The 141,082-nt window shown below is 55.6% G+C and overlaps 2 protein-coding genes across 2 annotated transcripts in view; both read left to right on the forward strand.

Annotated features, from left to right (window-relative positions):
- The first annotated feature begins 51,205 nt into the window (after positions 1–51,205).
- Positions 51,206–120,440, forward strand: SFSWAP (splicing factor SWAP). The gene is given in 19 exon segments (XM_026514668.4): positions 51,206–51,558; positions 54,112–54,281; positions 54,861–54,992; positions 59,236–59,321; positions 64,543–64,768; positions 65,730–65,836; positions 66,276–66,408; positions 82,279–82,340; positions 82,342–82,517; positions 83,907–84,038; positions 85,070–85,163; positions 86,067–86,235; positions 92,668–92,898; positions 93,979–94,169; positions 103,045–103,310; positions 109,028–109,153; positions 118,632–118,796; positions 119,824–119,896; positions 120,104–120,440. Coding segments are annotated over 19 exon segments (2,823 nt in total). The 5' UTR covers positions 51,206–51,340; the 3' UTR covers positions 120,170–120,440.
- A 19,291-nt stretch (positions 120,441–139,731) lies between these two features.
- Positions 139,732–141,082, forward strand: part of MMP17 (matrix metallopeptidase 17) — an 11,529-nt gene continuing 10,178 nt past the window's right edge. The window contains exons 1-2 of the mRNA XM_044389925.3: positions 139,732–139,874; positions 140,653–140,782. Of these exons, the coding sequence (XP_044245860.3) occupies positions 139,835–139,874; positions 140,653–140,782 (170 nt within the window). The 5' untranslated portion in view covers positions 139,732–139,834. The remainder of the gene's footprint in view (positions 139,875–140,652; positions 140,783–141,082) is intronic.

A 141,082-nucleotide genomic window follows, 5' to 3' on the forward strand; every position in this document is an offset into this window, starting at 1 on the left:
CGGTGCGCATCCAGGACAGAGGCAGGAGACCTCCTGTGGGCCTGAAGCCGACAGACTGCGAGGTCTGGAGGTGCTGCAGCCGCTCTGCAGCCCTGAGGGGAGTCTGTCTGACAAATGGAGCTGACCCCAAAGAGGAAACGAGACAGTGACACGGAGAGAGAGGTCAGGCCCGAGAGCGCTACTGGGTCTGAATCCAGCCTCGGAGAGGCCATTCTAGTCCTAGACTGTGGAGTAGCTTGAATCTTGAAATCCTCTCTTTTGTGTAAAGCCAACCAGAGTTGGGTTTCCTGTCACTTGCAATCAAATGAGTTCTGGCCGCACCCAACACTCAGAGCTCTGCCTGGCCTGTCTCAGGACACAGGACAGGCAGGTGAAGGATCCTCTGATTCAGGGTGACCTCCTCACAGGCAAGGACCGAGGACCAGCATGAGGGTTAGGGGCTCAGCCCTGGATCCAGCTGGCCTGGGGTGAAACCTGGCTTCCACACTTGCTCACGTCCCAACCTCCACCTCATGTTCTCGGTCTAAATCAGAACTATAATAGAACAGACCTCACAGGGCTGCTACAGGACTAAGGAGATCAGACTGGTAAATGGCTGGTGCCTGTGTGTTCTCAGGAAAGGTCAGCTTGGCTTGTCTCTGCGTCCCTAATACCCAGGGCAGGGTCCAGAGTGAGTGGTTTTTAAGGAAATGGTATGACAAGGGAGTGCACAGATCACCTATGAGCTGTGACCCAGGTTGAGGAGGGGGACCTCAGACAACTTGTGGGCAGGTCTCCTAGAAGAGGCAGATCGGGAGATGATGACCAAGAAATAGCAGGATTCAAATGGGAAGAGGGAGGCGGGGCAGGGTCTTGTCCCTCTAAGCAGTGATGAGGACAGGTAGAAAGGCTGGCTGGGGTCAGGTGTGAGAGCTCCGTGTCACAAAGCACAGATGGAAAGGTCATAGCATGAACTGGCATGGCATCATTCAGTGGAAGAAGCTGGTTATGAAACACCATGTATTGTATTATCCTACGTTTGACAAAAAAAAATGTTTTACATACCTTTGCAGAAAAAACAAGGGAGAGGGGCGCCTGGGTAGCGCAGTCGTTAAGCGTCTGCCTTCGGCTCAGGGTGTGATCCCGGCGTTCCGGGATCGAGTCCCACATCAGGCTCCTCCGCTGGGAGCCTGCTTCTTCCTCTCCCACTCTCCCTGCTTGTGTTCCCTCTCTCGCTGGCTGTCTCTGTCAAATAAATAAATAAAATCTTCTAAAAAACACACACACACAAGGGAGAACCATCTAAATACTACTAAACATGAATTACACATTGTCTGATTCCACCAGCTTCAACTTCACAATATCTGAATAGTTACTTTCTAAGGGTCTAAACAATGCACACATAAAAAGTTGTCTTATAAACGAGCCAAACCACAAGGAAAAATAAGGATTCCACCATCTCAAAGAAACCAATGACATATAAGAAAGACACTGTTTAAGTGAAAAGGGAAGGAGGGGTGACCATGACGACGATGATGATGGCTATGCTGCAATAATGGCGAGGATGGCCCTAGTCCCATCGCTCACTAGTGTGACCCTGCACAAGTGAATGAGCTGTGCCTCAGTTTCCTCATCTGCAAACTGAGAATAAACAATCCCCACCTCTTCGAATGAGGGTCGAGGGAGCCAGTCTTGTAGTTAAAGCATCCACAAGCATGGCCAGCCCAGAGTTAGCATTGTTAATGCCAGTTCTTCCTATCTACACCTTGGCCAGGGACGCTCAGGGATCCTTTTCGAGGGACTGGGGTCTCAAAAGGAGTATGGCAGAAGTCACTTCTTCCCAGGCTGCCTAGGAGGCTCCTTCCCAAGGAGGCTGGCTTTGCTCCTATAGCTGTCAGTGGGAAACCCAGCCTAGGCCTATTACACACACGGTTCTCATTCCTTATCCTGATCTTGCTACAGCAGGAAAACTGTAGGTTTGGAGAGAGGATGGATTCTCTAGAAGGTAAAGGTGTCTTTAGCAAGGAGATCAGATGGAAAGCTCCCTCTGTTCCCTGTTAAGAGATGTCAGCACAGCCACCTTGTGGGGGAAGACAGGCTCTCTCTGCTTTGATCCCATTCATTCAAAGTCAGTATCTCTCAGTTGCCCAGACATCACATACCCCTATCCAGACCTGGGGGCTCCATACTAGGAGCGGCAGATGCGTGTCAAACCAGAATGACGCCACAGCCATGTGGTTTCTGTGGGCTATGACGTGGACACTGAGAGACCAGGCATTTCAGGTGATAAACACCTCCTGACCCTTAAAGCCCACCATCAGGGCCACTGAAGGACCAAAAACAGGCTGTTCCCAGATGTCCTAGAGAAATACTCACGGCACTCGGCTGGGAAAGTCTACCCAGCTGGAGGACTGCCTCCGGGATTGTCAGGTCTGTGCCTCAGGTGGCTGGTGTTAGGAGGGGACCACAGAAGTGCTGTGAGCTGCTGGGGAGAGATGCTATGAGGAGGTGAGCCAGAAGGGAGCCTGAAGGATGGGTGGGTTGAAAAAGGCCTGGGGGTGGGAGGTGGCATTCTGGGGATAGCCAGGTGAGGACAGAACCCTAGTGATGAGGACCAGGGCTATCCATGGACAGCAGGGCTGTGCTGTGCATTACAGAGAAGGGCAGAGCATGAGGACTTAGGGCCAAGCTCCTGGGCATGAGTCCAGGTTCTGTAGCTCACTACCTGCACATCATGAGGGGTGTCTCTGAACCTCTCTGTGCCTCAGCTTCTTCATTCGAATGGGGATGCCAATGACACTACCTCATGGACCAGTGATGATGACAAAGGAAAAATACACTGAAAGCACTTAGAGCGGTGCCTGGGCCACAGCAAACACCAATTCAGTGACGGCTGTGACGGTGCTGGTGATGATGCCGACACAGATGATGCAGACGGTGGTAAGAGTAATGACGGGGACTGTGATGCTGACGATGATAAGAGTAACGGTGGGGACTGTGATGCTGACGATGAGAGCAATATGACAACAACAATGATGAAAACAAACGGTCCACGACAGACGTCATGTCCTTCCAGAATCGCCCTCCGGAACAAGAGCCAAGACTCCCAGAGAAGCCTAGAAGGCCGTGACGGCACTGCTCACTTCCAACATGAGAAAACAAAACCACTCTCAACAAGTAAGAGAGAACGCCTTTATAAAAACAATATTCCCCCTAAGAGCAGCAGGAAATGTAGTTCAATAACCAAAATTCAATTTCTTTTAGTCTAGAAATAAATAATGAGATTTCATAGAATTACAATTTGAAGTGCAATATACTATACAACGACTATCTCTCAAATCTGATTTCCTTCCCTTGTAATTGATTCATGGGATAAACTTGCCTGGGTATAAATAGTATTTACAGCTGATTATGGACAAAAGCTAATGCCCCCACTAGCTCTATGTCAGAACCCCCTGCTGGTGCACAAATAACACAGCCATATCACAAACCTAGGGTCACAGCACATGGCAGCCCACTCTGCCCTGAGGACAAATGTGCCCACTGCTAGTACACAGTGCCCAGGGGTCAACGCTGGTCACCACCAGCCCCAGCCATAAACCCACTAGCACTTGATCCTTACTGCTGTGCAGCACCAGTCGCTGAGCCCAGTGACCCTCCCAGACAGAGAGTCGGGCATTCCATCTGGCCCGGGCTGTGACCGCTCATTACTGCATCCTTCTCCCAAACCCGGCCCCCACGGGCTTGAGTGTGTTCAGTTCAGTTAACAGGTTCGTGCAGCAGGCTTGGTTCATTTGTGCAGTGCGAGGGAAGTTTGGGGGCCAAGTCACCCAGGTCTGTGTCTTTGTAATTGTGTGTGTGAGTGTGTGTGCGTGTGTGTATGAATGAATGTTTCTGGATTTGCACATGTGAGTCCTGTGTGTGCACGGGGGTCCAGCGTGCAGGGGTGTGCGTGCTGGCGTACCTCCCGTCGGGTTTTCCCTGGATCGCTCCTGCCCGCCTGGCCTCCCCGCCGCCCCTCTGCGTCCAGCGGCAGGAGGGACCCTCACAGGACACAACGGACCCCCGCCCCCCCCCCAAAGTCCTTCCCGCGGCCTCTCCGTCAACCGGGTCCTAACTGCACTGAGGGGGCCCCGGGGGGCTGGACGGGTGGACACAGCACAGGGCAGGTGCCCCCTCAGGTGAACGCGCACCCACCGCACCTGCGCCAGGTTGACACGCGGACTCCGACGCAGCAGGTCTGGGCGGGTCCCAGGCCGCGCATTTCCAAGACGCTCCGGGAGAGGCCGACGACCCAGGGCCGCGGGTGTGGACGTCGGGACGCTCTGGAGCCGTCGTGGGCAGAGACTCGGGCTCAGTGCCTTGGAAGAACACTCAACCAGACCCCGAGCTGCCGGTCCATGCCCGCTCCTTGAAGACAGCGCGGCCTCCAGGGCCCTGCACTCAAAGGTACTGGCGCCATCTTCCTCCCGGTTCCCTTCCTGCGCAGAGGCTCACGGGAGGCTTCTGATTGGTGGGCCGGGGTCGCGTGGGGTGGGGGGGGCTCCTGGCTGCAAGGGAGGCTGGGAAAGCAGCGCGTGGTTTCCACCCTTCATGGTGACTCAGCATCCGAGACGTGTCCACGTGGGAAGGGTCCGCTGGGACACAGGCGGGCTGGGCCTCGTCCTCGCGGGCTTCTCCCACAGCCCGAGCTTGGGGACAGGACCTGCGGGCCACCCTCGGCCCCCACCACTCCCAGTGCCCTCCCCACCGCGGCACACCAGGCCCGGCCCCACCCGGTTTCTGGAACATTCTCTCGCACAGCTCCATCCAGGCCTAGCTCCCACGTCACCCCCTCAGAGAGGCTCTGACACGTCCTGAGCCGGCACGTCCACCCTGCCATTCCAGGACACCACGCCAGGCCCTGAGCGCTGACCACACTGCAGAAGTGGGTGCCCACTGTCCTCCGTCTTCCAACACAACATCAGAGACAGGACAAGTCGTCACTCACCCAGACCTCAGGACCCCAGCAGATCCCCGCCCCCGATGCTCCCGGCACCTTCCAAACAGGCGACGGCTCCTCCCAGAAGGACCCTGGGGATAAACCCGTCTGGTCTGTTAACAGATTGGCGGCGTGTGACCACTGAGCCCGCGGCTCCTTCAGCGGGTCTTTCCCTCACAGCGGCTCACACCTCTCCTTGACCCAGCACGGAAGGGTGCAATGCTGAACTTCACGTAAATGGCATCTTTAAAGGGCCTGACCTCCGGCCAACATGGACGCTGGAGGATGGCCCAGGATCAGACTCTGTCTGTCTCAGGTTAGACTGTGAGAATGCCGGCTGTGTCCTGATGAATCAGGGGAGAAGCCTGCGGGGGGGAGGAAAAAGCTGTCCTGCGTGTCCCCAGCAGGTCCTGTCCCCCACTCCTGACTCCAGAGCATGGCTTCTCAGCTGCAGCCTCCAGGGAGGGGAGGAGCCAGTGGTGATGGCAGCTGGGCAGATCGGAGGCCAGCCCCGTGGCCTCTGAGGGCAATAGAGCGTCCTCTGGAGGCAGCTGGGGGAGCTAGTGATGCTTGTGCTGGTTTGTCCCCAGGAAGGCCTGGGGTGGGGTGGCCTGGGGGGCTCTGGCAGGTCGTGTCCAGTGGGCATGGCTGGCACCTGCTCCCCTGTATGGGAGGAGGGGAAGGCAAGGAGAGAGGATGGAGAGGTTCCTGCATCCCGCGGTGCTGTCCACACCTGGGGCAGATTGAAGCTCTTCTCCCAGTTCCAGTCCTCGCCCTTGGAAGTTCCAGCATGTTCTGATGATCCCCCAGTTCCCTCCTGAGCGTGGCGCCAACGTGGCATCATCCAATTTCCCATCCCCGTCCCCCACCCCCAGCAGCTGAGCTCCAGTCACTCCAGCAGCTGCAGTAAATGGGCTGGGCGGAGGGTGGTGATGGGGACGGGCAAGGAGCCGTAGGAAGCGCAAAGGTGGTGAGCACATTGCTATAAACACCAGTGCTTTCCACAGACCTTGGTTAGACGGACAGAATTACAGGGGTTTTCTGAGGTCTTCACCAAGAAAGTAATAATCTGAATTTACATAATAAGCCGGAGGTGGTTATCTGCATGCCCCCTGCGAGCGTGTGGGTTAACAGAATATCTCCTCTCTGTGGGGCGCCTGGGTGGATTAGTCAGTTCTGCATCCAGCTCTTGGTTTCGACTCAGGTCATGAACTCATGGGTTGTGAGATCAAGCCCCACCTCAGGCTCCGCACTCGGCAGGAAGTCAGCTTGAAGATTCTCTCCCTCTGCCCCTCTCCCCACTTGTTCACACGCACTCTCTAAAAAAAATAAATGTATCTTTTTTAAAAAGTATCTCCTCCAAGCATGTCTATTTAAGTTGCGGGGTTTGGGTTTGGAAACCATGGTGCCATTGTATACACACAGGAGTCAGTCATCAAACTGCTGGGGTGCTGAGTCCAGACCTCAAAACTGCTTTACTTGGACTCAACAGGGTCTGAACTTTTTTTTAATTCACATGCTTTCAGGTGGGTCACGTGTTGCCCCCCCCCCCCCCCGCCTATTTTACACCTAGCCACTTCACAGGTGTACGTGTCCTGTCTGGTCTCGGAGGACATGTGGGTTTGCAACAACAATTAAAAGTCCTTGAGTAAAGCAACCATTCAGGTAGGGGACGTAGAGAGCCCTCGTTTTCATAACTAGGCCGCATCCTCTTATCATACAACGGCTAAAAAACTGTTGCAGTCCCTTCCTTGTCAGGAGCACATCTATTGCAAAAGGGAAGATTCACATTTTTTTGACTTTGCAAATAATTGAGCAGCTTTTCCCCTTGCCCTGTTTTTTTATTCAAGTATAATTAACATGCAGTGTTGTGAGTTTCAGGTGTACAATGATTCAACTGCTCTATACATTACTCAGCGTGCATCGCAATAAGTGTACTTCTATTTATTTTATTTTTTGTAGAGCATGCAGGGGAGAGGGGCAGAGGGAGAGAGAATCTCTAGCAGACTCCCACTGAGCACAGAGCCCATCCTGGGGCTCAATCTCACCACCCTGAGATCATGACCTGAGCTGAAATCAAGAGTCAGACTTTTAACCAACCAAGCCACCCTGGCACCACCGGATAAGTACACTCTTAATCCCCGTCACCTCATTCCCCATTTCAATAAAAGCTATAAAAAGTTCAGTTCGTACTGCAGGGCGGGGCAGATGGTCTGTCTACCAGCATCCCTCTCCCCTCCTTCTTGCCATGAGGTGCCCCTCCCTGTGGTGGCCCCTCCTTCAGGACCCCCACTCTCTAGCTGCTCCTTGAAGTCCAATGTCTCCCTCTGCCACCCTCCAGGGGACTAATGAAGCCATGCACACCAAGAAAACCAGAAGTGGGGGTGTATATTTTACCTCCACTTCCTCTTCAAAGAAATTTGCCAGCTCTAAACACAAAACACATTATCTTCATGTACAATGAGAACCGTGAAAATTAAATCTATTTAGAGAAAACCAGGAACAAGTAGCAAGCTTCTAGTGTCTGGTAGATGCCTCCTGGCAAATCCAAGAACTCCAGGTGTCCATTATGCAGCCTAAACCTCCGTCAGGAAATAGGGCCTCATTTACTCACCAGGACTCCTCAGTGTGGACAAGAGCAAAATTAAACAAACCAAGAGGTCTTTGCCATTGTTGTCCAAGGGGACTCTCCTTCCCTTCCTACCCTCCCCCAGAGTGCCAAGAGGATGAGGATAAAGACATAGCCACCTACCCCCTTCTACCCCATCCCATCCCTCCTACCCTCACCTGCCCCATCCCCTCCCCACATGCCCCATCCCACCTGCCCGATCTCATCCCTCACTTGTCCCATCCTCTCCCCACTTGCCCCATCCCCTCCCCACCTGCCCCATCCCCTCCCCACCTGCCCCATCCCATCCCCATGTACCCCATCCTATCCCCCCTACCCCCATCTGCCCCATCCCTACCCTCACCTACCCCATCCCACCCCCACCTGCCCCATCCCCTCCCCACCTGCCCATCCCCTCCCCACCTACCCCATCCTGTCCCATAGTAGTAGCGGTGCTTGCTGTCCTCTGAGCCAAAGACCTTGATCACCATGCTGTAGAGATGCAACCCTTCCACCAGCATCCAAGCAAAGGCTCTCAGGAAGAAGTAGTGCAGGAGCATGGCCATCACCTGGCAGGGGACCTGGGATCAGAGACATAGAAGGGACATCTCTCTGGGTGCGAGCAGTGGGCGGTTCCCGCGGGCCCAGCATCTCTGGTCACGTGCCCTCATTTCCCAGGGGAGGGGAGGGAGAGGGGAAGGGCCCTGGCTCCCTTTCTATTCCCCGCGGTTTGGGTGGGGCGTGTGACTCCGGCACAGTGATTGGCTCAGGAGAGTACGGGAATCAGGCCCAGCCAATCAGTGTAAAGGGTCGGGTCCTCTGCAGCAGGATTGGCTCGGGCTGGGCACGTGAGCAGGCTGGCCCAATGGGGTGGGCTATGGGGAATGGGCGGAGCCGCCAGGGAGCCCGCCTGTGAGCCTGGGGCTTCACAGACACGTGGGCCCCGCAGCTGTGAGTAGGTTCCTAAGCCGGACTCGCGACCAGTCTGGCTGCCCCGTCTGGCAGTCCCGTGCCCCTGTCCACATGGGGCTGGGAAGGGGGCGGAATGATGGGACGGAGGAAAAATAATAATACGTTTAAATACCACCTTCAAAAATTAAACTAAGAAAAAGGAGGAAAAATAAAAGAATTAAGGACAGAAGCCCAGGGATGGCGTGATTTCTGTCGGGCACCCCAAGCTCTGCTGTCACCGACCCCCCCCCCAAGATATCAGCTCATTCTCAGGACAGCATCGAGTCCCCGGCACCTGGTTTCCCAGGTGCGGCTGGAGCTCCCTAATCAGCCCCACGTGCGCGTTGGAGGCAGGTGTCATGTGCACAGCGCTCATCCCTGCGGCCCTGCGGCCCTGCGGCCCCTTCCCGGGGGAGCCACCCGCCCACCAGCCGCTACAAGACTGGCCTCCAGGGTCACTCTCCGTCTGCCGTGGGGATCCTCCCACGGGCGCATCCCTCCAGCAGGACAGTTCGACGCCCTGTCCCAGAGCTTCAGACACGTGAGACCCCAGGGTCCCCGCCAGGGTGATGGGAGCTGCTGCAGACCTGCTTCCCCTCCCGCGGCCTTCACGTGAAGGGGCCTCGTCTCTGGCGGGGTCGTGGGGAGCTCGTACAGGCATCATACGCATCACCCAAGTGCCTGATCGAAATTTGGAATTCCAGGCCCCACACAGAGCCACAAACCCAAACCTGTGTTCTAAGAAAACCCGGAGGGCTGACGCATCCGGAGAAGGAGGCTGGCCCATGCCTGGTCCCTCCACAGCACATGCGGGGCTTTTTAGATGCCCCTCCGCGCCCCTAAACCTGCGAGGGAGGACCCTGCAGCCCAGAAGGGTGGCTCTCTCCCTCGGCAGCAGCCCCAGGACAGGCGGGTGGTGGCCGAGGACCCCGCTGGGTCCATGTCACAGGTGTGCACCCACAGGGATGGTGCCACGGGCAGGCAGAGGAGACACAGAACTGGGGCTTCCTGGGCCAGCTCCCCAGGAGGCCCGTCCCTGCGGGAGATGCTCCCAGACCCCTGCCTCCAGGAAATCATGACACCTCAGCACCACTCCCATTAGACAGGAGTGCAGGGCAGCCTGATTTTACCAGAATCCAGGCCCTTCCGACCCCGTCTTGTTGGGCATAGCTTGTCTTCCCTGCTAATTGTGTCCTGAGAAATTCTCAAGAAGGAATGAGGCCATCCCACGGAGTTTCCCATATATGTAATCCCACTGGTGAGGACAGGAGGGTGAGAGTGTGGCTGCAGAAATGATCCTTCATTTGACCTCCAAGTTAACTCCTGAGCCCCTTATTGAAGGTGACTTCAGGCACCATCACATTGCTCTGTCTTTTCCGGCTCAATGACTCTACACCAACCAGCAGTTCAGCCTTTCTAGAATCTTCCCTGACTTTCCCATTTAAGGATTTTTCATAACTGGCTCCTACACTGCCTCTCTGTTTTTCTTTTTCTTCCCCCTCCTCCTGGATTTCCTGTGGGAGAAATGACCGTTCTCCCTGGACACAGCCCGAGGTACTTTTTTTTCTTCATGTCCCCACCGCAAGCCAAGAGGTGGGCATGTGGCTCAGGCTGTCACTCAGTCACATTACTGTTCATGAAATGTTCGTTTTTAGCTTGGGTAACTTCAAACCATTTCCAAATCAACCTTTCCTGGCAACGAATAGATATGATTTGCTCCCACAAAGACACCCACAGACTGTCTAAATCTGGTGTCTTCGACACCGAGTGGTGACAGATTTGGGGGAAAAGATATATTTAATCATAAATACCTCCGTGACTTCGTTTTTTTAAAACGATGGACTGAGCTGCCTCCCTTCTTCCCTCTCCCATACACCCACAAACTGAACTGCCTGCTGAACCTTGACCCCTCTGCACATGCCTGCTGCCCAGCAGACCATCCTACGCCACAGGAGGAAGCTCTGCTTGCAGGCCATCCAGGGTCATGGTCACTGTCACACAAGGACATCATGCTACTTGTGTGTTCGGGAGGTAAATGACAGCAGACACGAGGGACCCAGAACATTCTGCAGTCCCAGCACTCCAGATGGGCAGCAAGAATGTTCCAGAGTAACAGCAATGGAGCCTAAGCTGAGACTCGGTCTGCAGACACAGTGTTGGTGCTGAGCCCTCACCTGCACTCAGACCCTGGGCTGGCACATCCTACATGCTTCCCTCTCACAAGGGACAGGACAGAGGAGCCTCATGCCTTTTTCTAGAGTGAGGCCCCGGGGGCTGGGCTCGGTCCGGTCACTACCAGAGCAGCCCCCTGTGTGGACCTGCCTGAGCCCTCCCAGGCCTGGTTCCACCCATCCCCCAACAGCCTGGGAGGTCGCACCAGTCACAGCGACTCAAAAACACTTTTTTTTATAATAATATTTTTTATTATATTATGTTAGTCACCATACAGTACATCCCTGGTTGTTGATGTAAAGTTCCATGATTCATTAGTTGCGTATAACACCCAGTGCACCATGCAATACGTGCCCTCCTTACTACTCATCACCAGCCTATCCCATTCCCCCACCCCCTCCCCTCTGAGGCCCTCAGTTTGTTTCTCAGAGTCCACAGTCTCTCATGCTTCATTCCCCCTTCTGATTACCCCCCCTTTCTTTATCCCTTTCTTCCCCTACCGATCTTCCTAGTTCTTATGTCCCATAGATGAGTGAAACCATATGATAATTCTCTTTCTCTGCTTGATTTATTTCACTTAGCATTATCTCCTCCAGTCCTGTCCATGTTGAAGCAAATGTTGAGAACTTGTTCTTTTTGATGGCTGAGTAATATTCCATTGTATATATGGACCACATCTTCTTAATCCAGTCATCTGTTGAAGGGCATCTCGGCTCCTTCCACAATTTAGCTATTGTGGACAATGCTGCTATGAACATTGGGGTGCATATGGTCCTTCTCTTCACTACGTCTGTATCTTTGGGGTAAATACCCAGTAGTGCAATGGCTGGATCATAGGGTAGTTCAATTTTTAACTTTTTAAGGGACCTCCATGCTGTTTTCCAGAGTGGTTGTACCAACTTGCATTCCCACCAACAGTGTAAGAGGGATCCCCTTTCTCCACATCCTCTCCAACAATTGTTGTTTCTTGCCTTGTCTATTTTTGCCATTCTAATTGGCGTAAGGTGGTATCTCAGTGTGGTTTTGATTTGAATTTCCCTGATGGCTAATGATGTTGAACATGTTTTCATGTGTCTGTTAGCCATTTGTATGTCTTCATTGGAAAAGTGTCTGTTCATATCTTCTGCCCATATTATGATTTGTTTATTTGTTCCTGATGGGAGGTTTTGCTTGGAGCCTGGGCGGCCGCTCCCCTCGAACCTAGAAAAGACATCATTCAGAGGGACTCCTCACGGGGACACGGGGTCAGAACATGCGTATGGGGGGGGAGAGCTGAGCCCTGGAAAAGCAGAGGACAAGACCCCCACCCCACCAGGGGCCCATTCCATCCTGTGTCCTGACCTGACCAGCTGGTGAGGACACAGCCATGGACCACAGGAGGAGCCGTGGACGCCCCAGGATGCTCAGCGCAACTGGGAAGCGAACACTGTTCCGTGTAACCCCATGCGTGCCTTTCTCCACACAGCGCACAAGGGCCCTGGGAAAGCAGAGCTCCCCTGCAGTGCCGGGCAGGGTGGTACCCTGGGTCGTGCTTGAAGTGTCTTTGCTCATGAACTCCTCCAGCGGCACTCTGGGGTCTCCCCGTGGCCACCTCCATGCTCAGACAGGGAGCCGGCTGAAAACAACCCAGCCTCTGAAACTGTGGGTGGGTGTGTGTGTGTGTGTGTGTGTGTGTGTGTGTGTGAGTGTGTGTGAGTCGGAGACCGTTATCCGGCCTCTTTCCTCTCCACGAAGCCTCCCAGGCTGGGTGGGCAGCAGGGACATTAGGAGGGAGACCAGGAGGCGGTCTTCCAGCACAACCGGGGAGGAATGAAGCCACGGCACCACTCGCTGCCCCCTCCTTCCTTCCCTGCTGGAGTGCCCATGGAGGACAGCCTCTAGGACGAGTCCCTATTTCCAATATAAATGGGCCCTTGAAGGGAGCACAGCCTGGACGCTCGTCTCAGCCCTCGAGTCCTGCATACGCTGGGCAGACCATCCCCACTCAGGGGCTCGGATCCCAAGTGGTGGGACAAGAAAACCCCACATCTGACCCACTAAATGGAGCATCACAGCTCTAAAACACGAAACCCAGAAAATCCCCAAGATTGAACACAGCCACGTGTGTGCCGTATGTGAGTGGTCGAGAGGTGGGCAACGCGGGGAAACTGAGGACACACCCACGTGCTGTGCTCACAGTTCACCCCAACGCCTGCGTTGGGACCACAGGTGCCCTCGTTCAATGTTAATCAGGCCATCCGAGGACACCCCCAAGGCCCTGACCCAGGCCCTCCACCCGCCGCCCCTGCCAAATGCTGCTGGAACCCCCTCCTGCCTGGGCCCTTCCCGGCCCACGAGGCCCCTTTGAGCTGGACGGAGCTGGACTCTGGTCTGTCCTGTCGAGGGACATCCTGACCACACGATGTAGACCCCCACGTGATGCCGACATGAGCTCGATTTTATCTTCAGGTGACAGCCCACCCCCCACCTGCCTCTTCCCTGCACCTGCAGGTGAGCACAGCTGGACGTCAGCCCGGGCCACGGCCACTCGGGACCAGGGTCAGAGATGCCCACTGAGCCCTGGGGACCAGGGGCCGCGGGAACGTGGGGCTCGTGCAACTCTGAAAACGAGTTTCCCCGTCCTTCCCCGTCCTTCCACCTCCCAGGTGACCCCGAGTCCTGAAGTTCTGAGTGGAAAAGGCACCAAGAAGGCCGGACGGGACCCCGCGTGCAGCGCAGAGCAAACCCGGAGCTGAAAGGAGGCGGGGACGTGGAGGTGAGGGCGGCTGTGGGCTCACTTTTGTCTTGGGGCATGACCACCTGGGGGACATCCGCATCCCTGGAAGTGCTGTAAATCTTTCATGGTGACCTCTGCCTGCTGCTCCCCTTCCCCAAAATAAACCCCTGGACCATCCTGAAGGTACAGGACCTGTCATTTCACGCACAGGTGGCCGGCCACTCCACATGCCGCTCCCGGTGGTGCTAGGGCCACTGTGATGGGGCCAGGGAACACCGTGAGAGGACCTGCCAGCAGGAGAGAAGCCCTTGGTGTTCTCCACGGGGACAGAGAGGGAGGCCTCACCCACCCTTGCCCGGCCCCGCCCCCTCCTGGGTGGCCCCGCCCCCTCATTTGGCCCCGCCTCCTTTCACGGTGACCCCTGCCCCACCTCAAGTCACAGGACTCATTCACTGCAGTTTCTGCTCCTCCCAATGGTGCTGCCCAGCAACCTGCATGTCTCTGCCCTGTCCACAGCCCCTGCTCAGGCTCAGGCCCACTGTGACCCCAGAGCTCTTCTCTATCTGCGCTGGTACCAGAACCTGACTCCCCAGGAAGTCCCCATCCCAACGTCCCAACTCACCCATGTGGATTTCCATATGAATGTCAGAATCAGCTTATCTATTTCTGCAGGAAGGCAGCTGGAAGCTTGATAGGCATTGCATTGAATTTGTAGATGGCTTTGGGGATTGTTGCCATCTTAACAATAGTAGGTTCCAGAACCAGACAGCCTTCTCTTGCTGGATGCTGATAGCAGAAGGAATGTTCCAGTAGCAGTGATATGGCCCTTACTTAAAATAAAGAATAGGCCTTGGGGGAGGCCCGGAGATTCATTTCCAGGAGAGAGTGCTTTATGCAGATGGCCCTGAAGAATCTGTCAATTAAGGGAGACTTTGGGATTTAAAATGAACACAGACCTCACCCACCCTCCACAGATTCCCCAATCCTTCCTGCACTTTTCTCCGAACAGTCAGGTAGACAGCGTACTTAAGGGTGCAGAATCCTTGACCAGAAACTAATAACCAGGAGGGAATGGAGTGCAGAGAGGTGACGGGGGCGGGTTTCCCTGCTAATGACGTGGCTGGTATGGGGCAGTGTTCAAGGGGGCGCGGGCCTGTCAGAATGGAGCAAGGCCAATCAGGTCATCTCTCAAGAACTGAGTAGAGACAGAACGGTGTGTCCAGCGGAGCTTCTGTCCTTGTGCTACAATCCTGTGGATCCGTCCACCCCGGGAAGGTGGGTCAGGAGACGGAGGTACCTGGAGGGGTCCACACCGACCCCACTTCCGCCTGCACGACTGGACACCCACTCTGAGCCAGGTGTGTGGTGGAACAGGAGCCCAGCGATGCGCTGTGTCCGTGCCAGCAGCCTCAAGGCTTCGAGGTGGGCGTCTGGCCTCCTCTGAGGTTTACGCCAGGACTAGCTGGTACTTACAGCCACAGAAAGTGACGCAGCTGCCTCTGAAAGACCCGACCCTATACGGGGGAGGGGGGTAAGGGGTAATTTTTAATAGTCAATTGAAGCTTGTTGTAAAAGGGGATTAGTCCTCACTGTTCACTATGTGTCTCATCCTTGAGATTGGGGAAGAACATCATTTTAGTTACATATGGTATGAGTTTCCTGAAGACCTTACGGCTCTGTTTTTAAGGTTAGCGACTGGGAATCAATTCACAGCATTGCTTGCTGGCCTCTGGATGCACTGGGCTCCTTGTCTGGCTCTGGGTAAAGAACAGAATGGGGAGGGCCCTGGGGAGCGTCCCTCGTGCCCTAAGCTGCTCCCAAGCTGATGTGGGGCTCAGGCCCTGACGCATGCCCCGGGACAGTGTGGCAAGGGGTCAGAGCCCAGCCAGACAGGTGGGGTCCCAAGACTGGCGGTGACACAAGAGCGGTGTGGTCCTGGAGGTGTCCTCACTGCCAGAGCCGTGGGCTCCTTTTCTGTAAAGCAGGTGAACTGCCCATTCTGGAGGGGGTATATTCAGCCACTCCTCCAGTTCCTGTAATAGACCCAAGGATACCCCTTTATTAGGTCTCAGACCACGTGGTTGGGAAGCTCCCCATCGGAGGGCAGATCACATGACCAGGCTCCAGCCAATCAGCGCCCTGTCCCTCCCCCTCAGGTGATTGGCTCAGACACAGGAGTGTGATTCCCTCAGGGCCAATCAGGTGCGAAGACACTTTGCAGCAGGGTCCCTGATCCCTCTGTGATTCTTGATTCCTTTGCTCCCTCTGCCTCCCCAGCTTCATCCCTGCTTCCCATCTTTTCCTCCTGCTCCCTCGACCCTCATCTCTGGGAGGCCACCACCATCGCCACAGCATCAGAGCCAGACTGTCCCTGCCCTCCCTTCCTGGCCACCAGCCCCTCCCCACACCCGCTTCAGCAATCCCATATCCACTTTCGGTCAGTGACCGTCCAATTCAGGGAGCATATCTCCCAACCCCGATGACCCGCGCACGGCCATGCGCCAGGGAGAGTCCGGGGTCCTTCCTCCTACCGAGCTCTATTGTGCGGAAGAGAAGAAATGCGCTACCCAGGCCTTGCCACAAGCTGTGAGATCGCAGATGGCTGCTGTTGGCAGTGCAGAGTGTGTGGAACTTGTTGTGTGGCCCTAGAGACTGAGCAGCCTCTGGGGAGAGAGGAGGGGACCGTGGGAACAGTCCCTCCATAGCTCACAGCCCATTGGCCAGAGCGGGTCACGTGGCACAGCCACCTGCTGGAGCCCGAAGCACGTGGTCCTAGCGTGAGGACTGGCGCCTCGGGCCCAGCGGTTTGCTGTGGTCAGTATCCAGCCACCCCCTGCCTCCCGGACCCTCTCTGTATAGGGGCAAGGATGGAACAGGACGCCAGCCCGCTTCCCCCAGATGATCACGACCGGGTCCTTCCTGCCCGACTGTCCCCCTCCCGCTCGCCCCCCGCCCCCCCCCCCCCGCAGCCTGGTTCCTGGTCCTGCGTTCCCTTTGAATTTCCACCCCAGCAGTTAGAACCCAGGGCCATGACGTTCTGCTTTCTCCTAAGTGGCAGATGAAATCTCGCCATGACCCCACAAGTGTACATCGGAATCTATCCGCACGCACAGAGGGAATTCCAGACCGTGCTCACCCCCGCCTCCATCAGCTGTCCCAGCTCCAGCCAGGGTCTGAACACCTGGGAGAGCACCGCAGGGCAGGGAGGAGTAGGCTGACAGGAAAGGAGCGGGGAGAGCCCTGGGAGACCTCGCAGATTCTCTGGGATGGATGGGGGGAGCCCCTGGGAGGCCACCAGGGTGGGGGAGTGATTCCGCCCCAGCATCCACAGCACCCTCATTCTGGTAAGGAATCGGAGGCGCAAAGGTTAAATATCCCTCCTGCGGGCACCCAGCAAATGGGCAGAGTCAGGATTTGAGCACAGGGCAGCCGTCTCAGGGGTTCCCACCCTCCCACCCACCATGTGCGGAGCTCACAGACTAAGTGGGGGGGGGCACTCAGAATGGAGGGGCCAGGGTGCAACCCAGAGGAGCGGGGCTAGGGAGATGCTCCGTGGGAGGGGAAGGTGGGAAGGAGGAGCGACAGAGCCGCCGCCTTGCAGTCTGTCCTGCCATCTGGGTGACTGCGCAACTCCCTTCCTCGTGTGAAAGGAAGCCTCGATCTTCAGACGTTCCCTGCAAGGATGCGGGAGCGGCCCCGTGGAGACGCTGAGGCCCAGAGGGGCAGTGATGTGTGTGGTGCACAGGACGCGCGCACAGACGCCCAGAGCCGAGACGTGCGCTCTGCAGCACCCGCGACGTGAAATTCCGTACCCGGATGCTCCTCCGCGGCACACGCGCCTGCGGCTGCATTTTGGACAGAACATTCTGCGGAGTAGGTGGACGCTGTGGTTTGAGCGGGGAGGGCTCGGGGTGACAAACGCTGGGAAGGGTCCCCAGGCTGCTGCATGGGGGCGGGGGGGCTGCGGGCGTCCGGGTAGAAGCAGGAGCCCGTGGACCTCATGCGGGATCCAAGATAGGGCATGAGAGAACTCCAAGGTAAGATGATTATTATTTTAACTGGATGAGTGATCAAATTTAATTTCTCATTGTAATGATGTATTAACTTATGAATCATCTAGGACAGTAAATAGACCTCGCTGATAGAGACTTCCCTAATGACCGAAAACCACCGGTGCCCGAGGAGCCAGCAGGAGGGATGGGAGGGACGTCATGACAGGCATCATTGACTCACATCCCCTTGTAAATAATTCAGGGACTGGGGCCATGTCTCAGGCCTGGGGCAGAGTTTCCTTTGCCCGATGGGGTGCCTGTTGGCTGTCCCTGCGGGAGACAGAGATGAAACAGGACAGCAGGGGCAGGAGCAGATGAGCAGGAACCAAAAGGTCCTGCTGTCCGAGCTCTGTCTGCACAGCCCGGCCCCCCTCTGACCGTCCTCGGAGGACCGCGTGATCTTTTTAAGTAGCTGGGCCTGCATAGAGCTAGGAATGCTTTCACGCCACCTCCCCCTCGCTGAGCTGGGTGGATGCATTCAAGGCATTTCACTGTTTTTGCTATTATACAAATCTTGTCAGACTAATTAGCTACGGGGGATTCTCAGTGGTTTTGTTTTCAAAGGTAGTCAAACAAAATAAGTATATATTATGCTTGGCCCACGGCTCACTTTCTAATTAAAACAGGCTGCAGTTGTGGCGTCACACAAAAGCAAATAAACAGATCAATAAATATGCCCGTGCACGTGTGTTCAGAGGGAAACGCGGGAGCCGAGCCGAGACCCCGCAGAGTGACTGCCAGCCGGAAATGAGCGCGGCCCGAGGGTGCCGGCCCCGCAGCCGGGAGGGTGCAGGAAGCCGAGCCAGGCTAACGTTCCCTCCACGGCCCCCAGAAGGGCAGTGAACAGGGAAAGCCGTCTAGAGTCTTGCAGGAGGCAGGTGTGTGTGTGTCTCAGGAATTCTCGGTCTTCTCTGTCCTTTGCAGGTCACAGCGGCTCCGCGCACATTTAGGTCTGTGTGCTGGGCCCTGAAGAGCCTGCCTAGGAGATGGCTGGCAGGGGAGGGGGCAGCGATCCCGGAGAAATCTGCCCACATGACCTCAGCCGAGGTGCGCCCTGGGTAATCGGGGATGAGGCACCCAGAGTGTACGGTACGTGGGGTTCCCCGGGGGGCGGCCTTCAGCCGCTCCCCCCCCCCAAGCCTCTCTGTCCTCCCAGCTCTCGCCAAAGTTCCTGTCACCTGCAGACTTCATTCCTGTTTCGCCTTCACGTCCCCAGATGGAATCTTCCTCAGCCTATCCTTCCGGGGCCCTGCTGGGCGTTTGGTCTTGTGCAGGGTGCTGAAAGCCGCTGGGGCACCAGGGTGGACACGGTGCTCCCCACCCACGGGGAACACATGGGGACACGGTGCAGAACCAGATGTCGTTTTAGTGATTCCTTCATGCCCTAAATCCAACCGGAAAGAGCTTGAAAGCGCGCGATGGAGGGGCGCCTGCGTGGTTCAGTCGGTGAAGCGTCTGTCACTCAGGTCATGATCCCGGGGTCCTGGGATCGAGTCCCGCCTCGGGCTCCCTGCTCAGCGGGGAGCCTGCTTCTCCCTCTGCCTGTCGCTCCCCCTGCTTGTGCGTGTGCGCTCTAACAAATACATAAATAAAATCTTTTTTAAAAGATCCTTTTAAGAAAAGAAAGAAAGTACACAAGGGAGAGATTTTCCGACTAAAGATGCTTCTGCGCTGAAGGCTGGGGAGACGATGCCTTTATCCTGAATGTCCTCAGGGACAGTACACATCCTGAGACACGGCGCATCTCCAGATTCACTCACCACCTGCAAACCGTGAGGTCCACGGCGGGGGAAGCTACGTTAGCGCGATGACCAGCCCGCTCAGCGCATGTTTATCAGCCCCCCCCAGACCGCCGTGCGGGGCCGCGGGGCTGGTGAAGACGCGTAAGGCGAGGTGCTTGAATCTGCAGGGTTGTAGATAACGTGAGTCAGCATTCAGTATGGACTATGAAAGATGAGGTCACATGTATGCACGCTGTCACCATCCAGCTGGTAAATTTAGGTCACTGGTCGCCAGGAACTGGCTTTCTGAGAGCTCCCTGCCGTCCCTTGTCTCGGCAGAATTTGGGGTTGACGAGTGTTAGCAGGACACCTTCAGTTAGGCGTAGTTTCCTGTCACGAGCCACATCTCCACGAACTTTCATCTAAGACTTCATTTCGTTACTGGAGCTTTGGAAGAGGGTCATCGGCGAGACGTAGAAACCAAGGACAGGAGGAAATCGTGTCAGTACTCAGAAGCAGCCATGTTTCTCTGCGTGTGTGTCCCTGTTTGTCTCTCTGTCTCTGTCACTTGCATGCAATCTTCTCTTTCTGTGTGCAAATTCTGATACCCTGTACCTCACACTGGCTCTTCCCCATGGACCCCAGCCCCCACTTCTGTACAGACTCCCTCTTCCAACCTAGCGCATAGATGTCTAATAGGTAACATCCTTCCCTCTGGACTCGAGTTCAGAGTCCTCCCCATGGCCCAGTGGGTGTCAGCAGCCCCGCTCCAGGCAATCACCATGGTGAGGAAAAAGAGTCCCTGGAGAAGGTTGGAATGGCAGGGGTAGAAGCATCTTCCAGAATGAAATGGCATGGAGTCCTGCTGCTCCAGGGAACCTGGATGATAACAGGAGCTGCGCGGGTGAGACGTGACTGAGCGCCTACGCGTGGCTCCGTCCCCGCAGTTCTGGGAGAGATGCTGCTTTGCTCCTAAAACATGACTGCAAAGTGCCTCAGTTTTACAAGTGATTCATATTCGGAGAGAAAAAGTTAATTTTCCACGCTGGCTCACCTGCTGGGTGGTGGGACGAAGATTCGCATCCAGCTCTTATTTTCATTGCCATCTGCCCGCTATGCCACCAGTGACAACAAGCGTGGTTATTAAACTTCTGCCTTTAACGGTCGTCCTAGGACACTTGCAGGTTGTTCTTCTCCATAATGGCATTTCCTAATTGCACTCAAAGGTCTCCCTTAACATTTGTCATCTGCTTTCGCGTGTGCATTGGTGGCTTTTCCGTGTTTTCATGGGTCGCAGAGGAGTAAACAGTGTCAGCCAGCTCTAATGAACAGTGTGCATTTCTGTCACGAGGAGAGACAAAGTGCGTGACTCCTGACCTTTGGGAGGAAAGATGAGCAAAAACACACACCTAAACACACACATACGCACACCAATGCACGCCCACATGTGCACACATGCACACCTGTGTGCTCACACATGTGCACTCACCCACAAACACATGCACACACACTCAGAGATGCACACCCATGCACATACACACATGCACACCCACACACACGTGCACACATGCACACTCACACACATACACCATCAACTTTGAGGAATCACCTTAGTATCTGGTTCCCCTTCTTTCTGAACATCTTCCCTCCCCGTGTCTCATGCAGCCTGGGCTCCGGCACTACGTCACATTTCTTCCTGGGGGAAAGGGGCCAGTACACTCCCGCACACAGAGCCGGACATGCTGCGTGCTTCACTAAGGAGCCCGAACAAGCTAATGCTTAGCCCAAAGCAATGGCGCTCTGATAGCCGAAGGCTACTAGATACACAAAAACGAGATAATATTGGTCAGGAACCAGGTCTTCCTCTGCCCAGCACCACCCACACTGGTGATGCCTGCATGCCCTCTCTAGGGCTGGTCCTGCGTACCTGAAGACACCTTAAAAGCAGCGTGACATCTACATGCACAATGTGAGTGAGGAGGAAATCCAAGTCCTGCTAGCCCCCAGCTTTCCAGGACCCGGGGAGTGGCCCCTGCTGGGTTGAAGGCTATGGCACCATCACACCATCCATCCTTCCATCCATCCTTCCATCCACATTAATCAAGCTCCCACTATGTGCAAGGAAACGCTCTATCCAGCGCGCAAATGAGGGAAAGAGCTGGAGGCGTGATGGTCAGAAGAGGCCAGACTGCTGCAGGAACAACAGATATTTGATTATTTCATTGCTGCTGTGACATCAGGGTCGTGCACGGGGAGCAGCCCCCGTGTCCAGTGCTGTTGTGCCAGGAGGAAAGAGAGTCCCGGGAGTCCAGCACTGGCAATTAAATGCTTTGATTAGATATGACATGTGTCATTTCCATTCAAAACTCAGTGGCCAGAACCAGTCGGTGTCCCCACGCAACCCCAGGAGACCTGCAAGTGCAGGCACGGCTGGCAAATAGCACGGCTGCGCCACCGGGGAAGGGGCTTCTTCATCATGGTGTCTCCCCTGTGCTTTCCAAGGCTTGCACCTCACTGACACCTGGAGCTTGGGATAGCTTTCTTTGCCAGTAGTTCGGTCCTAGGGCCCTCTCCATGGAGAATGGGACCTGCATTGCTACTTCCTGTACGCACAGTCCTGTAAGGACCCGACGTGAGTCCTTATCGATGATCTATACCTATGGGCCACTCACTGTGACGAAGGCTCTGTCAACGCCCGGCCCCACAGTCCTGCGCTGTACATCTTCCCGAGAAGCCCATGAGTGACGTTCTTCCTGGGGGACACAGGTGGTAGCAGGTGGCTAGACGGACGTACGGAAAGGACTTCCAATGACTGCGGACTCGCCTGAGGCAGGCAGCTCGTCTGCAGTGAGAGACTTGAATGTGTAAACCTGGAGATTTTACAGGAATTACTTTTAATTCAAGTCCTAATACTTGGTTTCTTGTTTCTCTGGAACGCTAGGTTGAAATGTGTCGCTCACTGTTTCACGAGAGAGGAGTCAGGCTTGTGATTGAGCATCATGGGACCACCCTCGTGTCCTAATTCTCTCCACTATTTTGGTGAAGACTTTGGTCCTCAGGTCCGTGTGGGGTCTCCTCCTGGGGGGACAGCAAAGGAGCTGCTAAGCCCTTTACCTCTAGAAGACGTACTTTCCCTCTTGGCTGCACGGTGGCCTCGGTCAGTCTTGAGCAGGACTGGGTATGTGAAAAGCACAGGCCACCTGAGTGAACTCTGTTTAGGGTTAATTAGCTTAGTTTATTCATGATGCCTGGTTACTTGCCATAAATGCCACCTGTAGTTCACACTCCTCACTTCCTTCCACACTGTGGTCCAGGCAGGTGTGCGCCCGTCTCCAAATCTCACTGGCCACGAGCCTTGGCCAAACCATCTCACACCCCTTGAGACTCAGGGACCTCCTCTGCTCAGTGACATCATAACACTTGGCTCTAGGGGCTGAGATGAGGGTTAGAGAGGGTGTCCGCTGATCAGGGTGGGGCAGATGTCCGTTTGCCTTCCCCGTGGTCTGAGAGTTATGGGGGCTGAGGAGGCTCAAAGATAACCCAGGGCTTCTCTTTAGCTTATTTCCCCCAGAGATGAGCCGTTCTTCACCTTCTTTACTTGCCCAGAGTTAAGAACGTAGGTGGGGCGCTTGGGCAGCAGCTCTGGTTGACTTTATTCCAACATCGTTTCAATCTGTTCAGGAACTGGATGCGCCATTTCTAAAACCTTTTGAGACACTGACCAAGAATGCCAACCAGGTTCTTAGGGACTTGCAACATTTGGACAACTTGTAGAAACTCATTTTTTGTCATATTCATGCGAAGGATCAAAAGTGTCCCACTGGGGGCACCTGGGTGGCTCAGTCGGTTAAGCGTCCAACTCTTGGTTTCAGCTCAGGTCATGATCTCAGGGTCATAAGATGGAGCCCTGCGTCGGGCTCCACACTCGGCACAGAGTCGGCTTGAGATGCTCTCCCTTTCCTCCCTTCCTCCCCCTCTGCCCCTCCCCCAGTCTCTCTCTCTGTCTCTCTCTCTGTCTCTCTGTCTCTCTCTCTCTCTCTCTGAAATAAATAAATAAATAGATAATAGATAGATAGATAGATACATAGATAGGTAGATAGATAGACAAAATACTTTTTTAAAAAAAGAAGCTGTCCCCCTGAAGTCAGGAATCTAGGAAAGAGGCCTGATATCACTGTCATGAACGATATTGGACGGACATTGTGGATGACACATGGGACAAGAAACAATGTGTAAATTATTGAAAAAAAGAGACGAGACATCCATATTTACAGAACGTATGATTACGTAGAAAACCCAATTAATCAACATCATAAATCATTAGGACTTAACGGAAAATTCAAAATACAAACATAAAAGCTGTCTTCATGACAGCAATAACCAATTAAAAGATTCAATAGAAAAGGGGCACCTGGGTAGCACAGCGGTTAAGCATCTGCCTTCGGCTCAGGGCGTGATCCCGGCGTTATGGGATCGAGCCCCACATCAGGCTCTTCCGCTGGGAGCCTGCTTCTCCCTCTCCCACTCCCCCTGCTTGTGTTCCCTCTCTTGCTGGCTGTCTCTCTCTCTGTCAAATAAATAAATAAAATCTTTTTTAAAAAAAGATTCGATAGAAAAAATAAGTATCCCTTTACAAGAGCAGCAAGAACTTTAACGTACGTGAGTGCAGTGAACATGTGAGATCTTTACGAAGGTGCCCATAAAACAGCCCCGACAAACAGAAGCTGACATTTGCTGCGTTTCTGAACAGAAAGCCTTGAAATATTATTGCTGGCCATCCTTCCCATTTTAACGTGCGTCTCCAGCGCAACACCAATCAAAACCCCTACGCAAAGTTTCAGGGACGTTGACAAATGGATTCTAAAATTCATCTTGAAGAGAAAGTGCAAGAACAGTAAAGACAAGAAAGGAAGACAAAAAGGAGAAAGTGGTGATTCTCTCCTAGCGTTATATACATAACAAATGCATTGTGCGTAAACCAGGAGTGGACCAAGAGAATATAAAGAAAAGTTCAGAAACAGAGACGTTAGCATATGTGAAATTAATAGGCAAGAAAGGAGGTACTTCGAATCCATAGGGGATTGATGGCAATAAGTGGTGTGCAGGTAGTTGTCTATTATTGTAGGAAAATAAAATTAAATTAATCTTCAACCTCACATCATTTCCAAAAGTAATTTAACATAGATTTAAGACCTAAATATAAAATGAAACTATAAAAAAACATCGGACAAAAATATAAGAAAATGTAACCTGGAGAAATAAAAGACCTTGAACAAGAAAAAAAAATGCAGAGGGAGACTCTTAACTCTAGGGAACAAACTGAGGGTTGCTGGAGCGGAGGTGGGGGGGGCTGGGGTAACTGGGTGATGGGCGTTAAGGACGGTGTGTGATAGAGCGAGCACTGGGTGTTGTATGCAACTGATGAATCACTAAACTCTACCTCTAAAACTAATAATACTCTATATGTTAAATAACTTGAAATTAAATTTTTAAAAAATTTTAAATGCAGAAAGGTAAAAAAAGAACACATAAGCTTGACTACACCAAAATTTCACATTTCTGTATGACTGAAGATACCGCTAGGAGATTATCCACAAACTAGGAGAAAACGTTCACACAACATGTAAGGGGGGGTCACATGTACAATGTGTAACCGCCTTCATATAATAATCTGAGAAAGATAAGCAGTCCGGCAGAAATTTAGGAAAACATACAACCACACAATTCTCGGGAAAGAAATTACAGACGGCCAACAAACATTTAAAATGGTCGACTCAGTGCAAATGTGGAAACAGGATTCCTGTATTCTGTTGCTGAGAACTTTGAGGTTCAGGGGCGCCTGGGTGGCGCAGTCGTTAAGCGTCTGCCTTTGGCTCAGGGCGTGATCCTGGCGTTCTGGGTTCGAGCCCCACATCAGGCTCCTCCGCTAGGAGCCTGCTTCTTCCTCTCCCACTCCCCCTGCTTGTGTTCCCTCTCCCGCTGGCTGCCTCTATCTCTGTCAAATAAATAAATAAAATCTTTAAAAAAAAAAAGAACTTTGAGGTTCAGTAGCCTTTTTTGGAGAGCAATCTGGGCGTGTCTATGAGAACAGAAACCACAGGCACCTTGTGGTTCACCAATTCCGCTTCTCAGAATCGACCCTGCAGAAATGTTCACACGTGGACGGGCAGGGGAGGCGAGAATTAGGGTATCCACAACAATGCTGACAGAACTAATGACAGCCTAGAGGGAGAAAATAGAATTAAATGTCTTCCAGGGGTTAACTGCGAGATTTGGTTAATGATGACCAATGTGGGTAGTTCTGGTTCACCCTATGGGATGGGATGGTCCTGACCGCGATGTGTTGACCCTGTTGTGTGTGGAATAGTGTGATCATAGGAGGAAGGACAGGGAGGAGGCTGCCCCACCTCGCTGTGATGCCCGGAGGCTGGATCCGCGTCAGCGAGTCCTTCCAAGCTGTTACTGCCATGTGTGGACGGTCGAATCCCAGGAAGAGTATCGCACGTCCTCCCTTGGCTCGGCCAGAGCACTGCAGCGGGCAGCAACCGGACACCGTTGTGTTTGCAGAGCAGAGTCCGTGGAATTAGAATTTAGGATGCTCCGTCACACTTCACTGGGGGTTGGCCAACATTTGTGGGGATGAGTGGAGACAGGCGGGCGTCCTGTTCAGTGTGGTCCCGTCCTTCCCCGTACCATCTACATACTGAGGGCACAGCACACTGTTCTCTGCCCGGATGCCACGGGGTCCTCTGCCCTCATACTGGGGCTCAGCATTTTCACGTGCCCATGCTGGGGCTCAGATTCATGCCCCTCTGAAGTTTGAGGCAGAGATTGGGGAGGATTACAGGTTCCCCTCTCTGAGCCCATTTGAAATTGTAATGAGCAGGCTTGGTGATGCATTGAATGTGTTTGATATCAACAGGAGAAATTACCCCTTTTCTAAGCCAGCTCTTCACTTTCATAACACACATCAGATCAATCTCTGGAAAACAAAGACTCACCAGGAGACTCGGCAACCATCTGAGGGGCGGGGGTGGGGGGCACCACGGGAAACACTACACTAATTAGCTGAGGGAAATATGCAGGTCTGTCTTCAGGGTCAACCAGAAGGCTCTGCAGAGTGGCCCCTGGTTGCTGATGAGTCATAGGACCAAACGGGAACCTCCCATGGGCCTCAGCAGGTGCCTCCACAGGGAAAAACACAGGGATGTCTGAGCCCCTAAAGCTTTGCTACTAAGACTGGGGTCTGTGGACCAGCAGCAGCAGCTCACCAGGAACTTAGAAATGCAGGCTCCAGCCTCTTCCCTCCACAACTGCCCCTTCTGGGGATTAGAACTCCACTGGGATCAGGACACATGGTTGACCAGAACAAAGACTCCATTTCCCAGCCTTCATTGCTGGTGACCATGTGACCAGTCCTGGCCAATGCACTGTGAGCAGAGGTCATGGGAAGAACTTCCAGGTCATGCCCTGAAAGGATGGAAGTGAGCCCTACCTCCCATTCCTCCCCTCCACTGGCCACATGGGGCTGGGTCAGCTTGGGGTCACCACTGCTCATGTCAGCCCTGGAAAACCAAAGGGAAAAGGGGATTTTGTGAGCTTTGGAGCAATTTAATTGCTTTACCATGTGGTGATCACTGAGCTCTCTGTGGCTGGGCTTCTTTAACTGTGAAATAGGGATGATGGTGATGATGATGATGGTGATGATGGTGATGGTGATGGTAGTGATGATGGTGATGATGGTGGTGGTGATGGTGATGGTGGTGATGGTGATGATGGTGATGGTGATGGTGGTGATGGTGATGATGGTGATGGTGGTGATGGCGATGATGGTGATGATGGTAATGGTGGTGATGATGGTGATGGTGATGAGATGATGATGGTGGTGATGGTGGTGATGGTGATGGTGGTGATGATGGTGATGGTGATGATGGTGATGATGGTGGTGATGGTGGTGATGGTGATGGTGGTGATGATAGTGATGGTGATGGTGGTGATGATGGTGATGGTGATGAGATGATGATGGTGATGATGGTGGTGATGATGATGATGGTGATGGTAGTGATGATGGTGATGGTGGTGCTGACGGTGATGATGGCGGTGGTGATGATGGTGGTGGTGATGGAGGTGATGATGGTGATGGTGGTGCTGACGGTGACGATGGTGGTGGTGGTGATGGAGGTGATGATTGTGATGGTAGTGATGATGGTGATGATGGTGGTGGTGATGGTGATGAAGATCAGGACGCAGATGATGGGACCTCTTGACAGGGAGAGGAAATGTGATGGAGTCATGGGAGGACATGGAGTATAAGGTGTGCCTACTATTACTAGCACCATTATTATCTCAAATTCTTGGTCACGAGGAGCTTTCTCACACCCAGCAGCTGTCCCTCTTGCCCTGGGCACCTCTATATAAGACAGGAGCTGAGCTCCTCCTCTTTTTCCAGCTTCTCCTCAACGGGAGTCCACCACAGAGACATGAACATCCCCTCGGCAAGGAGGGGACACAGAGAAAGGCCCCAACTGGCCCAGCGTCCTGAGAAGACTCATTCATGTAGTAATCTCTATTTCCTGCACTAGCACCATCATCAGCAACATCCACATTGTGCTTGGCTAAGGGCAGTCAGGAATCAACATCAGAAGACAGGTGCTGGACGCTCTGTTAATGAGCCACTGCTGTGGCCACCTCCTAGGGCATTTCTGCGGGGTGGGAGTCTCTGAAGAATCCACAGAGCACAGCGGGCTGCTCTGCTGGTCAGAGACGCAGCATTGGCAGGGGGCGCCTCTGCCCTGAGCTGCCCTCCGCTGAGCCCCTGCAGTCAGGGCAGCATCTGGGTCTGGAGGGGCAGCCCTGCACACGGGTGGATCTTCCCTCCCCAGCTTTGGCCACCGTCTTGGTCAGAGGATGGCCCGTTCCTCCAGAGCCAGTGGAGACTAGTGAAGGCAGAGCCTCTGGCCCGACCAGTGAGGGGGCATCTGGCCCCCACGTGCCTCTCAGCAAGCCCTTGACTGGGCAGCGGGGTGCTGGGCTCCCGTCCCTGGGACCCCACTCCTCAGAGGCCAGTTCTGCAGGTTGTGGTGGGGGCTCCTCCAGGTCGTTGGGGGACAGCTCTGTAGTTTGGGGCTGATCTGACCCCCAGGGAGGTGAAGGGGCCTAAGGATAGGGTCACTGGGGGCTCTTGGGACCTGGGATGGGGACATCTGGGGCCCTAAAAGGACCCACTCCTTGTGCCGAGGACTTGGCGGGGGCCCCAGGACTGCAGGCTGTGGACAGGGTTCCTGCAGGAGGTCGGGGGAGGCTCTAGGGGTCCCCTGACCAGGCTGCCCCTCCCCTGCCAACCACACCCCCTCCCCGACAGCCGGTTGAGCCAAGAGTAGCGCTGAGCCCAGGTCTGTGGATGCAGGTGGGCAGAGCGGCTGGGAGGCTCTCTGTCTGGGATGGCACCTTCCTGCCCCACCCTCCGTCCTGGCTCTCCTGTCCCCATGATGGCCGCTCAAGGACGAATTCGAATCATCACCAAGGTCAGTCTCAGGAGGGGGCACCTTCCTCCACTTGTCTGCTAATCACACACTTTTTTGGAAACATTCGTGAATTAAAGCATCTTGACAAGCTGGAGTAATGCACGTGGTGCCCAACGAATCAAAAAAAAAAATGTGAAAAACGTGTGCCTTATTGCATCCCGTGTCACAGAAATGAATGTGTTGCTCAGGCTCGTAAATTTCGGGAGGGAATTTTTGTGAAAATATTGTGAGCTTCAGAAACGTTCTCTGCCCGCCCAGCGGGACACAAAACCACAGTCCTCCTCAGATCCGGAGACAGTGCACTCGGCCCCCGGACGCAGGGACCCGCGCCCTGTGAACAGTGTCCTGATGGTCCCGGTGCTGGGACGCATGGAATCGGAGAGATTTCCAGGACCCCGTACTGCTGGGAGGAGCTCGTCCCTTCTGGGAGAAGCCAGAGCAGAAACGGTGGGAACGGGTGTCGATGGATGACAGACAGGTACCACGCTCCGGAGGAGCCGGCCAGAGAGGGACGGAGGTGGGGGCTGTGCCAGTCTTCCCTGTGAGTCCTTCCCACCCCCACGCACATTCCAGGCCATCCCCTGATTGGACGAGGCCCACCCATTATGGAGGGCAACCAGCTTTACTGAATTCCACTGACGTCACAGCCAGCCTCCTCCAGAAACGCCCTCCCAGAAACATCGACCACATATCTGGGACCTGCAGCCCAGCCAGGTTGACACGAGAATTACCCACCAAGACCCTTGCTGGACTTTACACGGGCCACCATGTCCCACCTCTCTGCTGGGGAGCCCGTTCCTGCTGTGACACACAAGACCAGGAGTCCAGGGGATGTAGGGGGCAGCGCTGTGCCCGGCTCAGGGCGTGGGCAAAGCAAAGTCCTGGCAGAGCCACGTTCATGGGGATCCGGGGGAGGGGCAGGGGTGAAACCACACCCTGGGACGTCGGCCCGGTGTAGACGTGGCTGGAGCTCGCAGTGGGGAGCCATGTGGACGTCTGCCCCTCTAGCATCCCAGTAAGGGGCCCCTGTCCCGGTGCTGTTCTCTGGCCCCTGCTCGCAGCTCAGGGTGGGCTTTGGTCCTTCGCATCCACACAAGCCCTTGGGGCTCAGGTGTGAGCAGCGCGGGGTCTCATCCTCTCACCACAAGGATGGCTTCTGGTGTGGGCAGGCGGCCCATTGGAGCCCATCGGACTCAGACAACCTCCACACTGGACCTGGGGCCCCCGGGCAGCTCTCCTCCCTGCACACGAACCCAGGAGGCTGTGGGCATCACTGCCGGCCACCTCCAGGATTTTCCAAACTCACGACTTCAGGACAAGTCAATTCTGTTTTTTTATGATAACAATAAACAAGAGCTCGTTAAAGCCCATTAGCAGGTTGGACTAGAGACAATGCCCCGTGTGGGGGAAGATGACAGGTTAGCATTCTCTATAGTAAGCAAGCGTACAAGCAAGCATCACCGTGATTTAAGCATCACAACGTACCGAGAGCATGTCCCGCTGTTGCTGTTCACGGTGCAGGGAAAACACCCCCGAAACGGGCAGCGGACGGGACCCCTGCAGACTCTGCCTGGGAATTTACAATGTCGTTATCAGCAGGGCGAACCCACCGTGCTGTGCACGGCGTGAGCACGACAGACTGTATGCCGGCTCATCCCCGCGCGATCTGCCCCGTGAAATACAATCAGCTAGCTCTGCACCGCTCGCCTTGGAGAAAGTCTAATCATGTTTAAGTGCATGTGATCAGGGAAGACATGAGACATCCCTGCTTCCCACCCCCTCGCCCGTATCACCCCCACAGCAGCGCTGATCTTAACGATTAAGTCAGTAGCTCCTGCGTACACTGAGAACAAAATCCAAAGCCCTCCCCGTGACCTGTGGGTCAGGACACGCCTCCTTGCCCACCTCCCGACATCCTCCTCCTCCACCCCCTCCCGCCCCACTGGCCACTTGTGTCCCTGAGACACCTGTCTCTCTGCCTCGGGGCCTTTGCACGAGCCATTCCCTCCCCCTGGAGTGCTCTTCCTGTCCGGGCACTGAGGACACTGAGTTCATGGCCCATCCTGAGTCCATTGGGGGCTGAGACCTGCGGTGCCCTGGTTAGGAGCTGTCTGAGGGGGGCAGAGCTGCCTGGAAGTGACGTTCCCCACTCTGTGTCATCCTGGCAGCCTGCCCCTCCCCCCCCGTGAGCCCAGGACGTGGCTCTGGACAAACTACAAGTAGACCCTTCCTCAGACATGTTACTGCCATCTGCTGGGAAACTGTCCCCGTGAGGGCACAACTCTAGATGACTGATGGGAACTGTACTGGCAGACTTGGGCAGTGCACAACCTGGCCAACTGCACTTGGCTGCCCTGCCTCCTCCTCCTCTGCCCTCCCTGACTCTTCATTCTGACCCAGAGCTCCGGTCCCCAGCTGACACTGTGTGTTTTATGAAATAAATGTCGGTCTCATCCCCTGAATAGAACCTCCAGGAGGGCTGGGGTTTGGTTGTTTGATTCAAGGTTGTGCTTTCAGTGAAGGAAACAGGGCCTGGCACAAGGTAGGGACTCAAGCAATATGTGTTGAAGAAACGAAGGAATGATTGAAGGAATGATTTCTCCCTCCTCCCTTCCCCTGTGCCCTGTCCGAGGGAGGGGTCACTGTTCAGTGAGCTGCCCCAACCAGACCCAGGGCCCTGGGGCGGGGTCCCAGGGAGACGCTGGGCAGGCTCTCGGTTTGGCCGCTCTGCACATGAGGAGCCATGTCCGGGCTGGGCTGCCAGGTGCTCAGAGATACTCGGGCACAGCCCCAAGAAAATGAGCCGAATTCTCTTACCGCGGAGATGGCTGAACAGCCGCACAGGCGCTGAGGAGCCGCCAGTGAAAATTCAAGCTCAGAGAACGGTCACTGGTTTCTGCAAAATTAAATGTTTGCGTTGCACACTGCATTTCCCGGCAGGCTGCAGGCAAGGAGTGGCGGTGCCGAGGCTGGTTCTCCATGAGCCGCAGGAGCGCGGATCCCAGGTGCTGCGAGCAGGTCCTGACCCCCGAATCCGCACCGGGGACCCGGGTGACTCGGAGCTGCTGGGAGCCCCAGTAGCTGGTCCTTGTCACGTTCCTGCTACCGCCAGTCACGCAGGAGCCACAGAGAAGCAAGTGCAGTGACCCAGGCCCATGCGGTCACGTGACTGGCAGGTGCAGGGGGGGAGGGGAGCCTCTAGTCTGCGTGCCCATGGGGTGCACGTGGCGCCTCCGCTGGTCTGTCCCCGTTAGATTCTCTGTCCCTCCTTCACTGTCTTCATGGAGGTGACGTTCCCCTCCCGGTGCAAATGTCCTCTCTAGGCCCAGGACTCACCTGCCCTCCTGCCCCTTCCCAGGTCCCAGATCCTGGAATCCCATGTGCCACGCCCACTTGGGTGGGTCCCCATCTGGAGCCCATCCTGTGACCAGAACACGGAGCACAGGGACTGCCCGGGCCTGGGGTCCCCCGGATCCTGGCTGCAGGCCTGGGGGTGCAGAGTCTAAGTCCCACCCACAAGCCCGAGAGTGGGGGGAGGGGGCTTCTCCCAGGGATGGAGGTGGGGGGTGGGGGACGGAAGGGGTCAGCAAATCAGGGGACATCAGCTGCCCCCCAGCTCCCAGGCCAGCAAACAGGGCTATGCGTCAGACCGAGCTGCTCGGGGCCCCACAGCCTACTGGAAGCCGAGCCAGTCTTCACCAGGGCTGTCTGCCCGTCTGCCCGTCTGCCTGTCTGCCTGTCTGTCTGTCTGTCTGTCTGCAGGGCCCCTGTCCTCACCCCCTGGCTGTGTTGGCAGCAGCAGCGGCTTCCCGCAGGGCACCGGTGTCCTGCTCACTGACATGGAGGTGAAAGTCCAGGCCATTGCGCGTGCCTGTCTGCTGAGTCCATGATGGCCCCAGGAGGAGCTGGCCGTCTGCGGCTCAGAGACAGTCACTCCACATCTGGCCCCAGGGGGAATGGACGCTCGTTGTGGGATGGTGTCGGGACTGTGGGGCCCCGTCCCTTCGTCCCAGCTGGGCCCCCACCCCACCCTCTGGGGGCAAGGCTGCGAGGGGGTGGAGGGTAATGGACAGCTCATTCTTGCCAACCAGACGCAGGAAGCTGGGGCGGGAGCTTGGCCTCCGGCACTTTCTAGACCCAGTATTGCCTGCCCTTCCTCATGTTGCCGGGTGGTGAAGAGTCACACCATGCTTCCTGTCTAGGGAGGACCCGGAGGAGGCAGGGGCGGGGGCGGGAACTCAGGGGACAGAGGCTCAGGATGGTGCGGGAAGAGGGTGAGGTCTCCTCTGCTTCCGTGGCCACCCTAGATGCCCTCTGTGGGGAAGATGGTGCCTGTGGGGACAGATGCAGCTGTGAGCTCCCAGGTCCCGGGGGAGGGAGCGAGGGAGTGTGGCCCTGCCGTGGACACCTGGCCCCGGCCCTGGGCGCAGGCTGAGAGGAGGTTAGGAGCCTGGACGCCCTAGACAGGGATCGGGGACAAACACAGCCAGGGTCCAGCTCCCACTGACATCCTGCCTGTCTGACATGATGCTCCGACCCCCTCCACAGAGGCACCTCGCATTCGGTCGCTGGGCACCGGCTCCATGGTGATGACACCATAGCAACCCCCGCACGCGTCCCCATGGTGCAGGCGGCATTCACGAACTCGGGTTAATTTAGGAAAGTCAGGGTCTGAAGCCACGTTGAACGCTGGGGCCTGAGGGTCCAGGACGGGTCACGACAGAGCAGAGTGGACAAAACCTTGGGTGGGACCAGGAAGGAGCCCAGGCCCTGAGCTCTGGCCTCCCCGGTGTGCCCACTGCGGCCTCCGTGGCGGTGGGCAGCGGCCGGGACAGAGGCGCCCTGAGCCATGGTGCGTGTTGCACTGACACCGCCCTGGACCGTAGCTCCACGTGGGCCTGGGGCTCGGCACAGCGGGACCGCCGGGGCCCCGCCACCCACGGAACGGGGTCCTCAGCGTGTGCTTCTCTCCCCCTGGCTTATTTGTGCTTTCGGCCCCGCCAGCGTCCTGGACACACAGTCTGTCGTGGCCCGTGTTTGCCCGCTTATGTGATGACCCCACGGCCCGGGCCCTTCCGTGACGGGCTCCGCGCGGCCACGCTGTGCTTCTGAGCGTCACCGGCGCCCGAGCGCACGGCCACAGCACTGCACTGTTACCTGTTGGGCAAGGCTGTCTGCTCGTTTTCTGAGAGCAGCGCTCCTGTAACACGTGGGTTCTAGAGACAGTTACATGGACCTGTCAGCAGTCTGTCCATCTGTCCTTGGTCTGCGGTCCGGCAGGATCGACGACGGTGCTCAGACAGGGTTATTCTGGCTCCGCGGCAGGTGCACACACACGCACACACTTACACTCACACACCCACCTCACACGTGCACACTGCCCGTGGCTGGATTCCACCCAAAGGCGAGATGGAACGACACGAGAGTGAGGCCACACCTGTGCGTGACCCCGACCTGTGACAGGCCCCTCGGGGACCCAGATCCCAGTTCTGCGCAGCTCAGCCCTCTGGGCAGACGCAGGTGCAGGCTCTGGGGTCTGCCTGGGGGGTGCCAGGGAGGAGGTGACAGGAAGGTGAGCTGAGCCCGGGCCAGAGTGCTTGGGGCCACAGGTGACAATGTCACAGACCCACGCTGTGCCCTTCGGGGGGACCCGAGGGCTCCACGGAGGCACACGAGCCCCTGTCACCCCACAGGGACTCAGGGTGAGCTGTGAACCTCTGAGCGTGGCCAGACACATTCCCACCAGGCTGGAGACCCCAGCTGGGTGGTCCCACACCTTCTGAGAACACTCTTGCTCCGTGAGGCAAACCCACAGATCCAAGCACGCTGCCCCCGAGTGAAGCCGGCCCCTGGCTGTGTCTTCTGACCCTCCTATTCCCGCTCCAGGAGCCAGAGTCCCTCCGCTGTCCCCGGGTGGGTGCAGAGGGGAGACTGGGATGGCAGGCACCCTCTCTGCCCGCAGGACTCACAGAGCTACAGGGCGGTCTGGGTGCGAGGCGATGCAGGCGCACGCTGGGCGGGGCTGTCCTGAGCCCTCACTGGCGCGTGCCCACCGCTCCAGCAGTGCTGGCACAGAGCGCACACTCGATAAACATGTGCCACGGACAAGCCGAGCGCGGATCTCTCCACTCAGGGTGTGCAATGCCCAGCTGGGGCGCCGCCTGCAGGCCTGATCCGTTGACCAGATGACTGGAGTGGGAGCCTCGGGAGTTCCGGAATGAGCCCAGGATCCCGCCTGGAGATGCCAATGCTGAGCTGCCACAAAACCCAGGAGGGGTGAGATTCTGGAGGTGAGGGGGGTGAACACCCACCACCGAGGGAGCGCTCCCATATGTCCATGCCACCTCCCGGCATCACCCACGTCGTCAGCGCTGCCACCGTGAGGCCTGTGTCCACGGCCCAGGTGGGTAAACTGAGAGCCCTGCGGTGGCCTCATTGCCCCAGGTCACAGGCCCGCCGACCTCTGAGCCTCGCCCTTCCTCTCCTACTGCCCCAGAGCCGGGGTCCTGCCGCCTCTCCCGGAGCCCCTGGCCTGTGGGGGCCACGGGGCCATAGGCTCCAGCAGGGATCCCGGCTTCCCCCACCCCCCTGCCCCCAGGGCACAGGTGCTGGTGATGTGGGCGCGAGGCCGCCCGGGGGTGTCAGGCAAGCGCCTGTCTGCTTGCTGTCTGCAGGCTCGGGTCCCGCGGGAACCCGCTGCCACCTGATCCCGGGGCAGGAAATGGCAGCAGGCCCACGGCAGGAAAACGGGGGCCTGCCGCGTCTGCCGCCTGGGGATTTGGGCCCAACTGATGGGACAGACGGAAGCTCCATCAGGAATCCACGTCCGGAGCCGCCACTCTGCCCCCGAGTCCTCCTGCGCCTAAAGCCTTCCGGTGTCACTCGGGTCCAACGTAGACCAGGGCTCTCCGCCTTCTCCCAGGGCCTGTGCTTGACGGACGCTGTTCCCACGCTCACTACAGACTCTCCTGGGCCAGCCAGGTCTGAGGAGCCCAGGGAGGTCGAGCCGGGAGGGGGCGCAGCCGCAGAACCTGGGTGCCCGCTGGCCTTCAGCAAAGGTCACTGTCCACGGTTGGCATCTGAGGTTTCCCCTTCCAGCGCTCCTGTCCCTTCTAGCGATGGCCTCCCGTCTGGGGGCTGACCCTCCCTGCTGTCCGTCCCTCTGGTCGATGTCGGGCCCTTGCCTTTTCCTACGTGTGAATTGCACCCCTGGCCACCCCATTCTTTGGGGCTGGGCCTGCGACCTCACGTGATCCAGTCTCCTATTCGGGTCTTTGCAGGAGCTACTGGAGAAGTCAGTGGTCTTTCTCCAGAGCCTGTGAGGTTGAGGTCCTGCCGTGCTGGTGAGGTCGCAGTCGGAGGGGACCCTGGGCTGTGAGAGGACCCCGTGTGGGGCCGGAGGTCGAGGCCCACACAGAGGAGGGCGCAGCTTGGACGGAGAGGGGGAGAGCTTCCTGATGGCCCCCGGACGGCCGGCAGAACACGTGGATTCCTTTCTTCTGTGCAGCAAATGCCCTTCGCGCCGCAGGGAGCCGGCCGCTGACACGCTGTCCACCACGTGCCCACCGAGAGCCTCGGCATGGCGACACTCCTCCCCCCGCTGTGCCTCGGGCCCTCGACGCGCCGCGGGAATGCAGTCCCGGAGCGCAGCCCCCCCAGCATGTGTCATGTGTCCAAAACCAAGGTTCCCGAAGTTTCGCCCCTGGCGATTTATAAATAATTGCTCGTGAGACCCCGCGTTGGGTCAGAGCCGCAGGACGGAGCCGGTCCGTGTGGGCGCGGCTCTGCAGACGCCCCGCCCCTCCCCCCCCTCCACCTGCTGGAGGCAGCAGTACCCCTCCCCCCGCCCCTGGGGGTAGGGTGGGCTCCATCACAGCCTAAGCGCTGGGCGGGGCTGTAACCCACAGGTTTCTTCCCGGGGGGTGGGGGGGTCTTCCCTGGGAGGATCCTGGGCCCCCTCCTCCGTCCTGCGGGTGATGACAAGGATGTAACCACCCGCCCCGAGCTCCCCGGGGGAGGGGCGGTGATGACATCACAACCCGCAGCGGGGAGGGGACGGGGGTCCCGCGCCCTTCCTGTAGGTGGATGCACCCTGCTCGGTTGGGCCAGGCTCGTTTCCGCGCTTGCCCGCGAGGAGCCTTGACCAGAGCACCTGGGCTCCATCACCGGCAGGCCAGCCACGGGGACCGCGGGAGGGTCGCTGGGTAAGAACACGAACAGGAGCCACTAAGTCCTCTGGTTTAATCGAACATGGAGAGCCACAGCCCTTGACGAGGCACATCCGCAAGGGGGTGTCCCCCTCCCTGGAAAGGGGAGCACAGGAGACCCCGCCCACGGGCGCGTGGTCCGGTCCTTGCTGCCTGGTGAGCACCAAGCCCCGTTCACCTCCAGCGCACTTTAAATAGAGCTTGAAATGTGCCCAATTGGGGAAGTATTTACACACGATCAAGGAAATGTCATAGCAAAATCTGTTCAACTGCAGAAAATGGCCTGGTCCTTGGCACTGACCCCAGATGGCAGGAGGCCACCGGCCCAGAGCAACGGAGCTGTTAGAGTCTCCATCCTGCTGGCTGGACAGGCAACGCTTCCTCCCTGCCTCTCAAGCCCTGTCCTGGGGGCGTGCTTCCTCCTGCGGGGAGTCCCTGCCGAGTGATGGCGGAGAGACGTGCTTTTGGAAGACATGGCCACAACGCCCCCGTGCCCTGTCCCGCACAGGGCACCGACCTGCCTCAGGAGCCCCTGCAGCGGACAGAGCACAGACAGGGTGGTGTTCTCCAGAAGGACCTGCCAGGTGAGGGCGGGGGGTGATCTGGGGACAGGCAGGGTACTTGGGGACAGGGAAGAGACACACCTCCAGGAGGAAGACTTTCCCTCTGCCTGTGCCCAGAGACGGGGTCACTCAGGAAAAGGCCCTATGTCCTTCCCAACACAGCTCCTCTCTGGGCATGCTGGTGACACCCAGGGCCTGCTTTGTGCCCGTGGAATGGTCCACACCTCATGGTGAGCTAGCCAACCCCACCTCCCTGTGTCCAGAGGCCGCAAGGCAGCTCTCGCCGGGAGCCCACAGTTAGAGGACACATGGAGGCCCCTGTGGGAGGAGCGGGGGCTGTGGCTCTCCCAGGACCCCCGGGAGGCCGCCGACATGACTGGAGGGCGCAAGAGGAGAGGTGGGAGGTGGAGCCCAGACCCCAGTAGGAGACTGGGAGGGAAGACAAACCAGCCCTGCAGGGAACACCTGGGAGGAAGAGGTCCCAGCTCCAAAGTCAGTGTGAGATCTAACGCACATTTGATTTTCCATAAACTGACTTAACTTCCATTTTTGCCCCTGAGGCACGCGGTATTCATGGGCCAGGGTCCTCTGTCCCCTGCATTGTCATGTGGCCTCATGCCCACAAACTGCTCACAGGGGGCGGAGCGGGGCTTGGCCTCAGTCTCTCTGACCCTAAGGTCACTGATGTGCCACTTCTCTCGCGGGGCGGGAAGGAGGGCCTGGGCATGCGTGTCCATCGGTCCTGGAGGAAGAGCTGATTCCAGGGCTGCGGCGGGAAACACAGGTGAGTGGGGAGTATCCGGTGGGGCCAGAGAGGGAGCCCTGGGCCTGGCGGGGCTGGACACGTCCCCAAGCCATCAAGATGCGCTCACCCCATTATTTTTGCATATTAGGTTATGTTTGGTTTACTTTCTCCCCAAACTAAGTGTCCTGGTTAAAAAGAGTACCAGGGGGACGCAGTGCAGGAACTTGAGCCAGAGCGCGTGCTGGCCTCCCTGAGGCACTCCCAGAGCACATCTGAACACGAACACACTTACACACCTACGTCGGTACCGGCACGTCCTTGTCTACAGACGGTAGCACGCTGCACATTTCATAAACATCTCGAGGATGCTTCCGTGTCGTGAGGGCTGCAGCGCCCTCGCTACGGGGAGACGGCAGAGTCCCGTTGCACAGACGCCCCACAATTCAGGTGGTTCCTATCAACAGACGTTTATTTCAGCTTTTTGTGACGACAAATAAGCCTACAGTGACTGTCCTTGCACCGACGTCCTTGCGCACATTACAGCGTTATTTGTAATGCATGCTTGGGATGCTCTGAGAATATTGCACAATAATTTACTTAATGGATCCCTATTTTTAAACATTTAGATTATCTCCAATTTTTCCACCATTATAAACAACACTGCTATGATCATAAATCTTGGCACACACTCCTGATTACCTCCCTGGGATGAATTTCTAGAAGGAAGAGCTGGAGTGCTTTCAACCTTCAAGCTGCTTCAAGCCCATTTTGCAAGGGCTGAGTCAGGGCCGCCCAGGCTGGTGGGGCAGGCTGTGCACTGCTCAGGATGCCCAGGAGGGGGCAGCCATGGTGCACTGGCCAGGTATCTAGGTGTCCCCTGGAGCAGGTGCCTTTTCCCAGTCTGCACAAAGGTGCTGTGGGTGCTAGCGGGTCCCTGGCTGAGTTGTCAGAGTTAGGGTCTGAGGTCACAGGACCCCCCCCCAACTGAGACCACCTGCCTTGAGCACCAGTCAGCCAGGGGGTTGGGTCAGCTCCAAGGACTGTCCTGTCTCATTCAGGCGACTTCATGCATCGTCCTGGGTGAGAGGCAGTGTCCTCACTCCTGTCACTGTCCCCTGGGACTGTCCATCACCAGCAGGAATGGAGCCCCCCACCAGTCACCAGCTGACCAATGCCCGTCTGGTCCTCAGCGGACACTGTCCCCTCAATGCTCTGGTCCCCGGGCTCGGGAGCAGCCCTGTCCCCCGGGGGCCAGGCCCGGGCTTGTGCAGAGAGGCTCTCCCACCCCGTCTGACCAGCGGCTCCGTGCCTCTGCCTCAGGGGAGGACGAGCCAGCCACATGGTCCCTGGGTCCCCGTGCCTATGCTTTACCGCGAAGCCGGGCCCACGGTAGTGGCGGTGGTCACTGCAGAGCCACGGAGCAGGGCCTGGTGGATGGAGACGGGCTTTGGGCAGGGTCTCTTCGTGGATGATGCTCCGGACCCAGGGGCCTCCCAGTCTGGGGGCAAACGGCCCAGACACAAAGGGCCAGGAGGAGCCGCCCTCCTCGTGGACACAGCGGTGGGGGCGCCCAGAGCCTCGGCCCCTTTGTCTGGGGAGTGGGCGCGCTGACCTCCTGCAGCTTCGGAGCCCCATGTGGATCCGAAGCGTCTCTTTTAAGATGATGGGATTTTAGCGATCACCTTTGGCCCGGACAGCCCAGTGACTAAATCCACGACAGAGAGAGAGACAGAGACAGAGACAGAGGTGTGAGACAGAGACAAAGAAACACAGAGAGACAGAGACAGAGAGAGACAGAAACAGACAAGAAGGCAGAGAGGTAGAGAGAGAGATGAGGGAGAGAAAAAGAGACAGAGTCAGAGACTGAGAGACAGAGAGACAGACACAGACACAAGACACAAAGACAGACACAGAGAGATAGGGAGAGAGAAAGAGACAGAGATTGAGATGGAGAAGGGAGAGACAGAGAGAAAGAGACACAGAGACAGACTGAGAGACAAAGACACAGATTGAGATGAAGAAGGGAGAGACAAAGACAGACAGAGACACAGATGGAGAGTCAGAGACAGACAAGAGAGAGGAGACAGCATCAGGACTGTCTTCAGGAGGCTCGGGGTGGACCTGGCAGGACCCCTGCCCTCTGGTCCCAGGAGGTGGGGTCTGGGCAGTCAGATGACCTTGCATTTTTTGTATTTCCTTCCTCAGCACAGAGACGGAACCACAGCCAGAGAGAAGGGAGGAGGGAGGGAGGAGAAGCAGCCGGCGTCTGCTCTCGTGACCCGAAGCCCTTGGACCAAGTGAGGGCATCAGACCCTCTGTGAGGCCAGAGTGAGAAGAGCTGGGGGAGGGGGGTGCTTGGGATGCAGTCCGCTGCCCCCCACCAACCCCTAAGCCCCACTCCCCGCCCAGCGGGGGGCTTTGAGCTGTCACAGTGGTTGGAGGGTGTAAAGACCAGACGTGTGCCTCCAGTGGTTGGTAATGGGCACGGCCCCCAGCCTCAGAAGCCCCTGCAGCTGCCCCCTCCTAGGACCCCCACAGACCCCTCAGGACTAGGGCTAAGGGCTGAAACCTGGCAATGCTGGGGGGGTAGAACTGCTGCGTCCACGGGCACATCCACCCCTCGGCCCAGAACAGTGTCTCCAGGCCAGAGCTGTGGCCCAAAGGTCTAGGTAATCCTATTCTTCAAGATAAGTTTCCAAATATTTAAATATTGCTTCCGATTAAAAAAAAAATCCTCTATGGATTTTGACCCATCCCAGACTGAATACAAATTTCAGGGAGAGAATTTGCAGGTAGACATCTCTACTCCAAAATCCACCTCTGTCCACGGCCACAAAATCCTGCAGACCTACCTCAGGCTTGAATCCACAGATTTTCACTTATTTATGCATTGGTTGGGAGGGGGCGGTTCTGGGTGGGCTGGGTGGAGCCCGGGCATTCGGGGGACATTGCCCTGGGAGTGCTCAGGTGGGTTTTGTCCCAAAAACCCTACTAGCTCAGACGACCCTTAAGCAGGACTCGCTGGCAGGGAGGACAGAGCCAGAGCTGGGCCAGCTGTCATTCTATGCTAATCGGCCTCCTGCAGCCTGATGGTCTCGCCAGCCAGGACCGCCCCCCCTGCACTTCCGCATCTGGTTCCAGTACTTGAACCCTGCAGGCCCTCGGCAGTCAGATTTTCCTGATTCAGCCACCCCTACCCCCGCCGCCTCCACCCTGGCTGAGTGCCATCACACCCCTGCCTCTCCGTCTCGAAGGCAGGAGGACAATGGTCCTCAGTCCCGGCGGCCCGCGGTGGGGCGGGGGACACCCCTCTTGCCGTGGAGTGCATCCCTGCGAGGGTGCCCTTCTCAGCGCACGCCCGGCGGCAGGGAGAGGGGCTGGTGCTCGGGCTTTCCCTGGGGTCTCTCTGCGGGAGCCCCCACTCCGAAACGCTATTGTACGGGGTCAGCCCCCTTGAAAAGCGTTCAGAGCAGAGACTGCAAAGTGCTGGCCTGAGGGGAAGGTGCTTTATTCGGTCTGCCTTTTCCAGCTTAAAAAAAGGTGGCTGGGGCGGGGGGTGGAGTCACGTAAAAACCAGACGCAGGGCTTCTCCCCGGGCCCCTGGGCATGGGGGGAGGGTCCTCTTCTAGAGGAAGGCACCAAACCCCCTTCCAGCACTGAGCGACCTCACGTGTGTGCATTGCGGGCCTGGTGCCTCATACCCCTGATTAGAGGAAAAGACAGTTTGCGGGACTCGTATAACAATCAGGTTGTTGTAGCAAGATGTAAGGACATGGAGCTAGTCGACAGCTGGGTTGCCAAAACCTTCCTGCTCCTCGTGGCAGGAAATCATTCAAGTGTTGGGCTCGGTGTTTCGGTGTTTCGGGGAAAGAAAACATTCCACTGCTTCGTTTCTGTCCCCGATTTGGAGAAGAGTTTTGGGTGTAGCGCGGGCTCGGCGGACGATGCTCCTGACGGGCCCTTGGAGGCCACCATTTCCACGGTCCTTTCCAGGCTCATTTGACAGACAACAAAGGTAACCTGGCAACAGTGGAAACTCCTCGGTGCTATCGCACCTGTCTACAAATAACCGGTGAGTCCCCGCACGGGGAAACGGTCCTATGTGCCTCCGCAGTAAACTCCCCAGCCACATGCAAGGCCAGATGTTTTCTGCAACCCTGCTGTGCAGAGTCGCATGGAGCATATGTTCACCTAGTCCTCTCCACACCAACCCTCGGCCTCGCCCCATCCCCGGTCCCCGGTTTCCAATCTCGACCCTCGCCTGTGCCAGCACCGCGCGAAATGACCGCGTCGGCCGCCCTGATCAGCAACGGGGTCACCTGGGTGCGGCTCCCAACGCGTCACTGGGAAATGCGCAGTGACGTGGTCCCGATGACCCCTCCCCGCCGCGGCTGGCAGACAGCAGGGTAACTGCGCCCTGGAAGGCAGGCGTAGCACGGTCACGGCAGCACCACCTGTAAAGGCCCCCGAAAGGAGAACCACTCGGATGTCTGTAAACAGCACAGCGGATAAATCGCTGGTGCCATTATCACAATCGGATGGCGCTACTCCGCAGCGAGGACGTTCTGTAAGCTGGAAACAACGTGACAGGGACGAGTGGCCAGCATCATGACAAACAAGCCCCTGAGGCTATATAACTCCGTTACCTAACGCACAGAAACAGGCAACACTCACCTACCGTGATAAACGCCCGGGGAATCGTTAACTCTCGGAAGGAAACCAACCAGTACACCCTGATGTACGGGAAATACCATAATTTCTAAAAGATTTTAATGGACACTTCAGCAGAGAATATACCTGAATGGCTAACGAGCACATGAAAAGATGCTCAGGGGCGCCTGGGGGGCTCAGTTGGTGAAGCCTCTGCCTTTAGCTCAGGTCCCGGGATCGAGTCCCGCATCGGGCTCCCTGCTCGGCGGGGAGTCTGCTTCTCCCTCTGCCCCTCCCGGTCACGCTCTCCTGCTCTCTCACTCTCAAGTAAATAAATGAAATTAAAAAAAAAAAAGTCAACACCATTAGTCACTAGGGAACACCAATCCAAACCACAGTGGGTTACACACCCACTAAAAGGCTGGAACCGACAGGACTGACCGCACCGTGGGCTGCAGGAATGCACAATGGTACAGACATCTGCGAAACAGTTTGGCAGTTCCTCAAAAAGTTAAATATGGGGTTACCACCATATGCGTTACTTTCCTGAGGCCGCTCTAACGACCGGCCACAACTCAGTGGCTTAATGCAACACAAATTCACTGTCCTGTAGCTCTGGAGCCTGGAAGTCCGAAACGAGTCTTCAAGGGGCTGCAATCCGGGTGTGCACAGGGCTGGTTCCATGGGAGTCTGGGAAGGCGGTGGGAGGGCAGGCGGAGAATGCTTTTTTCCACTCACCTCCTGGAGGTCACCGCATCACCCCAACCTGCTTGCGTATTCCCGTGGTCTGCTCCCGACGTGGCCACTCCTGCCTCCCACTTATACAGACCCTTGCGATCACATTGAGCCCCACCCCGATAATCCAGGCTCTCCATCTCTAGACCCTCAACTTCATGACGTCTGCAAAGTCCCCTCAGCCGTCTGGGGCCGCGTGCGCGGTGCACGTGTGCGTGCTGATGCGCTCCGCGTCTAACGGGAAAGATGCGGCCGGAGTTCAAGACAACAGAAGACAGGGGGCAGCCGCAATCGGGTGTCGACGGGCCGCACGAAGGGAACCACGCTCCTGCTTCTGAGGTCCCACAGGGCACCCCAGGCCCAGGTAACGTCTGACCCCAAATTTATCCTGACGGCTCAGCTGAAATGCTGGTTCACAGATGGTGCCCCGGAGTTCAACCCGAATACAGCACCTACTGGTGAGGGAAAGGATGACCGGAAACAACCTGGGGAGGAGTAAAATATAGGGTCTCCTATCTTTACATGGCGGATCCGTGCGGATGGTGAATGAAGGTGACCAAAGCCTGGGGCGTGACACGGCTGCGCCCACGAGGCTCAAGAGCCGCCTGCCTGTCACACCTGAGCCAAGCGCCAGCCCGAGCGGGAAAGAACACGCTTCCCGAACTGCTTCCCCACAAGGGTCCGGGGACTCTCACTCCGAGAGCGGAAATCCGAGACAAAGGGACAGATTGGGGCTGACGGGGGCCCGCGCGGGGGAAACGACGGACTGCTGCTCGCTTGGGGTTTTACTTTGGGGCTGTTCCGGAACCTAGCCAACAGTACTGCTGGGGAGAGAAAAGGGGGAAAGAGGAGCTGTGTGTTTGGAGGTCGGCGTGTTGCTACTGTTCTCATTTTGAAAGAGTGCCTTTTCGTCCTGAGCTTTCAAAGCTCCTGGAAATGACACGGTGGGAAGACGGAGAGCCGGTCATTTGGCGAGAGCGTGTGAGAGGTCCTTTGTCTTTACAACAAAACCTGACCAGCCGATGCACCTGCTACAGCCGTTGGCCCAACCCTGCTTCATCTTCAGACTCCGTGGTTACAGGACCGGCTTGAAGGAGACAGCCTGGGTCACACCGTGACCGAGATGGCTTCTGTCGGACATGATGGCAGAGGTGAGCAGACAGAGACGGAATGAGAAAGCCCTCCCTCTGCGGTGTCCCACCTGCAGACAGTTCCGATGTATGTCCCCCAGCTCCGAGCTGCGCAGAGGCAGGGACCACGAGCTCCTCACTTCCTGCGCTGAGCACGGCAGCCTCGGCCACAGGCAGGATGGCTGCGGCCACTGCGGGCAGGGGCACGGGCTCCGGGGAGGCCCCCAGCTGTCTGCGGCCTTGGACAGGCTCACAGCACCTTCTTCGGGTAGAGGCTGTTAGAAAACAAGATTCAACTCACCAGATTTTAAAGGTCTTTCTGGTTTTATTCAATGACTCCTGACTCAGGGAGCGCCCCCCAGCAGACAGACAGGAGCTCCAAGAAGCCGTGCGAAGGAATTTCCTAGGCAGAAGGAGCAGGAACAAGGCCATTATACTACACAGAAAAGTGGGATGCTTGGGGTGCCTGGGAAGCTCAGTCAGTTAAGCCTCCGACTCTTGGTTTCGGCTCCAGTCACGGCCTCAGGGTCATGGGATCGAGCCCCGCGTCCGGCTCTGTGCTGAGACTGCCCTTCCCGCTCACCCTCTCGCTCTCTCTAAAATAAAATTTAAAACTAATAAAAATAACAGTGGGTTGGCTATTGCTACATTACTTCCCTTCAGGGGAAGGCAGGGGTCTGGCAGACAGATGACCCAGCTCATGCTGACCGGTGACCAGGCGGGTCCTGACAGGCTGAAGATTCCATTTCTGGGAGACCTGAAACTGTCATTGTCTTGGTTTGTGATGGGAGGCTTAGCATGCGTGACTCCACCCAAGGCCGCTGCCTTCTTGTGACAGGGCTTCGTAAGGACTAAGCAGGTGACACGTGTGCTCAGGGGCTACCTGTCCCCACATCCACTGCTGCCTTGGGCTCAGTGTCACAAAGGGCTCAGCCCCGGCCCCGCCTTGCTCCAGCCTTTGGTGGCACCGTGGGTGTTGGGGGCGGGAGGAGGGGACCGGCCTGGTGGTATTTCTCCCCTCCCGCACCATATGCGGCTTCTTCCTGGTCCCAGCCCCCAGCTCCAGCAGGGGCCTCGCCGTGGCTCCCGTGGCGCCACCAATGACCTGTCCCTCCTGAGCAGAGGGTGCGGGGGGCTTTGAGCTGCCCGGCCTAGCTGTCTGCAGCTCTCCCTAGGACTTTGTTCAGGTTACTAACTTCCGTCTGTGGAACCACCTCTGTTTTCCTGATTGAAGCCCGATTGACAAAGTGCCCAATAATAGGAGCTACTATTTTAAACTAAGCATTTTCAGATTCACGGATTTGATGCCCCTTTGCAGTAATTACATGTTTACGTGGCTCCCCCTCCCACTTGATTACATATTGAGGGGGGATGATGGAGAACGCAGTTGCCGTGGCTGGTTGGGCCTCCCAATACCCATTCTTTGTTAGTAAGTGAATCTTCCTTTTATTCAAGCAGACGATGCATCTCACTAAAAACGCTGCTCTCCACTCTGTCTGGCTCCTGGAGGCTTTCATGTCATTCACCACTGAACAAAATTCCCAACCAACAAGGCGTCATTAATTTTTGTTGCCCTTGGGATACAAATCTGTGTTTTCTACCACCCAGGGGTTCAGTCCTGCAAGATGCACTCAGCGCCTGACACACAGTAGGTGCTCGGGAAGACGGGATGACGGATTCACTTTTCATCACCCTGACTTACTGCATTATTCAGAGGAACTCCCCCAAATGTTAAAGGATCAGATCCCGTTTAGTTGAAAAGAACACAATTGTAAAAAAATGGCCTGACCTGGAACCCTAGACATATGGACCCATTTCCTGTGACTATTTCCTTCCTGGCCTCTGCCTGTCACTGTCAGAGGCATTTCCTCTGTGGCCTCCCCCAAACCGGCCGTGACTAGTTAGCACGCAGGCAGGCGGGGACTCCACCTCGCTAAATTCTTAGTCCCATGGATGGTCAGTAACTGGAGATCACAGAGTTCGTCTGACTGGGTGGAGCCAATGTCCACAGCGATGAAGGGCCGTGCTCCTCCCATCACCTCGGCCTAAAACCCACCCTCCCTGTAAGACGCCAGGTGCCCAGGTGCGTTCGGGAGCAGGCACTCCTCTGTGGGAACTTAGGTAACGTAGGCTAGCAACTATGTCCAATCACAGGATAGGAAGGCATCTTCCAGGAACACAAGCAGCTTTCAAATGTTTACCATGACCCACCGTAAGAAATATGGTTGCGTGTGTGGGTGCAGCTGAAACTAAAACATCAGAAAGTAGTAACAACTTACAGCTGAGATGTCCTTTTTACTTTGTAGAGCCATTACAGAAAAATGCACCTGACAGTTTTGATCGCCCACGTAACCATCCCCCAGCTCTGCAAAGCAAGTGCAGTGTCCTAGACCACCCTCGGGCGGCCCTCTGCCTCCCCTTCCTCCGCTCATCTATGAACATTGCTTTGCTTCTTTTAACCTTACCCCCCACGTATGCACCCCTACACATTATGGGTGAATTTCACCTGTTTGCATTCCACGAGTGGAATCACGAGCGTACTCAAACACTGCGCTTTTCTATCTTGCTTCCTTTGCTCGAGCTCGTTTGCAAGATTCATCGACGCTCTTGCCTGTGGCTGCGGCCTCATTCACTGCATTATATCCCATCACGTGTACCAACACACGGCAGTTTACTCATCCATTCTCTTACTGGTGGACGCGGGGTCTTTCCAGCGTGGGGCCGCTCAACTAACAACGGCGTGAACATGTGTGTCCAGGTCCCCCGCCGCACTCCGGCCCGCATCAGGCTGTCCGCGGACGAGTGGAATTGCTGCTAACGGGGTATACTGAACCCCCCTGGGTACTATACTGACAAACAGCTTTCCAGGGTGGTTGTAGCAATAAACAAACTAAAGAAACAAATAAACAGAATAACAATTAAACCAACCAAACAGCGGTTTTACCAATTCACACCCGGGTAGCAGTTTATGAAGGTGGACATTGCCCCCCATCCTTACCACTCTTACTTATGTTGGGACTTATATTTCTGGGGTCCAAACGGTGTCCCAGCTGCATTTCCCTGATAGAGATTAAACTCCTTTCCATGTGTTCATGGTCATTTACATTTCCTTTTTTATAAAAAGTCTGTTAATCTTTCACCCATTATTTTTTATTTTTTTTTAGAGAGAGAGAATGCACACACCAGTGGCGGGGGGCAGAAGGAGAGAGACTCAAGCAGACGCTCCATTGAGCGCGGAGCGTGCCACAGGGCTGCATCCCGCGACCCTGAGATCACGACAGGAGTCAAAACCAAGACTCCAACACTTAACAGACTGAACCACCCAGGCGCCCCTCTCCCATTTTTTAATTAACTTTTCTCACTGATTCGTACGAGCTCCTTAAGTATTCTGCACTTCCGTCAACTGTGTCTTCTCCCACTCCAAACAACAAAAAGTCCTGAAAAAATGTTAGCAAATCAAGCCCAGCGATGTTTATACAGAATAAAATATCATGACCAAGTTGAGATGATCTTAAACATTCAAGGTTACTGTTAAGTAGAAAATCAATGTAATTCACTTATTAAAAGAAAAAGTCAAATAATCATCTCAACGCAAAAAGGGCATTTGATAAGATTCTACTTCCTTTCGTTAAAACACACACACACACACAAAACCTAACAAACTAGGAGTACAAGGGAACGTTCTTCTGATGGAGGTTAGCGTCTAAGAACCTCCACCCTGAGCCACTCTCAACAGTGGAGGTGGGAAAACCTTCACGCTGAGACCGGGAACAGGCGAGGGTGCGCAGGACGCCCGTGTGTCCTCAGAGCAGAGGCACTTATGCAACAAGGGGAGAGAGGACAGAAGAAGGTGTGGACAGGAAGGAGAGGGTAGGACTGGGAAGAAGCAAGGCGTCATCATTCACAGACCGTATGATTGCCCAGGTCAGAAGTTCAAACCAATCTACAGATAAAGAACAAGACATAATGAGGCTGAGCAAGGAAGCTGAACACGAAATCAGTGTTCCAAGACCGTCTTCCCAGCAGCAAACAATTTGCAAGTGGGGCTTAAAAGGGATCGTAATGGCATCAAAAAGTGAAGTATCTGGGAACATACCTAACATGCTTGAGATCGTTATGGAGAAAACTAGTAAACGTTGACAGACTTTTTCATAGATGGATGCCTAACAGATCAGAGGCGCAAACACGGAGGAGGTGCCAACTCTCCCCAGGCAATCCCAGCACCAGCGTGTGAAGGCTTCTGGGAAGAACTGGATGAGCTCATTCTAAGAGTCACTTGGAAATGCAGAGAACCAACTTAGAGACTTTTTCTTCCTGTTTCCATGCTGCTTATGAGCCTCTCAACTGATTTCATAGGCAGCAGCGGACTGCAGCCCACACTTCCAACACCACTGAGCCGGTCAACACCTGACTCCCCCTCCCCCAACACATACACATGCTGAATGCTTTCGTTTGAAAACACATTTGGGGCAGAATGGACATCCTAGGGTATCAGCTCCAAGATCTCCACCAGCCTTCTGAAGGACAGAATCCCATCCTGTCCCCACTTTACAGAGAAGAGAGGCCCAGAAAGAACAGAACGAACTCAAAGTTCCACTGCAACTGAAATCAGGGTTAGGAGTGCAACCCAGGTCTTCAAAATCCCGGGCCAGGCTGAAAAAGCCGTCTGCACAGCATCTGAAAGTTCTTCCAGAACCCCCTTGAAGTCAAAGGAGCAGAGGACTTTGGCTGGGAGCACTGGGCCTTAGCCAGCTCCCTGAAGCCCAGGAAAAAGCTCAAAGCAGACCCGGCATCCCAACAGACCCGCAGGTGCCCGGAGCATCAGGTGGGACTCACTGAGCAACTCAGAGAGCTATGGTAGGACGATGGCTCGGTCACGTCCATTCTACAGACAGAAAGCCATGCTTGGTCGACTGTGTGCCAGGCGAGAGCCCAGGCGCTGGAGATGCTCAGGTGAACCCACCAAACCCCTGTTCTCCTGAAGCAAATATGGGGGTGGGGTGCTACATACAGAATGTAATGCAAGGTGGTGCTGAGTGCTCTGAAGGCAGGCCGGCCCCAAAGGCCTGACCAGTGCAGGAAATTCTACCTAGTATGCACACCTGCAGCCAGCGTTAAGAAGGGGACAGAGTCGAGACCTGGATGGGGGGCCTGGCCCAGAAAAAGCCAGAAGAGTGACACAGCCGAAGAAATCACAAGAGCAAAGGCCCTGAGGTGGAAACTGCTTGTGGCTTAATTTTTAAAACGCTATTACCATTCATATACATGACCTTATCTCAACCTTACTAGCACAAAGAGCTGTCGGTATTTTATGGACAAGGGATGTGGGCGGGAGGGGAGAACACCGGCTTCACTGCCAGTTTGGGCCCAGCAGGGAAGGAGCCTTGGGCCCCAAGAAGTGCTTCTGCCCTCCAGCCACTGCAGAGTCTGGCCTGAAACTCTAGACTGGACTAGAAGGTGCCACTCTCCTACGGAAAACACAGGTGGGAAAACCGAGGCCCAGGACGAACCTCCTTGAGTAGCAGTCGCCCCACATCCAGGTGACTGGTCTCCCAGAACCGGGTTCAATGCACCGACCTCGACTACTTTTCTCCCACACGAGTCCCAGGTCCCGGAAGCCCGAGGGGCTTCGCGGCTTACTGAGCTCTTCGGTTTCTGCTACGGAAACCTTCCGAGGTAGGCGGGATGAGGGTCGTGATCCCCAGGACCCAGAAGTTACCAGGGCCTCAGAAACCTGAAGCGACCGCCCTGGACAAGGCAGAGCCTGGCCCCCAATCCCCTGGCCCTCCAGCCCCCAGCCTCAGAGCCCCCCAGTCCCCCGACCCCCAACCTCAGAGCCCTCCGGCCCCCGACTTCAAAGCTCCCCGCCCCTGGCCCTCCAAACTCCCAGGCTCAGAGCTCCCCGGCCCCCCAGCCCCCAGGCTCAGAGCTCCCCGGCCCCCCAGCCCCCAGCCTCAGAGCTTCCCAACCTCCAGCCTCAGAGCTCCCTGGCCGGCCCCTCGGGCTCTCAGCCCTCCGCCCCAAGAGCTCCCCAGCCCCAGAATCCCCGGTTCCGCAGGCCCGAGCCCCCGATCTCCCCGGCTCCCGACCCCCAGTCCTGTCCCCCCGCCAGCGAAGACGGGGAGACCTCGCACGCGCGCAGGGAGGGGCCGCCTCAGCGAGCTGCGCACTCGGACTGCGCAGCCCCCGCCCTCCTTCCGCCCAGCGCCCGGCAGGCCCGATGCAGGTAGCGCGCAATTCGGCGCGGCGCTTTCGCCAGTGCTCTGGACAACCGTCTGAGAAAACGAACACTACACACACTCTGTCCTTTGATCACATCAGCTCCTACCGTGGCGACGCCTCCGAATGCAAAAGGCTGGAGCCAGAATACTCTCTGGCGCTTCGAACGGCTCCAAGGAGTAGCGAATCTGCCGAATCTGCTCGCCGGAAGTAGGGCTGCCCCTCGCCGGAAGTTGCGCTTCCTCCATTTTGTTGCCCGCTATGGCGGCGGTGTCGAGTTTGGGGCCGGGATGCGGCGCTTTTGACTGAGGGGGTAGGCCAGGCGAAGGCATTGGGGACATCGGCGCGGCGCAGAAGAGGACCAGTCTGGACGCCGGCGACGCTGTCATGTACGGCGCGAGCGGAGGCCGTGCCAAAACCGAGAGGAAAAGCGGCGCGAAGGAGGAGGCCGGACCCGGCGGTGCCGGCGGTGGGGGGAACCGAGTGGAGCTGCTGGTCTTCGGCTATGCCTGCAAGCTGTTCCGAGATGACGAGCGGGCCCTGGCCCAGGAACAGGGACAGCACCTCATCCCCTGGATGGGGGACCACAAGATCCTCATCGACAGGTCGGTTCCTCCCCCCACCCGCCGGTCCTCCCCTTCCCTCGCCCGCTTGATTTCGTCTGATGTTGACTTGATGGCCAGGACTAAAAGGAGGTTTTGTGGAGCCAGCGGGGGTCTGGGGGAACCCCCTCCTCTGTCCTTACATCCCCCTGGTTTTGGAGGGAGGGGGACGGTGAAACCTGCCCTAAGACGCTGGCTGGAGTTGCGTGCCGCGTGTGTCGCCGGAGGGATCTTCTCTGCTCCTGCAGCCCCTCGCGACCCCTCACCCCTGTCGCTGGTTCCAGTTGGCCACTCCGCGCGGTGGAAGCTGCCCGTGCCCTGGCCTCTCCCGACCGGCGTTCCTGTGGGGTCGTGCGCTGCCTCCCTACCCGAGGCGCTCCCACAGCTCCGTGTGGTGGGAGGGCACCCCGAAACGCCGCAGGCGGAGGCCGCGAGGTTAGAAAACCTTTTGGATCCCGAGAGTTGGCCTTGAACCTTGTGTGCCCTCGGCGCCCTCCTTGTGGAGCGCCCTTATTTTCCCAGCATGACATTTGAGTCCGCCAGTCCCCTCCTCCCCCATTCTGGGATAATCCGACGGATCTGACTTGATTCAGACCCAGGGTGAAGTTGCCAGTCAGTTGGAAGCCAGTTGACTTCGGGCAGATACTGGCTTTACTCTTAGAGGTAGTGTTCTTAGGGCTGGTTTCACAGTCTCTTAAAACCCAAGGGTGGAACTGGGATGCAGATGTGTTTCTTTTCAAATCAAACCTGCTTTAGATAATCGCCCTGGAGGGTGTTGAGCCGCTTTGGGCAGAGGGGTCCCGGGACTGGGGATTTCTAAAGATGTTTGGTTTGAAAAGGATGGCATTACATGGTGTAGGTTGTTTGCTCCCCCCCCCTCCCATATTTTCAGTCCCCCTTTCCTTTTCCTCCTTGGGGTTTTTGTTTGTTGGTTTGGTTTTTGGCCGGTTTGGCAACTCTGCTTCTGGGGCCCGGACTGAAAAGCTAAGGATGACCAGCCATTTAACTGTGGAATAGTGTCTCCGAGTGAAGGAAGCCCGTCGTTTGATTAAAGCTGGATCCTGCAAAGCCCTGGGACATGACTGTAGGGATGACCTGTGAGCTGGCCAGAATGGACACATTCATGACCAAATAGGCCTTTTTCCATCCCTGACGTTGCCGTTTGGAGTTAGATCTAGACAACAGTGACTCTGGAAGGGAGGGTTGCCGGAGCAGGTCTGGACCTGACGCTCCACGCTCTGCTCAAACATGCTGTGCCTTTAAACCGTAGCTTCTATCGATCGGTGTTGCCTGTCAGGCAGCTTGCTTTTCCAAAGTGTTACTTGTGGTATTTATTATTAAAGTTTGGTAAGCAATGAAGTCTGAGCTCTTTATGCAGTTTTCCATATCATTCTGTACGTGATTGGAGTGAGGTCTTCCAAAACTAATGGGGAGCAAACGCCACACATGTACATGTATAATATTTTCAAATAATGATCTACATTTGTAAGTTAAGGAGGTTTGCATCAAAGTAAAATAATTTTGAAATTTAATAAAGTGCAATAACTTGGCTACTCTGGAATTTTGGCCTTTTTTCTTGCAAATGTCTTTTTTTTTTTTTTTAAGTACTTTTTGGTCCTCATTACAAAAGTCAGCATTAAAAAATCAGGCAGACTTTTGTTCGTCCCTCGTTTGTTTTGCAACCCTAAATCTGAGTGTTTCTAACTCACTCGTTTATTATTTAATATTGCACATTGACGGCAGCTTCACCGAATCTTGATGTTAAAAGCATAGCAAAAAGTGCCCTTCTTATTCCTCATTTGGCTGAAGTGCCTGTTGGTCCGTGCACGTAGACATGGATGTGTCTTAACGTGTGTTATTTCCTGGGGGTATAAAGTTTAGGAGATATTTGTACTGCACCTGCTAATAGTTTTGCTCTGTTTCCAGTGAACCTCCTTAAACTGCACGTATATGTCACTGTTCCTGTGTATGTGTGTCTCTCTATCACATAACCCAGCACTTATTTCCTCAGCCAAGTGGCTAGGGGGCGAGCCTAGCCAAGATTTTACCTCCAATGGACGCAAGTTTCTTTGGTGAAGATCTCTCCTGAGAGTTCGGGACTAGCAGAAAGAAGCGAGGAAATTTCGACCGTTGGGTTCTTACGGATAGGTATTTATGTATTCGGTTTGTGTGAATGTAAGCTATGATATTTGACTTTTCAGAAAAAATTTTTTTATTTTTTATTTTTTTGCAAATGGCATTGAATGGTTGACCAAACCATAAACGGTAAGCACTGCCAGTGAAGTGGGCACCATTTATGCTATTAAAGGATTGTTTACCTTTAATTATAAGCCTTATATTATACAAAGGAATTTAGACTTTGTTAAGATAACTTGAGTTTAAAAGTAGGTGAGATATGACTAGCCAAATTAAATATAAATCTGAGAAGATTTTTTATGTTTGTTTTAATATTTTTATTTCTTTGTTTTAATCGGTAAGTATATATATATAAAACATCACACACAAACCAACCTAGACGTTAACTTCTTTCCGTTGACCAGCATGTTCATATTACAGATATGATGGGCGCGGTCACCTGCATGACCTTTCTGAGTACGATGCTGAGTATTCCACATGGAACCGAGATTACCAGCTCTCTGAAGAGGAGGCACGAATAGATGCCCTGTGTGATGAAGAGAGGTATTTAGCCTTGCATACGGACTTGCTTGAGGAGGAGGCGAGGCAAGGTACTGCTCAAGAAAAACTTACTTAAGCAACAAACTTTTTAAAATTTTTTAAGTATTTAAAATTTACTCCCATTCATTTTTTTATACTCACTCTTTCTGATATTATCTTGACAGTACCCAGTGGATTGGAAAAACAGGAGTCTTTGCGTTCTGAGAGGACCTCAGGATAGTTTATATATAGAGCCACAAAGAATTTTCCCAGCTTTTGAGGGCAGACTGGGATTTGAAAAAACAAAAACCAAACTCTTTAACTGTTCTTCTTTAACAGTATCGTATAAACTAAAATTGATGTTCTTGTCTTTGCCTTAACAATCTTTAATACAGTTCTTAATCCCCAAATTTCTCAGCAGGAAGAAATTTTCCACAAAGACGTGTATTCTGCTATCTGTGGTAAACATGTACTAGCAAAAGTACATATTAATAGATGTGAGGTGTGAATTTGTAAAAACATTTTTGCCTCAAAAAGAGGTTGAAAAAAGTGTGTTGTATGCTTTACTGATAGCTACAACTTTAGAAATATGTAAAATTTTTCTCAGTAAATTTCCACTTTTGTTAATAAAATTCTCATTTTTGTTCAAGAGGAAGAATACAAGCGACTGAGCGAAGCGCTGGCAGAGGATGGGAGCTATAACGCAGTGGGATTCACGTACGGTAGTGACTACTATGACCCGTCTGAGCCGACCGAGGAGGAGGAGCCTTCTAAACAGAGAGGTGAGGGGAGTGGTCTGCCCGCGGTGACACACTGCACGCCTCACGGTGGAGCCTTCAGAGTACAAGTGTGGACGCTAAGTGTAACATCAGTGTGACACAGGCAGCATTAGCGGAACTCCGTCTCAGGGTAGAACAAGGTTAGAAACTAGAAAACAAAGTGTTTCTGGAGGTGAAAACAATGCAGGCTCTTGTCTACATTGGACTAGTTGCCTTTCACTTATTTCTCTTTGACTCGGGTAACTGGAAATTATTCACTCTGGATTCTTTGTTTCTTAACTGATGACACATGCATTGATACACACGGTGAGTTCTCAGGGCATGGAGAGGAGAGGCGTTAACGACCTTGTGTGAACCTGCTTCTTCACACCCCCCACAAGTAAAATAATGACAAGGCTCAGTAGAAGGACACCTGTGGAGGCACTTCCTGCTCAAAAGAGAAGAGCACCAGACGTCCCAGGTAGACTTGGTGGGACCCGCCAACACGGCACCCGTGCGGTGTCGTACAGTAATATTTACATAAAATGGAAGATTTTAAGTTCATACTCTTCTGGTTTAACTCTAGGAACTTTGAATATAAAAAAAATAGTGCCCCCAAAATATCTGGACTCATGTAGTGCAGGGACAAACGTCCTTAGTCACTTTGGTAAGCCCTGAGAGCGCCATTATCACGGCCTTGCATAATAACCAGACGTCAACGATCCGTAATGGTAACACGACCCGGAAACTTCAAGGCTAGATCGCTGTGTTGAGGACATTCTGTTTAAGGGGAAGGAGAACTGTGTGGGGACCCGGCTGGCTCAGTCGATAGAGCGCGTGACTCTTGATCTCGGGGTCGTGAGTTCTAGCTCCACACCGGGAGTCAATAAAAGTCAATAAAAATTTTGAAGGGAAGGAGAACTTTAGAAACCATTCGAATGTTTAAAATAATAAACTTAGAATCACATTATACGGGGATTTCATCTTAGAGCTAACACTCCGTTATTTGGCACTTAATTGGTTTCTCCTTAAGTTACAAAGCTCCTAACAAGTCTGAAGTAGTTACATCAGCCTGATGTGCCAGTGTGGTCTGCCCGGCCTGGTGCGGCCGCGTGGGGTTCTCCTGCCCCCTTCACCGTGGGTGTCACCTCTACAGGACGTTGGGCAGTCTTGTGCAGGTGCTTCCTTGTTGCCCCGCTCCCCGTCCTGCTCTTCGCGTCGTGGGCGGCAGTCACTGCTGTGCAGCTGTGTCCCAGGAGCTTGTGAAAAGACTTTTCAGATGTCGTTGGAACGGGGTTCGGTTAAAGCCTCGCTCAGGCATGTCACGCCTTCAGAAGTTAGGAGGCAGGGAGATGTTCTTGCAGGTCCGAGAAGTAAGCACTCAGTGTTTGACCCACAGTGACTTACCCCTGTTAGGGTTCTGGGTAGTTTAGATTCTGTTGTTTTGTTCCCGAACCGTGTACATGATGTCTGCTTTAAATACATAGTATTTTTGATCAGAAGGAAGGAATAAGTACTATATAAGTTCGTACATGAAGAATGGAAATTTGTAAAGGCCAAATGTCTTTTGCAAGATCAAGTGACAATCTTTGGGAAAATCCATAATACTAATTTCTTAACATTCTCGGTTAGGGATCGGCACACTGCTGTTGGCCCAGCCGGCAGGTTTTATAGGTGAAGTTTCGCGGGCGCACCATCAATGCTGGCTTGTGCACACGGCGTCCGTGCAGCCTTGGCGGCTCAACAGCAAAGTCGAGTAGTTGGCCCACAGGCCACGTGTGGCCAGAAATGTGTGGCGGGAAATGCTTTCTGTCTGGCACTGTCCAGAAAGTTCCCGACCCCTGTTACACATGTCGGATATTGTCTCCATGTAATTAAACTTCTTTATAATTACTGAATTTTAAGAATTTCAATGTGACTTAGTTTTTCTCCTAAGTTGTTTTGTTTTTTTTGTTTTGTTTTGTTTTGTTTTAAGATTTTATTTATTTATTCGACAGAGAGAGAGACAGCCAGCGAGAGAGGGAACACAAGCAGGGGGAGTGGGAGAGGAAGAAGCAGGCTCCTAGCGGAGGAGCCTGATGTGGGGCTCGATCCCATAACGCCGGGATCACGCCCTGAGCCGAAGGCAGATGCTCAACCGCTGTGCCACCCAGGCACCCCTCCAAAGTTTTAATATGCTTTTTCTTTAACATAATTTTCTCTTTAGTATCTTATAATTTTTTTCTATAATCACATTCTCAGGACTTTGCTTTATATGGTGATTAATTTTTTTTGAAGGTTTATTTATTTATAGAGAGAGTGCGCGCGTGCGTGCCTGAGCAGGGGGAGGGGTCTAGGGAGAGGGAGAATCTGAAGCAGACTCATCGCTGAGCGTGGAGCCTGATGTGGGGCCTGATGTGGGGCCAGGTCCCAGGACCTGAGGTCTGACGTGAACTGAAATGAAGAGCCGGGCGCTCAACCGGCTGAGCCCCCAGGTGCCCTGCTGATTAATTTTTTTAATGAAAGTCGGGCCCATGGGGAACTTACATCTTGGCTTTTTGTGCTTTGCTTATGCCAGTGTAGGTAAAATGCCACCCGTACACACGCGCTTAACAGAATGCACTTTGGTGCCCAGTACCACTGACGGGGAAGTTTTACTTCAGTGTTGCATTATTAAAAAAAAAAATAGGTTTTTTTGTTTGTTTGTTTTCCAGGGCCATCAGTGGGTCTAAATATTCCTTGATTTTCAAAATTACTCTACCGTCCTGGCATTTGGGGACATTTTAAGCTGGCAGCGTTGGCCCCTTTGCATCTGTGCGTCACCCCCTCTTCCTTTTGTGTGGCAGATTCTCATAATTTTCTTGTGTTTTTTAATCATTATTAAAGATCTTTTTTATGAAAGAAGGATTTGAACTTATTTGAATCTGAGTGTTGCAGTGGTTGTGTTTTGTTCTGTGCTACTGCAGCCGTTTTTCTGTAAACAAAGGCGTGTGTAGGGCGGAGCAGCTCTGGGTAGCCTCCGTGCTCCAGACAGCTCCTGATCGGGGCGCCTCTGCTTCCTGAGCAGCGGCAGGGGTGTTTAAGAGAAAAATTTCCCTCATTTCGTCATGATAGGGAGGTAGAGTAAAGGTCGTACTTCCATGCACACACCTTTGGCCCCACGCCCAAGGAGACTATGAGAGTTGAAGTTGCTACTTGATGTATTGCAAACCAGGGTGTCCAGTGTCGTCCAGCTCCACTGGGCCGTTTGGTCACTGCTACCGGGGAGCAGGGCTGCTGACGGCAGGAAGCTGTCAGGCTTGAGTGAGTCTCCGGTTCTTAGGGGAGAATAAGGCGGGACAGTGTTAAATAATTCTTACTTAGGAATTTATAACCTACCTATATCTCATCAGACTAGAATACCCAGGTTTTTAGGTATGATGAAACCTACTTACAATTCTTCTTGGCTTCCTGGAAGAATTAGGTTTGATAGGAAACCTTCAAAATTGTTCATCTCATCAAGAAACCATATGTGGTGGAAACATTTGTTTTGAAGATGATGTAATGTTTTCTTAATGTTATTTTTTTGACAGAAAAACCTAAGTAGGTATTGAAATCCTTTATAACGTTAGCTTTGATAAGTTTTCTATTACGTTTTTGTACATTTCACTCTGGCCTTTAAGTAGGTGATCTCCTGAGTGATTTTGAGGTATGCAGGTACCTTCCGATTCAGGAGGTTCTGACGTGCAGTGCCCCGTCTGACACAGCGGACAGAGCTGTTCATAGATGGAAATGGGAAAGAGGCGTCTAATTATTTGTGGTAGGGGATCATTTGCACGGGTGGGGAAGTCTTGGCAGTTACACTTAAGGGCTTTACAACTTGATGGTGAAATCCGCCCGCCACTTGGGGATTGAGCTGTGCCTGCCTCCTTGGGGATCCTGTAGAAACAGCTTGGAGGGGTCTCAGTGCCAGTTAAACACACACACAGATCACAGAGCTGGGAGCAGGGAGAACTGACCACAGTCTGAGTACCCAGTAAGCAGGGCGTGGTTGTAGGGGGACGTCCACTGCCAGGTCTCCGGGAGAGGTCGGTGCCTCAGCAGCCTCGTCTGCAGGGTTGGTACCATAACCTGACTGGTGTGTGCTGGGGCAGAGGAGGAGACAGGAAGGTGTTTCTAGAGGTGATGCTGGGAAGGTGAAGAACCAGGGTAGCGCCACTTGCAGCGGTCCCTCCATTGTTGTGTCCTGTTGGTGGCCACCTTTTTTCCTGGTCATTGTTCTGAATTTTTATATTTTCTTTTTATACAGAAAAAAATGAGGCTGAAAACATAGAGGAAAACGAGGAGCCTTTCATTGCCCCTTTGGGGCTGAACGTGCCGCCTGACGTGGAGCTGGTAGGTGTGCTTCCTGTTCACGGGACTGCCCGTTGTTATCACTGTGGGTTAGGAGCACCGGGTGTGCACGAGCCTGGTGGTAGCCGTGATGGCTCTGTAAGTTCGTGATGCTTTCAAATGATGTGAGTTCATGGAGACAAAGCCACACCCCCCTATTCTCCTCCAAAGCAAAAGGGAGGAATTCCAGCAGAATCGCTAGACCAGAGCATCAGGGACTCGAGGAACTGGCTCTCGGAAGTCATCGGTTGAGCCCCCATGTTTACAAGGATGGAGAAACTGAGGCCAAGTAAGCGGTGAGGAAGCTGCTGGCCACACTGTCAGCCACGTTTAGGCATAAGAACCATCTCGATCACACAGCGTGGCTTGCTGGGAATTGGCTTTGCCAGGCACTTAGGGAAATGCCTTTACCTTCCTTTCTGCTTTTGCACTTGGTCTTCCTGTCCCTTGTGATGATGGCCTGGTGGCATCTCCAGGCCCCTTGACACTCAAGCCCCCCCCCCCCCGAGGGGGGGACTCACCTTGGCCTGAGTGCTCTGCGACTAGAGCCTGGCAGAGCAGTGGTTCACACTCCCCTCATGCTGCTATTCCAGCTGCAGCCTGTTGGGTTCATGCTGAGTTAGAGGGGGCGACCTTGGGGTCTCCCGCAGCAGCCCTGGCTGCTTTGTATCTCCTGTGTCCTGTAATGCTGACAGCCCCGTACCCTAGCTGCTGTGCCCGGCCACAGGAGGAGAAGAGCGTGCCGTGCGGGTGGCAGGCAGAGTGTTGCACGTGCACGCTCGGGGGGCGGGGGTGGGGGGAATGTTGGTGCTTGGTGTGGGTTTTCCTGACTGCATTTCTAGCACCATGGACGCAGGTGTCCTAGGTTCTCGTGCCCCGGGTTCTGAGCCTCTGGGTGCACGGGGGCCGGGAACTGTTCGTGGAAGGAGCCTCTGATGATGGTTCCCCCCATTTTCATGTGTCGAAGGCAGGCGGCAGAGCCTCCACTCTTCCTTTCCTGCATTTACGCACTCACAGCCTCTCCTTCCTTCGCTTTCTCAGTCTTCGTGCAAGTAAGAGTAAAAATGTCTGGATTTTGCTGAGTGAAATTACTACGTATATTTGCTTCTCCATCTCCAGCATTCAGTTAAAGCTGAAAGTGTCATTTGAACGTTTGATATTCCAAGATTTGTGTTGATATACTTTCTGTGCATTGTTCTGGGTTATATTCCTACTTGTTCTGGAATGTGCTCTTTATTCCACGTGAGAGACCCATTAAAAACGGGTTGCTCCCTTACCTATACTTAATGCTAAAAGCTTTTATTTAAGGTTGACTATATGGAATTATATTTATTTTTATGTGAAAGATTATTTTTAAACTTTTATGCAAACATAAACATGTAAGTATAATAGATTTTTATTGCATTGTTTATTTCCTATTAAAATATTTAATGGCTGTGTTATTCTCAGCCAGAGTAAGCATCACTAAGCTGTTTAATGGTCTGCTGGAACTAAAAATAGTCGCTAGCCATTGGAGAGCAGAATAGTAATTTGCTTTCTTGATGTTGAAGAGTTTCTGGTGATATTATTACAGACCGGCCTCTTGAGTAGGAAATTGTTTGATTCTGTGGAAACCATGTCTGCGTGCCTGTCGGGGTGCTGCTGGACAGGGTTTTTTCCCTCTATGCTGGCATCAGGGCTTGGGGGCAGCAGTTCATGGTCTGCGACTCACACTGCGATGTCGGGGCGGGGGGGTGGGTGGAGCATGGGGCACTTGTAGGGGACTTCGTGTCGGTGATGAAATGCTGAGCTTGTCGGCCTGTAGGTAGGGGCGGGTTGCTGCCTCCATGCACGGGGGCTGCCTTCACACGGGAAAGAAAGCAGGCATTCTAGGGGGTTCTTGATGCTTAAACCAGGCTTTTGGATTAGAGCCTAATGACTACAGGATCTGTGGGGTTTGTGTGAACAGTAGGAGTAGTTAGAAATCGTAGCACTCGGGAAGGCGGATGTTGGCAGGTACTTGAGACAGGCCGCAGCTGGTGCTGTCCTCCACAAAACCCCGGCAGCCCTCCCGCTCCACATTCCACCAGGCCCCTAAAGTGACCTCACGGCTTTGTTTTAGATTTCATAGTGGTTCTGTGTGTGTTTTCTTGGGTTTCTCCCTGGATATGTAGCCTGGCGTCATTTGTCCCAACGTTGTGTTTTCAGCCATCTGTCCCCTTCCTGGGGACCTGGAAGCCTGTCTTGGTCACCTCCTGAGCTCTGCACACACCCGGTCCCGATTCTGGCTGTACTCTGCTCTGTGCCTGCTTGTGTTGGGTTGTGTTGGTGCCCCCACAGCTGGCACACACCGGGAGCACCGCTGGGAAGGTGGAGGGAGAGTCACTCCGGTCAGCCACGGGTTCTGGAAGTGCTGTTGCCCCACAGACCCCATTAGAAGTTACTTCTAAGGGAAACATGCTCATTTGAACACACTTTATGAACCAGAGGAAAAGCAGGGAGGGATTCGTGTGTAATGGCTGTCGTGAGCAACATTTCTGTCTCTTGGATTAAGAACACCGCGGGGGTGACGTTTGCTGACCACGTGCTGTGTACCAGGTACCGTGCACCGTGTTTTGCTCCTGTTCCCAGTCCTTGCAGCACCGGTGCCTGGGGAGTAGATGCGCTTGTCAGCCCGTGTGCAGGGGAGAGACGCTGAGGTCTAGAGAGGTCAGAGCAGCTGCCCCAAGGGAGGCACGCGCGGGTCAGGCCTGCAGCTCCAGCCTGGGCCCAGCTCCAGAGCTCTGAGCCATGGACTTAGGCCCAGCTGATTGGTGTTCAGCTTAGAGTGTTATTGTCATCGTAATTCAGGGGTTCTGTCGCCACGGGATGGGGGTGGGAAGCATCCTGTGGAGTTCTTGCCATGGGATTCGTGAAGACTGTTCACGTGTGATGAGCCTGCCCCCACCCCGTGCGCTGAGCACGTTTTGCAGGCACCTTGTCTTCCAACAGCTCTTTCCTCACAGGATGTAGATGTGTCTATCGAGTCACACATGTCACTAGATCCCATTGTAGCACCAGGATTTCGAATTTTGTTTTGGAAGTCCCTTCCCATGCCTAAGATTTAAAAAATATTTCCTGTTTCCTACTTTTGCATTTATAGTTTGTTTTTGTTTTTGTCTTTTTTTTTTTTTTTTTTTTTTTACAATTGAACTGTGACTTGATGTAATATTTATTTTGGGCTGTGAGTGAAGTGGGCATTTAATTTTCCTCCCCCGATCATAGTGGAGGAGAGGGCCAGCCCAGCTGCTCCGGGGGCTCCTCACTTTTCACCCCCCTTCCATCCCCATACCACCCCGTCCTGGTCCCCCTGCTTCAGGGCTCTGAGCTCCAGCATTTTCCAGAGCTCTTAGGAGACCTGACACTGGTGTGGGCTTTCTCACCTCGTACACTGCTCTCCCACTCCCGGTGTCTACCCCGCAGTGTTTAGAGCCGTGTCAGTGTAGTTTGCGAGGAGTGAGGACGCAGGAGCCTGCTTCGGTGCACTAAGTCACTTACTTAAACCAGAGGTTTCCCGGGTAAGGCAAGCATTTCTCCCTTTATCATCAGTCTTTGTAACACATCGTATATGTGTATATGTCCTTGAAAACCCATTTTACAGTGGGGGTACTCGTGGTGTTAAATAGAAAACACCTCTGTAAACGTAGGGCTCTAGAGAGAGCAGAGACTGTTCCCACACCAGGTGCTGGTGTGTTAGCCCCTTGCTCTGGGAGCAGGCCCGGAAGTGTGCTCACCGTGTGCTCTGTTCCTCTGTAGTCACCAGTGCTTTGTGGCCACTGTCTTTTTACCATGACATTCTATCATAAATAGGTCTCCTTTTAGGAGACGTTAAACCAGCAGGTCAGTTTGGTCAGCAGAGAAGGCCTCCCTGTGGAGCCGACTGTCGTTTCCTCTCAAGGTCACTATTCTGAATTCACTGTTAATGATGGAGGTGTGTGTGGAACACAGTTTCAGAGATTAATCTTGCTGTTAGTCCAAGCCATTGAAAATCTGCCTCAGGATCCATGCTCCAGGCGCAGTGGGCCTTTGACATGGAATCTAGTTTATTTTGGGATCAGTAAATAACTTTAATTGTAGGTACTTATCCTGTTTAAGTGTGAAGGACTTTATTAGTTCAGGAATTAAGTTTGAGAATTAAGGCATTTATATTTTATGAAGGATGTGGTTCTGGAATTACAGAAAGCATCTTGAATACTTAACTGCCCATTTTTAATGAATAATTTCCCACTTTATTTGCATGTAATTTCTAAGTGTTAATCTCTTCGTTATTATTAAAAGTATTTTTGGAGTATGGCTTTCAGTGTCTGGTCTGACAAGCTCCATTTGTGGGTGGGAAGTGCCCAGCGTGTCATGTGGAGGAAGTAAGTTAGCACGGGCAGGAACCCGGTTGGCAGGGTCTGGTTCCTGGTAGTAACCTCACTGGGAGGCAGCAAGATGTGCAGCCTGTTGCTGTGGGGAGGCCCTCCCCATTCTGGCCAGACCTCACCCACTTGCTGTGGAGGCGAGTTAGGTGCAGGAGCAGTGAGAGCATGGCGCTTTCCGAGCTATGACGTCTAGTCCCAGCTAAGAAGGAAAGAGGAGTGACGTGTAGGCCCTTGAGAAACTTGGTGAACGTGCGCCCCTCCCTAGAAATATGCGTATGTATATAATTTGCATACAGCTTCTGAGGGTTCACGACCTCCAGTTCCATCACAGAACCTGGTTAATGTGGAGGTACAGTGACTTGGTGTAAAAAAGATCGTCTCAAGTCAGTTCTGCTCAAAGCTGGAGTGGGCACCTCAGTCTGTGAGTTTTCTCCCCATGAAATACTACAGAATCCAGAAATAGTCCAAAGTGTTGTGGAACCAGGGGCTGTTCAAACTGGGCTCTTCCGATTGAAATGTCTCTCTCTTTTTTTGTTAAAGATTTTATTTATTTGAGAGAGAGAGAGAGAGAGAGAGAGAGTGCAAGTCGGGGGAGGGGCAGAGGGAGAGGGAGAAGCAGACTGCTCTCAGCGCAGAGCCCAATATGGGGCTCGATCTCATGACCCTGAGAGCATAACCTGAGCCAAAATCAAGAGTCGGCCGCTTAACCAGGCTATCCAGGCACCCCGTCTCTTATTTCATATAATTGACAGTAAAACCAGGTTTTTTTCCTGTGTTTTAAGTCATGTAGCCAGTGAAAAAGAGGAAAAATTGATCACGTGAATATGTATGTTTTTTCATAGCCACCAACAGCCAAAATGCATGCAATCATTGAGCGCACAGCCAATTTCGTGTGCAAACAGGGAGCACAGTTTGAAATAATGCTGAAAGCCAAGCAGGCCCGGAATTCTCAGTTCGACTTTCTACGCTTTGATCACTACCTCAACCCCTACTACAAATTCATCCAGAAAGCCATGAAAGAAGGACGCTATACGGTGTTGGCGGAAAACAGAAACGAAGAGAAAAAGAGTATGTGAGACTGTGTCCTGTGTGGATGCGGGGCCCTGTGCTGGGTGGCCTCTGGGAGGGGATAAGCCTGCACTGCAGGACTTCCAGAATGTTCCTGCAGCCCCACCACTAAGGTGTGCTAATTAAACCTGCTGGTGCACCCCGAGGGCGGGGCGAAGCTCTTCTTGAGTAAGTCTTGAAAGTACACTAGATTCCCAATTAATATTTCCACAGATAGTGACATATAATTAAATATTGATGCTATCAGAACATAATGATCTGGGTAGGAAATTTTTCCTCTCATTTTGGCTGTTTCACATTTCCTGGAGAAAAGAGTAAATCTGCTTCGTGGGATGGTTCCAGCCATACACGTGCCCGCGGATTTAGGGCCTAAGCTTAAGTTATGTGTGCACAAAAATGGAATGGTTAGTTTTGCTCTCTATTTATTCATCTCCACCTTAAGCTGTTGTTTTTATTAAATATCTAAATTGGGAATTCTTAACCACAAAGGCCAGTTAACTGTTTGAATAACATGCAGGGACAGCAGTCTGTCTGTACATGTCTGCTGTTGAATTTTTTTCTCTTGAGCTGAAACGTGATCTTCAGAATCATTTGTACAAATCTTGCTTACAGATCTCATTTTCTCCACATTTGTTAGTTTTTTAAAGTATCTGTTGCCGTTGTTCTATCTTTCATCAGGATTTTTGCCTTTTTTCTAAATTAAAACACAGTTGCTCCAGGCTAGTGGCGCTGGATGGGTATGCTGGCGGACGGCGCATGCCTGTCTGCCCCCCGCTTTCCGCTGAGCACGTTTGGGCGGCAGCGCCCCAGGGGCTGTTTCCCAGAGGTGCTTCCTGGGTGGATAACCGCCACACGGTTACCAGCAGCCCTGCCTATGTCTGCTGCTAAGTGTTTACACCCGTTATCTGTGCCGTGTCTCTCCCCACACACCAGAATCTTGAAACACACTTTTGCTTTCCAGAGTCGGGAGTCAGCTCTGATGATGACGATGATGAAGGAGATGGGAGTTACCTGCACCCGTCTCTCTTTGCTTCCAAGAAGTGTAACCGCCTGGAGGAGCTGATGAAGGTTCTGATCTTCTGTATTTTTTATGCCGTAACAGAACTTCTGCTAGTCTAGTTTTAGGAAATCATTAAGCAGCCATTTATTTGGTATCTTATTTTATCGTCATCAAGGTCTGTTCTGCGTTTTCACGTCTGCTTGGTTGCTCACACTTTTACTGGTGGCAGTAGAGTCCTGCCCACCCCTCCTTTCTTTCCCGAGTGGTTACTAGACGATGGAAGCCATCTGTTCACTCACTTCCTCTGGGACTCACGAGCAGCCACGTAGAGCACAGCCACGGTCGTTCAGGCCCTCTGTGTGCGCATGCCGAGGGTTTCCTGAAGCACGTCCACGTGCTCTGATACACCGTGTGCTGTGGTTGAGTTGAGCCTTCTTGGCCACAAAAGAGTTCTCCATGACTTAGGGTACGGGAAATGGTGTGATCATGCGTCCTCTCTGTCTGCAGCCTTTGAAGGTGGTGGACCCGGATCACCCCCTTGCCGTGCTGGTCCGTAAAGCCCAGGCCGACAGTCCCGCTCCCACCCCCCCCACAGCAGACGGCACCACGCAGCCCTCCCAGGTGGAATACACCGCTGACTGTGAGTACCTCGCTGTGCGCCTCCCAGCCTGCAGAGCGTACCCAGCAGGACGGCACCACAGGGATGCATGCAGTGCGCATCCGGTAGAGGGGCTGGGAGGACTCCGTCCCTTGGGGTCTTCATGGTTAGCCATCCTCGGCATGTGGCCTCATCCTTTTGTGTGTCCCCTAACGTTGACAAATGGCTGCTCTGTGTCCAGCATCAGCTGTGCATTGCAGGAAGGATGGAGAAGGGCAAGGGCAGAAAGGAGGTGCTCGGGGGCTTTGCCCTTCTTTGAAGACCCCCTCCCTCACCCAAGCAGCCGTGCCTGGTGCCTCCCTTTGACCCTCACAGACAGGACTGTGTCGCATGGTCTCCCGGCCCACAGTGAGGGCTGGAATCCAGTATGTCACGGCCCTAACCAAAGTGGAAGCTCTTGTTACGAAGCACAGGGAGCGTGGATGTTGGCAGGCTGGCAGTGCTGTTGTGTGCACAGTTGCTTTCCTGCAAAAGAGACGGCTCAAGCTGGCGTGCAATGTACGCCTTAGAATCCCAGCTAGTTCCTACCTGTTCGGGCTGCTTGCGGGCCTTTTGTCTTCTTAATTACCGGAAGATTATTAATGGAAGGCAGATCCTGAGGTTCTATTCAAGTAATCATTTGAAAGCATTTGACCTGGGTCTCGTTATCTGATCTGGTTAAAATTACTCAGAAGTTAACAGAACGAGAGCAGAGGCTTTAGGACGGCTGCAAGGATTTGGGGTCCCTCCCCTGCAGATCCGATCAGTCATCCGGCCATAAAGCTCATCACCGTCAGAGGGAGGGGAATCAGCCAGAGATTAATTCTCCTTTAAGACGTAGGCTGCGTATTATTGGAGCGTCAGAAGCAGAAGCCAGGCCCTTACACCCTTTCCTGGCGGTGACTCTGATGTGCCACCGTGACATTTGCAGACTTCGTGGGTCAGGGACTTGAGGGAACTTCATGCGCATATCCTGGAAAAGCCTCTTAAAGGGCTTGGGGTTTGCAGTGCTCATGATGGGGAGTGCTGTGTGGACAGCAGGGCCACACAGGTGAACGGGAGTCGGGAGTGACCGGTAGAAGTTGGCTGAGTGGAACATCCCTTGGCTTCCTTGTTTTCCTTTTTCCAACCTATCGTTGGATTTCTGCAAGTGAAACGCCCTGTCCGTGTGCATCCACTAGGTCGGTGAAGCTATTGAACTGTCTTGCACGGAAGAGGAGAGCAAGTTTGGGGTCAGGGTGACCATCATCCGATCATTCGCTCTGTTTATCACGGAGCACGTACCGTTAGGCACTGAGGGCAGTCGCAGGCGGCGTGTCTGCAGCCCCCACAGCACTGGGTGGGGGGATGGCGCCTGCCATGTGGCAGGCCTAGTGGCTGCTTTGTGACTCAGGCTCCCTGCAGGCTCTCAGAGCCCCATTGACACCAGCCCCTCCTTAGACAAACATCAGGTGCACCAGGGGCACTCCCTGCCTGGACCCGTGCCGACCTCCCCCAGGCAGTGCTCCAGCAGGGGGGCGCCAAATAGTGCCCGCCTCTCACACAGTGCAAGCCTGACAGGCAAGTGTGAGACGGGCGTTTGGGTCTGGTGCCTGGTGTCGCAGTCTCACAGCTCAACTGTCTAACCCAGCAGAGACGAAAGAGTCAGGGCTGACAGGACCTGTGGCTGCTTGCACGTGGATTGCAGCTGTGCCGGGGCAGGGATCGGCTTCCAGATTTTGCAGAGAAGCAAGAAATCTAAAACGTTTAGGTGAAATATCTCAATTTACAAATGTCAGCAATGAGTTCATATTTTGTAAAAAACGCAAGGCAGTCCAAGAAAACACACATCCAAGTAGGTGCTGCTTGCAGGCACCCCCACCCCCCACCCCCCGGCATCCTGCCTCTGCTGTGCCTGTGGGAGGGGTCATGGGTGTGAGGGCAGCAGGGCCGAGAGGTGGGTGTCCCAGAGCTCCTCTGGAGACCGGGCTCAGCAGTGGGCAGTGCTGCCTAGAGACTAGGGAGGCGGGCTGTGAGATGTCCAGATTTCACGTAGATACCTCGTTACCAGAAGCGAGAGCCATTTCCTTGACATGGGGAGGTCAGAAACTGGACTGCAGTGGGGCGGGAAGCAGACAGGGTGTGGAAATGGACGCCTGAGCACGGACTCTCTGAAGCTGGGCTGCGCAAAGGGAGAGGGGCTGTGCCCCGTGGGGAGTGAGTGTCCCCGTGAGAGCCCCCCGAGAGCACCAGCCTTAGGGTCACCGCAGCAGCCACTGTCCAGCATCTAGGGGTTGTGGGGTGATGCAGGAGGCCTGGACGGTTAGACACACTGATCCAGTTTCTAGGAAGAGTCCTGTGCTTGAAACTGCCCAGCACAAATATGTGTGAGCACCTGTATTCAGGTTTTCAAAGATGTTTTCATCTGTGAGTAGATTATATGGTTCTATTAAAAAAAATCAAGAATATGAAAAATTTGAAAAGGAGGCACAGTGAAGGGAAATGAGTGCGATCAGGTAGTAAGTGAAACGTTACAAGGGAAGAGACCTCGGGGCCTGACGAGGTGGTGGTTTCTACGAAGTCTGTGCTAAGAGCGGATCTTAGCGGATCTGGAAGTGGTACCTACGGACCTGAAATGTCTCCTGCCGCGGGTACGAGGTGTGCTGTGGGCCGGTCGCCGCGCTGGGCGTGTGTGGTGCGGGAGGTGCTGGCGCCCCAGAGCAAAGTTTGGGTGGCAGTCTGACTTGAGGGCTCTCACGCCCAGTTCTCCTCCCTGCTTCCATACAGTCCTGTAAGCAGTTAGCCTTCCAGCCATTTGCATAAATTTTAATTAAATATGTAGTTACAGTAGTTTCACTGGAAAAAATCGTTTCAGAGGAGAGCTCTGCCGAAACAGCAAACAGGCCCAGCCTACTGGAGAGGAGCCTCGCGGCCCTAGCGTGCAGCACGTCACGTTGCCAGCTTGCCCAGCGCGCAAACCAGGGGCACCTTCAGAGGGGGCGCGAAGAAGGGTCCTGAGGCAGACCCGCGTTCGGAAGTGGGTGGGCAAGGAAACACGGGCAGCCTGCAAGCAGGGAGTCTCCGGGGAAGAGCCCCGCCTTTTACCGAGCAGCCTGGCGGCTTCTAGGCCGAGGTGCCGCGTGGGCACCTCTCAGCAAAGTGAGGAGACTTTAACCGGTGAAGAATTCCCTCCTTTAAGCCAACAGACATTAGATTCCACTAATAGAAAAAATAAAATTACCGAGGAAGCAGAAGTGTCTAACACCAATAGCTTTTATGGTCAGATAGGGGGGAAAAAAAGTGCAGCGGAAACACAGGCTGCAGTGTGAATAATTCAGAAAGGTAAAAATGGCCATGCAGTTTTTTTAAACGTTTCCCTTCGAAGCTCTCCCGAATGGCATTGTATCTGCTGGCTTAAGAGCCCGACCCCCGGAGAGTGCGAGCCAGACTGCAGCACACGCGTACAGGATACAAGGCTGTTACGGTCGAGAGGCTTACCCGGGCTGGCACGTGAGAACATGAGACTTGTAAATCTTGGGATACAGTCAAGGTTTTTGGGCTGTCGAAGATGTTGTTTCACGTTAACAAGTTTGAATTCCTTCATAATGATGGCGATTAAAGGAAATCAGCGCCAGTGGCACCTCCTGTGCCACGTGATTTCCAGCTGTGCCGCAGGCAGAAGCGGGAGAGGGCGTGGTGTTCCTGCCGGAGGGAGCGTGTGCAGGCAGGCTGGCAGCGCGTGTCAGAACTTGGGGTGCACGTGCCTGTCATCCACACACACGTAAGGAAGGAGCTACAAGAATATTCGTCACGAGCCAGATTTCCGGTGCTGGTGGGAGACCGAGAGGCCCCGTGTGCCCTCAGGAGAGGACGGCGGGGACAGCTGTCCGCATGCGTTGGCAGGGCAGGTGCAGAGGGGCGGGTGTAGGAGGAAGCCCTTGGGTTGGATTCAGATGTGGAGGGAAGCGTCTCCAGTGGGTCAGGTGAGAGACCTGCAGGAGTGGGGTTCCACGGGGGACCTGCTCTGTCACCTGCGTGTCTGCACCTCTTGGACCGTGTAGGTGATTGTCCCTTCCCAGAAAAAGCACAAGATTGATGGGATGCTCTGTGAAACTAGGCCAGTATCCCGAGGGAGCTCTTGCGGGCCTGTGATGTTACCACACAGGTTCAAGACCGCCTGTCAGCTCTCCCGTCCCAGCTCTTCCCCGCCGGAGCCCCTCAGAGCCGGGGTCACCAAGCTTTTCCAGTTCTTTCTGTTAGCGCATAGTTAAGAAATCACTTCAGGAGGTCCATGGCCATTCCCTGTGATTGGTTTCTTGCTGATAGAGATTTTCCTGGATAGAGGCAGCCTTGGAAGAAAAGCATCTGTTTTTATTTTGGAAGAATTTTCTTTAAAAGATCCTTAAATATAGATGTGTAAAACTGACAGTTTTTTCCTTTTATTAGCTTGACAGTGATTTTCTGTTACTTGGTTGTCTCCTGCTATCTTGCCCAAGAGGGGCACAGATACAGTTACTATGCGGGAAACAGTAATACTGAAGCACTGCGCACTGGTACAGCACGCGGTTTCTAAAAACTAAAACGCCAACCCAGTTTTTTTGAATGTTTCATTCCATAAATAGCTGAAGTGAAATTAAACCGTATCGTGTGGCTAGACTGGATGTTTTCTTGCTTCTGTTCTGGTTTTTTAAAATATGATTTTGCTGTTCTTGTTCATGGCATTTCTTTCTTTTTTTTTTTTTTTTTTTTGGCAAAATCATAACCTTGAAGTGCTTTACTTACCTTCTAAACTCTTTTTTTGAAAATGCTTTTATTGTAAGTGAAGGGAAATAGAAACAAGAAAGTAAAAATATTACCCAGGATCCCACCACCCAGAAGTAGACATTCCTACCATAATCCCGGACACAGCGGAAACACTGACGCAGTGTGGTGACGGGGGAGGAGCGCGGGGAGCTCCTGGCTGGGAATCCAAAGACGGGCTTTATGCAGAACAGGGATTAGAAAGTTGGATGTACAGATAGAAATTTTTTTTTTTAATTTTATTTATTTATTTGACAGAGATAGAGACAGCCAGCGAGAGAGGGAATACAGGCAGGGGGAGTGGGAGAGGGAGAAGCAGGCTCATAGCGGAGGAGCCCGATGTGGGACTCGATCCAGGCTCCCAGCGGAGGAGCCCGATGTGGGACTCGATCCGGGAACGCTGGGATCACACCCTGAGCCGAAGGCAGACGCCTAACCGCTGTGCCACCCAGGCGCCCCCAGATAGAAATATTTGTGTTAAAGTGGAAGGAAGCTTTTTTTAACTTTACTCGAATTTAGCAGAAGAGCCTGTAATCAAAAATCCAAGTGAAGTAATTGCGGGTCTTCAGATGAAAGTCTCTTGCAGGCGTCGGGGATTCAGTTGTGGAGACTGGGAGACCATTAGAGAGATTGGGATTGCAGCTTTTTTGTAAAGCTCTGTTTTTATCTTAGATGTCACTAACTGTGAAGCTGGAGGAAATTAAAATACTCCTGAAATCCCTTCCCTTCCCCCTGCCCTGACTCCTGACTTTTCAGAAGCGTGTGTTTCTGTTGCGAGAGTGTGAGTAATGCGGATGGGGCGTCTCTGTGCCTTGAGTCTCGTGGACCTGTGCTGTGAGGGTTCTGTTGGAGGAGCGCCTCCCTCCCACCCTTGTGCGGACAGGAGAGCTCGTCTGGGCGTCAGGGTCTTGGGGAGCATCTTCCTCGCGCTAGATCTTTGTAAAGCTAGCGTCCAGCCTGGTCTGTCCTGGAGAGGCCTGGCTCAGCCGGCTGCTGCCTCCGACCAGTCGTGTGCAGTTATTAGCTGCTTGGTTTTCACTCATTGCTCCTGGGCGCCGTTCTCGGAGCTCGGTCACGTCGGCGAGCACCTTGGCGGAGAGCACCGTACCAGGAGCGCTGCCTGGAACCCAGGAGCGCTGCCGAGTGGGCTCTGGACTTGGATGTTGCTGTGAAGAGGAAGGGGCCGGCTTCAGCTCCCCCACCTCGCTGCTCGGGGGCTGTCTCTCTCTGGCTGGACGCCTGGTGACCTGGAGCGCATTCCGCAGTTGTCCTGGAGCCGGTCCTGCCCCCTCTCACAGATTTGGTTCTTGGTCCGGGAGGCTGTTTTCTGTTGTGTGTCTCTCATTACCTTTTCTGTTCCGGTCGTTGGTTTCTCTGCTTAAAAGATGTCAGTTACCTTCTTTTGGATCTTTTTCTTCTGTGTGTATCACTTTCTCTTTTTTGTTTTACTCTGTCTCTCTTCAGCATTCAGCATGTGGGTCTGTCCATCTGTCCGTCTCCTTCTGCATCAGTGACTGGTTTTTCAGTCACACCTGTTCTGTCCGTTGCAGTCTAAAACATGTTGGTTCTGTAAAGGTGTGGTTTTGGTCCTGTGTTCTCTCAGTGCGACAGTGGGCTCTGCAGACTTGCTCCGAAGGTCCCAACGTCACTTTTCAGGTCCTGCGCCGCGGGTGCGTGCACGTCTGCTGTTGCAGCCGGTCCGCGGTCCTCGAGCACAGACAGGAGGCCGCGAGGGGGTGTGGCCGGGCCCAGCAGCACGGGCTCCACGGACTTGAATTTCATAGAAATTCCGACTGCTGAAACATGTAAAAACTGTTGTGAGCTCTCCCGGGCTGCACAAAAGCAGGTGGTGAGCCCAGTTATGACCCAGCTTAGCTCAGCCCCTGTCCCGCTCAGGGGTGGCTTGCTTTCCTTTTCTTTGTGCTCCGTGGAATTCTCACCAGATTCAGCTGTGGCTCCGAAAACTGAAAGCTCGCTTGCGTTCTGTTTTCATCCAGACTGCGGTCGTTGCTGCCTCACTGCCCGGATGCGGGAGCCTACACAGCTCTGTGCTGCCCTTTCCTGGTCATCTTAGACCTTCTGTCTGATGCTGTAGGCACTTCCTCCTTGACACTCTTCCCACCGCCTCTGAGATCCTTTGTCTTTTGAAGTGCAGCCTTCTCTGGAAAGCCCATTCTGTGCTCTTCTGTGAGATCCTGAAAAAGCCCCTGAGCAGGTGTCCTGAGTGGGCAAAGCCTCCAGTGGGCAGGCCCTCCCCACACATCTGCAGGCGTCTCCACCCTTTGGTTCAGGTTGCACACTTGAGCTGCTCCCTTTCTTCACCCAGAACTCTCTGGAACTTGTTTTTTATGTAACAGCCCTCCAAACCTAATACAGTATTGAAAACAAAACTTTTTACGTGAGGGTCACTGATGAAGACTTTAATGGGTAGAGACAGGCCTTTCTAGAAGGTTTTATTTGCCCAAAGGAGAGCGATTGCTTTTAAACACTGGGCTGAAGTGCCTGAGTCCTGTATTCAACGGCTAAAGCTGGTACGGTTAGGTGGTTTTCCAGCTGTACAGACGCCGTTCTTCAGCATTGCAGAAGCTGTTGAGGTTTTCCTAGTCTAAGGCTTTGGTACCCCAAGACAAGTCTCCTGTTGTTTGGGGAATTTTGGTTTTTTTAAGGATTTTATGTATTTGAGAGAGAGCGTGTGCACAAGTGGAGCAGAGGCAGAAGCAGACTCCCCGCTGAGCAGGGAGCCCGACGTGGGACTCGATCCCAGGACCCCAGGACCCCAGGACCCCGATCATGACCTGAGCCAAAGGCAGATGTTTAAACCGACTGAGCCACCCAGGCGCCCCTCGTTTGGGGAATTTTTTGTAACACTGGGTTGTCTGGAGGTCCTAAGGGAGTAAATAAAAGGTAACTTTTATTTACTTTATTTACATAAAGCCCATAAAAGGATGGGCTTTATGGTAACAAGTGGTAAGTTTGAACACATTCAGACATAGATGGTGCAAATGATGAATGCTTTCAAGTGTCTAGGGCGTCAGGCAGGGCAGTGACACCTTTTACTTAAAAACTGTCCACTTATGTTGACACTGTGTTGTACACCTGAAGTTAACGTACTTTGTGTGTCAGCTATGCTGAAAAAGAAAAAAGGTTGCTTTAAAAACACAAGTGTGGATTTAGTATTGTAGGGATTGTTGGTTGGCTTGACTCTGGTTTCCCTGAGACACGAGACTCCGTATTATGGAGAGCTAGCAGATGAGAACCCTGCCTGAAACAAGCGGGGGTCGCAGGGACCCTTCAGGAACTCGTGGAGACGGTCTGAGTCCACCAGGTGAAGCTGGAAGTTTTGGGGATGGGGTAAGCAGACTGTCCAGTGGAGGAGAGACATGCAGAACTGGGAAGCACGAGAGATCGCTGTTGGATTGTTTTGTTGGTGCCTGGTGTTTGGACTCCCATAATTTCACCTCTCCTGGGGGAAAGGTCTTCAGTGTGGAGAGAGCATAACTTTTTAAACTGTGGGCAGAGGAAAATTCTCCAGTCGAATAGAGTGCTGATGAGATTAATACTGAGTTCAGGATCTGAATCTTTAGGTGCTGATAAAACCTTTATTAAGGTTTATTTTCAACAGAAGCGGTCGTGGCATGGAGTTTTATGTTACATCATGAAATCACCATGAAAATTACTTACTCTGACACTGGTCTGTCAGCTGTTAACTACACGGGAGGGGCGGCTGGGGGCTCGGGCTGCAGTCCTGCTGTGTGTGCCCCGGGGTGTGTGCAGTAACTTCTGTTGCCTGGTGCCCCCCCCCCCCCGGAGTCTAGCTTTAGCTTGGATGCGAAATAGGGATAAAGGAAGGTCACTTGTGATTTGGGAAATTGTCTGCAGTGTTGCACGTTCTGTGCATTTACTGGTTGACTGTGACCCTGAGTCGGAGATCAGACCCCTGAGTGTTTGGGAATATGCACTGTCCTCTCCACAGAATCTGCCCGTGTCTCAGAACCCCTGGAACGTGTGGCCACAGAATGCAAGGGAATATGGGAGAACCCAGATAATGGTGGGAGTGAGGACAGATGTTCCTCCTGTGACTTTTCCATGTGTTTGAAAATACTCTTCAAGTTATTAACCACTGAGGTTCTAAGAGTGTTTCCAGACAGCTCTTCAGAAAAGTGTGACTTTGGGAAACAGAAACACACATTCCAGTGCGTGGCGGGGAGGGAGACGCTGCAGCTAAGGTGGCGTCACCGCCTGCAGGCTGGGTCGGACGCTGCCTGGCCGTGGGCCACAGGTCTTTACAGTCCTCTCTGAGCCCCAGCGAAGTGACACATCATTCTTCCCATTTGTACGCCTGTACTCACCCCAGAAAAACCACTCAGGTATTTTTATGATATTTGGAATTTCATCAATTAAAGAATGTGTGGGAATTTGTTTTTTTCTTTTTCTCCGAGTATATCATGCCCCCAGTTTTGCCTCTTGCTCTGCGAGGAGTGACACATTTACTGTCTGGCTCTTTGTGGGGAACACGTGCCAACCTCTGCTCTATCCCAGAATTGGTGAGAGACCTTCCTTGAATATAAATGTCTTCATTTTATTGACTTCTTTTTATATGAAAGCCCTATAGACTTTAAAGTTATAGCAGAGACCAGTTTTGGTAAAATCCTGCTCTTAAGTGTGTTGTTGTTTGTGTTCTTAGGAAATGTTCCCATATCCTGTTGGTAACAGATCTGTGTCTGTAGCGCCGACCTCCCGCCTTTCTGCCCTCGCCCTCAGGCCGGGCAACGAAGGTCTTGAATCCACAGCCTCTGAAGCAGGACCCCCAGCTTCCCCTCACACCTCCAGTTCAGGCCAGAGCAGCGGGCCCCATGCCAGTCTTCCCGTCCCTCACACCCATGTGTAATCACGCTCTGCGTCCATGGGAGCCTCGTTCAGGATCTGTCCCAGCCGGGCACTGCTCGCCAGGTTCGCTCATGGTCTCCGCCGCCGTCGGCCTGCTCATCCGCGGTGGCCCCCGGTCCTGGTGCCGCCTTCCCGCAGCCATGCAGCCAGCTTGATCTCAGAGTTGAGCCTCGTGTCATTACTTTTCTACTCAGAACCTCCTTGTGGTTTCCCAGCCCATTTAGATTCCAGAAATTCGCCTCCACTGCCCCCAGTCTGCTCTTCCTGTTCCTGAAATGTGCTAAGTGAGATCCGGCCACAGGGCCTTTGCCCTGGCTCCTCTTTGGCCTGAAACACTGTCCCTCTCAGGTCAGACCTTCCCGGCTATGCTGACGGTCTTCCCCAGTACACATGCTTCTCGCAGGGTGTCACAGTCTCTTGGCCACTTTCACTGTCTGAGGTTACTTTGTTTCCCCTCTGGTTTACTTCGTACCCTCAGTTGCTGCACAGAAGCGGCAGAAGGGCAGGATTGGTGTGTCATGGATACTGCGGGGCCCCCAGCCACTGGAGGCCTCTCTCCTACAGGCACATATTAATATTGGCTGGATGGACGTGCGCGGTAATACATTGAAGAGGAGCAGGAATAATCGTGTTTCTCCAGCCTCTTCGCCTGGCGTTCAGGGGGCAGTGGAGAGTCAGACACTCATCATCTCTTTGATTGTAATTAGGACATTTTAAAAATTACTTGAGTCAAAGTAATAGACTTTTCGGTCATGTAATAAATGCTTTTTATGGGAAGTATTTGTCGTTCCCCCCCATACACACTCGTTTCCCGGTATTTACTTTTAACCATGTGTCTGAGTTCTTGGTGGTTGCCCTGTGTCTCTAAGTCACGGGTCTGTGCCAGTGTTTCGGGATTTACCCACCCTAGGTTAGATTTTGTCTGTTGTCTTCCTGCTGTGATGGATGATAATTGAGTTCACTTGTGCTCCTCTCACACCCCAAATTTTACTATCTTAAGTGTTTTACCTCTGTTTTCGTTACTTTGTAACTCTAACTGATACACTTAAATCTCTACTTTATAATCAAAATTCAAAAGAGGACGATTCCTCAGTCTCCTCTCCTGACTCCTCTGTAAGTTTGAGGCCTGTCCTGACGACCTGCGCCCTACGTCAGAGGAGCCCCAGCTGTTGGGTGCTGTAGGCAGTCAGCCAGACAGAGCTGCTGTGACTTCCCAGCCTGGCGTCCGCAGGGCCGCTGGATGGTGGCCGCCTTTCCCAGCACTTCTTCGTTTCGGACGCCTTGGGGGCCCACTTCTGGCCCTGTATGTGCAGCGCGTGCTCCGGTCTGTCGGGGGTCGTGCTCGCAGTCCACATTCTGGCGATGTTCACAGCTGTGTTTGCTGAGCCTCCTCGCCCCTGCTTTCGTGCGAAGTGGCTGTGCTCTCAGCCTGCAGCCCAGCGCTCTCTGGCTTCTCACGGATGCCTGGGTTACTGCCTGGGTTACTGTTACTGCTTGCTCTGGTGCGCATGGTGTTTGCTCCTGTGCTGTGAGCACGTGCTCCGGTAGGGTACACAGGAACAAATACTTCGGTTCTCGAATGTCTGAGGATGCCCTCATTCTGCTCTCGCTTATGCTAGGTAGTTTGGACGGGCCTAGAATTGTGCGTCGAATACTGTCTGTCAGGCTGTGGAAGGTTTGGGCCAGCATTCCACCGTGGCCCTCGCTGCTGCAGAGAAGCTCCTGCCATTCCATGTCTCGTCCTTGTGCGTGTAACTCGTAGTCACTGAGCACATAGGTGTTGTGCTCACACCATGCTGGGAATAGCAGTGAACAGGTTCCTTCCATCGTGGAAAATCGTGGAGACTGAGAGCCTGAGGGGAGGTCATCACGCCGGTGGTCGTCATCGGGGAGGCCCTCCAAGCCTGGGGCCTGCGGAGAGTGGAACGGGGAGCGGTGGGACAGGAGGCAGGGAATGTGGCCTGGGCCCTGGGTGGGGAGAGATGGGAGGGTTCGGGGCCGGGGAGGGGCTGGCTGTGTCTGGTCCAGGCAGGGAGCTTTAGAGCAGGGGTCTGGGAGGAAGCGTGCAGTGCAGCTGACCGACCAGCAGGAGGCATGGCACGGCCACTCCCTGAGGGAGCAGGTGTGTGGGGAGGAGACAGGGATCCAGATCTGGACTCAACCCAAGTGAATTGTTTATGAGATGTCCCAGCGGGGGTGTGGAGTGGGCAGTTAATGTGCAAGTTCAGCTCAGAGCTGAAGGTAGGAGTTCTGGAATCATCAAGCGCAAAGAGGATTTAAAGCCATTAAACTGACTAGGAAGGTCCTTGGGGTGCCTGGGGAGGACCGTCCGCAGGTCCAGTGGGAGCGGCCCGGCAGCAAAGCTGCTCACCTGGACTTGGACGGGGGTGGGGGGGGGGTGGGGGGGCAGTGAAGTGAAGGCCCGGGGGCTGTGTCATGGCCACCGCTCGCAGACCCTCCGCTGGTCATACCCCATCGTCCCGACGTCCTGTGTGAATAAAGGAGATTGGTTCCACAGCACTCAGGAAAGCCATTTTCCTTCCCAATACAGACACATGTTGTTTGTCTTCCCCGAACCGGCTCTTACACAGAAGGGATTGCTCACCAGCCCCCTCATCTCCAACAACCCTTTCAACGCCAGGATCCTCATCCGGGAGTTAAATTTGTATGAGATTAAGGTCACAAAATATCAGTAAATTTGCTCTGAGTTTTGCAGGAAGCCAGTTAAATCGAAGGGCGCCGGAAGGAAACCAGGCGTGTTGATCTGACCCCCTGTTGCGCAGCTCTGTCCACCTCAAACAGCTGCAGTCTGGGCAGGAGGGGCTCCCGATGTGCCTGACACTCTGAAGCAGCCGGAGCTTTCTCGTACCAGCCACCAGTTTCCCCTTAGGAGATGTAGGTGCCTGTTGAGCTTCTTTCTTGGATTCACTTGGAGTCGGCATTTGTGGTCCTCATGATGTTAATAATGCCATCAGCTTTCAACTTTCTGTAAAACCCACTCGCCTCTCAGAAATTCAACCTCAGATGCGGAGAACAGCAAGCCTAGTGAGGTGTGTTATGTCATGGAAGCCCAGTGGTAGAGCCGTGGGAGCCCTTTGGGACTCCGCACCCCGTCATGATGATGTAATGGTGAGCTTAAGAGCACGCGGTCTTGTAGCACCAGACCTCTGTCTGTCCTGTCTGTGGTCCGGTCCAGCGATTCTCAAGACTTGCTGTTCGTGAGAACCTCTGAGTTGGGGGGAGGGGGGAGGGTTGTATACAAAAAACGCACGCACTCTGATAGCCATTTCAAAGGGTCTGTAGTGTCAAGCTCACGTCTTCACAGAGCCTCTATGTAATAGGGTGAGTCAGGGACCCGCATGTCTTAGCACAGGGTGTCTGGGAAGGCTCCGGGCCTTGCTGTCAGCTGGTCTCACTCATTAAATGCTGGGCAAGTGCCTGCCCTCCCTGGGGCTGTGCGGGCTGCCTGCCACTGCTCTTCAGACGTGGAGCGCTCGGACTTAGCGGTGCCCTAGCACTGCTGTTGCAGAGCAGTGCCCGTGCGGGGGGGGGGGGGTGTCACAGGGAGGACACTGCGGGATGTGCCAGCATCAGAAGTGAGGAAGCAAGAGGCGCTGTTCTCAGGAGTAGGATCCAGAGGTTCTGTGACAGGGGAGGTGTGGGTATCGGGCTGTGGTTCACCGTCACCGTTATACCCCGGGCCCCAGAGTTGGGGAAAAAGGGCAGAAAGGACCCTCTCCCTGAAGGCTTTTCATCCCTGGCGGTCCTCAGAGTGAGGATTCAGCTGAAAGGGGACTTCTTAAACCCACCGTGGAGCCTGCATCCCGCAGCGGGAAGCCTGCCGGCCAGTGAGCCAGCCACCCCACTTCTCACTAGACAGCGATGCTGGGTGGCTGTCAGCGTTATTTTTAGATGAATGGAGATTGTCAGATTCCTGTTCACCTTTGCAAAGTGTGATGAATACTTTGCTGGAAGACTCACCGTGTGTATGTGGGGAGGATAGAGTGGACTGCCCGCGCATCTGCTGGGGACGCCGGCTCCACGCCTCTCCCCCAGTGCGCGCCCCCCTCCTGTGGTCCCAGGGCAGCCCAGGCCCATGGCGCGTTCAGGTTGTGGCGTGCTGTCTTACTTTCCCACCTGCAGACAGAGCCGCCTCTTTTTGTGAGCTCAGCTGTGCTCTTAGAGTTTCTGCTGACTCTTAGCCAATGTCCTCACGTGTTCTGAGGGTGGATTTCTGAGTTAATCTGCTGGCTTGCCAGGAGCACTGTTTTTAACACTGCTTTAATTTAACATGATGGATGGTTCAGGAACGTCCTATGGACTGACGGCTAATCTGCATATAAGTACTTTCAAAGGGATGACCCTCAGTTTTGAAAACCATTTATTGACTTCTGTTACACCAACGTTGCGATTGCCTGACCTACAGTGTTAGTCGAAACTTGTAAAGTGTTTTATTTTTATGGGTTTACATGGCTCAGTGGTTGTGGCTGTGATTTAAAATGTACTTTGGCTTGTTTCCAGGCAGGAAGCTGACTGTCCAGGACAGGAACGGAGTGTCTGTCCTTCCACTGAGATGTGACACTGTATACTAGGCAGTGACAGGGGTCCCATCCCCTCTCCCAGAGACCCTGGGCTGCACATGGGTATTCTCCGAGGCAGGTCAGGGTTACGCTCTGTTCTCGCCTGATGGCACAGCTCTGCTTGGGGGCTGAGAAGAAGGACCCCCATAACCTGACTGCCTGAAGGCAAGTGGGTGGGAACCATAATTCCATTCTTGCAAGGACGGTGTTGTGTCTGACAGAGACGTAGGCTTGTGTGCACATGCCTGACTTGCTTAGGAAAAGCTTCCATTGGAACCACCACATCCGTCTGTCTGTCTGAATAACACCATGTGCTGCGTGCTGGGTTACAGAGTGAACATGCCTTTCCTGCCGTCCCTGTTGCCCCTGCCTCCAGCCAGTGGTCTTGGATGTGCCCCACCTTCCCGCAGAGATGTGATTGAGAACTCTGTGCAAGGATCATACCAACAGGATCTGGGGCCACGTGTCCGACTGTGAAAGCTCAGGGTATCACTGTGAATGTGTAACCATGGTTGGTGTGTGACATAGAGAGAGAACACCAGGCTGAGAGCTCACACGTGCGGTTAACAAAGAGCGAGTCGTTAGCAGCTATGGGTGGGCCTGCAGCCCCCGTCTTCTGTGCCTCATTCCAGCCTCAGGTGGAAGGCTGGGGCCTAGCTGTTTGACTTGCTGTCTCAGTCTTGTCCCCACGTAGCACCCGTCACGGGGGAACCAGGGTCAGTGTGAAGCGTCTGCTCTTCGTAAATGCTCATTACAAGTGAATTCATTGAAAATCAAAATAAAATTTTTTTTTTAAGATTTAAAAAAAAATTGTTAGAGAAAGCATGAGAAAACAGAAGTATGGGCAGCGGCAGGCAGAGGGAGAAGCAGGCTCCTTGCTGAGCAGGGAGCCGATGTGGGGCTCGATCCCAGGACCCCAGATCACGACCTGGGCCGAAAGCAGACCCTTCACAGACTGAGCCACCCAGGCGCCCCTCAAAATAAAATTCTTTAGTTGGAAAAATCTTTTCACCCTTCTCCAACGATAAGGAAATTAAATATTGGTGTAGTCGGAACCATTTGCATATCCACAACAGGATTAGAAATAAAATTCTTAATTGGCTCATTGAATCTTCTATGATGTAGCTGGTTTTGAATATTTTTCCAAAAAAAAAAAAGAAAGATGAATGAGCTTATAGGACTTCTCATTATTGAAATCGTGGGCTGCTGCCCTGCAGATACCTGCATATGTGTCCACACTACACAGGAGGCTGTTGTGCGTTGCTGTCTCTGAGCAGAGCTGCCCAACGAGCCGTGTCGGGGGGGTCGTGCGTGGTTACAGAGCACAAACAGCTTTACAGACGCATGTCACACGAGGGACGTGCGGTGCCCCGACAATAACCAGGAAAGGAGCCCAGCGCGTAGCCGCGTGCGCTCACCAGCACGGTCGCCAGCTGCTGCTAGAGAGGGGACTTCTCATCGGCACATTCACTACCCCTTCACTGTCTGTTGTCCCCGGGTGTCCGTCCCGACATTGCCCTCTTCCTCCAAGCACGAGTCCCGTGGGCAGCCTTCCTTGTATCAGCAACATCTGTTAAACGGTGTGGTTGCAGACGGACGTGGTGACGTTGCACGTGTCTTTCCACAGCGACCGTGGCCGCCATGTACTACAGCTACTACATGCTGCCCGACGGCACCTACTGCCTGGCACCCCCCCCCGCCGGGGGTCGACGTGGCCACTTACTACAGCACCCTGCCTGCCGGCGTGGCCGTGCCCAGCTCCTCCGGGGTGACGACTACCGCCCCGCCGCCCCCCGGCACCACGCCCCCACCCCCCCCAACCACAGCAGAGACGAGTAGCGGGGCGACCTCCACCATCACCACAAGGTACGCCTGTCCGTTGCCTGGCACGTCTGTGCTCTTGGTTTGGGGTCTTCAGTCTGGGTCTCCTGTAGAGTCTCTGTCGCCTGAGGGTTTAAGTGTCCAGATACCCAAGTTATGGAGTTCATAGTGCAGTGGAAATCGTCATGACGTAAGCACTTAGAAAATTGATTCCCAGTCAGCACCCCACGACCCCGTAATACCCCTGCCTCCTCTGCACCCCACGACCCCCATGACCCCTGCCGCCTCTGCACCCCACTACCCCCATGACCCCTGCCTCCTCTGCACCCCACTACCCCATGACCCCTGCCTCCTCTGCACCCCACTACCCCCATGACCCCTGCCTCCTCTGCACCCCACTACCCCCATGACCCCTGCCTCCTCTGCACCCCACTACCCCCATGACCCCTGCCTCCTCTGCACCCCACTACCCCCATGACCCCTGCCTCCTCTGCACCCCACTACCCCCATGACCCCTGCCTCCTCTGCACCCCACTACCCCCATGACCCCTGCCTCCTCTGCACTCCACAACCCCCATGACCCCTGCCTCCTCTGCACCCCACTACCCCCATGACCCCTGCCTCCTCTGCACCCCACTACCCCCATAACCCGCATGTCCTTAGCACCCTACAACCCCCCATTACCCCCATGTCTTATGCACCCCGACCGCCCTGACCCCCCACATCTGGGCTTCCTGACGGGTTGACATCTCAGTTGGGCCGGACTTCGTAAAGTCAGGGGGATGTGAAGCTGCGATTACATGCAAGAAATGCAGGATTTTATAAAGTTGTTGGAAGTGACTCCCACAAGCCATAGGCAGATGGGGGCTGGCTGCCGGACCAGCGGAGCACTGAACAAAAGCGACAGTAGGGCAGGGACAGGGCCCCAGCACCTGTCTTGCGCCAGCATCCATGGTCTGCAGAATGGGCGAGCACGCTCTGGGCGCTTTGTCAGGGGCCCCAGGTGCCTGTGGTTGAAATTCGACAGGACACTTGGGTGTTTGTGCAAAATGACTCCCTTCTGACCGTGCTGAGAACGGGGGCACCAAGTGAGGATGTTGAAGTGCACGTCCTCTGTTTTAATGTGGGAAAGAACCAACACGTGACTTTTTGTTGCTTCTGAGAATTCATCACTGGAGGGAAATGTTAGGGGAAAACGAACCTGTTTTCATGGTTCCATAAAACCCCATTTTTATCATTGGCAGTAATATTTGGGTCCATTTTCGAGGAACTGACGTTGCTTAGTTGTAGTTGAAGCTGTGCTCAGAGCCTCGTGTGTGTGTGTCACTGCTTGGGCGTGTGGCCAGGACGCTGAGAGACCCCCACACCGCGCTGGTCCACCAGCTGGTGGTCTCAGCTCCCTGCACCATGAGTTGACAGAGCTCTTCTCTGCAGTGCACTTGCTCCCGTGGCGGCCATCATCCCCCCTCCCCCCGACATTCAGCCCGTGATCGACAAGCTGGCAGAATACGTGGCTCGCAACGGCCTCAAGTTTGAGACCAGCGTTCGTGCCAAGAACGACCAAAGGTGAGGAACGGAACGTGGGGTGGATGTGGGTGTGTGGCATTTCACTTAGCTTGTTTTTAGTCTCGGTCCGTAATTCCTTTCCTGAACATCTTTAATCCTTGTGTGTTTACGTAAATAAGTCTTATAGTTACCTTGCCGAATTACTTACAGTTGTGTGTGGAGTTTTTATTTGTTTTGTTTTTTACGTAAGAGTGTTGAAGCTACGTAAAACAAGGCTGGAGTTCATGCTTTTCAAGAATCTGCTATTGAGGGGGTGGGGACGGGTGGAGTAGGTGATGGGACTGAAAGAGGGCCCGGTCGTGGTGAACACCGGGTGCCACATGGAAGGGTTCAGTCACTATACTGTACCCCTGAACCAGTGTCACACTGTATGTTAACCAAATGAAGTGAAAGTAAAAACTGAAAAAGTACATATGCCAGGTAGAAAAATACAAGTTTAAAAAAAGATAGTGTGTTTATAAAGAAACACAAAACAAAGGACCAGGGAAAGAAGAATCTGCCCTTTATTTATTTATTTCAAGATTTTATTTATCTGAGAGAGACAGAGAGGAGAGCACACACCTAACCCCGGCGGGGGGGGGGGAGCAGCAGTGGGAGAGGGAGAAGCAGGCTCCCCGCTGAGCAGGGAGCCCAACGTGGGGCTCGATCCCAGGACCCTGGAATCATGACCTGAGCCGAAGTCTGCCACTTAACTCACTAAAGCCGCCCAGGTGCCCCAAGAGCCTGCCATTTAATCAAATAATGTTCCGTGCCTCGGGTGTAAGCCGTTCAGCATGAGGTTGCACTTACATGTGACCCCCGTGACTGCAGATGGGCCACTGAACCTCCCTGTGCCTCGGTCTCCCTTGTCCAAGAAGTGGGTAGGATCCAGCCATCCTCCTGCACACGGCTGGTGCGGTAACTGGCTTGAGTTAGTCATTGGAGAGCATGTGGGACGGGGTCTGCTGGCAGCGAGCCGGCAGTAGGAGCCCTGTGCACCGCCCTTGGCGCACATGTCCGCGTAAACGACAAGTCCTCGTCTCTGCTCTTAGGTTCGAGTTCCTGCAGCCGTGGCACCAGTATAATGCCTACTACGAGTTCAAGAAGCAGTTCTTCCTCCAGAAGGAAGGGGGCGAGAGCGCACAGGTACCGGTCTGCAGGGGCGGGGAGGCAGGGAGCCTCTGTGTTGGCTGATGTACAGATGCAGGAATAGTTTGTACTTATTCTCAGGATGTAGCAAAGGGCTTGCTGATTTTATTTTATCTTGGAGGGTCGTGCTCGGCATACGCCGTCTGTAACTTCCCCCCTCTCTGTGTTTGGGCTCTCTTGAAAACTTTGACCCCGTGCATAGTTCATTGATGATCAGCGTGTTTTAAACAAAGAATCTTCTGAAGCATTTGATGTTTTGGTTGGCTATTATTTTTAGTAGCCTTTGGTGTAGGCCACGTACCATGTTTCTTTTGCGTTAACATATCCGTCAGTATGTCACATGTAAGCAGTGCACTCATGGCCAATGCTGACGCAGCACGGCGCTGTCCCTGGTGGAGCCTTTGTCCTGGGGGGCGGCCCGCCGCTTGGCAGCGTCCCCACGTGGGACCTTCACGCCTGCTGGATGCTGTTCCTCTTGTCCCTGTAATGCTTTCTTCTACCCCCCCCCACAGTTATGTGGGCGCCTGATGTTTTGTTCAGACCTATTTTGGTTGATGATGTAGGCCTTGCTTCTTATCAGTGGCTTTCTTCAGACTTGTATCTGTAATTGCTCAGACGGAATAAAAATGACTCTTGTACTGCCGATGGGCATGATCTGGTATTCTGAAAGCATTCTCAGGCATCTGTCTCCAAAGAAAAGGCAGGGCGCGTCGGCCCCCAAGACGGCATCAGAGCTTTGAGAGGCATTCTGTGCTTCCGGGGGGAAACCTTGCGCTCCTCTCTCTGTTGGTTATATCGCAAAGTGGCAAGTCTGAGTTTCATAATGGTGTCTGTCTGTCTGTCTGTGACAAACCTCAGGCATTCCTTACAGCACCATTGATAGTCACGTTTAATCTCTAGGCTGCATCAGCCCCAGAAGAGGCCCCTGCAGAGTCTGCTCCTGAAAAGCCGGGTGACAGCGCAGAGGAGGGTGTGTGCGAGGACTCGGCCGACGCGGGAAGAGGCGGCCCCACGGGGAAGAAGGAGGCGTCGTCCAGTAAGACTGTCGCGGACGGGAAGCTGGTCAAAGGTACACCGCTGCCAGCCCCACCCTCGCGGTTGTGAGGTCAGGTTGGGGGTTGCCACTTGGTGTCATAAAGTTCCCCTCCCTCGTAGTGCTTTCCTCATTTGGAGTTTGGGGCCATTTGGACAGGAGTTGGTCTGAGGTATGACTTTGTCTCATGGTCTGTTGTAGCAAGTTTAATGGGAATGTTCAGCACATTTCCCGGGATGTCTGGTTCCTCCTCGGACTCCTGTAGCCGCACTCACATGCAGACTCTGGCAGCAGTGAGATTCGTAGTCCGTGTGTGTCCTGAGGCCCTCCGCTGGGCACTGCTCTACTTCCTCCACTTTGTCACCTTCTGTGTTCTCAGAAGGAGTATTTTGTCTGTTAGGACAGGGGCACACAGAAAGAGCCTCTGTGCTAACAAGGGCGGGGGGGAAGCTTGCACAGGTGTATTAGCAAAGAGGTCAGTTTGGGTCAAACATAGGAAGCTGCAGTGAGTCCCACCTGGCGGGGATGAGAAAGACTTTGTGCAGTACCGGGCACCCCGAGACAGGGCTGCGGTCAGAGGCCGTGCGGCCAGAGCTGTGCAGGTGCACGCAGAAGGTGGGCGGGTCCTGTGGGGAACAGCCTGCAAAGCGGCCATGGCCAGCTCGTGGGGCTCTGGGACTCTGGTCATCTCAGAGGAGTGACTGCGTCCAGGTGGGTGACTATGGGGACACCCAGCAGAGAATCACCTGGAGCTGTTGGTGGGGCTGATGCCAGATACAGAGCTGCAGGAGAAGGGTGGGGGGAGCCGCTGGGGCAGAGGGTCACAGGACCTGCAGGACGGCCAGTGCTTTGCATTGAGCTGCCTTGTTGGGTAGAATGGTGATCTGGAGGAACCATTCCAGCCCAAATGGATGCCTGACCAGGGGAAACTCCGTGTCTTTGAGCTTCTCATTCCAGGAGTTACCTAAGCACACCTGTTGAGTCTCTCACGCTTCCCAGCCACCTGCAGACTCCCACTGAAATAACAAAGGAACATAATAAGCAGAGAGTAAAATCAGTTGTTCATACAGAAGTGGGGGGAGGTATTTACTCCCCGTGTTTCAGAAGGACAAGCCAGCCCGCCTGGAATTGAGTTAATAGAGAAGAGAAGGACACTTTGGGACTCGGTGGCAGTGACCCCCAGGCTGAAGCAGCCTCTGCTAACCAGAGAGGGAGCAGGTGGGAGGCCAGAGCAGCCGGGAGCACCGGCTGGGGGGGGGGGGGCAGCAGGTGGCTTGGCCCTCAGCCAGAGCTGCCTCCACACCACCAGTACGGCAGCCCCGCTTCCCTCCCGGTGCGCTCAGAGCCCAGCGCAGCCCTTGCCTGTGACAGTCTGGTGTGGAGCGGCAGAGTGCATGGGTGCCAGGGAGGCAGCGTGTCTGAGCACCAGGACCTGGGGCTGCGGCTGGTGGCCTCACCCCTGCAGAGGTTGCCCAGGAACAGCCTCCAGATGGTAAAATACAGTGAAAGCCTGAAAATCACACCGGATGCAAAGACGGACTGAAGATTGTTCTCAGATCTCTGGGGGAGGAGATGGAGGTGGTGGAGAAGCATCCAGAGAGAAACATGGGCAGAGAGAGGGCAGATTGGCACATCAGCCCCACATCTGCAGCATTAAATGCCAGATGATTAAGGGGTATCTGGAATTCGGAATGAAAAAGTATTCTGGGTGCTCCTCAGCACAAAGACGCTTACGGACACGTCAGCACCCCGAAATAATGAGTCCGAGAAAGTGCTCGTGATGAGAATGTTTCTTCATCTTTTTTTCTTGCTCTTCTTCTTTTTTTTTTAAGATACTATTTTTAAGTCGTCTTTACACCCAACGTGGGGCTTGAACTCATGACCCTGAGATCAAGAGTTGCACGCTTCACTGACTGAGCCGGGCAGGCGCCCCCAATGAGAATATACCTTGTCAAAAAATTATCGAATGCAGCAAATATATCGGACAAAAATTTACATAGCCTTGTATGTTCATATTGGTAAAGAAAACCTGTGATAAGCGTTCAGCTCAAGAATCTAGAATCGGTGCCTGGGGGGCTCAGTCAGTGAAGCCTCTGCCTTCAGCGCAGGTCGTGATCGCAGGGTCCTGGGATCGAGTCCCGCATCTGGCTCCCTGCTCTGCGGGGAGTCTGCTTCTCCCTCTGCCCCTCCCCCTGCCCGTACTCACTCCCGTGCTTTCTTTCTCTCTCTCTGACAAATAAATAAAATCTTTTAAGAAAAAAGCACCTAGAAAGAAAGCATAAAATGCATCCGAGGAGTGCAGGAGAGGGGGAGCACTGCGTCAGAGTGGGAACCGGTGAGGACGTAGGAGAAGGCCAGCGAAGCGTATTGCTGTGCAAGCAGACACGCAGCACACAGCGGGTGAAGAAAATCAGATTTTCGAAGTGCACAGGAATAACACATATAACCATAAATTTGAATGAATTTGAAAATAACTGAAAAAGTTGGGAAATTATAAATCGCAAATATTGTGTCAAGAAGAGGCAGCGTGATGGACGTACAGGTCTGGAAGAAGTTAGGGGACGTTCACCGGTCAGTGAAGTCCCAGAATGCAGGGGGCAGGACTGCGTCGCGCGGAGTTTGTTCCTGCAAGAAGGAGGAGGAGCCTGCGCCGCCGAAGCGCCTTGGGATGCTGGGCAGCACGTGCAGGCGCCACCCCCGCTGGGAGCAGACGAGCGCGCCACGTGTCCTGCGGTGTGACGGGGAAGCTCCTTCAGTGAGACAGTAACTGATGTCGGGAAGTCAGGCCCTCCATTCGCAGAACAAATAAATACGTCTACCTCACATCTGACAACAATAGTTCCAGACAGATTACTTATTTAAATGTAAAAAAAAAAATCATAAAGAGGCGCCTGGGTGGCGCAGTCGCTAACTCGGTTTCGGCTCAGGTCGCGAGCTCAGGGTCCTGGGAGGGAGCCCTGTGTCGGGCTGTGTGCTGAGGGCGCAGTCTGCTTGTCCCTCTCCCTCTGCTTCTCCCGCTGCTCCTGCGCACACACATTCTCTCTAAAATAAATAAAGTATTTTTTAAAAAAAACCATGAAGATAGAAGAAAAGGAAGGTAATTTCTTTTTTATAATCTAAGAGTTGGAATAGACTTCCTAAAAATTGAAGCCATAAATCCTAAGGAAAGACTAGGAGGTCTGATGGGGCAGGACCTGAATGAAGCTAAGGGACAGATGTTGAAGTGGTGGTGACTGCTCCCACGGCAGAAGGAGATGGGGGAGTGTGTGCCCTGTGGAAAGAGCTCGGTGCCCGGTGAGGAAGGACCGTCAGTGCGCAGAGAGTAGTAGACCGAGGACGCGGGCAGATCACTCACAAAAGAAGAAAAATAGATGGTCAGTAAATAAATTTTTAAAGTGTATCTTCATTAACAGAATGCTGTTTTTTGCCTCTCGAATCAGTGAAGTTAAACACGTTGCTCAGCGAGGGAGAGGCTCAGGCGGTGGGGACTCGAGCCGTCTCTGCAGGCGTGCACGGGCACGGCCCCTAGAAGACCGGCCTCTGCGTGCGGACATTCCCGTGGTCCAATACCTGCAGCTCAGCCTGGCCTCCTCCTAGGGGCTCACCGCAGGGCTCATGGGCGCTTAGAAGTAAACCCTCAGAGATAGTCGTGGGAAACTCTGAAATAAATTGGGACGTCCAGACCAAGAAGTAATACTCCGGTTTTTCAAAATGATCTCTGCTGACAAGGAAACATAGCAAGGTGCTGCTGGCCAAGGGAAGCAGGCTGTAACGCTCGAGTGCGGCCCCGTTGGCGTGTGTGTGCACGCACAGATGTGCGTGCCCGAGAACTGTGTGGTGACTCCCCACGGCCGCTCTGCGGCTGTTCTGATTGTCAGCCTGTGGTCTCAGAGTTTTCCACAGAGAACGTGATGACTTCTGAAGGCGGGTGTTAGTAACGAGGTTTGTTCCCTTACTAAGGGAAGCGTATCCGCTGTGGAGGACGGAGGCCTGGGGCCTGTGGGTGCCTCCACACACACGGACTGAGCACCTGCTGCTTGCGCCTGGCTCCCAGCCGCGTTGGCCCCACATCCTGCGGCCTAGGGTGAGCAGGCTGTGGACACACGACACGAAACCCGCAGACGTGTGGAGGAGAGAGTCCAGGCAGGCGTCCGTGAGCTGAGGCTGGTGGAGGAGGAAGCAGCCAGGTGGAAGGAGGCGGGGGGAAGGGAGTCTGACAGCAGTGGGCATCACACACGGAGGCTCTGCGCACGGAGGCTCTGCGCACGGAGGCGGGGCCGGAGCCCGGGCACATCCTTGCTGCAGGGGAACCGGGGGTAGGTTCCCTTACACGAAGGAAAGGTTTCCCGTCCCCGGCTCTCTGGCTCAGCTAGCTGAGGAAGCTGGCCTTTGTAGCCTCGGTTCCCCGTCTGTAAGCAGGGAGCCCAGCAGCATCCGTGGCAGGGCTGCCCGTTGGTGAGGTGAGGCCCACGGGCTGTCGTGGTACTCTATTCCGTTACTAAATCGCTTCAGCGTCTGTGTCAATTAATGTGCTCTCTGGCCTTGCGTTTCACGGGCATAAATGCCAGTGTCCATACAAGTGTTGCGTTAGCATAGAGAGCGTTCCAGAAGCTTTCAGTTTAAAATATGACATTTGTTGATGGCTGGCTTTTCCAATTTGGAGGAAGAGATGGTTTGAGAATCACCAGTTCTTTCGAGATGGAATCCTGTAGCCCCAAGTCCATGAGCAATTTTGATTAACATTTAAGTGAATGTTTTTTGCTTTTTAAGTTCAGTTGACCGTATGTTTGTTAAAGAGATCACATTACTATAGGCAATAAAGGGTTAACATTAAACTTTTTTTCTCACAGCAAATTTCAGGGTGTTCAAACGCAGCGTGCCGTGGTGAGCACGCCACCCCACTCGCCCCGCCGCCCACCCCGTAGTCCTCAAATCGTAGCCTTTCATCCGTAGATGATTTAGCGCATCTGCAAAAGGTGGGACTGTTTGTGAACAAGTGCCGGACGGTGGGTGACGCGGCCCCTCCCGACAGACCGCGTCCGTGACCCCCGTGTGGCCTCTGGCAGGTCTGCCGTCGCCGGGGCGCAGGCGGTACGGAGCTGATTTTCCGTGTGACTTGCCAGCGATGCCTTTCCCAGCACTTAGCATCGGGCGCGCTCTAGCTGGAGGTGGTTGGGGACAGAAGACGGTCATGTTTCAGACACCTGGGGCAGTCGCGCACTTCAAGGCCGGCATGGCTTATGGAGCCACAAAATGCTGACGGTGTGGGGCGCCTGGGTGGCACAGCGGTTGAGCGTCTGCCTTCGGCTCAGGGCGTGATCCCGGCGTTATGGGATCGAGCCCCACATCAGGCTCCTCTGCTGTGAGCCTGCTTCTTCCTCTCCCACTCCCCCTGCTTGTGTTCCCTCTCTCGCTGGCTGTCTCTATCTCTGTCGAATAAATAAATAAAATTAAAAAAAAAAAAAAATGCTGACGGTGGGACCCTCGGGACCAGCTGGGCCTCCCCTCCCCGTGTGCGGTCACCAACAGACACAGCCCTTCTAGAACCTGCCGGTTTTCTTAGGGAAAACGTCAAGCACGTCCACAAATAGCGTGCTGCAATGAGCATACCTACCCAGACCCCCTTCCGGCGTTCTTGGAGTTAGCTGCTGTGTGCTGCACTTTAAAATTTTTCTTCGCTGTGGTTTACTTGAATATCCTTCATTAAATAATAATTCATGGTTTCTATAAGCGAAGTACCTTAATACAATCCATTAGGTGTCGTTAGGAACCGCCCTTACCATGGTGTCTGAAGGAGCGAGGGACTCAACGAGTGTGTTGTTGAGTGGATGGGGGGTACGGGGAAGAAGATTATTTCCTTTTGGGCCTTTGTATTTCTCTTAAATTAAAATTTCCAAATAGTCTCGGGGAGAATGTGGAACCAGCCAGGATTTGGTGACAGCAGTAGCGTGGTCTGACAGACTCCTCACATGAGTAGGTGCCTGATAAAACGTGTGCTGAGTGAGGGGCTGGGTCCAGTAACTTCTGCATTGTAGGAAGAGGGTACTTTATAGAGTTGGGATTTTTAAACGCTTCTTTATGGTGGAGTTGCATCATATGCCTGTTTAACCTCTGCAAATTCAGCCATGTGCTGAGCCCGGAAAAGGAAGGAAAACCCCAAGGAGAATTGACCCTTTATAAATACAGCAACCCTGACTCGCTCTCCGCGCCTGCGTCCCTGGCGAGGCGTGCATGGGGTCCCCTGGCGAGCCAGCCCAGCCTCCCCGCATGCAATGTGCGTTTCAGCAGCCCCCTCTGACAACACAGTGCTGCGTGCTGCCCCCAGAAGCTCCCTCTGCATAAGATGCGGCTCCACTCGGGACGTCACCCCGCCAGCCGGTGCTCATGAGGATGGTGGGGCCCGTGAGGGTTTCTGCTCTGTGCTTCAGGTACCTAAAAATGTATCCCCATTTTCACTTTTCTCAATAGCTTCATTTGCTCCAATAAGCTTTGCAATCAAGGCCAAAGAAAATGATCTACTTCCCCTGGAAAAAAACCGTGTTAAGCTAGATGATGACAGTGATGATGATGAGGAAGGCAAAGAAGGCCAAGAAAGTTCTAGCAGTGCTGCAAACACTAACCCGGCAGCGACCCCACCCTGCGTAGTCGTTGAGGAGAAGCGGCCTCAGCTTACCCAGGAGGAGCTAGAAGCGAAGCAAGGTTTGTCAATACGTTTTCAAGTTCTCGGAAGAGAAAAGTGTGCAAACACAAGATTAACCTGCTATGCCCGCAGCACAGGGATTGCCGGCTGGGACCCCCGCCTGTGGACACCAGAACCGAGGGGGCTCGGTGGGGGTGCTGCGCTTGCGGAAAGTTCTCGGTTAGAGCAGCAAGCGCTGCTCTTGCCTAAGCACGAGACGCAGTGCCGCTGGCAGCTTGTTTCTAGAGTCTGCCCGGAGTGCTTTCGTGGGAGGGCGGGGCCCTGGCGCTCGGACCACAGCCTGGGGGCGAGCGCTCAGCCTGTGCTCCCGGGCCGGGTCTGTACCAAACAAGGAGATGCCCTTTTGTGGGGCGCTGTGCCCACAGAGCCATCAGACCCTTCAAGGTGACGCAGGCCCAGGCTGGGTCCCGGCCCGGCCCCTGGCTGCCCCGGCACCACCAGCAGTGTTTGTGCGGGCGCCCCCCCAGCCACCCTCCCCCCCCCCCCGCCCCCCAGAGCACATCGTGTTCTGTGCTGACGTAGTTATTAACCGTGGCGTCCGCAGCTTCTGTCTGTTCCCCCCGGGTCTGTGCGCTGCTTTCTCTGTGCGCACACGCTGGAGCGGCATTGACGGAGGGATACCTTACTCAGACCTGGCTCGGGCGCAGTTGCCCGCCCCCGGCAGGCTCGGCTCTGGGCACGTGCGTCTGAACCCGCACCGACTGCCGTAAACTGAGCGGCGTGCCCGACCGTTCCGAGTACACTCCCTTGTCGGGGTTGAGCGCTTGGGGCATGTGGTGCTGGGCGCCATTCTGGGGGTCACCGTGGTTCCAGCTCTCTCTGCTGTGGAATCCTATCAACCTTCTGACTTTGATTCTGAAGGCGAAATATTAGAATACTAATAATAAGCATTTTGTGAACTGATTCTCCCAAAATTCAGTTTGCCTGATTTGTTTATCCTGAAATTTGGGTCACGGTCATCTTTTAGAAAACTGCATTGTATTTCCTGACCCTTCTGTTGCCTGTGAAAATTAAGATAGCAGGGTATTTATGAAATACCGCGTGTTCTAAACCCCGCTTTCTTCTGTTTACTCCTTAAGCAAAGCAAAAGCTGGAGGACCGGCTCGCAGCTGCTGCCCGAGAGAAGCTGGCCCAGGCATCCAAGGAGTCGAAGGAGAAGCAGCTCCAAGCAGAACGTAAAAGGAAAGCAGCTTTATTTTTACAAACCTTAAAAAATCCTCTGCCAGAAGCGGAAGTCGGGAAAGTTGAGGAAAATGCTTTCGGTGTGGAGGTAAGTTAAGGCCCACATCAGCAGTGCAGGTACAAGCAGGTGAGTGCAGGTCTCCAGCCCCGAGGGGGCCCGGGAGCGTGTGCTCCAAACTCCCATCAGAGCAGCGGCGGCCGGTGCCGGGTGCGGTCTCCCACACTCGGACCTCTCACCCCGGGCCGGGAACCTCTGCGCCCGCGAGCGCACGAGGCCACTGGGGGGCTTCCCTGGGAGGGACGTGCGTCCGCCTGGGGACACACTCGGCCGGAGCACTGACAGCTCGGGTCCATGTCAACATCAGTACTTGAATTCACGGAAAAGTCAGACATGGTCACGGCCGTGACCAGCCCTCCACGTGTCTCCTCCCCTCCCCCGGTCGGGACCCCACGCTGTCTTGGAGCGGCCCTTCCCGGTGAGGTAGAAGACGCCCTGTGCTCTTTCGCTTGGATCGCGTGCATGTCTCTGAGAGTCTAGGGCCGTGACTCAAAACGCATTTGGACTGCGCGTAGCCGCCGGGTGTATTTCTTTTCTGAGGAAGACCTCGCTCGGAGTTCCGGGCTCCCACTTCCTGCTGCCGGCCAAGCGCGCTGTCTCCCGTCAGGAGTCAGTCTGGGGCTCAGTCAGGGAGAGGCAGAGGCCGACATGCCTCCACGGGGACAGCTGTGGCTCGTGGGGGGCTTGGAGGGGGCCGCGTGCGTGTCCCGCGTTGTCGTGATGCCGTGTGCGCGGGTGGAAGGGGTAGCTCACGGACATCTGCATAAGGAGCTGTTTTAGCCCATTACGTTACACGGTCGCATCTGAATTTCCCGACAACACCGTCTGAGTGAAAACTCGGTCACAGCCAGAATTATTCATCCTTCATACGCAGTTTTCCCCAGTCTGCTGTGTTGCCTCCTCACGGCTACCAGAATTATCTCCCTGTAAACACAGCTAGGCTTCAGCTCGGGCTCTTTTCCTGTTTAGGCATGGATGGCGTCTCCCCACCTTTCTTGTTTTCAGGCTTGCGTTTGGAATCCATAATACATAGACACGAGTGTTGATGCTTCTTGTTCAAATCACTGGGTCAGTCTTCTGTGTATCTAGTGGGAGAGATCGTAACTTCTAAACTATTTCAGCAAAAACGTAATGGTAGGAGCAGGTGGTCATAATGTCTTTAGTTGCTTTGAAACAAAAATACTGTAATTACATTGGCAGTTGTCATAAATGAGATTCAACTTGGAAGTATTTTAGCGTCAAGCAGCTTCTGGAGACAGCTTACCCTGCCTTCATGGGCGGTTTTGTGCTCACTTCACTCGCAGGGGCCTGGAGAGCTGCTGGGGCATGGCCCCCCAGGTCTGCGTGAGCAGCTGTGTGCGGGGCAGGGTAGGGACACCCCTCAGAAGGCCTGGCTCAAAACCTGGCAGGATCTTGCAGTAGCTCACCTGCTTTGACTTTGATTACGGCGGGGCGTGCACGTGATGCAGACCGTTCACGTGCAAGGGAGAGGCGCAGATGAGGAAGCAGGCTTCCCTTCTCCTGTGTTCTGGTTTCACAATTCCTATGGAATTGCATAAAATAAACACACGCACAACTTGTCATTTTAACCCTTTCTAAGCACACTGTTCAGTGGCACTGAGTGCACTCCCGTCACGTGCCACGTCACCACCCTCCACCTCCAGCGTGAGACTGCCCCAGGAACCACTGGGTGGGGGGCCCCTGGCACCCACGCCGTCCGTCTCCGTCAGCCTGGCTGCTCTCAGGGCCTCGTGGAGGTGGAGTATTAGTTCTTCTGGGACCAGCTTGTGTCACCTGTCACAATGTCGTTTTTTTAAGCTGAATCATGCTCCATTGTATGTGAATACTGCATTTCTCATGTATTCTTAAGGGAAAACAATCTATTTCTATGTGTATATTCAAGTATCACAATCCTAGGGCCACACCCTGTGCGTTACTGTGGTTTGTCGGGCTTTTTGCCTCCCGCAGAGCTCTTTCCTGTGCCACCGTTGGGCTTGTGCTTGGTTAGTATTTATGGGATGAGTGACTGCTGCCAGCCCTTAAGTTGACCCAGTCTGCGGTGGAAGTGCAGACCGCCCCCGGGTCTTCCCGCTGCAACCGTGCTCCCGTGTCTGGGGCACTCACTCAGTGAGCGGAGCCGTAGGGTGAATGCCTGACCGTGGAAATGCTTTTTAAATTTCAGGCACTGCTAAGTGAGCCCCTAACGCGATTGTGGCAATTTTTGTCTCTCTCCAGGGGTCTGAAAGTACCCTGCCGGTACTGGCTGTCAGCAGCCTCTGACTCTTGTCAGTCTGACAGGCGGAAACATGCGTCTGTTTGGTCCGCTTACATATTTTAACTGTCCTGATACGGAGTGATTTTTTATGGGCCGCGTGGCGTCCTGGCCTCTGCCCCCCGAGGGCTGCCTCTGTAGCCTCCCCTCATGTCCTCCTGGCTGCCGACCTGACTCTTGTGATGGCCTTTTGTGACCAGTGTCACCGATGGTTTTCCTCTTTGCCCACCGCAGCCCGCCCCACTTGGTAGCTGAACGCGACACAGGTCACCAAATCCCTCACCTCTCCGCTCATTTCAAAGGCCACTGCAGTACACACCCCGTTCCACGTGCACCTTGCCACCCTCTGTGCCCCCGCCGACCTGCGTGTCAGGAGAGGGGCCCTTCCGTAATCAGGTACAGCCTCACGTCACGTCGTGGAGCGTGTGTATCGACATGGACACCTACAGTCAGTACGTTGCTGAGCAGCGTGTAAGATACGGAAAAGCACGTACATTAGTGTACACGGAAATCCACATGCACGTCTCGTTTTGGGTGTGTTCTTGATTCAGGATGAAGAGAAACCAGCAGTTTTAAATTTGAGCCCCTTTGAGTTATTACATGATTGTTTGCACAGTAACAGCACATTTCAGGACACCCTTTAGATGCCAGCTGTTTGTTCAAGTTAATGGTTCTGCCAAGTGTATGGGCTCAGCAAGAGTTTGCAAGGAGATGAAAACAAAACTCAACCTGTGTTGAGCCTCTGTTGTATTCAAGGCACCGGGACACTTTGAAAGATGAATGAGGAGCCCGTTTCTTACCCGGTGACTACCCAGTCGTACTTGTCCGCCAGGACTGTCTTGCAGCGCACAGAGCAGCTGAGCACGTGAGCGTGTGGGTGATGCCTGGGCCTCCAGGAGGCAGAGGCATCTAGGCAGGGCTTGAGGAACCTCGGTCATGCTGAGGGGTGACCACGTAGGGAGGGCCCTCCAGGGCCAAAGACCCCCACGTGGTGGAGGTGGGCAACAGCGATTAGCGCAGCCCCTAGCGTCTGCAGGAGAAGGCACGGTTGGGGTGGCGGTGCAGCAGCGGGATCAGAGTGGGACACTGACGAGGAAGAGCATTTCCATGGGAAGACCGTGCGGTGGCCGCTGTGTCGGGTGGGAGGGCCGGCGAGAGCACGCTGCATGCACGTAGATGACCGGGTGAGGCCGAGCGCCCATGCGGCGGAACGTCCAGAGAACGGCATGGGCGCTCGGCCGCTCGCTGGTGGATCGCTTCAGGAGACACGCCATGGGGGACAGGGGACTGACGGGCAGTACACAGAGATCTGAATATGCAGTGTTGTTTTTTTTAAAGATTTTATTTATTTATTTATTTATTTGACACAGGGAGAGTGAGTACAATTAGGGGGAGCGGCAGGCAGAGGAAGGAGCAGGGTCCCCGCTGAGCAGGGAGCCCAATAGGGGACTTGATCCCAGGACCCTGAGATCGTGACCCGAGCCGAAGGCAGACGCTCAACCGACTGAGCCCCCCAGGGGTCCCCTGAACGTGTAGTTTTAGAGGATGTGTTTCAAAGTCTGAAATGTCAAATTCATAGTAAAATCTTGAGATTTATGCATGATTATCCCATTTTTATAGTTGACGTAGTGTTATTTCACAAATGAGATTATGTTTTAAAGTACATAAGTTTATCTGCTTCTGAGCAATTCATTTTCCCATAGCAAGACTAGTAGTTGTGAGTTCTGTGCTAATTTGTTGGCAAATACTTTGTTGTGATCAAAGGACTGACTAGTGTCATTTCACAGTGTCCCTAAACTGGGGGCAGTAAGTTTTTAAATACTCTCATAATTTTCCCAAAGTTCCTCCTTGAATTCTCCCCAGTGCCACTCAGACCAACCCGTGCCCTCTCCTTCCCCGTGGTAGTGTGTGCTTTGATCATTTTTGCTGGAATATTAATATTCCATCCCAGAAAGGCAACTCTGCTCGTTGGGTGGTGGTCGGCACGCGCACCTGTGGCCATGCCTCCTGCAGGCCGTTCCATTAGCCTCTTGTTGACCGCGGGCACAGAGGGCTCGGCCAGGCACCTTCAGAACCACAGTGGGGAGCTGTGGAGCCGCGGGCAGGCTCTGTCTTCCGGGTTACTTGCATGTGCCGTTCAAGTTAGTGAGACGCCAGTTAAGCCAGAAATAGCGTTTATGCACAGAGGTGTTTTCAAGGTATGCACTGTCCGATATGGTAGCCACCAGCCACCCATGGTCATTTAAATTTAACTTGATAAAGATTAAATAGAGGGCGTCTGGGGGGCTCAGTTGGTCGAGCGTCTGCCTACAGCTCAGGTCATGATCTCAGCCCTGTATTGGGCTCCCTGCTCAGGGGGAGGAAGTCTGCTTCTCCCTCTGCCCTGCCCCTCCCCCCGCTCGCACTCTGTCTCTGTCTCTCTCAAATAAATGGATAAAACCTTTAAAAAAATTAAATGAAATTCGAAATCCGGGTCCTTAGTCATACTGGCCACATTTCAGGTGCCCAGGAGGCACACGTGGCCAATAACTAAGTGCCGTGGACAGACAGGAGGCACGGAAGACTTCCTTTGTTGCCGCCATTACAGAGTAAATAGCTAGTTGGATGCTGAGCTTATATTCTAGTAGTTTGAACGTCCGGCTTGCTGTACCAGCCAGGCTTTGATTGCGCGGGTGAGAAACCAGCCCCACTGCCCCCACGCGGTTTAAACAGAACCAGTAGGGAGTGGGGCTCACGTTCTGAGTTGTGAGGGTGGTGCAGCCTATTCAGGGCTCAAGATGTCTCAAGGGTTCGTCTCCAGCACAGCATCCCCTGGCTGGCTGCATCCTCAGCCCCTGACTGCCCTCATCGCCCACTCAGACCTAAATCCTGGACAGCTCGACTAGGCTCATGTGCGTCTCCCTCAAGGTGGCACGACGACCAGAGAGGTGCAGTGTTGTGGTCTGTCTCCTGCTCAGGTATAGTGAGCTTCTGGAATTCATGGATTGAGGGACAGAAAGGCCGTTGCCCACACAGCCAGTATTTGTACAAGTGGGGCAGCAAGTGTCCACTGCACCTGTCCAAACATCTTGCTTACATTTTCCTGAAGCAGTTTTATGGCCCAAGTCATTATTATGCGTCCACAAGAAACACTTCCCTCGGTGCTCCTTGAATTCCCTCGTCCTGTCTCTCTGTGTAGCAGGAATCCCTTCAGGGTCGTTGGACAGGCCGGTATGCATAGCTGTCCCTGCGCAAGTGATGGGAGCACCCCTGCAAGGCCTTGGGGCACCCTGCCCCTGTGTTTGTGTGGCCAGAGCCCCAGGGTTGCACCTGGAGCTTGCGAAGCACATCTTCCCACCGCTGTCCTGTCCATGCAGAACGGGCATGACCCGGAAATCTCTCCGGGCGGTGCGTCTTTGAGCTCGGTGCCAGCACTTGCTCATGGGGAGGCACAGCCTGCATAAGGGTCATGACCGAGCCTGCCCTTCCCCTGCAGAACATGGCTCATCGCCTGCCCTGGCGTGGCGACTGGGCTGTGGGAGGGTCCAGATGTGTCTGCCTTCCCGAGTGAGCGGAGCGGCTCCGCTTCAGAAGTGACAGCCGGGGGGGGGGGGGGGCACGCGCCCTGGGACTAGCTGTTGGGCCGCAATGACTGGGCAGGTGGTATCTGTTACCCTTTATTTTTTTGTTCTCAAGTCCAATTGCCTGATTTTTAAATATCCTCTTGGTACGTGTAAGCTGAGGTCATCACAGTGAATCATCTTAATTCAGTCGGGGAAAGGTCCCCGCAGTTGCTGATTTTCACTTTGTGAACGATAATCATTTTATTAGAATAAGTAGACCCTATGACTCTATTACAAGTTCTGTTTTGAAAATGTTGTTTTGAATACCCATGTCCTCGAGTGGAGGCACGGCGAGGTATCACTAACGACAGGCAGTAGTTGGGATAAAGGCAGAGAAACAATACGAAGTTTGGAGATGGGAGTTCCCAGGTTGGCAGTAAAAGTGTGGATAGAAACTCAGCCCGTGGGGGCGCCTGGGTGGCACAGCAGTTAAGCGTCTGCCTTCGGCTCAGGGCGTGATCCCGGCGTTGTGGGATCGAGCCCCACATCGGGCTCTTCTGCTGTGAGCCTGCTTCCTCTCCCACTCCCCCTGCTTGTGTTCCCTCTCTCGCTGACTGTCTCTCTTTCTGTTGAATAAATAAATAAAAATCTTTAAAAAAAAAAAAAGAAAAACTCAGCCCATGAACCGCCGTGCGCCCTCCGTGTCTCAGGCTGGCCTGCAGCTCTTTCCCGGGTGCCCGATGACCCGAGCACCTTGGGGCGTCACTGGTGAGTGCCGTGGGTCTGTCCCGTGTGGAGGGACAGAGGGAGAGTCAGAGAGAGACGGCAGCCCTGGGCGTCTCTGCACTCACCCCAGAGCAGGTCAGGGTGGAGAGTCCATCTGGGTCTCCCTGGAGGTCTTGGGCCTGGTCTCAGGAAGGACCCCCGGTGGCTCTGGCTGCCCTCCTCCGCCTATGGTGCCGGCACCCACTCGGCTTTCACATGGGCCCCGCGCCCCATCACGGGTGCCAGGTGCCGGTTTCGTCCCCAGCTTCGGTCTCATCTTTCTTGCAGTGTGCCCCTAATTTCTTAGGAGTTTTAAAAGCTGCCCCGCGCTGATGTTCCTGCCACGCAGCCGCGGAGTTGTCCCTCAGTCGGCACACTGGGGCTATGCCTGCGGCATGACACGGGCCGGCCAGCCTCCCCTTCTCCAGCCTCCAGTGCCCCAGAGCTCCTGTGCTCAGAGTGTCGTGTAACGTGTGTGCTCACGGACGGGTCTTGACCAGTGCCAGAGCTCCAGTGGCTGTTCCCAGACGACGAGGGCGGGTTCTTGTCTGGGGTTGAGATGGGCGCCCTGAGCCAGTTGAGGCCGAGCCTTAGAGACGAGCTCGCAGCACTGCCGCCGCGGAGGCTGAGGAGTGAGGACCAGAGGGCGCCACACGAGGTCTCTGCCCTCCTCCCGCCGGCTCCCGTACTGAGTTACCGCGGGGGGAAGAAACCGCTTCGGACAGGGCGCTCTGGGGACAGGGCGTGGTGTTCTTGAGCTTCTCAGCCCTGCTGCCTTGCACAGTGTGCCCCCTTTGGGCCTCCGCTCACGGGGGCAGATGGAAGGGAGTGCCTCGAACGTCACCGGCGGGGGAGGGGACAAGGCTGAGGGGTGAGCGTGGCTTTAGCAGGAAGCGCTGGCCTCTCGTCCAGTGGGCCTTGTCCACGTGAACCACAGGGACCCAAGGAGAGGACGGGAGCAGTTGCAGGATTTGGGGGCCCTGCCCCACAGGCATGGCCCCCCCAGGCTCAGCACCTGCCTCAAGTTGTTCCCAGTGTCCCAGCTGCGTCCTCGGAGGCACACGAGGCTAAAATGCAGAGTCACGGTGTGTCTCGTGGTCCGTGTGGTGTTCAGTTAGAGCAAATTGAGGAATGACCTTTCTCAGGGTCCCGGGGCGAGGCAGCACGTGGGCTGGTGTGCAGGGTTCGGGTTTGGGTGGGTTTGGGCTTGTTTTGTTTTTGTGAACTAATTTTTTTTACACTGTGACGGGGACAATGTCAGTGTGAGTGGACGTCGGATTACCGCCTCATTTTTAAAGGCTGAGCGCTGTTTGACTGTCCGGGAGCGCCACGTGGGAACCAGCGCCCCGAGGGTCTTTGGGTGGTTTGCAGGTCATGGTTGCTCCAGAGTGGTATAGCGTGGGGCCTGGGGCGTGCAGCGTGCACGCTCGGCTGAATGCTCTTCAGAAGAAATTGCTGAAACTGGCATTGCCCTGGATGATGTCACATCTGATGGGCCTGCTGCCCCCCCCCCCCCGCGCCCCCGGCCGCCTCTTGGTCTGCATGTTGGCGTTCCCTCGTGGGGATTCAGGGAGCGCATCCCCTCTCCCTCTGTTTCCCGTGGATGAAGGGTTTATGTTGAGCAGTGTGTTGAGTGCAGGACTGTGTGAGTCAGCACGTGCAGACTGGCCTGTGCCGTGGGGTTCCCTGGGTAAGGATTGCCGTGCGAACTGTGTTTTCCATGGTGTTGCTGAGACGTGACTGGCGCATTGTGCGTGTGAGGTCCGCGGCGTGATCGCGGACGTGTGTTGCGAAGTGACGGCCACGGTGGGTTAGTTAACATCCATCAACTCGCACAGACACCGGAAGGAAGGGGGGTTTTTCTTCTGGCAGAGTTCTTAAAGTCAAAGGGGACTCTTTTTTAGTTCAGGTCTTTTTTAAAAATCATTTTCAGATGGGTGTAGAGATTCATAAAAGCCTAACGCTGGAGGTTTGAGAATCTGTCAGTGGAAAATCACAATTATTTATGAAGGAGCAAGCACGGCTTTTTTCCTAACACGGGGTCCTTGCTACCGTGTTCCCTTGATGAGATGGAGCGCTACCGCTGGGGCCGGTGAACGAGCAGCGTCTGGGGAAATTGTCGCATATACTCCTGGCATCTGCGGAGCCGCAACTTCCCTGGAGACACCAGGGCGATATCTTAGAGCCATAGAAGGAGACGTGGTCCTTTCTAAGAGGTGTTGGTGCACTAAGTGGTGTGAAGGCCCCAAAGTTGACAGTGTTATGTCTGCATTTCAAAATGTCCTACTTGCCCTCTTAACATCCCGATGTCTGCATCTGTCCCCAGGAAGCCAGTACCGTGCCCTGTCCTCTACTGGCTGGAGGGAGACCTCTGCCCGCTTCAGATGCTAAACCCACAGAAGGGCCTTCCAGCAAAAGTAAAGACCCACCGAGGGAAGAAGAGAAGGAGAGGAAGAAGAAAAAGCACAAAAAGCGGTCTCGCACAAGGTCGCGCTCCCCCAAGTATCACTCGTCCTCCAAATCCAGGCCCAGGTCCCACTCGAAAGCAAAGCACTGTCTCCCCAGTGCCTATCGGACGGCACGGCGCTCCAGGTGGGTTCACAGGGCGCCCGTGGCGCGGGGCCCTCCTCCCCCAGAGCGGCAGGGCCGGCAGGGGTGAGCTCAGGCCTCGTGAGAGCTCACCTACGGATACAGCTTGCAGACCCAAATGACATCTTCTCAGGTTTTCTTTGAGTTTAATTTCTGAAGCTCATCAGCTATGGTCAGCTTTTTAAAAAGTAGATTTATATAAATGACAACAGGTTTGTTCAGTGTGTAAAACTCACAGGGGTGGGTGTCTTGTTTGTGTGGCCTTTCCTGTGCTGCTTGCCCCCGTGTGTGTGTTGTGATGGGGGCTCGGCGCAGCTCCTCCTGCACGGCGTCCACGCGAACGGGCCCGTCTCTTCCCTCCGTAAGAGGCTCTCTCAACCGCTAGGTTCGAGAAAGTGGATGAAGATTTCAGGCCACAAACATGGCCCTTAAAGGGTCACGGAATTCACTGCTCAGTGAAGCAGTTTAATTTTGTTTTAAGTAACTGGCTTGCAGGGACTTTGAAAAGCAGACGTCTGGTTAAGCCTTCATCATGCCTTGTGACCTGTTACTCAGTGTTGAGTGGACTCTGCTTGCTTTCTCTTTGGCACAACACTTGGGCTCCTGGGATCTCATTTTTCCTCTGTAATTGATGCTGGTTCTCCTTTCCCTGGGAAAGCGTAGATGCCTTGTACTTTCTCTGTTGAAAACACATTCGCCTCTGATTATGTCCCTATTTTTACCCAGACTGGACCTCAAAGGCTTGACAAGTATTTACACTTCCTTGTCAACAGTGAAATTGGATTTCCTCCATGTAAATACATAAGATCCTTGGCTGTCTGCAATTTTAATTGTTTAAAAGTGCCATCATGACACACACACACCCCACACAGACACACAGGTGCACACTCGCAGATACCAGACACACACCCACACATCTTGCTGTTTTTTAATTAAATGAACAACTTCGCTGATAGAATTTCAATTTTTGGAAGCTCCCAGGAATTTGTATGTAAATGTCAAAATGTTTTAAAGTTTCTTTTTTGAGAGAGTTTTTTATGATACTATATAGTGGACATAAGTCCCGTAGGCCCACACCAGCCCTCTGAGCGATAACGTGCCCAGTAAATTGTGGCCTGTCATCCTTCATCACAGGGCGTGGACAAGAGAGAGCGTAATTCACTCCTAATCCTTAGTCTGGGGGACTGGCAGAGTGAAAGCTCCTCACGTCTAGTGTGAGCTGTGAGTTCTGCCCTGACATCGGGTGTTCGGCAGGTACAGTGTGAAGTGTAGCCTGGCCCTGCTGTGAGACGGCTGATGCGCCCGCCACGCGCGTCTCCCCAGCTTGTTCTGTCCACAGCTGGAATGCTCGTCTGACGCTTAGAATTTTAAGATTCTAGGTTTTATGTGCTTTCTATTGACTATAATAAAGTAAGTCATTTTATATGTTATTTTAATACTTTTTTTAAGGTTTTATTTATATGAGAGAGAGAGAGAGAACACAAGCAGGGGGGAGAGGCAGAGGGAGAGGGAAAGAGATTCCCAGGCAGGCTCCACACCCAGCGCAGAGCTCCATCTCACAACCCCCAGACCATGACCTGAGCTGACTCAGCCACCCAAGCGCTCCTAAATAATTGTTTCAGAGAAGGTTTACAGTTACATACTTTATATACGGGTACATTTCATATGGTTCTGTATGCTCAGTGTGACAAGTGCAAGAAGCAAAATCCTGATCCTTAGTGTGTAACCTTGAGTTACAAGAAAAAATTAAGTTAAAAATTTTCTGTGTTTTAGTTCTGCGATGGCAGACTGCCAGCTTCAGCTTAATTTGACCCACAGTTAAAATTACCTGTCACCGGAGCTGAGTTTTTCATGCCTCTTGAGCTGTTTCGGTCCCAGTGGCTGAGTATCTCCGTGATCCTTTTGCTGACTGTAGGTATGTGGGCTCACTTCGCAGTTCACGGAAGCAGTCAGATCCTCCGGTACCTGATTTTGCAATTCTTGTAGGATATCAAGGCAAAGTGGAGCTTCATTATAAAATATTAAAAGTTATATCATGACACAAAACCTTCGAAGTGTTTGGTATTCCAGGATGTTTTGCCTTGAAAAATTGTATGTGACAACAATGCTTTTTGAAGCCAGACCCCCCACACTCGGGGCCTGGGGCTGAGAGGAAGGACCAGCTGTCCCACAGCCCGGGGACCGCTCAGAGCAGCTGGTGGCTCCTGCCGGTCGCCGTGGGAGTCCTGCCTCAGCTTGCGGCTGAGAACGGTGTGCCTGCTTTGTTTGAGAATGCCGCGTGTTTTCCCGGGCTTTCTCAGTCCGGGCTCTGCCAGCGCTGATAACTCCGGGGGTCCCAGTGGGTTTACACTGCAGCGGGTTTAAATCAAGAGAGGTTGGTGTTCTCAGTAAATGAATTTGGATGTGTGAAAAATACTTCAGTTGTAGCCAAATCTTGAAGTTGCTAAAGATATTGTCATTTTTCTTTAACTGTCTTTTCAGATAACATTACCCATTACAGTAATGTCTACATAGGACCTATCAGACTTGTTTCTGACACACGATTTAATCGATTGTTTTTAAAAGACTCCTGGCAACTCCAAGTAAAATGCACATTTGTCAATATTTGTTCTCGCAGGGTTCTGTGGTTGAAACGTAGTTTCTTTTTCCTATTAAATTACTGAAGTGCTTTGTAAGACGTAGAAAGTTAGGGTTAGAACACCCTTTTCTGCAGAAGTGATCTCCGTGTGAAGATAGTGATGTTCGCATGTCTGAGGTCTGAGTACCCAGTTTGTCCGAAGTGTAGGTGACTCTGGGTCTCCAGAGGCGACCCAGTCATATCTTTGGTTTCGGAAATCAGTATGTTGCTTCTTAGAAAGTGCATAGTGCTTGGTGTGTTTTAAATCAACATTAATTAAAGTGTAAGACTTTTTTTCTCTGCTTTTTATTTTCTTAGGGTGTTTTTGAGGATTTATTTATTTACTCGAGAGGGTGCACACGAAGGCGGGGAGGGGCAAAGGGAGAGGGAGAGAAACTCAGGCAGACTCCCCACTGAGCACAGACCCCCAGTGCGGGGCTCGATCCCCCGACCCTGCGGTCAGGACCTGAGCCGAAATCAGGAGTCGGAGGCTCAACCGACCGAGCCGCCAGGCGCCCCCTCTGTTTTCCATTTTTGTCTCACTAGGTTCTCTGCTGTAAATGGAACGCAGTTCTCAGGCCATTCGTGTATTGCCTAAAAACTCAGCTTCAATAGTTTAGGTCTTTTTAAAGTCTTGGAAGACTCTTAAAACTTGAAATTAAGTTTTCTTTAAGGACGTTGGAGAAGATCACCTTTGGTGTTTGTTTCATTGGCTTCTCCGTGTTTAAGTTCTACCTGGAGCCCCCCTGAGTAGGACTCTGTCCCCCGTCTTGCAGTATTGGGGCAGGGTCTGCACAGTCCCCCGCTCGCTCCCTGGAGACTTCTGCTTGGGGAGGAGCTGGGGATTAGAATGACGTTGTCTAAGTCACAGGTAACATTCAAAAACCGCTTAAGCCGGCAAAACTGGGGTAATGACAGTCATTCCTGTAACCTCCTCATCCTGCATAGGATCCCTAAGAGGTGACGCCCAGCGCGTAGCGTGCGGGTGAGGGCCAGCTGCTCTCGCTCTGTGGAGCCGACCCCGACCCAGCAGACGCCCTCAGGCTGTCGGGAAGAGACACTGCAGGGACAGCCAGCCCCTTGGGAGCCCAGCAGGAGTGCTCGGCTCCTCAGGCCGGTGAGCGCCAGACCTGCTGCCCCAGCCCGCCAGGTGCTGCTCCGGAGCCCTGCGGGGCAGGGACAGAGGGGCAAGCCAGTGGTTAAACGGAGGAAAGCAGCTCTTTGCAGACAGCACCGCCATTCCGATAAAAAGGCTCATTCTGCCGTTACTTGAAAGCAGACTGTTATGAGTATTCAAGAAAAAGTACCGGAGTCGCATCATGCAGATGACGTACTTCTAGAATGGAACTCCTGTTCCTCGCCTGTGTCGTGGTGGCAGTATTAACCACCTCATTAACGGAATAAAACATCAGTTCTTCTTAATTAAAATAAAACCTCAGTATTGTCTGGGGAAGCTGACTTCCCCCAGGACTGAGTGGGCTGCTTTCCCAGACGACTTCAGATCTACGGGGGACAGAGACCTCCAACAGTTACTGCAGAGTGGTACTGTATCGGAGTTCGAATTTGTAGGCACTAAAAACTAATGCACGTTTCCTGATTCCCGTGTGTTTGTTCCCCGAGTAAACATTCCACGGGGGTAGAGGTCTGGTTACACACAGCTTTCTCCGGGGCTTTGGTGCCACCCCGACCGGCACTCCGAGTTCTCAGTGCGAAGTGTGTGCCTCCGTGTCGCAGGCCCCAGCCTCCCCGGGGACTCCCGAGCCCAGAACGCAGCAGGGCCGCTCGCCAGGGCGGGAGCACAGACCTTGGCAGCGGTCGGCAGCTTTTCCCGCCGACAGAGTTGACTCCCAGAGCTCTCTGGAGGGGAAACCTGGTAAAATGTCAACGTGTCTGACTGCCCTCGCCCTTGTAATTTGTTACCTAAATCTTGGGAAGGGTCTGGGAAAAAACTGTCCCCACCATTTTGTGCCGGGACACAGCGGTGCTGGAGAAGACTGAGCCGCTGACAGTCTACCTGGAGCACGTTCTTGCTGCGGCCGGTCTTTTTCAGGAGTGACTCAGGGTTTTCTCTGTGACACAGGAGCGTGGAATGTGGTGATAAGCTGGTGTTTGGAACAACAGTTGTGTGTTATGGGGGGAGGGGTATTGTAATTAAAATGATTCAGTGTAGAATGTTTTATGGCAAAATCAAACTGCTCCTTATATTATTTTTGAATGGGTTGTCATAGAAACAGAACAAAAAGAAATTGTTTTTTTGTCCAGATTTCTGCTTACTCTACATCTTCCTGAAACAGTAATTTCACTGAATGAACAGAAAGAAGAATCCTAAACCCATCATTACAGAACCCTCCTTGGAGGGCCTTGACCCCCCGGTGGGTGACGGTCTGGAGTTGGTGGCGCTGCGAGCGCTGCCGTCATGAGTGGACCAGGTCACCTCGTAGATGGAGCGAGTGTCTCCAGGAACATGAGAAGGAAGAATGAAATATTTTAACGCAAGGGTTTAATCCAGAGAATCCCCTAAACATGCATTATCATGAGAGGCGGCGTGCTCCGAAGCGAGCTGCTGGGCCGGTTCGTTGCTCACACCGAGCAGCCGCACGATGGGTGTGAACGAGAGAGGCTTCGAGGCCGTGGCTCTGATGCTCTCTTCCTGTCGCCAGTATTCAGAACAAATAGGAACAGCTCACTTGAATGTCACTGCTTTTGCTTATGTGATTTTGATGGAGACGTCCGTGAGCCGAAAATGGTCGAAGGCGGTAAAGTGCAGAGGCAAACGGCAGGACGGGAGATCGCGGGCTGAGTTAGCCGTCCGTCACCTGTCGGACCCGGAGCGGGGAGACTTGGTGCCGCGGAGCACCGGGGCCGGCCTGACGCGTGCACACTGCTCGGGTTGAGCGGCGGCGGCGTGACGGGTGTTCTGGTCTGGGAGCGGACTCTCTGTCTCTGCGTCTGTGTCTGGATTCAGTTCTGTCAGTAGAGCAGGAAGGCCGGGGGGGCTCCGGAAGGACACCCGCAGACCCAGACAAGGCCAGTCACTGCCTCAGCATAGAAGGGATCGCCTGCCGGCCACACAGACTAAAATGCCTCGTCTTCCTCTGCGCAGGTCACGATCCCGGTCCCCTCGGAGGAGAGCACACTCCCCCGAGAGACGGAGGGAAGAAAGGAGCGTCCCCACTGCCTACCGGATGAGTAACAGCCCAGGCGTCAGCAGGAAGCGGACCCGGTCCAGGTAGGCCTCTGAGTTCGTAGACAGTCTGTGCTGGCTGCGAACATTTATACGGACGGCTGGGGACAAGCAGGGGAGCCGGCCCTCGGCAGACACTCAGCCCATAGTAGCTTTTTCATTACTCCTGGAGCTGACAGCCCTGGGAGCTCCGTGTCTCTGGGGTCAGGGCAGCGTGGAGCAGTACCCAGCACCAGCCCCCGAGTCCAGCTACCCCGCTGGACCCCCACACACAGGTGGAAGGAAATGAGAAGCTCGAGTCCCGAGTGAATCCCTGCCACTGCCCAGGTAGCAGGTGCTGTGGGCAGGGCCACAGTCTTTGCAGGGCCTAAGAGCAGAGAGAGCTCCAACCTCTGACCCCTTGACACCTGTCTTGGTTGTGGAGAGCTAGAGAGACCAGCTCCCATGTCCATTATGGTAGCCCTCTCATCCATGACGCCTGGCCCCCAGGCCTCTGCTTCCCGGCCAGCCAGCGTCCTCAGCCCCTCCAGGGAGAGAACACCAAGGCACCACACTAAAAGTCCTGGCACCCTGCCCACAAGACAGGACACGTCTGGGCCATCTGGGCCTCTCTGGGGCCTGCTGCCCTCCCCTCCAACCCAGGGAGCGTGGTGGTGGACAGGGCTGCTGGTGAGTGTTTCCGTCTTGGCCACAGGGCACTGAGAATCATGCTGCATGGGTGGTGCCACCCAACGGCTTCACATCCCTTAGCCTCTTTGTTTCTGTTCTCCCCAGAAGGGAGGGGCTCTCACTTGGCCCCTGCACAGGAGTTAGCCCAAGCCCTGCCTCTGGTAGGTGGGCAAAGAGCATCGTTCTCCCCGTGACGGAGGTGCCCAGGGGAGGCAGCTGGGTTGTGTGTGTCTTTGCTTGGGTTTTGTAACTGCTGCCAAGTATGTGCAAGTCGGGACCCTTGGGGTTCCCGAGCCTCCCAGACGACACACCTGAGTGACAGGCGTCAGGAGCCCAGCCGTCACCGGGTCCTGCCTGTCTGAAGGACGTGGGCCGAGCAGCCTGCGGGTACCCTTCCCAGCAGGGTTCGTAGCAACAGCAGCTCTGGAAAGACGTTCCTAACAGGGAAAATATGCCTGCAATCCAGCGAGATCTGTGATAGCTCTGTTCACTGGTAAAATGTGATCTTTCTCTCAAAGCAGCAGGGTCCGCAAAGGAGCTGTAAGGCTGGCCGAGCCAACAGGTGTGCTCGCCGTGCAGGCTGACTGTGCGTGCTCACGGCCTGGGCCCTAGTCGTCCACGTGAGGCTCCCGCCGCTGGGCCAGGACAGCGTGATGGAGACCCAAGTCCACTTACACTGTAGTCCTTGAGCAAGTCATTATTTAACATTTGAAATTCATCGTCACCTTCGCTGTATGTAAAGGGCATGGTCTAAAATTAATTCTTGGAACAAAAGATCTCTCCCCACAGAAGCTTTCTTGCTTTGCCCTCAGATTAACCTTTGCATTGAAGGAGCCGTCTTGGGGGAAGGTGGTGGTTATATTAGGAATCTTGAGAACTTGTGTGATCGCTGGAGCTTTAATGAGTTGAACAAAGCAAGCGAAGGCTCAGCCGACCGCAGAGCCTCACGACCTGGCCGAGCGGGTGGGATCACCCTGTGCGCCCGACCCTGGGCAGTGGGTAGCTGTGCTGGGTCCGATGGGGCCAGGAGAGGACATGTGTGCAGTCGCTGGTCCAGGCGTGTGAACCCAGCAATCAGACCCCGTGCCCTGCAGCCTTCCACGCAGAACAGCACGGGGCTGCTGCTTTCACGCGGCGGCCAATTCACCCACCAGAGCCGAAGGATCGTTTCTACAAGCTGATCCTTGAGTGCGCCCCTTTCACTGACTTCTCGTTTTAAAATTTTTTTAGTTTACTAGACGGTTTTACGCTTACTTCTTGAAAATAGTACAGGGAACGTGCATATGCCTGTAAGTGCCAGCTCAATCCAGCAGGGGCAGCATGTTTCCATCTGGCCATCCCTCTCTGCCCTCCATCCCTCTCTGCTGCCCTCGCCCCTGTGTCTGTGCCTTGGTTGGACTTGTCTTACTAAGTGCCCGCGGCCGGGTTCGTGTGAAACATTTTGGCAGGAGCACGACAAAGGTGATATGTCACTGCCCTTGGTGTCACACCAGGTGTCTGTCTGTCCTGCTGTCAGTGATGCACAGGCCATGGGGCGGTGGCTCCATGGCTCAGCACGGACGCCCCGTTGGCCTTACCATCTGCTGAAGCTGAATTGCTTCTCACATTGGTGATGGCAGAATGGTGACTTTCAGGTTCTGTCTCTCCTTCTCTAAAGAAGACACACGCCCTTTGTTTTGGCGTCACCCTGGACTTTGGGTTTTGGGGTTTTGTTTCTCCGTCCGTGGTGCACAATCCATCGGCAGTGTTAACTCTGATGGCGACATCCGTTCCACATTTGGCCTTGTTGTTCTTGAAGCACATTGTTGCTTTTTGGCCCGAAATATTCCAGGCTTTGCTGGTGTTTTCCCTGCCCCAGCACTGGGGTCAGCTGTTTGTCCAGGGAACCTTGGTTCCTGTCACTGAGTTTCTGGAGATCACAATATGATGGTATTGAGCATTTTTTAAAGAGTAGAATCCATGCAAGTGTTTGGCCACGTCCTACCAGAGCACAGCTCAGCAGGATGCCCTGTTGTTCCGTTACAGTAAATAGTACGGGATTGGTTGCAGTAGTTTGCCATTGAACACCTTTTGCTTAGCGCTGTGCCAGGCGCAGCGTGAATGTCAAGTGAATGGATGGGAACGTGCCTCCATTACAGACTTGTACTGAGTGTTACCCAGCCACGGTAGACTGTCCGTCACACACGTGTGTCTTCATTCCCTCGGGCAGCCACTAGAAAGAAAAAGGAGCTAAAAGCCAAGAGAGGACATAGGCAGAACCTTAAAAATGCTTTATTAACTGAAAAGAAAGCAGAGGGGCGCTTAGGGGGCTCAGTCAGTGAAGCGTCTGCCTTCACTTCAGGTCATGATCTCAGGGTCCTGGGATCCAGCCCCGCGTCGGGCTCCCTGCTCAGCGGGGCGTCTGCTTCTTCCTCTGCCTCTGCCCCACCCTGCCCCCCGCTCATGCTTGCACTCTTTCTCCCTCTCTCTCAAATGAATAAATAAAATCTTGAAAGAAAAGAAAGCAGAAAAGTGGGGGAAGGGGAGGAAAGAGTGAACGCACAACAGAAATCAAGAGGACTGCAGACTCAGTGTAACCCTCACATGTTGAATGTGAGCAGATAAAGAACTAACGGTGGGGCAGGGCGTTCAGACCGCGTTAAAAGAAAACCAATGCTGAGTTGCTTATAGAGAGGTTTTCAGAGCACAAGTAGGTTAAAAGTTAAAAGATGGGGAAAGAGGAGCATGCAGTGTTCAGAGCAGAGAGGCGGGGTGTCTGTGCCATCAGGAGGTGCTGCGGAGAAGGGCCAGCCTCGCGTGGACACGGCGTCTCGGGCAGGCCCCAGGGAAAGCACTTTGAGGGCCTTGCAGCAGGCACGCCTGGAGGGCGCAGTCCATTGAGCGTCTGTTGATTTCGGCTCAGGTCCTGATCTCCCAGGGTCATGAGATGGAGCCCCACATCGGGCTCCGGGCCAGGCGCGGAGTCGGCTTGTGATTCTCTCTCTCCCTCTGCCCCTCCCCTCGTCGTGTGCACCTGCTCTGTCTCTCTCTCAAAAAAAGTAAGAAGAAGGGGTGCCTGGGTGGCTCAGTCAGTTCAGCCGTCTGCCTTCTGCTCGGGTCATGGTCTCGGGGTCCTGGGATCCCCGAGATCCCTGCTCAGCGGGGAGTCTGCCTCTCCCTCTGCCTGCTGCTCCCCCTGCTTGTGTGCGTGCGTGCACTTTCTCTCTCTCATGAATAAATAAAGTTTAAACAAAAAACAGTAAGAATAAATAAATAAAATACTTGAAGCAACACTGAGAACTGGGGACAGGCAGACAACCAGACCGCGTGGACACGGAAACCGTACACAGCCACTGCGCTGGCGCAGAAGCCCCAGAAGACTCCGATGGTGGAGAGTATGTTCCCTACCATGTGGCAGCGAGTCTAAAAACCTATAAAAGGATATCTGGAAAATCCCCAAATATCGGGAAGTTAACACATTTTTAAATTACCCATAGGTCAAAGACAAAATCGCAAGGGAAAGAGGAAATATTTTTAAATGAATGACAGTGAAAATGTAACATAGCCAAATCAGTGGCGTGCTGGTTTGCCTAGGAGGAAGTTAGTAGCTTTAAATGTTTGTATCAGGGAAGAAGAAAGCTCTAAAAATAATGATCTAATCTTCTATCTTAAGCTAGAAAAAGAACAAATTAAACCCAATGTAGGTAGAAGCAAGGAAATAATGAAGGTAAGATCAGAAATCAGGAAAATACAAAAGCAAATAATCTTAAAATGTGTGTGGAACAAACGATCCCAATTAGCCAAAGCAATCAGGAAAAAAACCCTGGTGGCATCACAGTGCTGGACTTCGACTACATTACAGGGCTGCAGTCATCAAGACAGCATGGTACTGGCTCAAAAACAGACACATGAATCCGTGGAACAGAAGAGAGAACCCAGAAATGGACCCTCAACTCCACGGTCAACTAATCTTCGACAAAGCTTAGACTATCCAGTGGGAAAATGACAGTCTCTTCCATAAATAGAAGTGTGCTGGGAAAATGGGAGAGCCACACGCAGAAGAATGAAACTGGACCACTTTCTTACACCATACACAAACAAACTCAAAATGGATGAAAAGACCTCAGTGTGAGACAGGAATCCATCAGAACCCTAGAGGAGAACACAGGCAGCAACCTCTGTGACCTCGGCCACAGCAACTTCTTGCTAGACACGTCTCCAAAGGCAAGGGAAACAAAGGCAAAGATAAACTACTGAGACTTCATCAAGATAAAAAGCTTTTGCACAGTGAAGGAAACAGTCAACAAAACCAAAAGACAGCAGACAGAATGGGAGGAGATATTTGCAAATGTCTTACCAGGTAAAGGGCTAGCATCCATAATCTATAAAGAACGTATCAACCTCAACACCCCAAGAACAAATAATCCAGTCAAGAAATGGGCAGAAGACATGAACAGACATGTCTCCAGAGCAGGCATACAAATGGCCAACAGACACGTGAAAAAATGCTCCACGTCACTCGGCATCAGAGAAATACAGATCGAAACCCCTCTGAGATCCCACCTCACACCAGTCAGAACGGCTAAAATTAACAAGTCAGGAAACGACCGAGGTTGGCGAGGGTGAGGAGGAAGGGGAACCTTCCTACACTGTTGGTGGGAATGCAAGCTGGTGCAGCTATTCTGGAAAACAGTGTGGAGCTTTCTCAAACAGTTAAAAATACAACTACCCTACGACCCAGCAATTGCACTACTAGGTATTTACCCCAAAGATAAAGATGTAGTGATCTGAAGGGGCACCTGCACCCCAATGTTCATAGCAGCCACGTCCACAACAGCCAAAATGTGGAAAGAGCCCAGATGTCCACTGACAGATGAATGGATAAAGATGATGTGGTTCATATATACAATGGACTATTACTCAGACATCAGAAAGGAATGAAATCTTGCAATTTTGCAGCGACATGGATGGAACTACAGGGTATTACGCTAGTGAAATAGAGAAAGACAGTTATCATATGATTTCCCTCATATGTGGAGTTATAGAAACAAAACAGACCCACAGATACAGAGAACAGACTGGTGGTTGCTGCGGGGGCACAGGAATGAAGGAGTCCTGGGAACGAAAGGCCTAGCATAGGGAGTCCAGTCAGAGGTGTCGGTGACAGATGGCAGGTGCACTTGTGAGCACAGCGTCACACACTCGTGCAGTCACTGTGGTAGCCGGGAACTACTGTGTGTCATCTGTACTTGGCTTTTTTTTTTTAAAGGGGGGGGAAGAAAATAGAAAACTAACAGTAGAACTAAAAGATGGTTCTTGAAAAATAATCAAAAATCAGTGTCTTCATTTAGGTTGATCAAGAATGGAAGAGCCTGTAGACAGTAAAAGGAAAGTAAGGGAATTTTTTTCTAGTTAATTTGACAACTTGGGTGAAATGGACAAATTCCTTGAAAGATAGAAGTGAGCACACTGACAGCAGAAGAAATAGAAAATCCAAGTAGCTTTTCTGCCAAAGCATTTACGTATCATTTAAAACCACAGAAGTCCAGGCCCCAGATGGCTGTCATCGTGAAACTGTAACAAATGTTCAGGGGAGACGAGAGAACAGTTCATAGACCGTCTGGAAAGGACTCGGAACACTTAGCAGCTCGTGACGTGAGGCTCCGCGGCCGTGGCTCCTGAAGATGCGGGTTGGCGGGTGTGGGCGTGTCAGGAGGGGTGTGCGCACTGCGGAGGGGTGTGCGTGCAGAGGGGCGCATGTGTTCGCAAACTGAAACGCTCAAGAACACAAGTGCAGAGACCCTACAGAGGGTCCTGTGATCTGCGCCCAGCAGCGTCGGACAAGGAGACGCGTCCCGACCAAGTGGATCTGTCTCAGGACTGAAGTTCATTAACGTCCACAAGCAGCCCTTGTAATTCACCGTATTCACAGAGTAAATGAGGACAATCCCAGGACATCCCAGCAGGTGCAGGAGAGCTGTTTGACACGCTTTTCACCTGTTCACTAAAAAGGAAACCAGGAGACACAGAGCCCTGAGCAAAGGGAGTGGAAGGAAGCATCTGGCGGTGATGGGGCACGCTTGCCGCCCCCCAGGCCAGCAGCTGGGTGGCCCAGACACTAGGGCGAGAACGGGGGAAAGGCATAAAGACTGGAAAAGAAGTGCTTCCTGCCACGTTCCAGCCTGGAACAGTTGGGAAGGTGACGCGTAACCGTATCCGAGTAACAAGCTACTTACGGGTAGATGACTTCTCTACACCGAAAGCCACAAACATTTCCAAGAAGAATTCTAAGAACCTTAAAGACACAGCCCACGTGCGTGGATGGGAGGTCAGTGTCCCTCAGGTTTCTTCTCCCCGAAGTGACCTGGCCACACCGCACCGCCCCGGGACTCCATGGCGTTTTGTAGAAACGGGCAAACGGAAACTCTGGTCTGTGCAGAAACACGGAGGACCTGGACTAGCCACAACGGTCTCGCGGAAGAACGGGGTTGGAGGACGCTTACTGCCAGTTCCAGACTCACGGGGAGCCACCAGGTAAGACCGTGAGCGGACGCCCTGAAATGGCGAGGATGCCGAGCAGTCGGGGAGGAAAGTTTTGCCGCGAAACTCGCGCCAGCAGCCGGCTGTCCGAACGGAAGAAAAGACGCGTGTTCTGCAGGCACACGGCTGACCTCCGGGAGGGTCACAGAGTCCCCGCTGAAGGCCCCGCGGGTGCGGAAAACCCCACCAGAAGGTAGGAGAGTGGGGAGCGTGAGTGCGCTGACCTTCACTGAGTCACAGCGAAGAGCGTGAGTAGACGGGCCGCACGCCAGGAACACTCACGGTGTGTCTCCGACAAGGGCCCCATGTCGCTTCCAGACAGAAACAGCCTGACTGAGGAGCAGGCAGGTGACTCCAAAGACAGTTCATGAAACAGTCCACGGACGTAGGACACGGACACAGCCTCTGAAGTGCAGCCGAGCGCGCTAGCCTCTGTCAGGTTCAGCACGGCTGGCGACGGGGGCCGCGGGGTGGCTTCCGAGACGCCGAGCACCGGCTCCGCCACCCCGTGGTCCGTCGCGCTGTTCACCCACCAGGAACATTTGACCACAGAAGCACCTGAGTTGTCATTGCCGCAGTGGGCGACAGCGCACACGTCTGTTCCTGGGAGAGAGCACACGTGTGCTGGCGGGTCGCACGCGCTGATGCTTCGGCAGCAGAAAGAAGTAGACCGGGACGTGGCTTGTGGACGAGCGACAGGAGCCAGACACAGGAGTGTGGCACTGTGTGATTCTGCGTCCGTGACGTTTTCATCGATGGGACGGAAATCAGAGCAACGGTTACCTGTGATGGTGGGAAGGGGGTCCACATGACCGGAGGCAGCAGGGACAGAACTTTCTAGAAAGATGGGTGGTGCCTGATCGCGGGAGGAGTGTGGGTGTCACGGTGTCGGCGCTCGCCATCAGCATCTGACAGCACTTACGATTGTCGTGTTTCTATGAGGTGCAGCTCAGTTGTTTCTAGAGGAATGAATCACTGAATTCCTGAAGCGAATGCTGAGGCAGTTTGTCGTGTGACGCGCTGTGTTCAGACTGAGCCGGGATGGCTCACCTGCCGTTCCCCCGTTCACGTGGGCAGCCAGGGACTCCGCCGGGCTTGGACTGTTGTCACGCGCTACGGAACATTTCTGTGACTTTGCTGCTTTCTCTGAAATGTTTACAGACAAAACCGCACACACGCTTTGCAGCTCAGAAAGCACGTGTGTGGTGCGGCTTCCACGTCTGTGTGTCCAGTACAGGGCGCAGCGTCTCCATCCCTGGACCCCTTCTCCCTGCTGGCCGAGCGGGAGCTGCCAGGCTGCACCCCGCGGGCCGGCTCCTTGTTACCACGGCGGAGGCGGGGCGCCCGAGCCGCTCCAGAGTATCCGATGGCTCCATCAGTGCGCACGTGTGCCTTTGCGCGAGAGCACGGGGGGGGGGGGGGGGGCAGGGCGAGCGGGCGTGTGGACAGGCCCTGGGTGTCCGCGGATCGGGAAGGATCTGTGAGCCGCTCTGCATCTCAGAGGCGCCAAGCAGAGTGGGCTGTGCAGGGCTGGCCGTGGACGTCGAGCTCCGTGAAGACACGCAGACTCCCGCCGGTGTGAGGTCCCGTCACCCACGGGACCCACATGGGTACATGTGACGGTCTCATGATGGCACTCGCCGCCGCAGACCCTCTAGCAAGTACTCGGTCGCCCATGGGTCTCCCGTCCGTCGTGCGTGATGGGGCACAGTTTCCACACAGAGGAAGCAGAGGGGCCACGAGCACGGAGGCCCAGCGCCTGTCTGGACCACACTCTGACCTCCTGCATATATTCTCTTAAATGTTCTCTGGGGAGTCACAGGAGGGTCACAGGGCAGGGTTTGTGCTGGAGCTTCGCGGACTGGGGTCTGGAAGTGGACGAGGGACGTGGGCAGTCCGCTGCTGGGCGAGCAGGAACGGGCTCCGCAGTCCCAGGAAGCACAGGTTGGGGAGCAGGAGCTGCCGTGCACGCGGCCCTCGGCTGGGACCCTCCCCATCTCTCGCTACAAGTCCTCGCACGTCAGCGGACGCGGAGACGCGGTGTGAGCGGCGTTTGGTGGTTCTCCTTAGGGTTTTTAAATGCAGATAAAGTACTAACCGTGTTTCAAACCCCACAGGCCTCTTGAAACGGGGGACAGACCTCCGGGGGGTGGCCTGCCTTCACTTGTGTGTGACTTCTGCTGCATCTGTTAGTTGTGAGCTAAATAAAACATGCGTAGCTTCTGAAAGAAGTTAGCACCGCGGACAGCCGAACCCGCCAGCTGTCCCTTGGGAAACACTCAGACGCGTCCTCCAGAGCCCGCTGTATCTTTGTCTGAAACCACTTTCCTTGCAGAAGCCCCCACGAGAAGAAGAAGAAGAGGCGCTCACGGTCACGGACCGAGTCCAAGGCTGGGTCCCAGTCGGCGTCCCCGAGCAAGCAGGCCACACGCCGGCACACGGCCCACTCGGCCAGCATCTCTCCTGTGGAGAGTCGGGGGTCCAGCCAGGAGCGCTCCAGGTAAGCCCACCCTGAGCCCGGCCTGGGCCTGCCCGCCTCGGGAGTGCCGGTCTGGATGCTGCCCCCGCGGCCCCGGCTCTAGGCAGAGGGAGTCCCCGAGCAGCCGGCCTCTCCGTGGCTGGCCCTGGGGTGGGCTGGCCGCCTCCCCCGCTGCTGACTGGAGGTCTCCCCGCTGTCTGATCCGCTGGGAGATGGTGCCTTAGTGTGACGGCGGCCGTTCTAAAACCACAGACGGTGGCGCCTTTGTCCTCAACAAGGGCTGTCTGGGGAGGGCACGGCCCCGGCCGCACAGCCCGGCATGATCACCGGCAAGGCAGGGACGGGGGTCCGCGTGATCCCCCCAGTCACACCATGCACCCCAGGCCACAGAAGTCCGCGGTTGAACCGGCACCGCCTGACGGAGCAGGCCAGGTGACATCAGGGTCACAGCTGGCTGTCACGCGCTCGAGCCGCAGGGCCGGCAACATAGATGTACGTGTCCCCGTCGCCCGTGGCTGTCAGGAAGCACGTGCCAGATCCCCCGGCTGCCTGCCCACCCACACCCGGCAGGGGCTGTGGAGCGGGTGGTTCGGGAACCAGGCTCACGTGTCGGTTACAGACCCGCTGCCTTCGTCAGTGTGGGTCGCGGGCTCGGGAAGTAGCAGGCGCACAGCTCACTGGAGATGGGCCAGAACCTAGGACGCGGCGTGTGTGAAGGTGAGGGTGGACGCGTGCGCGTGGCGGCCTCGGGGGCCAGAGTCCCGCACGCCACCTGGAGCGCCCACCCTCCGCGGGGTCACGGCCCCCTGCGGCTCCGGCTGCTGCTGCTTCTGTCCTCGTCTTCACTACGTGGGGCTCATGGGGCCCCCCGGGGAAATGTTTTCCGAGTTAGGCTGGATTTTATAAAATACTTCAGCTGTCTGTGATGTGAAATGTGAAAGCAGAATACGTCCCTACAGCGTTGGCCTCTTTTTTAAAGGCGGTAGTAACACTACGACGGCCCGTCTAGGTATTCGTTAAGCATGTGACCTCTCTTTGCTCACATTAGGGGAGTTTCTCAGGAAAAAGACGGCCAGATCTCCTCGGCAATTGTGTCCTCTGTGCAGAGCAAAATAACTCAGGTAAAGCGGCAGCGCCCCCTCCTTCAAGGGGCCGGTTTTCCCTCGGCACCCCCATCTCGCCCCCACCAGCGGGCCCTGACCCTGGAGGGCTGCGGGATCCCCGTGGCGGGCCTTCCCGCCGACACAGTCGGGGGCACTCCGGGACCTGCGGTCTGCGTGCGGGTCTGAGTGGGAAGCCACAGGGACCCCGTGCGTCTCTCCGTGCAGGATCTCATGGCCAAAGTGAGGGCGATGCTCGCCGCTTCCAAGAACATGCAGACCAGTGCCTCCTGAGACGCGGCGTCGCGCCGGCCCAGCACCCGGGCTGTGGGGGCCGGAGAGCCTGCAGCTTCCGCGTGCGCAGACCCATCCAACGCCGTCCACGTTCTCCCCCAGGGACTCCCCTGGGCAGTTGGTGGTTTTTGTAAATTTATTTTTGATGACATTTTCAGTTTAAGATTTTTGACCAGCAGTCTCTTACTTGTATATTTGTAAATAATATCATGTTTCTGTGAAAATGTATTATCAAATAAAATGGGAGGAAAACACCTTTTCTAGCTAGCGACTGTGGGGCGGTTTCTTCCTTGTTTGGCCTGTGAGTGTGTTTTTACCGTTTGCCATCTGTCATGGGACTCCCGTCGCATCCTTACAGAGGCGGCGGCCGGGCGGCCATGTGCCAACAGCACCCCCGGCCCAGGCAGCAGCAGGAGCAGACACCCACAGTCTGTCCTGAGCGTCCCCCTCGTCCCCTGCGTCCCCTAGACAGACAGGGCTGAACAGCACTGCCCAGCTCGGCCCCCTGGTTCCCGGCGCTAGACGGGCGTCCCCCTCGGGCCAGAACAGGCAGACTCGCTGCCTCGCCCGGGGAGTCAGGCCACCATGGGCACCGGCTGACAGGCTTGCACGGGAGACACTGTTCCTGGCCTGGGTTTTAGTCCAAACACCGAACATAAGGACTTGCCGGCCTGGCCGTGGTCTGGGGTTCAAGCACTGTTGCCGCCCTGCACCGAGAGCGCTCTGCTCCACTCATCGCACAACCCGCCACGGCCGCGGCCCGGTGCCGTCTCCTCTCCCCAGTCACACTGGTGTCCTTCACTGGAACATGCCGGGATGCGGCCTGACGGCGGCTTCACCTGCAGAGCGTGTCCCCGGCTGTGCAAGGATGGGCGCGGCTTGGAGTTTGCTGGGAACACCTGCCGTCCAGAAGGCTCTTCCTCAACGTGTCTGCGTGTCCTGGCGTGCCCTCCCCCGGCGCTGTGACCTCAGACGCTGCTGTCTCTGCTGCATCATTTCTGAATTAGGGGGGAGATGGAGCAGCTGCTCTTAGATGGAAACATCCATTTGTATTTTTTTCTGCCTTGGCCACCCGTTACTCTCGAGCGTCTTACCGCGTCCCGGCGCTCCGAATGTTCTGGTGAGCCCTTTATGCACGATTTATTTTTAAATAATTTTCTTCCAATTTGTCCCTTGTCTTCGGTCGCGGGTTTTTACATACAGACATTGCTTTTATAGGTAGCCATTCGTTTTTCTCACGGCCTTGGGCAGGCCCGTGCAAGCCGCCAGCAAATCCTCTTTGTCCCTCGTTACTTTTTCGCGGGCGCTGTTTACACAGGCCGCGTTGGGCTGTGTCATTTCTGCTTGAAGGAGCCAGGAGAGTGTGGGAGGGGAGGGCGTCGCGGGGGCCGCTCAGCACCGGCATGTGTCCCCAGCAGTGCCTGTGGCTGGACGTGGCATCGGCACGTGGCCGGGCCACCTCGCGCCACAGCTTTGCACGGACACTAGCGGGGGCGCCCACCCAGACAGGAGCAGGCCGTGGGTTTTGTGCTTGGGGGCGTGCCACACGAGGGGACGTGTGGAAGACCCCACAAGGGGGCTTCCTGGCCCGTGGGATTCTGCGTCTGGGCCAGGCCGCTGCAGCTCGTCTGGCTGCACAGACGGAGGACGCACGCGGGGCACCTTCCAGGTCCCCTGGCTGAGCTCTGCTCACCCGCGCTTGCCGCGGTGGAGATACCGGGACGCGGGACTTGGCGCAGGGCGTGCGCCTCCGTTGTTCCGCGCCAGCACCGCTGACCCCGCGTGCCAGCCCCAGGTGTCGTGCTCTGTGGCGACAGGGGAGGCGTCGGGTAACCATACCAGCCCTGCCCTCCCGGTCTGGGCCCCCGACGACACGCCGGATGGCTTCCGTGCCATCCGCCGCAGAAGACGCGGCCATCAGCATTGGGGCAAGAGTTTTTCCCCCTTGAAAAGATTCTCTCTTGCGGTATTTTTACTGGATTATTTTTAGGAATCTTAAAGTGCACTAATAAAATTGTTCTCCCAAACCTCTTCCCGCCTGTTTGCAGTACGGCTGTCGTGCTTCGGGTCCCGCGTTCCCCTCCCCCGTGCCCTGTGTCCGGCCGTCACACTCGCTGGCCCGATGCTCCGCCAGATTCCCAGGAGACCGGAGCTATGGGCGGGCGGCGGGAAGGACGGCGGCCCCCCTCCCCACTGTCCTCACGCACGAGGTGGGGCGTCACCCGCCCGCTTCCTGTCTGGTTGGTGCTTACCGTGTGCCTTGGGGCTATTTCGTGTCTGTACGTGAACATCCCCTTTATTGCCTTAATAAACGACATAGAACAACTGTAGACCTGCGTAAAAATGAGGACCGCTCCGCCGTTAGGCCCCGACCCCAGCCTGGTCCGCGCGTCGCAGCGGGAGGGCCAGAGCTGATGTGTATGAGGAACCGAAGTCCATACTGTCTTCAGATCTCCTTCCTTTCTGCCCTCCCTCCCCCGCCGGCATCCTCAGTCTTCGGGGTAAAGCCGATGGAGCAGGTCCTCCGCCAGGGGCCTGGAGCGCCAGACACAGCCCTGGCCAGCCCAGCCCCTGCAGCTGTGGCAGCTCCCCGGGGCGGACGGGGCGCTGGCGGCCCAGGCTGGGGGGATGGGCATGCGAGCCACCAGAGCCCGTGAGCTGCAGCCCCTCTCAGGCTTTCCAGGATTCAAATTCCAGCCCAGGCTTTTGGTGGGCACGGCGCAGCGTGGCCCCCAGGCAGGAGTGGACGAAGCCGGTGGGGACAGGCCAGCCCACAGGACATTGGGTGCTGCTGCCCAAAGACCATGCAAAGGATGCAGGTCTCCAGGAACCAACGGTTCACCCTGTTGTCCAAGAAACCAGACCCCCACGGGCTTCTCAGCCTTCACAGGACTTGCCGGCTGGACGGCTGACACCATCTTTCCATCATAAACAGGTGTGGGGCCGGCATAGAGCGAGCTCTGTGGAGAGGGTGGAGCAAGGGGGCATCTCCAAGGAGGTTACACAGGGACAGCGACCCGGTAGAAGGAAGGCGGCAGGGGAGGGTGCTGAGGGGCTCTGGACAGCTGGTGCAAAGGTCCTGAGGTAGGAATGTGTCTGAGTGAGAGAGGGAGAGGAGGGAGGTCGGGGGCTCCAGCCAGTTTAGGCGAGAGGGTGGGAATGAGGAGCCTGGGCAGGCCCCCGCAGGCCCCGCGAGCAGCGGTGACCTGTCTCCCAAGTGCAATGGGGGCCCCTGACGGCTGAGGCAGGCGGCCCTGACTCCCATTGAAGGAACAGCCTGTAGCAAGGCAGGGTGTGTGCAGGGGCACGTAGGAGGCTTGGCAGTGCCCTGGGAGACGCCCATCCCCTCAGTTCTGAGGTTTGAGGCCCGCGAGCGGCCCGTGCGGGGCTCCTGCCGGGCACTCAGAGGGAGACGCTGCTCTGGCGGCTGGTGCCGCCGTCCGTCTGCAGAGCTCCTGGTCCTGCGACTGCTCCCTCTGCTCCCTTCGCAGGACACAGTCCCGGATTCGGCCGCCCAGGTAAGCCGGCACGGTCTCATCCCGAGACCCTTACCTGGGGTTCCGTCTGCAGCAGCCCTTCTTCAGATGAGCTCACATTCTCTGGCTGGGCTGGAGTGAATCTGAATCTGGGGGACACCATTCGCCGCATTTCAGGGGCCCTGGAAGGAAACCTCAAGACCACAGAGTAGCCGCCGTAGCTCCCAGCAGCGCTGGGGTGAGTGGGGTGCAGCCTTCCCGGCCCGGCTGGGCTCCTCCAGGCACCGGCTAGGAAAGAGCGTGTCGCAGGGGCCTTGTCTCCCTGGCGCCAGGATGACCCCTGACCCGTCTCCCCGGGACGACGCCCCCGACCCCGTCTGCCCCAGCCCCAGGATGACACCCCCGGAGCAGAGCCGGGCTCCCCACCAACACGTGTTCACCTGACACTCTTCTATCCCCTGTGCTCAGTGGGATAGAGCTGATCCGTGTCTCCCTTCCCCTAAATTGGAAACAAAGTGTCCACGATACGCCGCACGTCCTGGTTTGCTGGCCACACTGTTCCTTCTGGAAGCCGTACGACGTCCCCCGCGCTGCTCAGACTTGACAGCACACGGAAACTCGGCTTTTTTCAGCTCCTCAAGGTGTGGGTCACACAGTGGGGTCCGAGGGCAGGGGCAGACATGCGGGGCGCCCCCACCAGCTCTGGGGCCTGGAGCTGCCCTGACTCCTTCCCTGGGGGTGAGCGCACCCCATGTGGTCCCAGCGTCTTCATAGACGGATGCTGCCATCGCTGCCATCCTATTCCAGAACATTCTAGCTCCCCCAGATGAACAGTCGTTCCCCACCCCTCCCCCAGCCCCTGGTGACCAGTCTGCAAGCGCCATCCCTGGATGTGCCTGCTGTGGGCCATTCCCACTCCGCTGGCGGACTCCTGCCGCAGGGCCTGTCTCTCTAGCCCGTGGCCAGTGTCACACGGGCACCACGGTGGGAGCGCCCCCTCCTGGGCGTCCATCCAGGGCTGGTGGACACTCTGCTGCGAGCGATGCTGCGGGGACACTCACGTGCCAGGCTCTGTACGACGTAGGTGCTCCGCTTCGGGTCTTCGTAAATTGGGGGAAGTCTCGGTGCCCCTGCACCCGCGGGGGAGGGGGTGGGGTCCGAGGCCAGGGGAGGAGAGACCGGCCAGGGGCGGGGAGGGGCACGGAGCTCTGGGGGGATGCGGCCTGGGCACGGGGCCCAGCCCTGGAACCGAGGTGCGGCGCGGGCGTGAGGAGCTGGGATCTCCAAGTTTAATGGGGACACCACCCGGGGACCCCGGCTCCCCACGCCCCTTCGCTCCCTGGAGCCCTCCATGCTGGGCCCTGCTCCGCGATCTCATACACTCCCTCAGGGCTGAACTGTCCCCCCCAAACCCACAGCGGGGAGCCCGGACCCCCGGTTCCACGGGATGTGACTGCGTGTGCAGGATGACGGGTGAAGTGGTCCCCCCAGCGAGCCTGTCCCACAGGACTGAGTCCCCGCGGACAGCAGAGCAGGACGCAGACGCGCACGGGGCACCATCCCTGAGGATGCGGCCGGAAGATGGCGCCTGCAGCCCCAGGAGGGGGTTGGGGGGGCTGTGGAGGGGCCAGCCCGCTGCCCGGGACCGGGGTGTGTGCCGCGCCTGGCCCCCACACTGCACCAGGACCGGGACCGGGACCCGCCTCCGGACAGTGAGGGGCGCACGGGCGGGCGCTCGTCATGCAGTCACAACAAACAGTGCGCGTGTACTGTAGACGCCGCGAAGAGTCCCCGCTATGGTGACCCAGAGCCCCTCTCACCCGCCCTGACTGCCCCTGGGCGCGGGCGGCTCTGTGCCCCCAGGCCTGTATCCAGCTGCGGGAGCAAAGACGGGGGGCTGGGACTGCCCTGGTCCTGGCGAATCTCTGTCCCCGCCCCCGCCCCCTCCCCTCCCTTCCTGTCCTCTCCTTTCCCTCTCCCTTCTACCCCCTCCTTCTCCGCGCCCCCCCCCCCCCCCCGCCAGGAAATATGTTGCAAGAGCGAGCAGAGGGTTGCCGCAAAGCCAGCTCGGAAGCCATCGCGAGTCCTCGGGCCACATCTGTTCGTGAAGGCGGTCGGTCACGAAGCCATGCTCCGTCTCCAGGGGCGGGGGTTACCTCCCTGGGAGGGGTGTCACAATTTAAGGACATGTTTTACTTTTTTTTTTTTTTTTAAGATCTATTTATTGGGTTGACTGGGTGGCTCAGTGGGTTGGGCATCTGCCTTTGGCTCAGGTTATGATCCCAGGGTCCTGGGATCGAGCCCTGCATCCGTCGTCCATCCTGCATTGGGCTCCCTGTGTGGAGCCTGCTTCTCCCTCTCCCTCTGCCCCCCACCCCGCTCGTTCCCTCTCTCCCTCCCTTTCTCTCCCTCTCTGTCTTGTGTGCTATCTCTCTCTTTCAAATAAATAAACGAAATCTTAAAAAAAAAATCTATTTATCTGAGAGAACGCGCATGCCAAGTGCAGGCTTGTGCCAGAGGGGGGAGGGGTTGGGGGGGTCCAGAGGGAGAGCTGAAATCAAGAGTCCACCCTTACCCGACTGAGCCCCTCAGGTGCCCCTTAAGGACGTGTTTTAAAGCCACCGCCCACTCCCATTCCACCCCACGGCCTCCTCCCCCTTTGCTCCTCCAACACACGGGCTGCCCCAGGGACTTGGCACGGCCGTCCTGCCTTTGCTAAGCTGACCATCCGTGTGCTGTTGCCATCCTGCCGGTCCCCACCACCACTGTGCCTGACAAGTGAGGTTCCCCGTGGCTGGCGGGACAGTGAGCACACACTCACTGGCAGGAAAGGAAACACATTCACTCTCTCACTGCTCCGGGGGCCGGAAGCGGGCTTTGCTGGGGTGAAAGCAGGTGCAGGCAGGGCTGGTCCCTCCCGGGGCTCTGAGGCAGGACACGCTGCTCACCCCTTCCAGGGGTTAGGGGCTCCTGGCTGCGGCACTGGGGCCGCTGCTTCCCTTGTCACATGACCTGCTACCCAGCGCTGAGCCGCCCCGCTCCCTCCTGTAAAGCCCGTGGTGATGACACTGGGCCCACCAGACTGTCCGGGACGATCCCGTCCCAAGAGCTCTGACTTCATCACAGCTGCCGAGCCCCTTTGCCACATAAGGGACCACGCTTTCGGATGCCGGGGGTTAGGACGGGGCATCTCTGGGCCCGCGTGATTCGTCTCCCCCCACAGGTACAGTGGTTCAGGCCCGAGCCCCACCACCCCACTGGAGTGAAGGCATGGGGCTGGCGTAAGGGGGGCCACCTCCCCTCGAAACCCTGCACTTCGAGAAGGGACCCTACCTGAGCAAGTCAGCCCTTTGCATCCAGTACACAGAGGTGACACTTCTCATTTTTATTGAATCCTCAGTTACACAAGCAGACCAGAAATGGCTGTTCCTGGTAGGGGCGTCAGGCAGGCTGAGCAGCTGAAGGCCTTGTCCCCCCGCCCCCAACACACACACAGCGCGGGTGCCTGCTGTCCTCTCCCGGTCCCTCGAGCAGACCCCAAGCCGAGGATCCCAGGGACGGAGAACCTGCCTGGGGAATTAGTGACGGGAAGGGCGAGAGGTGCCAAAGCGGTGTCCCTGGAGGGTGCAGATCACATGCCAGGGCCCGGAGCAGCTCCCCTGCATCAGGCTTGAGCCTGGGCTGTGCAGGGACAAGCGTCCCGCAGCCTGAGGCCCCAGAGAAAAAGAGTGGCAGGGGCAGGCAGCAGGACGTGGTGGAGCTCTGGCCTGGGGCTGCTGCCTGCGCTCCAGCCTCGAGTCCTCACCGTGCCCTGTAGTGGGTTCCCTCCAGAACTTTCCCTCTGCACTTGCACACATGCACACAGAGCCCAGGAAAGCTGCAGCCCCCGCCCTTAAAGCTCAGCAAGCCCAAGCCACTGTCCCAAGGCTGTCCCTGCTTGCAGGATGTGGTGCGTGGGGCCCGCCCTGAGCCAGTCCGTGGCTGGGAGATGGTAAGGAGGGATGGGCCCAACCTGGCTTCTATGCTTCAGGCAGTGGGGATCTGCATCATGAACCAGTGGGCTGACAGGGCTAAAGGGGGATTTTCTAAAGGAAATTGGAGGGAGGTGCTGACACCAGAGAAAGGGAGATGGGTGGCAGGCAAGGCTGGATCAAGGGCTCAGAAGGATGATATAGTTATACATATTTGTTTTGTAGGGGCTTTCTGATTTCTTTCCCCACAATTTGTTTTTTTCACTCAACACAGTGTGTGAACAGCCCCCCTGGCACACCTGGATCTAGTCCTTTCTTTCTAACTTCCCGGTAGTGTTCCGCCTTCTGGGTATGTCCATCCAGGTCACCTCCTGGGTCTTAGAAGAGGCACCTGTTTCTCTAGCGCCCCTCCCTCCTCCAGAAATCACAGATTGGAGGGAGCGCCCTCACCTGTGTCCCGGCCCACAGCCGGCACAACCGATCGGACGCGCGGCCCTGCTTTAGTGGGGTCAGCCCTGCACGGACACGTAGGCAGCTTCCGACGGTAAATCAGTCCGTCCTGCCTTCGCCTTCTCCGGCAAAGACGGGAGTGTTTCTCTAGGGCAGACACCAAGAACGCTAGCCATAAAAAATGTACTTTTTAAATTTTAATAGCTGTTCCCTGATGGCCTTCCAGTAAGTCTGTACCCGCTGGCACCCCCCCACCCCGTGGCACCAAAGTCCCCACTTCCCACACCCGGGGCGAATGATGATATATCACTTTTCCGACATCGCCCATCTGATGGTGAAAAGTGGCCTCTCATCGGTGCTTGGATTCTGTCCACGTTCAAATGCCAGAATTCAGTGGCAGGCTCGAAGAGAAAGCAGCAGCTGGGGTGTGGTGGCCTCTGGCAGGAAGTGACACGCCTCGCCCCCCCAGCATCCTTGGTGCTCACCATGGTCTTCAGCCACCATCTGGACCCACCCGAGGCCACAGTCACAGATACCTCTCTCTTCACCACCATCTGGAATGAGTCCCCCCACCGCACCCTGCTCCAAAGCTTCAAAGGCAGGCCGAGCTCTTACACAGGGGTGCACTGCTCTGGTCTCGCTTCTGAGCTCCTTGATCCAGCCCTGCCTGCCATCCATCTCCCTTACTCTGACTTCGGCACCTCCAGTTTCCTTTAGAAAACCCCCTCCTTCCCATGGTCTACGCAGGCAGGTCAGCTCATTTCCATCCCCTGGCCACATGGTTGGCTCAGCGACAAACACATAATCCACGTCACCCAATGAAAGCCAGCCGGGTCTGTGGCTCACGGGTGTGTGTGTGGCTGGGCTTGCTACGCGGCGAGGATGTTGGGCGAAGCTGTCCTGCGCCGTGGCTGCTGCCATTTGGAGGAATCTTGCCCAAGGATGAAGCCAACGCAGAAATGGAAGGAGGAACTGAGTTCCCATCTAGTCCTTGTGCAACTCGATCCAGCCTTGGCTGACATCAGCGTGGTCAGCGTGCTCTGGGGTGTCCCAGCCTAACAAGCCCCTAAATTTCCTTTCCTTGACTAGAGTCAGTTTGAGCTGTGTGCCAGGGCACCTGGCTACACGGGATCTCAACCAGTCGATACACAGCTGTTCTGCAGCAGGTCCAGAATCTCCCTGCTCCAAAGGGGCCACCAAGCTCTATCAGTAACAGGGAAGGATGGTGAACGGGAGGCTCTGCCTGGAAACCAACCCTCGCCGCTCCCCCCCCCCCCCAGACCGGGTGACGGGGATCCAGAGGAAGTCGTGGGCTCCGTTTCCCTGACGGGGGCCTCAACTCTGACAGCACCAGCCGGGAGCAGAGGGTGAAGGGGCGATGGCTGGGAAGTAGTTGTGGACAAGCAGGATGAGAAATCTCACTCAGGTGTGGGGGCGTCTGCATCTGAACTTCGCAGTCCCACCCCCACCCTGCAAGTTACTTAATTTCTCTGGACCTCAGTTTCCTTGTTTGAAAAATGGGATGGGAATGATCGTTCCCATCTCACGAGATGCTGTGAGAAGCCAGTGAGATGAGAAAGGGGGCAGGCTGGACCTGTGCCCCGCGCACATCGACCTCCGACAGACGTCAGCATTCACATCCTCCTCCCCAGCCCCGACCCCAGGAGACTCGCGCTCCGACAGCGCCCCGCCCCGCCCCACGCTCACCCCCTCCCAGCAGCCACCCCTTTCTTTCGCGGCTCAAGGGCTCCACCAGGCGTCCGCCTGGCGCGCTGCGACTGCCACTTGGGGTGCCCAACCGTGACCGCGAATCCGGGCTCCAGAGAGGGGTCCGCGGAGCGCGCGGGTGGGCGGGGGGCCGCGTCAGCTCCCTGGGGGCAGCCCCGTCTGCGCACCCCCCGCCTCCCCGAGACCGTCTGGGGACACTCGGAAATCGCCTGCCTTCCGGCCGCCGCAGCCCCAGTCCCCGGTGCACACGCGAGGCGTGGGGCGCGGGTGGGGTCCAAGCACCCGCGCGGGACTCGGGGCCTTTAAGACGGTGGGCGGGGCGAACGCTGCCAGCGGTCATTAGCATATATCAGCATGCCCCGCCCCGCCGCTGGGAGGCGGTGCGCGGGGCTCGGTCGGGCCGGGAGCGGCGCGCAGCAGAGCGGGGCGCACGGGCGCGGGGTGCAGGGGCGCAGAGCGGCGGAACGGGGCGCAGCGGCGCGGGGAGCCGGACGCAGAGGCGTGGGGAGCCGGGCGTAGCGGGGTGCTGGAGCGCGGGGACCTGCACTGCCGCGCCGACGGCCCCACGAGCGGGATGGGGCGCCGCGCGGCCCCTGGGCCCGGCCCGCCGCCCCCCCGGCCCCGGCTCCCGCCGCTGCCGTTGCTGCTGCTCGTGCTGGCGGCCCGCGGGAGCTGGGGCGCGCCCGCGCCCCGCGCGGAGGACCTCAGCTTGGGAGTGGTGAGTGTGCGGCTGGCATACGGGGTCCCGCGGGCGGGGAAGACCCCGTCGGTGCCCCTCGGCGCCTGCGGGAGCTCGGGGAACTCTGGACCCATTTCCTAGGCGGAAAGCTGAGGCCGGGGCACAGGCTGAGCGGCTGACGCGCGCGCACCCGGGGCTGGGAAAGAGGCGCCGTGCGCCTTCCCTGCTCCTTGAGCTCGCAGCGCGCCGCAGCCGCGGGAGGCAGCGGAGGCTGGGGTTGCCTGGCCGGAGCCCTTGTCCGCGGCTTGGAGCGGCCCGAAGGGGGACTCCAGGCAAGTGGGACAGCCGTCGTAGCCGCCCAGGGCAGTGCGCCCCGCGTGCGTTCCCAGTGGGAGTGGCGAGGGGGAGGGGCGCGCACCACCCCCAGGAAAGGTCGGGGCTGCGGAGTGCGGGCGCCCCGGAAAGCCGGTGGCTCTCGAGTTTGCTCCGTGTAGGGTGTTGGGCGGCAAGAGAACCGGCCCCCTGCCCCCCGCTGGGCATGAATCTTGGCCCTATTCCCTGTCCCCTTCCGCCGCCGCCTTGGCCCTGTTTGAGCTTGATGGGGTCCCCCTTTCATTCCCAGGCTCTGATGCAGCCCCACCGACGTCCCCAGCGCCCCTTCCCGTAACACCAGCTGTCCCCCTGCCTTGGGAACCGTCCTGGGGGCGGCGGCAATGGCCTCTTCCCGCACCCCTCCCCCATTCAGACTCCTCTGGACCTGGAGGATTGAGATCAGACTTTATGGGTCGCCGCCCCCAGGTTCGAGAGGCCAGGCGAGGGCGCGAGGGGCCGTCGGATTGGAACGATTTCTTCTGGGGCTTCCGCCCCTGCCGCTGCCCTCACTCGGCTGAAACGCGGGGATCCGGGCCGGGGGCCGCGGCCGCCCCCCCCCCCGCACCCGGCCCACGGACGCCAGCGGTGCCGTGAGGGGTGCTGGCAGAACCCCTCTCCCCACGCCATTGGACTTGCAAGCTGCAGGTGGAGATCAGGCAGGGGAGGCATTTGGCTGGGGGCAGTTGGAGGCATCCGCAGCTCCGTGGAGTTGGCAGGACTCGGCTACAGGTTCTGGCTTCGAAACAGGCGGGGGCCACCCCCGCCCAGCTGGCCCAGCCCTGGAAGCCATCTGCGAGGATGCAGCCACGGTCCCTGCTGACGGCATCCAGACGCCTGAGGGCCCCCACAGAGGGCTTCCAGCCAAACTGCCCCTGAAATCGGGGTGCCTCAGTTCACCCCCTCCGGGCTCCTTTGTAAGTGGGGGTTTCCTGGACCCGCTCCTGGGGTGCATGATCTGGGGGGCAGCGTGTGTCTCGGGGTCCACTCTCCTGCTCAGAGAGGCCCTGCTCCGGAGGCTAAGGAGGGTCCCGCCACACAGTCAGGGATGCTAGTCCTGGCCCAGACAAGCTCCTTTGTCGACCCCGCGCAGTTCTCAAGTTTTTCTCTGCCTGCCCAGAGACAGCGGGCTGGGCACAGTCCTCCCAGCTAGGGCCTGGGCACCTCCTCTTCTCCCTCCCTCGGTTCCCCTGAGCCTCCTGGGGCATGGGGGGCAGTCCCGGGCCAAACTCTGTGGGGTGTCCTGGGGCTGGGGGGTCACCTCCTCAGCCTCGAGCCCCAGAGACAGCAGGGCCCTGGCATCTGGCCCAGGGGGGAAGTAGCGGAAGATGCTGCCCCTGACCCTAGAGGCCCCCACCCGGGGCAAGGCCAGGACCGGCCCTCCTAGTGCTGCCAAGCCTGCCTCCTCCTGCCCACGTTTGTGGGCGGAGGGCGGTCTCTGGTGGCCGTCTGGGGAATGACACCTCAGCGCCCCGACCCAGAGGTGCAGGAAGTCTTGGAGACAGGATTTAGGGGCGGAGGGGGGCTCCTGCCCGCCCCCTCTGCCGACCGCCCCGGGGCCCACTGACTGTGCATATTCACATCGGGGGCTGCCAGTGAGGAGAAGGGCCCCTTTGTCAGTGTGACCCAGCTTCTGCCAGCGTCGAGCCCAGCGGGTCCGGAGCACTGGCTGGTCCCCGGGAGAGGCTGGCCTGGCCCAGCCCACTCCGGCTTTAGTGTGAGGACAAAGGCCTGGATTGAGTCCTGCTGCGCCCAGCGAGTGGTGGGCTTTCAGGCCGTGTGGAGAGGGACAAAAGAGTGCGCTGTGCCCTCCTGGGGCCGCGCGGCCAGTCCTTCTGGCCCGGGCTTCTCATTATTTTATTTCTGGGTGGGTAATACCCGTAGCAAGATGCTCAGGCCGTATGGAGGGGCCTGTGGGAGAACGCCTGTCCTCCCTGCCCTCCCCTCCCTTCCTGAGAAGCTTCTGGAGGTCGCCTGGGCCCTCAGAAGGACGAGGGGACCTGGGCCCCTTACGTCGTGGATGGCGGCCCGCTGCCGCTCCTCCGTGCCTGCTGTCTTCCCTTGGAAGTCTGTCTGGGAGAACGTTCTGTACTGGAACGTCCGGGTCTGGCTGGCGCTCGGTGCCCACGCCCGCTCGCGTCTTTGCACAGACGTCACATCCTCCAGCCGGCCCCGGGCACGGACGTGCGCGCTGCTGCTAATATTCTGCTAAGGCAGCAGCAGTGCCAGGAGCCCCTGGTACCTGCAGCGTGGCCACGTGTGGGACCCAGGCCTGGGGGCGGCGGGGGGGAGCCCTGCTGGCGGGTGTGAGCGGGACACGGTGCGTGTTGGCAGACCTGCCAGCCTGGCCCCTCGAGTTTCTGCTCAGGTTTCTGCTTCCGGCAACAAAGTTCTCGTGGCCCCGAACCACGCAGCATCTTTGTGGATCTTGTGATCTTTGACACCCAGACAGGTGACTGGTGTGTGGCTGAGGGTGGCCGGGAACAAGCAAGGAGGCCCCGCGGGGATGGGCAGGATGAGGCCAGTGTCCCCCTCCTGGGCCAGGGGCAGATCGTGGCAGGGGTGATAGTCACCTTCCTGGCCCGGGCCTCAGCCAGGGGCCTCTGGGTCCCTGCTCCTCGATGCTCGCACCCAAGGGAGCCTGTGGGCCCTGCATGCCTTCGGGACTGACATCACAGACCTGGCCTGGGGCCAGGGCCATCCCGCGCACCACACAGCTGCAGACACGCCGCCCAGGGCCGGACCGCACACCCTCGCCAGGACAGAGAGCGGGAATGGCGAACCCGGGCGTGCGTGCTTTTGTCCTGAGCCTGGAGACGGAAGAGTCCCGGGGTCCCCTCCCAGCACCAAGGTGGGAGGTTGAATTTAAATGTGAAGGTCCTAAGACGCACCCAGCCCTCCCCCGCGCCCAGCCTGAGGCGTGCTGTGAGCACTGAGTCCTTGTCCTGGAGCACTCACTGCCTTTGGGGCTGCTGGCCAGTCTGAAAGAAGTCTTTGTGGGGCTTTTGTCCTGCGAGCCAGCGTGGTGTGGGCAGGGCTGAACCCAGGGAGTGTGGACCGGCTGGCCTGGGGGCTTAGGATGCCTTTCCTCTCACATGGGCCCTAGACAGAGCTGGGGGTCTGGACCCAGCCTGGGGGGGGGGGCAGGACCCTGTCTGTAAAACAGGGCTGTTGGGACGTTTGCCTCCGAAGTGCTCTCACCGCATGTTCCCAGGGGGAGGGAGGAATGCAGAGAAGGCTGGACAGGATTTGGGGTTTGGCAGGGGTGTGACGCAGTGCCTTCCGAGGGTGTGTGATTTTTGTCTGTTGGTGCTGATCTGAGTTTTTAGGGAGATACTGTGGGAGTAGGGTCTGTGCTTGGGTCCTGGAGGGCGAGCATCTGCCCCATGTAAGTTGAGAGCCTGTCGGGTCTCCCGAGCACCGTCCAGCTCTCAGGAGCGCAGGACAGAGTGGTCTGGCAGGAAGCACAGCCCAGCTTCCCCACTCGCACAGAATCAGGTCCCACTCCTTACCGGCTGCCGGCTTCTGAATATCTCCAGCCTATACTCCATGGAACTCTGTTCTCTACGGAACTTCCCAGGCTGCTTCCTGCCCCAGGGCCTTTGCATCTGCCGTGCCCAGCTCTGTGAACTCTTGTAGGGCTTGTCACCTGACCAGCTCCTCATCTTTCAGGGCGTAGCCTACTGTCACCACCCCCCCGGGACATCTTCCCTGACCACCATTTAATTAGTCCCTGCACCCTGTCACTCATGTCCCCTCATAGCACAGAGGTCACGGAAATAAGCTCTGAAGCCAGACACCCCGGGCTCCAGTCCCAGCCCTGCCCCATGCTGGCTATGTGACTGTGGGTACACGTCCTAACCTCTCTGGGCCTCCGTGTCCCCATCTGTAAAATGGCGATAATGGTGTCTGCCTCATAAGATTCGTTTAGCAGCTACTGACTTTGCGGCTGCTGTGCACCAGGCATGGCGTGAACGCCGCAGACGGTGCCCTCGGCCTCCCACAGCTGTGCCCTGAGGGTGTCGTGGGCGTTAAGCGGGTTGGCGAAGGGAGGAGTAGTTGTTGGTGTTGGGATCACTTCTGATAACGGTCACGCATGACACAATCACGGCCTGGGGTCGCTTGCTGTGCTCACTCGCTTACCTTCCCCAGGATGCTGTCCGCACCCGGAGCCCTGTCTGCAGGGTGGGCTCTCCCAGGCCATCGCTGTCCCCAGGGTGCCCGGCACAGTGAGCGCTCAATCTGGCTGTGTCAGGTGGATGGACAGGGAACGGCGGGCTGTCCAAGGGGGACCTAGGAGCGTCCCCCCGGGGATGACACTGGGATGGACACTAGGGCTTGGGGTCCCCGGGAGCTGCCCACCACCAGCTCCCAGAAGAAGACGAGCACAGGGGGTCCTGCTCTGAGGACCCCCCCAGCTCATTTCCCTTCAGGGTCTTTAGTGGGCAGGGACGGCCGCCAGACCACGGCTCTGCCACGGCTGGATGTGTGACTGCGGGCCTCAGTCTCCTGAGCTGTGAGTGGAGCCGGTGGTCACACTGCCCTGCAAGCGGTCCCGAGTGAAGGTACGCAGGGCGAACCGCGAGCTGGCACCGTGTGCGTACCGGCCGGGCTTGCTGTATTACGGTGAGTGTTTGGGTCCTGAGGGGTGCCCTGAAGCCACTGCCTGCCAGCCCCATGTCTCCTGAGCCACGTCACCGTGGCTGGGGGGTGACCGTCTGCCCGCAGCACGGCCCCACGGCAGCCTCTGCGGCTGGGTTCCCTCATCTGTGCACAGGGGCTAATGCTACGGACACCTGCTCTCTGTGCCCCCTCACGAGGCAGGAGGAGTCCAGCCGGACATGGGCCCTGCAGGGGAAGGGCCCACGGGTCTGCCATCCACGACCACGGTCCCTGCCAGAGCAGCAGGCCCCCAGGCCGGGGACAGTCCCAGGCGCGTGGTGGCCCCACCAGGCTCCAGGGGATCATGTGTCTCCTGGTCACCACAGGCTTTAGGCCCCCATCTGCCACCTATAAGTGGGGACGACAGGGGCCATGCAGGGCGGCAGTGGAGAGGACCACATGAGACCCTGCACCCAGTAAGCACTTCTTGTTCGCCAGCTTGGTGAAGCACAGAACGGCGCAGCCCAGTGCCGACACTATGGGGCTGGGGCTGCGGGTCCCCGGTGCCCACCTGCTGGGGCCGCTCACCTGCTGGGGCCAGAGCTGCCTCCCTGTGACTCTGAAGAGTGGGGAGGGTGGCTAGCCCTGTTGGCGGTGTAACTGGAGGGAACAGGGAAGATAAAAGCCGAGAGGCCTGGGGCCGCGTGGGCGAGCCGGGAAAGGCCAGCCGGAAGCGCTGCACCGCGTTCTGCCAGTGCCCGGCTCCCGGCACCATGTCCCAGCCTCGGTTTCCCCGTCTGCGGTAATGGCCCAGCTCAGGGGTCCCTGGGAGGAGGCAGAGCTCATCCCCGCGGCTGCTGGGGATCCTCCGCGGCGGGGCGGCGGTTGCGGGCTTGGGGCGCCCCAGCTTCTCTCCTCCCCACCCCTTTTCTCCCCTCCCCACGGCCTTCTGGAAGGTTCACCTCCGCTGCAGCAGCCTGGTTGCCCTGGAGACGCGGTCGCCGTGGCGACGGTGCAGGGAGGGTGGGGTGGGCGCGCGGGGAGGGGCCGGCCTGGGCTGGCGCCCCACGGGCTCTGTAGCAACTGGGGTGGGGGGCGAGGACCCCCGGGGGGGGGGGCGGGCTTCCTGCGGCGGGCGCCCTGGAGGAGGAGGCGGGGCAGCGTCTGGCCCCTGCTGCAGCCCCGCCGGGAGTTCGGGTGTTGCGCTCCCTGCCCGCATCCCCGGGTTCACGCCCCCGCCGCCCGCACCCATTAGTCTCCTCGGCAGCTTCAAAATGTGCCGCCCCGGGGGGAGGAAGGCCGGCCATTTGGGAGTTCGCCCGTCTCCTCCGGTGAAGGACAGGAGCTGGCAAGTGGAGAGAGCGCTGTCTTCTTAGCTGCGCCTCCCCGAGGGCGCCTCCTCCCTCTGTGGGGGGCCGCCCGCGGGGCCTTCGGGTTCCAGGCACTTGTGCCTCCAAGGAAGACAGGCCTGGGCGGGGGTCCCACGGGCTTGCACGCCCAGTGCCGTCCCCGTGGCCACCCGAGGGCCAGTGGCTGCCGTTGTCCCCACACACCTGCCAGGGGCTTATTCTGGCGTCAGACACCTCCATAGGATTTCCCGGGGTCAGCTGGTGGGGTGCTCCCACCCTCCCACTCTGGACTGTCCACGAATGGACCCAGAAGCCCCCCCAGGACTGCAGGGGCCTCAGGGGCCCCAGGAAGGAGACTGAGACCCCTGGGTACTTGAGAGGGGACTGCTTTGTGATGCTAATGTCATGGGAGGGGTCCGCACTGGGGGTAGGTGGGAAGTGCAATAGAGAACACAGACACCCCCTCCCCCAGCCCTTGCCTGCGGGTGGGGGCTCCCTGGCCGGCCCCTCAGATTGGGCCCTGTTCTCAGGGTTTGCCCTGCGGGGGCTGCAAGGCACAGTATTCCCAGGGTCCTGGCAGATGGGAGTGGCCACTGACCCTGGGGGCAGCAGTGCCTGTCCCAGGGCCGTGCCTGCACTCAGCTAACCCTTGTTCAGCAGTACGGGGCCGGCTGGCCTCTCAGACCCTGCTTTTCAGCTTTGGCAAACATTTCAAAGCAGCCTGAAGTGCCCTTGGCTTCTCCAAAGCCAAAGCCGGGAAGCGCGAGGGTCTCCTGGCCAGGCTTCCCTGGGGCCCCGGGGGTGGGGGACCAGGGCTCCTCCGTGAACCCCACAGAGCCCCGTGAGAGGTGGGGCATGGGGCTGCTCAGTGCAGAGACCCAGCTGTTAGCTCGGCCTACGGGGGGGGGGGTCCTTCTTTCTCATGTCTCAGCCCCAGCCTGCTGGAAGCAGCTGGCCTGGGTGGGGGAAGCCACCCGCTTGGGCGGACCCTTCCCTGGTGAGCAGGGTGGGGCCCACACCCTCATCTGGTATCCTGTGCATCAGGAAACTCCTGAGGGCTTCCTGGAGGAGGCAGCCTTATGGTGCTGAATGGCAGGGCTTTGAAATGTGTGTGTGTGTGTTGACATTCAGAAAGAAAACTGCAACATCAAAACTTTCAAATATTTGTAAAACTTTTCCCAAAAACATGTGTAACCTCAAACGTACATGTTTTGTGCTTATCTGCAGTGCCTAGCCGGGTACTAGTCATGGGACACGGTCCTTGAGATAGATACACTCTAATGTGTTCCAAGTGATGTGAAGGAGGTCCTCCCAAAGGAAGAGGGGTGTTCAGGGACTACAAGGATCTTAACCCTGAGGAGGGCACAGTCCGGGGTGAGGAGGTAGGCCTGTCCCAGCCGATGCCCACCTCGTCTGAGCGTGGGGCACCACTCCTCAGGCCCCTCTGATCAGAAGTGTCCACTTGGAAGGGTCTCCTGATTCCTGTCCATCGAGGGTCAAGTCACTCCCGCTGCCAGCCAGTCCTGTCCCACAACCTCTGAGGACCCCAGGTCCATGCACTGTGTTGGGGGTCTTCTGTCAGGACCGGTGGTTCTGGGCCAGTAAGGGTTTGAGGGGTAGGGGTTAAAGGAACAGAGAAACCCCAGGAAAGACTCCGTGTTTCCTGGAAAGAGAGGAATCTAGCCGGTTCTCTGCAGCTGTATGCAAATTGTATGCAAATCACGGAGGTGGCTCCTCCTGGTCCATTGACCCTCCTGAGAATTCCAGGAGGGTGCACTCCCTTCCACCGAGCACCTGCTGGGCCCCCCTGGGGGCAGAGCCTCTGGGCAGGGGTCCTACTGGCAGGGGCTACAAACTGAAAAGCTTCCGGGGACCCTGCCGGTAGCATAAATGAATTCAGAGTTCTTCAGTGTCCACCAAAAAACAAACAGACCGGCAGGTTGCTGCCTCCCTTGGAGCCAGGCCTGGGCAGCGAGGGGCTCGGGGAATTCCTGTGACTGGCCCCCCCACCTGGGGGTCCTCCCCCACTGGCGAGCCCACCCGCTGTCCACGTGGCCTGAGGCTTTCGGGTCACACAGGCCAGGAAGTGGGCGTGACACCACTTGGTGGTTGAAGCCGAGGCCCCCCCAAGAATGGCGCCAGCACCGCCCTGTCTCCTCAGCCCCCCACGGGGTGAAGGTGGTGGGACTTGGGAAGGAGGCTCTATTTGTGTCCGTGAGGAAGGGTCACCTGCCATTCCTGCTTCCTGTTTGGCTCTGGGGACCCCGGTGCCAGGGCCCTTTTCGGCAGATTGTCCCGACAACGCTGTGTATGCTTTATAGAGCGCCCGTGTCAGGTGCCGCTGAGAGCATTTTCCATGTCCTAACTCACGATATCCTCACGCCCACAGGCAAGGAGACCGCCCAGAGGGGTTGAGGGACTTGTCCGAGGTGCACGGCGAGGAGGTGGCCCAGTGGCACTTGGCCCCAGGCAGCCTGGCTTCAGAGTCTGGGCAGCTCATGACCGGATTTCTAAGACCAGAGTCTGAGCTACGGCCCTTCTCAGTGTGGGTTTCAGACCTTCGATCCTAGACGGCTGCCTCCCGAGGCAGCTCTGGGCCTGAATCTGGCACTTGCCACATGTAATAACCTTTTTAAAATGTCACTTTGTCAAGTGTGCCCTGGGCATCTCCTGGCTCAGGGGAAGTGAGGTGGGACAGGCTGCCGTGGGCGGTTGTTCAGGTGGTGCACTGCTAAAGCTCACCCCTCCGAAGGGGCATCAAGTTTATTCAGACGGCTCTCCAGCATCTGTCTATAAAGTAACTTAGAGAAGGGGCACAAGGCACCCTGTGGGCTAATAGGGGGCTGGGGCCAGTGGTGAACAGGGCTGGCAGAGGCCTGCCCCTCACCCGAAGAGCAGGCGCTCTTCTTGTGGGGCTGAGCCCACCTCACTCTGCTCTCTGTTCTCAGGAGTGGCTGAGCAGGTTTGGCTACCTGCCCCCCGCGGAGCCCACAGCAGGGCAGCTGCAAACGCAGGAGGAGCTGACCAAGGCCATCTCGGCCATGCAGCGGTTCGGAGGTCTGGAGGCCACCGGCATCCTGGGTCAGTCCAGGGGTGACAGGAGATGGGGTTTCCCCTAACTCCCCCCTCCCTGCCCCGGCTGCCCTTTGGGGCCCTTTGCCCTCTCCAGCCTGCCCGTGAGGTGGGGTTAGGCCGGGCCCGCTGTCCCTGGGGACACGGACTCCCGTCGGCACGCTCACCACCCCCAGGTGTGGGCACGGTGCAGGGGAGTGTGCGCCAACTGCGCCCAGACCCGTCGGCCCCCCATCCAGCAGGGTCTCACGCGCTGGTGCCCCTGGGGGCTGAGGGGGCCAGCTGTCGGGTGGGATCCCAGTTGATTCTTGTCCCGTGGAAGTGGCGGATCTGTGTGGCCAACACTTGCAGCTTTCCACGGGAAGCCAGAGACCTGGGGGGTTCATGTGAGCACCCCAGTTTTTACATGTTGGCAACCGATCGAGGCTTGTAGAGCCCTCCTGTGGGCTGCTGGGGCGCACCTGTGGCCAGGCCTCGGAAGAGGTCTACACGTACGTGTCGCAGCGGAGCTGGTCAGGCGTGTGTGCTGGGAACGGCCGGGAGCATGGGAGGCCGCATGCAGGTCCGGGCCGTGCTGCCCCCCGCCGGCCAGGGCCCCGCGGCGTCCCCTCCCACTGGTGTTAGTAATGCTTTGCATGACCCCTGTCCTGGTCGTAGATGTTAACACCTCACCCCCCAACGCCCCCGCCCCGGCTGTGAAGTCTGGCAAGTCTAGAGCCCCGGGGCAGGGACTGAGGATAGGGCCTGGGGTCAGCTCTCGGGGACTGACCCCCAGCCACCCCTGCAGACGAGGCCACCCTGGCGCTGATGAAGACGCCTCGGTGTTCCCTCCCTGACCTCCCGGCTGCGGCCCCAGCGCGAAGGAGGCGCCAGGCTCCAGCTCCAACCACGTGGAACAGGAGGAGCTTGTCCTGGAGGTGGGTGGGCTGCCCCTGCCTGACTCTCCACATCCCGGTGCCCGGGGACTGCCGAAACAAGCACCCGTGAGCCAGGCTTCGGGGGTCGGGGAGCGCATCCTCAGTTCCGGAGGCCGTAGGTCCTGGGGTCGTAGGGCTGGCTCCCTCTGAGGCTCCCTGGGCGGGTGGGCGGGGGGCATCCAGCCCCGGCCTCTCTGCTCGAGGTGCTCCTGGCCGCCACTGACCCACAGCTGCAGCCCCTGCGTCCACCCTCACGCGGCCTTCTCCCCGGCCCCCGTGTCCCCTGCTGTGTCCTCCGAG

The sequence above is a fragment of the Ursus arctos genome, unplaced genomic scaffold, assembly GCF_023065955.2.
Source record: "Ursus arctos isolate Adak ecotype North America unplaced genomic scaffold, UrsArc2.0 scaffold_34, whole genome shotgun sequence".
Taxonomy (NCBI): domain Eukaryota; kingdom Metazoa; phylum Chordata; class Mammalia; order Carnivora; family Ursidae; genus Ursus; species Ursus arctos.